Source organism: Scyliorhinus torazame, chromosome 9 (genome assembly GCF_047496885.1).
Source record: "Scyliorhinus torazame isolate Kashiwa2021f chromosome 9, sScyTor2.1, whole genome shotgun sequence".
Lineage (NCBI taxonomy): Eukaryota > Metazoa > Chordata > Chondrichthyes > Carcharhiniformes > Scyliorhinidae > Scyliorhinus > Scyliorhinus torazame.
The window spans coordinates 213255847-213392151 of record NC_092715.1 but is presented as its reverse complement, the minus strand read 5'-3'; the positions used below and the strand labels follow the sequence as shown (position 1 = coordinate 213392151).

General features: G+C 48.9%; 3 protein-coding genes across 3 annotated transcripts in view; 1 reads left to right on the top strand and 2 right to left on the bottom strand.

The window, feature by feature from the left end:
- Nucleotides 1-23098: 23098 nt before the first annotated feature.
- Nucleotides 23099-34469, bottom strand: LOC140429723 (bone morphogenetic protein 2). Its single transcript, XM_072517055.1, has 4 exons — nucleotides 34124-34469; nucleotides 25771-26359; nucleotides 23598-23693; nucleotides 23099-23508 (listed from the first exon to the last, which is right to left on the bottom strand). The coding sequence occupies exons 1-4, from the start codon at nucleotides 34413-34415 to the stop codon at nucleotides 23391-23393; spliced, it is 1095 nt and encodes a 364-aa protein (XP_072373156.1). The 5' UTR covers nucleotides 34416-34469; the 3' UTR covers nucleotides 23099-23390.
- Nucleotides 34470-55003: 20534 nt separating this feature from the next.
- Nucleotides 55004-91517, bottom strand: mboat4 (membrane bound O-acyltransferase domain containing 4). Its single transcript, XM_072517609.1, has 4 exons — nucleotides 91388-91517; nucleotides 82894-83118; nucleotides 55709-55981; nucleotides 55004-55637 (listed from the first exon to the last, which is right to left on the bottom strand). The coding sequence occupies exons 1-4, from the start codon at nucleotides 91513-91515 to the stop codon at nucleotides 55004-55006; spliced, it is 1260 nt and encodes a 419-aa protein (XP_072373710.1). The 5' UTR covers nucleotides 91516-91517.
- Nucleotides 91518-134624: 43107 nt separating this feature from the next.
- The window catches only part of LOC140429722 (claudin-23-like), a 4219-nt gene continuing 2538 nt past the window's right edge, over nucleotides 134625-136305 (top strand). Inside the window, exon 1 of the mRNA XM_072517054.1 lies at nucleotides 134625-136305. This exon is cut by the window's right edge and continues 2538 nt beyond it. Within this exon, the coding sequence (XP_072373155.1) occupies nucleotides 135117-135815 (699 nt within the window). The 5' untranslated portion in view covers nucleotides 134625-135116 and the 3' untranslated portion in view covers nucleotides 135816-136305.

Genomic DNA, 136305 nt, shown 5'->3' with positions numbered 1-136305 from the left:
TTCTCCGCTTTACCGTTGGATTGGGGGTACAGGGGACTGGATGTCACATGGGCAAAATTGTACAGCCTGGCAAAGTTGGACCATTCTTGGCTGGCGAAGCAGGGGCCATTGTCCGACATAACCGTCAGCGGGATGCCGTGTCGAGCAAAGGTTTCTTTACATGCACGAATGACTGCAGACGAGGTGAGGTCGTGCAACCATATCACCTCTGGGTAATTTGAAAAGTAGCCCACGATCAGGACATAGTCTCTACCCAGCACGTGGAACAGGTCGATGCCCTCCTTGGTCCATGGTGACGTGACCAACTCATGGGGCTGCAGGGTCTCACGTGGTTGGGCCGGCTGGAAGCGCTGACAAGTGGGGCAGTTGAGCACTGTGTTGGCTATGTCCTCATTAAGGCCGGGCCAGTACACTGCCTCTCAGGCCCGTCGACGGCACTTTTCCATGCCAAGGTGGCCCTCGTGCAGTTGTTCCAGGACAAGCTGGCGCATGCTATGCAGGATGACAATGCGGTCCAGTTTTAGAAGAACCCCGTCTACTACCGCCAGATCATCTGACATTATAGAACTGAGGGCATTGGCCCTTGAGCCACCCGTCCGTTAGGTGGCGCATGACACGCTGTAGCAAGGGGTCAGCCGCCGTTTCGCGGCGAATTTGGACGAGGCTCATCCGAGGCAGGTAGATTGGAGGCTGCGAATGCCACATGGGCGTCAACCTGGCAGACAAATCCCGCTGGCTCACATGGTGTGTTGACTCCCCTGGAGAGAGCACCGGCAATGATGAGGTCTTTGCCTGGGGTGTATACCAGGTGGAAGTCGTATTGCCGGAGCTTGGGAAGAATACGCTGGAGGCGAAGCGTCATGTCGTTCAAGTCTTTCTGTATATATTGACCAGGGGGCAATGGTCGGTCTCGACGGTGAATTGAGGAAGTACGTAGACATAATCGTGAAACTTAACCACACCGGTCAGAAGGCCCAGCACTCCTTTTCTATCTGCGCGTAGCGCTGCTCCGTGGGAGTCATCGCATGTGACGCATATGCAACGGGGGCCCATGATGAGGCCTCATCACGTTGAAGGAGCACTGCCCCAATGCCGGATTGACTGGCATCGGTTGAAATTTTGGTCTCCTTTGCTGGACCAAAGAAAGCTAAGACCGGGGCCGTGGTCAGTTTTGTTTTGAGTTCTCTCCATTCGCGCTCATGGGCAGGGAGCCATTGGAAGTCTGTCGTCTTCCTGACCAGGTTCCTGAGAGCCGTGGTATGAGAGGCGAGGTTAGGGATGAATTTCCCTAAAAAATTGACCATGCCCAGAAATCGGAGGGCATTCTTGTCCTCTGGTGTTTCCATCGCTGTGATGGCAGCGACCTTGTCCGCATCCGGCTGTACACCCAATTGGAAGATGTGGTCCCGGAGGAACTTGAGTTCTGTCTGGCCAAAAGAGCATTTGGCCCTGTTTGAGGCGGAGGCCATGCTCATGTATACGTCTGAATACGCACTGGAGGTGACTAACATGCTCCTGCGGGGTGGTGGACCAAATGATTATGTAGTCGACATAGACGCAAACACCCTCAATGCCTTCCATCATTTGTTCCAAAATCCTATGGAACATCTCTGATGCAGATATGATCCCAAACGGCATCCTGTTGTAACAATATCTGCCAAAGGGGGTGTTAAAGGTACACAGTTTCCTGCTGGATTTATCGAGCTGGATTTGCCAGAATCCTTTTGAGGCGTCGAGTTTGGTGAAGAGCTTGGCGCGAGCCATCTCACATGTGAGCTCTTCGTGCTTTGGAATCGGATAGTGTTCCCTCATGATATTGCGATTTAGATCCTTGGGATCAATGCAAATTCTCAATTCGCCGGAAGGCTTTTTTACACATACCATGGAACTGACCCAGTCGGTTGGTTCCGTGACTCTGGAAATCACTCCTTGGTTCTGGAGGTCCTGCAGCTGCTGCTTGAGGCGGTCCTTAAGGGATGCTGGGACCCTGCGAGGTGCGTGCACCACAGGCATGGCATTAGGTTTTAATAAAATCTTGTAGGTGTACGGGAGCGTGCCCATGCCTTCAAACACGTTGTGGTACTGGTTGATAATGGCGTCGAGCTGCGCCCTGAAGTCGGTGTCCTGAAAGGCAGACGCGTCAGCAGGAGAGAGAGAGAGAGTGAACTCTCTGAACTAGGTTCAACAGTTTGCATGCTGCGCGCCAAGCAGCGAGGCTTTCGAGGAGCCCACAATTTCAAAGGGAAGGATGGCTTTGCGTGACCTGTGCGTCACTTCAAGTTGGCATGAGCCGCTGGCCGCAATGGCATTGCCATTATAATCTAATAGCTGGCAGGCTGATGGCAGGGTAGCTGGTTTGACATGAAGGCTTTGGGATTGGCGGAGGCACCAGTGTCCAGGCGGAATCGTATTTGGGACCGGTTGACCGTAAGGGTGGCACACCACTCATCATCTAGATCGATGCTGTATACTGATAGAGGCTGGATTCTTTGCTTCGGGGACACCCTGTTTTTGGTGCCGATACCGACTCGAAAAGGTGCCTTTGGATCCTCGGTGTCAATATCGGGTAGCGGGTCTGAATAGGACTCAGTGACCGTGGGTTGAATGGCCCGGACATTCCTGCGAGGCTGGCTGGAGCGAGAAGAGTTGGCAGGCTGAGCTGCTCTGCATAAAGCAGCATAGTGGCCAAGTTTGCCACATCTCAGGTTTCGTCAGGATTTGGCAGGGCATTGACGCTTTAAGTGGGCGGAGCCACAGTTGGCACACGTTGTAGCGTCAGTACGTTCGCTGTGCCACCGCGCATGCACGGTGCGGTCGTACGTTCGTCGACGTCGCTGTCCCCTCTTTCGGTGCGCACAAGCGCAGGAGTCCGTGAAAAGTGCGCAAAATGGCCGCCCTCATCCAGGCTGAAGCCCTGGAGTTGCTCGATTGCTTGGACCCGTTCTGCCTCGTGGGGACCTTGCCACGCTGTTTCAGCCGCTTTGATGTGGGAATACCGACTAGTGGCATGTTCGTGTAGCACGCAGGTCTCGATGGCAATCGCTAGGGTGAACTGTTTTACCTTGAGGAGCTCCTGGCGTAGGGGCTCCGACTGAACACCGAAAACGATCTGGTCGCATATCATGGAGTTGGAGGTGGGACCGTAATTACAGGACTGCGCAAGGATGCGGAGGTGGGTGAGAAAGGACTGGAAAGATTCATCCTTGCCCTGCAAACGCTGTTGGAAAACATAGCGCTCAAAACTTTCATTCACCTCGATGTTGCAGTGACTGTCAAACTTGAGGAGGACCATCTTGAATTTTGATTTATCTTCACCATCAGCAAAGGTGAGAGAATTGAAAATGTGGACGGCATGTTCCCCGGTCGTGGATAGGAAGAGAGGGATCTTCCTGGTGTCTGAGGCAGCTTCCCGGTCTGTGGCTTCAAGGTAGAGCTGGAAGCGTTGTTTGAATATCTTCCAGTTGGCCCCTAGGTTACCGGTGATGCGGAGCGGTGGCGGCGGGCGGACGCTGTCCATTTTGCAGGATGGCTGTCTGCTGGTGGAAGACAGATCATTTGCAGGTAGGTCTAAGAAGTTCTAATATCCCTCAACTCCTGGTATCATGTGTTGGGTGCTCTGGATCCGTGGAACACATACAGGCCACCAACACTTAAAATAGTGCAACACTATTTTATTAAGTTAGAAACTGTTGAACATACTTTCACTGTGGGTTAACACGATGTTAGATTAAACTAAAGACCTATGCCTGTCCTAACCAGTCTATGCACTCAGCATATGGTGAAGATCTGTGCTGTAAGCTGTAAACTCTGTCCTTCTAAGAGGCTGCATCCCGAATGAGCGGGAACTCTGATGCCCCCTGTCTTTATAGTGATTGGCTATTGGTGATTGGCTGCGGTGTTGTGTGTGTTGATTGTCTTGCTGTGTGTCCATCAGTGTGTGTGTATCTGCACCATGATATACTGGTGTACATTATGGCATTGGTGACTTCATTTAATCAAAGTTGTTTTTGCATCCAATTTAGGTTCAGCACAATTAAACACTAAGCAGAGCTCTGAGTAAACTATACTTTAATCCCATGCCTGAAGATTCTCCTCAACTGCATCCTTTCCCAACAGCCATTCTTATTTATTTTTTTAAATTTCCAATTAAAGGGCCATTTAGCGTGGTCAATACACCTACCCTGCACATCTTTGGGTTGTGGGGGTGAGACCCACGCAGACACTTGGAGAATGTGCAAACTCCACAAGGACAGTGACCTGGGGCCGGGATTTACACTGCGCAACTGTGCCGTTCTAACAGCTATCCTTATGGCCTAAGTGAGATCTTGGGGTCTGTGCCAAATTTTCTGCTGTGTGTTCGCATCCAATCGTCCAAGAATATTTCATGTTGGATTCCCAGCTGACCTAAAAAAAATCAGTTCAAATTGCACGGAAGCCTCAATCTCATTAATCTCATTGTTGCTAAGTGGGCTTCACCGCACAGCCCCCCTGGTCATATCACCTACTTGACCAGTTAAAACAGAGATTTGTTTCAACATAGGCTAGTGAAAGAGCTATAGGGAAATCTGACGACTGGAAACCTTTTGCCACAGAGCAAAAAACATTTGAAGTACCCCTTGTCTAGTGCATTTTCAGAGTGACTCAGAAGAATTCAATTATGGAAACCTGTTATAATGTTTTTTAAAGAAGGGTCTTGTTACTATTTTGAAATAAAATGATCTTTAGGAGAAGGGTACAAACAGCATAACATTTTCACGTGAATTGTGTTGATTTCTACACAAGAAACATGGAGGATAAATATGAAGAGCACCACAGGGATGCCTTTTTAAAAAAAACAAACATTTTATTAAGGTACTTATGGTTTTATAACAAAAAAGATACAAATACAAATGTAAACCTAATTCAGTGCCAACACCCCCCCCCCCCCCAACCAAAAGCCCTACCCCAACATAGCTTGTACACACAATCTCCAAGACCCTCCCTCTTTCACTACTGATCCCACCAAAATTGAACTAAACTAAACTAACTCCCTGCCCCCCCCTTATTCCCTAACCCACCCCCCCCCCTTATTGAATCTGCTGACAGTTTATTTTTCCCGAAGAAGACGATAAACGGCTGCCACCTCCGGACGAACCCTAACACTGATCCTCTCGGGGCAAACTTAATTTTCTCAAACCCGACCAGGTCGCTAACCCATACCCCCGATTTCGGCGGCTCTGAATCTCTCCACGCTAATCAGATCCGTCTCCGGCCTACCAAGGAGGCAAAGGCCAAAACGTCAGCCTCTCTTGCGCCCTGGATCCCCGGGTCTTCCGACACTCCAAAGATCGCCACCTCTGGACTCAGCGCCACCCTCGTTTTTAGCCTGTTCAACTACCTTGAATTGTATCAGTTGAACCTGGCACATGGTGAGGACTTGCTGACTCTACTCAGAGTATCCTCCCACAGACCTGCCTCTAGCTCCTTACCTAACTCATCTTCCCACTTACACTTTACCTCCCCTATCTGGGTTCCCTCTCACTCCATGAGCTCTTTATAAATTTTCGAGACCTTCCCTTCTCCACTCCCGTTTTTGAAACTACCTTGTCCTGTATCCCCTGAGGCGGTGGAAGTGGAAAGGTGGAAACCTGCCTTCGCACAAAGTCACCTGCAGATAGCGAAACCCATTCCCACCTGGCAATTCAAACTCCTCCTCCAGATCCACCAAACAAGGAAAGCTCCCATCAATAAAGAGATCTCCCAGTCTCTCAATACCTGCTCTCTGCCATCTCCAAAACCCCCCATCCAACCTCACCGGGAGAAACCGGTGGTTGCCACAAATTGGAGCCCCGAACGCCGCTCCCTCCCATCCCATATGCTTCCGCCACTGTCCCCAAACTCTCAGAACCGCCATCACCACCGGGCTTGTGGGGTACCGGGCCGCGAGAACGGTACCAGTGCTCCTAAACTTGTACCCCTACACGATGCTGTCTCTACCCCCACTACCCACCAGCTGATCATAGCTTTATTTGCCGCCCAATAATTATTCCTAAAGTTTGGCAGGGCCAACCACCACCCTCCACTCCAAGAGCACCTTTCTTACTCGCGGGGTTTTATCCACTCATACAAACCCAGAGATCACCGCATTAACCCGCTTAAAAAAGGCCTTTGGTATAAAAATAGGGAGACACTGGAAAACAAACAAAAATCTCGGGAGAACCGTCATCTTTACGGTCTACCCTCCCCACCAGTGTCAATGGGAACATGTCCCACTTTCGAAAGTCCTCCTTCATTTGCTCAACTAACCGGGCCAGATTTAATTTATGTAACTGCTCCCATCCCCGTGCCACCTGGATTCGCAAGTGTCGAAAACTCCCTCCAACCATGTTGAATGGCAACTCCCCCAGCCTCCTCTCCTGCCCCTCACCTGGATCACAAAAACCTCATTTTTCCCCGTTTTCAATTTATACCCGAGAACAGGCCAAATTCTTCTAAGATCCGCATAATCTCTCCCATCCCCCCTAACGGGTCAGAAATATACAGGAGTAGATCGTCTGCATTCAACGAGACCCTGTGCTCCCCTCCCCCCTCCCCTGAACTAACCCCTTGCAGTCCTTTGACCCTCTCGCCAATCGCCAATGGCTCTATAGCCAAGGCAAACAACAGTGGGGAGGGTGGAATCCCTGTCTTGTCCCCCGGTGTAGTCTAAAGTAGTCCGAACTCACCTGGTTCGTCTGCACACTCGCCACCGGCACCTGGTACAGCAACCGGACCCAGTCTACAAAGCCTTGTCCAAACCCAAACCATCCCAGGACCTCCCACAAATACTCCCACTCTACCCGGTCGAAGGTCTTCTCCGCGTCCATAGCGACCACCACCTCCACCTCCCTCCCCTCAGAGGGCATCATGATGATATTCAAGAGCCTCCTGACGTTGGCCGTTAACTGCCTGCCTTTGACAAATCCCGTCTGGTCCTCCCCTATCACCCCCGGTACACAATCCTCTGTTCTCGAGACCAAAATCTTGCCCAGAAATTTGGCATCAACATTTAGTAGGGATATTGGTCTGTATGACCCACATTGTTCTGGGTCTTTCTCCCGCTTCAGAATCAATGAGATCGAACAGGGATGTCTTTTAACAAGAGTGGCTATATTGAGTGCTATAATCAGATAATAGAATGAAATCATTGGGATACCCTTGTCATGTTTTGTCCTGTTGTTGACTGACTGATAAAGATCGATTGCTATGATTGATCAACTCAATTATTGTTGCATTGTGAGACTAGCAGGGTGGTGGAATGTGAACAAAATGGCTCTTGGTCTTTTTCATTGTGGCAACATTTGCGTTCCTAATTAATGGGATTGCTGCACGAACATCAACCTTTCCAACCATTTCAGAGACTATTGCATTTCTCAAGTTTTATATAGATCAACAATTTTGCCCAAACTGTTGTATTCATACCCAAGTCACTGTTCATACTTATAGTTTGTTAAATCAATAAATAGTATGTGAAAAATATGTTTTACGCATTGCATATACTGGAGTCAAAAATACCTGTGGAACAAGCTGATTTGAAGTTCAGTTGGACTGAGGATATGGGTACAACTAGAAATATATGGGTGGAATTCTCCCATTTTGAGACTGTATGGTGCTGGGTGGTGCACATCCTGCCGCCCACAATGGTGGAATCTCATGCCAGATTCTGTGCTTGGGACCTCATTAATTATACACGAGCGGGTTCCCCTCCGACTCTCTTGGGCCAGCTGCTGATTCATCTGCCTGCTGTCAGCTGATGTGTTCAAAGGTCCTGGTGCCATATTTAAATAAAGTCTAGCACACTCTTTCCAGTCCACCTGTCTTCACATGACCGTGCAGGATGTCAGGAATCCAGAGGGAAAAGAAGGAGTCTGTTCCTTGATTCGATCATCCTTCCTTCAAGCCCAACGCCTGCAAGGTGCCCATGCTCTGCTTGGACAGCTACCTGAGATTCCCTTGGATTTGTGATACCCCACCCTCTCCTTGTAGTTATATGGTTGCTCTCTCCTGGGCCTGGAAGGGAGTTGGATTTCATTGTGGGTATCAGCGTAATTCCCCATTAGCTCTGGAGTGCTTCGGTTTTTTATTCCCTTTTCTTTGCAGCTGTGGGCATGATGTAATTCTGGTCTGTTGACTATCCTGCTTTGGTGCAGATGGATCTTGTATCCATGAAGGGAACATGTTGGGATATTGTCCTCAACTCATCTTATTTGTTCCTACGTTAGCAATGACTTCTGTTGCTTGGTGTGCCTGTTTTGCATTGATACCTTTGTCTTTTTTCTCTTTTTCTTTTGTTTTCATGCGATAATTGCAAAACCTTGAAAACTTCAAGAAAAATACATTTTTTTAAAAACTTATTAATCGTGATTATTAAATTTCCAATAGCCTGAACCAGGGAGAGATGGAGAGAGATTTACAGATTTCTACTACTATACTACTTTATTTCATGACTTCCCTTGTTCTGGACTGGCCGACCAAAGGAAATAGGTTTTATCTACCCTATCAAATCTTTTAATCATCTTAAACACCTCAATCAGTACATTCCTTTAGTCTTCAATAATTAAGGGAATACAAACTAAGGCCTGGATTGGCGGCAAAATGGAAAGGTTCTCTGCCGTGACAAAAATCCTAGAAACGTATGAACATTTAAGACCTGCCCTCAAACTCAGCATTTAATTGAGGAATACAAGATGATCAGAGGATTGGATAGGGTGGACAGTGAGAGCCTTTTTCCTCGGATGGTGATGTCTAGCACGAGGGGACATAGCTTTAAATTGAGGGGAGATAGATATAGGACAGATGTCAGAGGTAGGTTCTTTGCTCAGAGAGTAGTAAGGGCGTGGAATGCCCTGCCTGCAACAGTAGTGGACTCACCAACACTAAGGGCATTCAAATGGTCATTGGATAGACATATGGACGATAAGGGAATAGTGTAGATGGGCTTTAGAGTGGTTTCACAGGTCGGCGCAACATCGAGGGCCGAAGGGCCTGTACTGCGCTGTAATGTTCTATGTTCTATTTCCCATCTTCATGGGGACATGCCTGCATTTGGGCAGGGTTCTGCACATGCGCGATTTGCGGAGGCAGCTGGCCATTTAAATGACCAGCAGCCTTCACTAAGTGGGACTTTGGAGGAACAGCAATGTGGAATCTGGAATGTGCAGATTAAAACAGGTAAGAGAAGGTCTTAACTTGATGGATTCCTTTGGATAGGCAGGGTAACCCTTTACAGATGTATGGTATCCTTTTGGACAGGGATCCAGGCCACCTTTGGGAGAGGTCTGGCACCCTTTAGGATTGTTAAATGTGAACATGATTATGCACTTTTATGTACAAACTGATTGTAACTGTCAAGCTGTTAAAGAGCTGTCCAGCTGTCAAGGAACTGAAAAAGCTATCCAGCTGTCAAAGCTTTCAAGGAAGTGCCAAGGCACTTGGTGAGTTGGCATGGAGGGGGTAAAGGAAAAGATGGGTTGGTACAGCTATGCGGTGGGTAGAGGGGCCATGGGGCTGTGCACAGATGGGGCATAGGAATTGTGAGGTTTGAGAGCTGGGTAGAATGTCTTTTTATTATTTTTTATTTAGCACACAGGCAGGCCTTGCACGAAGCCTGCCTCTTCCTGGATATCAGGTTCCCAGATTCAGACTTGGTTTTCAATACCACTCGAACAACCACCTACCCTCTAAAAGTCTGACCTACGGGTGGACATTGTTAAAGGTCGGGCTTGGCAAGCTGGGAAATAATCTGACCTGGGTAAGACAATTTAGGTGTAAGTCAATGCAACCTGTTCTCCTAATAAATAAATTAGCCTCCATATCAGTCTAGTGAATCTGTTCTGCAACCAAGGCCAAATTATCCCATGTGAGGTGCAGTTTAAGTGCATTTTAAAGAACTGAGCATACTACTCTGCGTTATATAACTAACAGGACTGCTGCCCCTTCCAAAGTAGTCATATTGGACTTGGAACATACATTCTGTTTCTCTCTCCACAGATGCTGCCAGTTGTGCTGAGTTTTTCCAGGAATTTCTGTTCTTTGTACTGATTTGAGTCCCACTGAATCAACTTGAGCGTGTAATCGAGGCTGACATTCCAGTGACAGCACAGAGAGGGAGTGCTGGACTCTTAGAGGTGGCATCTATTGTATATCTATCATCTCAGGCGAATGTTAAAGATTCCATGGCAGCATTTTGAAGAACAACAGGGAACTCTTGCTCGGCAGTAATTCCTCAACGAAATCCCAAAAGAATCACTTCAGTATCTATTTGCTGTTTATGGGGCCTTGCAACGTGCAGATTGACTGCAGTATTTTCTACAACAGTGATTGCATTTCAAATGTAATTTTGGCTGTAGACCTTAATGGGAAGCCCTGAAGTTGTGAAAAGATGCTCTAGAAATGCAACGCTTGTTGGGAGTATGGTTCCATGTTCCTTAATAATTAATTTGTAAATGTAAGAGTTTTTGGCATGCTCTTCAACTGTGAAAAGTATTACAGGTGGACTTCCGGTTGCGGCGATGCGGAGAGAATTGAGGTCCTGGAGAACAGGTCGAGAAGGAACAACCTCCGGATTCTGGGTCTTCCCGAAGGAGTGGAGGGATCTGATGCCGGCGCGTATGTGAGTACGATGCTCCATTCGCTGATGGGTGCGGAGGCCTCTCCGACCCCGCTGGAGCTGGAAGGAGCTCATCGGGGCCTGGTGAGGAGACCCAAGGCAGATGAGCCGCCAAGGGCGATAGTGGCAAGGTTCCACCGCTTCGCGGACAAAGAAAGTGTGCTGAGATGGGCCAACAAGGTGCGGAGCAGTAGATGGGAGAACGCGGTGATCCGAGTTTACCAGGATTGGAGCGCGGAGGTGGCAAGGAGGAGAGCTGGCTTCAACCGGGCCAAGACGGTGCTGCATAAAAAAAGAGTCGGGTTCGGCATGCTGCAGCCTGCGCGACTGTGGGTTACTTATCAGGACCGACACCATTATTTTGAAACGCCAGAAGAGGCTTGGACCTCCGATGGAAAAACTGGACTCGAACTGAGGAGATGTGGTTGTACAGGGGGTTGTAAATATGGGAAAAGATTGCATGGGTGGGATGATGGATGGGGATGTGGGTAGAGTCCTGGTTAAAATTCCTAAAATTTCCTTTTTTCTTTTCTGTAGACGAGATGATGATGGTGGGGAATGTGGGCATCGGTGCTGGAGGGAGGAGAGACTCGGGGATGAGGGAACTGGGATAATGGCCGCAATAGGAGCTGCGCCATAGGGGGCGGAGCTGGCTCAGGAAAGCGCAGGCTTTTTCCCGCGCCAAAAAGGGGGGGGGGGGGGATGGAGGAAGGTAAGGAGGAGGAGAGACTCCCACACTGGGGAGATCAACGGGAAGGCGGGGGAAGCCGGGGTCAGCAGAAGTCAGCTGACTCACGGAAGTAATACGGGGGGAGCAAAAGAGCTAGATGTGGATCGAGCGGGGAGGGGGGAGTTTAGGGTTGCTGCTGCACTGTCCGAGGGGGAACTAAAAATGGAAGAGGTGGTCGGGGCGGGGTCCCCCGCCTGGGGGACTGGAGGGTGCGGGAGGCGCGAGCACGGGACTGGCCTAAGATAGGAGATGGCTAGTCGGCCGGGGGGGGTGACCCCCCCCCCCCCCAATCCGGCTGATCACGTGGAATGTGAGAGGCCTAAATGGGCCAGTTAAGAGGGCCCGAGTGTTCGTGCACCTAAAGGTACTGAAGGCAGACATGGTCATGCTTCAGGAGACACATTTGAAGGTGGCAGATCAGGTCAGGTTAAGGAAGGGATGGGTGGGACAGGTGTTCCATTCGGGGCTGGATGCGAAGAATAGAGGGGTGGCAATACTGGTGGGAAAGGGAGTGTCATTTGTGGCCAAGAAAATAGTAGCGGACAAGGAAGGTCGATACGTGATGGTGAGTGGTAGGTTGCAGGGGACGGAGGTGGTACTGGTGAATGTACATGCCCCAAACTGGGACGATGCTGGATTCATGAAACGGATGTTGGGGCGTTTTCCGGACCTGGAGGTAGGGAGTTTGATAATGGGTGGGGATTTTAACATGGTGCTGGACCCAGCATTAGATCGTTCCAGATCTAGGACGGGGTGACAAATCAAATTTCTTTACCCGTCAGTCTGGCCTCAATAAAAGTCGAGATGGATTTGCAGGTACAGCATTAGTTGTTTTATTTGACTTACAAGCCTGATTCATTTCATAGAGGCACAGGACACAGGACTAGTCTCCTACACCCCGGGAAAGCGAATGAACAAGGAGACAAAGGGATTTCTGCAAATACATTCAAATGGTATCAAGTTTCACATACACGATTCCCATAGGTCATCCTATACCCCTCCTGACCTGGCCATGCATCCTGATTGACTCACTTCTCATCCCTTCCTCTGGCCCCCTTATTACCCAGCATCCTTTTCTCCTCCTTGCTGGACACACCTCCTCCTTGCTTTGCCATGCGGTCTGAAATCCTTTGTCTGTGAACTCACCAGAATGAGACTGGCCTATCTCTACATTACAGGAACTAATATCTCTATAAAGTAACTATTTTATATCACATTCGTCATTCCCTCCTTTTATCATTCCATGATAACTGAACTATCCAATCCATAGCTACGGTCCCTCATCTAAAAAGATCCGTCACTGCATTTCCAATTCCTGTAGTAGCCCCCCTTCATCCGCTGCACCCTCATGGATTTTGACAGCCAAGATTTTAGGGGCGTTGATCTGTTCCAGTGCACCCCGCATTCTACCCATCACACATTTAAGGATGGCTGGGCCCACAAAGATGCAGCCAATAGCCACTGCTAAATACATGGCCATATTTATCAAGCAGTCCTTCCAACCTCCAAATCCCCAGTTACCCCAAGAGCCAAGATCCTGCATTCCGTCCAGGTGATCCCGTATACGATCCATAAATTTAGTGATGTTAGCGGTTAAGTCTTGAACTCTCATGATACACTTGCCCTGTACTATGGCGCATGCCCCACCCTCACGGGCCAGAAGATAGTCAAGAGCATACCGGTTCTGCATTGCAAACAACCGCAGCTGAGACAATTCCTTGGTTATTGCCCCGAGGGCTCCCAAGGTTTCATTTCCCAAGATGGTAAGGCCACAAATAAAATAATTCCTATCGCTGACAGCCAAGGAACCCCCCACACCTCCCAGTGTCAAGACGCTCCGAATTCCCCACCCGGTTGGGTGCGAGAACCTGAGGTTTTTTCCAGTTCTCGCAGAATTCAGCTGAGACTGCCCGGCGTGCTAACTGATTATGCAGCATCCACGCCGAGGGGCAGGGGACTGTGGTAGGGACTAGAGTCCCAATAGCAATTTGGCGGGGAAATGGGGGTGACAAAACATTAGTTGCTGTACCAATTTTTAAAAAAGTAGTATCCTTGTTCCGTGTACAGGTGAGCATCACAAACAGTATATCGGTTGCGTAAGGATCCCCCAGTAGCCCAGTTTATCCAGCTTTGGAACTCCCATTCGGGCCGCCTAGCAATGCGGAAAGCCCTACTCCCAACAGTGATATGAGAGACATTCGCCCAGCCACAAAGGAGCTGGAGGCCGGCGTTCAATGGAACGCAGGTGGTGTTATAACAAACGCATTGGCCAGGCCTGGGTGATATGACACCTCCTGTCCGTACAGGTGGGGACAGACATGTTATATTCGTTTCTACCTCTACCAGCAAACAGCCGTATCCTTCACTTCTGAAACAATTCTCGTACGACCGGGAATCCCTATTGGGAGTGAAGTGGCTAGGTATGTACGCCCTCCACCGTTGCAGCCTATCATATTGTGAGTGGGGATTATCCCGAGGAAGGGGAAGGCAAATAGCCGGTGGTGCTGAACCCGGATCGTAAGGAAGAGTGACTTGCTCGGGCGGTGGCTCGGAACGCTGACAATGAACCACCATTTGGGGAGTACCCCAAAGCGGTGAAACAGAAAATAACCTAGATACCGCTGCGGGGTTCGGGTAGCAGACAACCCGTCCCTGGCCATACAAGCGGTGGTAAATCTGGTAGAAGAGATTCGTACTACCCGGGTTTTCCTCAGTTTGGCCTTTAACTAAATTAAGTGTATCTCCTGATAACCTACGTTCTAGTTGTACTTCCCTTCTCACACGCCCTGTCCTCTCTCTAGTCCCCGTCTCTCTCTCACAGCCTCTTCCTACGCTCTCCTGACGGTCTGATGTTACCTTTATCGCACCAATCTTAACACATCCGAAATCAAATTTACATGTACTCCAAAAACAAGGCAATGTCCATATAATGTTCCCTTCCCATCGCCGGGACCGGTGCAATTACTTCATGACTCCTGCATTTTCCGTTATCCTGATGACCTTCCATGAGTCGATACCATGTCCTCGTATATGGGGGCAGCGAAGAACATCACCTCTGCATAAACAAAATGTCCTTGTAGTTTGGTTGGGGTTACAAATGTAGATAATATGTCCCTTTTCCATGTCCGTCCCCGATGTCACTCCAAGTGAGGTGAGGCCGCAGATCACACAGGCGGTGCGTAGCCACCCCATCATATTCCACACCTGTAAAATAGCACTGGGGAAGGGAGGCAGGTTAATCTGTCCAAGAAAGTGAGGCCCGTTATCAGAACTGAACTGAGCTGGTAGACTGTACACGGGAATGATTTCCCGCATCAGAACTTTAACCACAGTAGCAGCTTTATTATCGATAGTCGGATATGCCTCAACCCATAGCTGAACACATCCACAATGACCAAAACATATTTATAACATTGACACCTTTCCAACTCAATGTAATCCATTTGTAGCATCTCAAAGGGACCACTGGGCAACGGGGTTTGCCCCATCCCACAAGGGATACCTTTGCCGGTGTTATATTACTGACAAATCAAACACCGATTACTGATACTCTGGGCCAACCCTTACATTTTACGGTGCCACCAAGTGTCCAGCAACAAATCACTAGTCCCCCGAGCACCACAATGAGTTGCAAAGTGTACACATTCAGTGACCCATAAAGCTAGTACATCAGACATACAAGTCTGATGTGCTGGCGTGGTCCATAAAGAGGAAACAGATTCATATGTACAACCTAACCGTTTCCACATTTGTTTATCACTCTCAGGAGCGTCCTCCTGTAACCTTATGACGTCTTGGATGGTTGGCATTGGCTTGTCAGAGGCAGACCTATTTATTGCAGAACGTTTAGTCTGACTTAACATTTTAGGCACCATCACTTGCTGAATTTGCGCGGCTGTCCACGCTGCACAATCTGCTTGTTCATTACCAACGTCAACTGGGGTCTTACTATTTGTGTGGGCAGCGCATTTAATGATGGAAATCTGCGCGGGCATAAGGAGGGCCTGCAGTAAGTCATTAACTAAACCCCGGTGGGATATTTGACCACACATAATCATGTCAGGTTGTTCCGACGAAATATCACTCAAATCGTCCCTTATTGTGGTAGTTTCCTGAATCAAGGCTAAACAGTCGTGGCCAGGTGCGTCTTCATGGACAGGGGGACCACTAAGAAAACAGGCTGGATTGATAGTGGTACAGTGTTTAAATGTCAGATGTGGACTGTTCAAAAGGTATATCTCATACCTATTCTAAAGCCCCGGTGGCGAGTGTGGTCACGAACCGGCGGAGGTCGGAGAATTTCCGGCTGTATCGAGGGACGAGGCAGGGGTGCCCCCTGTCCCCTCTGCTGTTCGCATTAGCGATTGAACCTTTGGCCATGGCGTTAAGGGAGTCGGGAAATGGAAGGGGGTGGTTCGAGGGGAGAGGAACATAGAGTGTCGTTGTACGCAGACGATCTGTTTCTGTATGTGACGGATCCAGTGCAGGGGATGGTTGAGGTTATGCAGATCCTACGGGAGTTTGGAGATTTTTCGGGCTATAAGCTCAATGTGGGAAAGAGTGAGCTCTTTGTGATCCATCTGGGGGACCAGGGAAGAGGGATAGACGACCTACCGTTGAGGAGAGCGGAAAGGAGCTTTCGATACTTGGGGATTCAGGAAGCTAGGAGCTGGGGGGTACTGCACAAACTTAATTTGTCGCGGTTAGTGGAACAAATGGAGGAGGATTTAAAAAGGTGGGACATGTTGCCACTCTCACTGGCGGGTAGGGCACAGTCGGTTAAAATGGTGGTCCTCCCGAGATTTCTTTTTGTATTCCAATGCCTCCCAATTGTGATCACTAAGGCCTTTTTTAAGAGGGTAAGCAGGAGCATTACGGGATTTGTGAGGGCAAGCAAGATCCCGAGGATAAAGAGGGGGTTCTTGGAGCGTAGCAGAGACAGAGGAGGGTTGGCGTTGCCGAATTTGGAGGGTTACTATTGGGCAGCCAACGTGGCAATGATCCGTAAGTGGGTGATGGAGAGAAGGGGGCGGCGTGGAAGAGGTTGGAGATGGCGTCCTGCAAAGGAACAAGCCTGGGGGCGCTGGTGAGGGCACCGCTGCCGCTCTCGCCGACAAGGTATGTCACGAGCCCGGTGGTGGCGGCAACGCTAAGGATCTGGGGGCAGTGGAGACGGCATAGGGGTGCGACGGGAGCCTTGGTGTGGTCCCCAATTAGAGACTACCATCGGTTTGTCCCAGGAAGGATGGACGGGGGATTTCAGAGCTGGCATCGGGTAGGGATTAGACGAATGGGGGACCTGTTCATTGACGGGACGTTTGTGAGCATAGGGGCGCTGGAGGAGACGTTTGGGATACCCCCGGGAAACGCCTTCAGGTACATGCAAGTGAGGGCGTTTGTGAGACGGCAGGTGAGGGACTCTCCGCTACTCCCGGCACAGGGGATTCAAGATAGGGTGATTTTGGGCGTATGGGTTGGGGAGGACAAGGTGCCGGCGATATACCAGGAGATGAAAGAAGAGGGGGAGGCTTTGGTAGAGGAGCTGAAGGGTAATTGGGAGGAGGAGTTGGGGGAGGAGATTGAGGAGGGGCTATGGGCTGATGCTCTAAGTAGGGTTAATTCCTCTTCCTCGTGTGCCAGGCTTAGCCTGATACAATTTAAGGTGGTTCATAGAGCGCATATGACGGGGGCGAGGCTGAGCAGGTTCTTTGGGGTGGAGGACAGATGTGGGAGGTGCTCAGGAAGTCCGGCGAACCATGTCCATATGTTTTGGTCATGTCCGGCACTGGAGGGGAGTGGCGGGAACAGTATCTAAGGTGGTGAAAGCCCGGGTCAAGCCAAGCTGGGGGCTAGCACTATTTGGAGTAGTGGACGAGCCGTGAGTGCAGGAAACGAAAGAGGCCGGTATTCTGGCCTTTGCGTCCCTAGTAGCCCGGCGAAGGATCTTGCTAATGTGGAAGGAGGCGAAGCCCCCCGGCGTGGAGGCCTGGATAAATGATATGGCTGGGTTTATCAAGTTGGAAAGGATAAAGTTTGCCTTGAGAGGGTCTGCGCAGGGGTTCTACAGGCGGTGGCAACCGTTCCGAGACCATCTCGCGGAGCGTTAGAGGAAGGTCGGACAGCAGCAACAGCAACCCAGGGGGGGAGAGGGGGTGGGGGGGGCAGCGGTTGAGGGGGGGAAGGGGAAGGTTTTTTTTTCTGGGGGGCAGTTGAACAAGAAAACACATGGTAGGATCCGGAAACTGACATGTACGGGAAGAATCCACTGTACAAAGTTATGTATCTTATTGACTTGTCATGTTCATGTCTTGCCACGCGAGTTCTTTTTTCTTTTTTTGTTACGGGGGGGGGGGGGGGGGGGGGGGGGGTTTGTTTGTAAGGTAGAAAATATTGTTATTGAAAAATTCTTAATAAAAACATATTTTTTTAAAAAAAAAAAGTATTACAGGTGAACATTGTCCTCTCTTCCAACCCGCAATATTTATACACGCCTATTTGCAGCAGGGATTTGTGGGTAGCAAGTACAAATTGGGACCCAGGCTGATTTTTCCTCCCTCATCTTGCAGCATCTCATACCCATGCCCAATAGGTTTAAGCATGAAATAAATCCAGGCCTGTCTTTATCTATATGGTTTTGCTACTTCAACTTCAACTGGTGGATTCATTTGTGCCATAATCTTTTCAGAGTTGAATTAAAAAAACACCAGGCGCTGTAACTCCAGCATAAGCTATCCACAGTTCTAGCATGACCACATTTACTGCTGTTCCTATTTTTCCTGAGAGAGTTAACCTAATCGACAGACTAGGAATTAAAGATTTTACAGCAAGTTGTCACACTTAGGAATTCAAATTTGCCACGGTACTATTCAATCCTGTAAATCCTGAGCTGTTACTTTAGTCATGGAAGGTTAGTTTTTTCATTCACAGGATATTGGGAATCAGTTATGGTAATGCTGTTGAATGTCAAGTGAAGAATATTTAGACTTCCTCTTGTTGGAAATGGTCATTGCCTGGCACTTGTGTGACATGAATGTTATTTGACATTTATGTTGTCCAGTTCTTGGTGTATGCGGACACAGACTATCCCATTAGCGTGAGGAGTTGCGAATGGAACTGAACACTATGTAACCATCAGTGAATACCCCCATTTCTAACCTAATGATAAGAGAGAAAGTCATTGAAGCAGCTAAAGATAGTTGGGCTCTGGACTCTTGCAGCTCAGCCTTGGGGCTGAGATGATTGGGGCAGTTCTGCTCAGAAGGGTGCATGATATCATCTGATATTTCCACATTCTATCAAGTTTCTGAAACTTCTGGGTGAAGCAGCTCATGCTTTATGACCTTAGCAGGAACCTCCAGTAATATGCAGGACATTGTTTGATATTGTCTAATAAATTCAACATGAAGTTGGATAACATTGACACCTAGTGGTACATTTTAATTGTTCTTCCCAGGAGAAACTGACTGTATTGCTGATATGCATGCACTAGCAGCAGTACTTCCCTGTGAGTCAGAAGATTGCAGATTCAAGGCTCACTTCAGGAATTGAGTTGGGGCCGGCACTACAATGTAGTACCGTAGAGCTGCTTTGGATTTCTGTCTAAAAGTGCCCTTGGCACCGTTTATCTTTTAAGCACCACTACCATAAAACAGTTTTGTGAGAGACTTGCTTTACAGAAATTGGCTGCTGCTTTTGTCGACAGTGACTGCACTTCAAAAACTAATTCAAAGTTGTGCATTGCTTTGGGCTGCCTTGGACACATGACAGCTTCTAGATAAAGTTATTTCTGTCATGATATGCAGACTCACACATAATGATATACAGACAAGTAGCTAATGGACACAGAGAACAGGACATGACCAATAAGCAGGCAGGACACTCAGGGGTGGGATCTGACTATAAAAGACACGAGGCACTCACACTCCGCCTCTTTCCACTGATGAACATCTAGAGAGTCAGTCAAGGGTGTTGTTACAATCTCACACCTCCACCACGTGGCTAAGAGTTAGTCTGGTTCAGTCAGACAGAGTAACCACACTTAAGTTAGCAGAGAGTCGAACTCACAGAGAACTGTGCTAACTGTGTGATTAGTTCAACAAATCTGATTGAACTAACTTCAAAGTCTGGAGTATCTTTTTGATCAATGCTGCATCTAGTGAAATGAAAATGAAAATCGCTTATTGTCATGAGTAGACTTCAATGAAGTTACTGTGAAAAGCCCCTAGTCGCCACATTCTGGCACCTGTTCAGGGAGGCTGGTACCAGAGTTGCAGCCAGTGTTATACCAGTGTACCTAACACGCCACTTTCTTTATAGAGAAATATTTAGATGTCGCCAAGTGGATGATGCGGCAAGTTGGATCCAAAATTGACACAATGGAAGAAAGCAAAGGCTAATGGTCGACTTCTGTTTCTTGTGACTGGAAAGCTGTCTCATAGACTCAGTTCCCTTGCTTTTCGTGGTATATCTCAACTTCGATTTAATTGTAGGGGACTTGCTTAAGAAGTTTGCTGATGATATAAAAATTGATTGTGCGATTGAGAGTGAGAAAGAAAGCGGGGATGGGGGGGGGGGAGGGAACTAGGGGAAGACAGAATGGACTGGTCAAAAGAAAAGTAGTACATTTAATTAAATCCAGAGAAGTGTGAGGGAATGCGTTTAGAAGGACAAACAAGGCAGGGGAAATAACAATAAACAGTGGGACACTGTGAAGTGCATAGAAACAGGTGACATTAAAGTTCATGCCCTGACGGTAGATGGACAAGTAAATAAGATGTTGAGAAGGCACGCAGAATACTTTCAGAGCCAAGGCACAGAACAGAAGACCAAGGAGGTTATTCGAGAACTGTATAAAACACTACTTAGGCCAACGCTAGAATACTTCATGCAGTTCTGGTCATTGCATTACAGGAAGCATGCGATTGAACCAGAGAGATGCAGATAAGATTTACAAGGATGTTGGGCAGAAATTAGGATTTTTGGCATTGAGGAGAGATTGGATAGGCCAGGATTATTTTCTTTGGAACAGTGGAGCCTGAGGGTGCCCCCGCCGGCAGCGGGATTCTCCATTATCCCAGCCAGTCAATGGGGTTTCCCATTGTGGCCACCCCACGCCGTTGAGAAACCCACGGGTGTGGGTGCGCTGCCAGTGAAGCGGAGGATCCCGCCGACTGAGAATCCTGCAGAAGATCCAGAAGAATCGTAAAGCCTCCAGACGATCTGAATTTGTAAAATCAGAGACTTGAGGGGAGGATAAGGGAAGCCTTCTGGGAGCTATAGTATAAGGGTGTTCGGCAGAACAAGGGTTGAAGTGGGACTGGGGAAATTGTACTGCCCACATGGTGAAGTAAGAGGAAACATGTTGGTAGACTGAGTACAGTAAGAGTCCAGCAGAAGCCAGTGTGAAATCAGCACCTATACAGGGCTATACCATAGAGATGTATGTAGTTATGCGTTGTTAATGAACACTTAATGCTCAACCATACTAGGCTCCAAACCTCTAGGTGAGAAACCAAACAACCTGAACAACAAAGTCTACGGACGAAGAGCTGAAAATTGGGATGAGGATGGATAACTCTTTCAACCAGGTGCAGAAACAATGGGCTGAATTGCCCTTTACTGTGCTGTACGTTTTGTATGTTCCTATTTCTCTTCAGTCCAACTGTAAGATAATGGGGCAAATTCTCTGCCTCCCAGCCACTTGTTCCTCGGCGACATGCCGACGCTGGCAGCGGGATTCTCCGTTCCTGCCTCCGGCCAATGGGCATTCCCATTGCCGTCACCCCACTCTGCTGGGAAACCCACGGGCGGAGTTTCGATGCCGGCAGAACGCAGAATCCCGCTGGCCGAGAATTCACCCCAATATTTTTTTCCCATTTGTGAATAGATTTTTTGTATAATCCATGCATCTTTTAAGCTTATGACAAATTACAGGTTACATGGTGTTAGTGCCATGCAGTGACGTCCAGTACATTTCTTTGCCATGAAATTTTAAAGTATATCTTTTTGTTGCTGGAAATGGATTTGAGACGACAAGCTTGGTATGAAGCTCATTAAAATTTCAAGATCTAAGACAAGTTCTGTCCATTTATGTGGAATGGGGCTGCTGACTGAGGTACACTTAAAAAATACATGAATGGTATTGTATAATGTTTTGGTGTCCGATTTAGGGAAGAATATACAGGCCATAGAGGAAGTGTAACAGAGGTTCACCAGATCAATCCCAGGGATAGCGAGATTGTTTTGGACTGAAAGATTGAGGAAACCAAGCCTGTATTTGCTAGAGTTTCGAAGAATGAGTGATGATCTCAGTGAAATTTACAAAATACTTCCAGGGTGTGTCAGGGTAGATGTGGATAGGATGGTTCCCCGATTGGTGAGTCTTGAACCAGGGAACTCAGTCTCAGAATAAGGGTTGAGACTGAGATGAGGAGGAATTTCTTTACTCACCGGATGGGTGAACCTTTGGAATTGTGTACCCCAGACGACCGTGGAAACTCAATCATTGAGCATGTTCAAGACAGAAATCGATAAGATTTCTGGACACTAATGGCATCAAGTGATATGGATATAGTGGCGATAAATGGAGCAGAGGTTGATCTATCAAGATTTGTTTGCATGGTGGAGCAGGCTCACTGGACCCAAAGGCCTACTCCTGCTCCTATGTTCCTGTTGAATACAATGTAGTTTCTCTACATGCGTTGTAGAACTCGAGCAGACTGTGAGTGCTTGGCTGTACAATCTATCTAATATTCTTTGGGAAGCCAAAGTAGATGGAATCAGGACGAATATATTCTAACTATGATTGTTAACTAATAACTTTGTTTAGTGAGAGATCTAGGCGACGGGTTAAGACATACAGTGCTGAGCACCATGTTTTAAATTAATTTAAGAGAAAATTAGTTTAATCAAGAATTAGAGGTCTATAGATTGTAGGAGGGAGGAAAGACAGGCCAAAGTAGTAGTTCCGCAGCTTTGAGGTACCTAGAGTCACATCACCTGGAGGGAATAAATCAAATTACACGGGGCATCGTGGTGGCGCAGTGGTTAGCATTGCTGCCTCACAGCGCCAAAGTCCCAGGTTTGATCCCGGCTCTGGGTCACTGTCCGTGTGGTGTTTGCATATTCTCCCTGTGTTTGCGTGGGTTTCGCTCCCACAACCCAAAGATTGCAGTGTAGGTGGATTGGCCACGCTAAATTGCCCCTTAATTGGAAAAAAATGAACTGGGTACTCTAAATTTATTTTTAAAATGTTTTAAAATTGCACTTTGAAACATAGAGGTGGCCACTACTGAGACTACAGGCAGTCCCCAATTCTAAGGAATCCAGGTAAATCCAGGGTCTTGGTGAGGTGCGTGGGTGGCTGGGTTCAAGAGACCAGGGAGAGGGGGTAAAGATGGGGTTATCTCCGAAGAGGACCGAAAGCCCCCAAAGGAGGCATTCCCCAACTAACCCCCACCGTTGCTCGCAACCAACCAGCACAGCTAAAGTTGCTAGGCTTACCACATGGCATAGGCCTCCAAATGCTGCGGTTAAAGTAAGTCAGGTGCTTTGCTTTCACACCCCCCCCATCTAAACTTTGGGGTGGGCAGTTGGATGACGAGAAGGCCAGCCATTGGATTTTATGTGCTACCTCTACCCCCCACCCCTAACCTTAAAACCTGCCAACAGTGGAGTATAAAAAGCAGCCCAAAATAGAACCTTCAAAACAGTAAATTTATGGAATTATCACCATTCAAACATTTTGTTTTCAGTTTCATTGAAGTGGTACAGGACCAATTTATTCAGTTGATTCTCATTAGGATGGTTAATTACTCAATTAATAAAGGTGAAATATAAATAGTGTGAGTATTATGCTAAACACTTACTAAAACATTAAGAATGGAGGCAACGAGCCTGGCAAAGAACATTATCTGTTATATAAGGGAATCCAGTAGTTTCTCTTGTGCTATAATTCTTGTCTGGAATACACAAATATACAGTTTGAGTAATGTAGGGAAAATTAGGCAATCACTGTTTCATTCTGAGAAAAATTTAAATGCATCCACAACTCTCAACACACATGTCTTTCAAACTCTCAATAAAAATATCTCCAAACTCTGTTGCGTGCATGACACTGACTGAAGAATATTCCTGTGGAATACAGTACCACCTATGTGAAAAGAAATGGGACAAATTAATGGCCTGCGAATTTTTAAAAATTGAAAACGGAGCAAGACAAAATTTGAGCAGTTTCCTTACCTTTGAGATGCGGTTACGTTTTGCTTCACTGCTCCCTGTGCTGGATTTCTTGTCACCGTTTTATCCTCGTCAGAGATTGAACTGAAACAATGACCTCTGGGGGAGAAATACCAAATGTCGATTCATTTACAAATCAAATCATTCTGCCATATATGTCAGGGTCATTAAAGTAGATCGTCTTTGAAGATGTACACCGATTATGCAGATTTCCTTAACTCAAGCTGCACTAAAGTTGGATTTTGATGTGTGTCCTGTGTTTTTCAGTGTTGGCTGTGCCTCAGTCATAGCAATCTCGTCTCCAAGTCAGAAGGTTCTGGGGCCAAACCTCACCTCAGAGACTTAAGCACAACATTGAGGCTATGCGGTGCAGGACTGCGGGAGTGCTGCATTGTCAGAATGGTGTGGTTTTGGATGGCACATCGAACCATGGCCACAACTAACCTCAGATGGATGGAAAAGATTCCATCTTACAATTTCAAAGGACATTTATTTCTGAGTGTTCATCACTAAAACAGATCATCTGGGTTTTTTTTAATTTAAAAAAAAAAATTATTTCTTGAGATGTGGGCATCGCTGGCTAGACCAGCTTTTATATTGCCCATCACTCATTGCCCTTGAGAAGGTATTGAACCACCTATTGAACCGCTGCAGTCCATGTTTATAGGACCTTGCTGTTTGTAGGACCTATTATTCCTGTTGGGAGTGCTTTTATTCCTTACATTAGCATAGTGACCGCTCTACAAGGGCTGAATTTTCAACGATCCACTGGTTCGGGGCCCAGTGCAAGCAGGAATTCAAATTCACAGTTGCAGAAATCACGTTGGCATCTGAATGCCTCCTTGAAAGTTTTGGTTTTTCAAAGGGACTATGCGATGGAGGGAATGGGAAACATAATGGCTGCCCTTAAATGCCCCCTTTGACTCATTAAAACGCTCATTAAGGGACCATGGACAATTTTCAATTTTGTTTGGTGCAAGCTGAAACCGTCTTGTGCACAGCTGTTCATGCAGACCCAAGTACGTTTCGTTGTAGTTTGCATTTATTGAAATGTATGAGATCAACTAGTGCCGGCAAAAGCCATTTTCCACACTGCATTCGATCTCTTGGCCATCTGCTCTAGTTGGCACAGCAATGGCAACCCCCAACATGTCTGTTGCTTGCTTTTACCACTGGTACCATGCAAGCAGCTCTCGTCTTCTGGAGGCACTGACAACCACTGAACTCACCCCAGGTCAATCAGGCAATTTATGTTCAAAAATAGCATTGTGACAGCTCGGGCACAGGTTCAGGGCCTGGGCAATGGGTTCCCGACCCCAATTTGAAAATCCAACCCCAAACGTCCTTCAATAATTATAAAGTGTGTGGGGATGTCCTGAGGCTGTCAAGATGCTTTTGAAATGCAAGTTATTACTTTTCTTCCTTGAGTTGGTGTATGATTGGTCTTCTGCCAAGGTTTTATTTTGACCATTACTGCACCTGCTCGATTGTTGCAAAACTAAAACCCAGAAGTAGTCTATCCGAAGAGTATGACAACGTTTTCCTTGTCCTCACTGAGCCTGAGTTTTGGCTACTGCATCCATACATAACAAATGGTAAATGATGGCCTGTGAATGAATGGGAGTCTCATGCAGGGGTCACACATCCCTCACTGATCATTTGGTGGTGGCCAGCAGTAAAGATCACCTCAAGGAGAGGCACTTCATGGGAGACTGGTGAAAGGCTCCATCATTGAAGTTCAGTATTAAGCAGGGAAGCCAGAAAGGGCGTTTTGGAGGCTTACTACCTAATGTTTTTGAAGTTTTCTTCTAAGTTTCTGTAAATTTCAAAAGGGAACTTGGTAAATACTTGAAAAGGAATTTGAAAAGATAAAATACAGAGCGGTGGTGAAAGAACAGGGGAGCAAGTTAAGCCTGAAAGCCCTTTCAAGAAGGCCGACACATGAACACTGGGTGGTATTCATTCTGTGCTTTATGATGCAGAGTGTGAGGAGTGCCTCACGCCATGATATTTTGTATTTTCCAAAGTGATGGATGATGAACGGGAATGGAGGTTGGAAAGCGGGAAGGTTTGTAAAGAAAAATTTAAAATACGAAACAGCAAAGAATTGGTCCGTTTCCCTCCACAAAAGAGTCAACTTGGATCATACTGGAGTCAGTACTGGTTTAGGACTTACCTGCAGACGTTAGCGTAGAAACCCTGTGGTTCCAAGATCCAGTCACTTAACTTCAAAGACTGTAAGTTCAAGTACTGTGGGTGCAAGCTACACTCTTCGGAAATATCCCTGCTGGGTGAAGGATTCCACCTCTGTTCCCTGGAGCTCCTCCGGCTGTTCCTGCTGCTGCGTGGATTTTCCACGGACAGTGTCAAGCGATGGGCCACAAGCAGTGGTTCATCCTGGGAGTTGGTGTCGAGGCAGTAGAGGCTCTGAGTCAGAGCGTCGTGCAATACCAGACTCCCACTGTCGTCGGTAAATTGGAACTGAAATCCTATTGCATCCACTGACCACTGCCTCAGGATAGTGGAAACGTTAAACGTGTCATAGCCAGAGGATGGCAACTCACTCAGATTCAAAACCTTCTTGTCCAGTGGATCGCTAATGCTGAGGTTGTTCCCTTCCAAACCAATATTATGTATTGTCACGTTGACCGTCAGCGACTTTGGGTGGAGAGTTCTCCGCAGTAGCACCAGTTCTGCTGCCAACATGGAGGGCTTGAGCTTGGATATATTAAACCATATCCATCCTGGATTGTCGTATTCGGGAACTAAAGTAAATGTGAACGAAAACAATTGAAATTTATCAGCATGAGGTGTATTTGATTCCTTTGTGAAAACATTACTTTTCCTGCATTTCCATATCCATGCTGTTCGAATGTTTCAATGCATTACAGTTGCTGTCATCGTGTTAACAGCAGAATGTTTGTAGTTGAATTAACTGGCAGAAATTTCAGGTAAATCAAGAGATTATTGTGAAAAGGTGAAACAAAGTCAAATATGGATTAAATTAACAAGATTGAAGTATCCTTGTATCTTGATCAAATATTTCATTCTCTTCAGTACTACTTTACCCGAATTTGGATTGCTTTATTAGATTACTATTTATTCTCATTTCCATTGTAACCTCTTCAGCTATAGAATAATAGAACATTACAGTGCAGTACAGGCACTTCGGCCCTCGATGTTGCGCCGACCTGTGAAACCAATCTAAAGCCTATCTACACTATTCCATTATCATCCATATGTTTATCCAATGACCATTTAAATGCCCTTAATGTGTGGTATTATCAGGTATTGCAGTACCCGAGAGGCTGAAGACCATTGGTTAAACCTAGGAGTTTACCATTGGCTGTTGTAGCTCCGCCCTGACAGGCAGGGTATAAGAACCGGTGCCATCCCAGCAGCCCTCATTCTGTACCGAAGCTGCTGGGGAACAGTTATAGTCTATTAAAGCCTTCAGTTATGTTACTACCTCGTTTTAATAGTAATTGATCGTGCATCAATTTAATAGACTACTACTTAAGCTGAAAGGATGGATCTCCGAATCAAGCCGGAGTGTCTGCAACTCAGCCCCCATGCGGAGAACTCGGCGGCGATCTTCAAGCACTGGCTGGCGTGCTTTAAAGGCTACCTCGAGATGGTCGGAGGCACACCCTCAGGGGAGCAGAAACTGGATCTCCTGCACTCAAGGGTAAGCCCTGGGATCTACACCCTCATCGAGGAGGCGGAGGACTTCGATGCAGCGATCGAACTGTTAAAAGGACATTATATCCGCCCTGTAAATCAGGTCTACGCACGTCACCTGCTTACAACAAGACGGCAAAGCCTCGGGGAATCGTTGGAGGAGTTCTACCCCGCGCTACTGGTGCTGGGAAGAAACTGTGGCTGCCCGTAAGTTTCGGGGGACAAGCACATGGAACTCCTAATCCGGGATGCCTTCGTAGCAGGAATGAGCTCCTCAGAGATCCGCCAGCGGCTCTTAGAAAAAGACACCCTGGGACTTAGAGAGGCATGGGCCCTGGCAGGGTCCATGGACGTTGCCTCCAGAAACGCGCAATCCTACGTGCCCGATCGCGCGGCGGCCCCCTGGGCAGCCTGGCATCCCGCAGCGGCGGCCCCACAGACTTTCCCCGTGTCCCCGCAGGCCTGCGCTGTAAGATGGCCCGCTATCTCCGTCGGGCCTTGCTGTTTCTTCTGCGGGCAGGCGAAGCACCCCCGCCAGCGCTGCCGGGCCCGCACCTCCACCTGCAAAGGGTGCGGCAAGAAGGACCATTTTGTGGGGGTCTGCCAGGCACGAGCGGTGGCCGCATCTCCAGCGGTGTCTCTGGACCGCCGCAGCAATCTTCTCTTCGGGCCCCAGGCAGCCAGCACTCACCGCCACCCCCCTATCCTAGGGCCAAGGGCGACCCACGGACGTGGCCATCTTGTTCCTCAGACACCACGCTGGACGGATGGGCGCCGCCATTTTGTCCATCCCCGACCACCATGTGTGACCCATGGGAGACGCCATCTTGGATGGGGCCCCAGGACCCCAGCATGGGCGACTACACGCTGCCCTATCAAAACCCACAACTACTTCATCTGGCCTCGGTGACTCTGGACCAAAATCGACCTTGGATACTCTCAACAGCAACGACGACGGTCTTCATCAACGGCCAGGAGACGTCCTGCCTGATCGACTCTGGGAGCACGGAAAGCTTTATACACCCCAACACGGTAAGGCGCTGTTCACTTGTTACCCACCCTGTTAACCAAAGAATCTCCCTGGCCTCCGGTTCACACTCGATGGAGATAAAGGGGTTCTGCCTAGCAAACCTCGCGGTCCAAGGCAGGAAATTCAACAATTTCCGCCTCTATGTCCTGCCGCACCTCTGCGCAGCTACACTCCTGGGGTTGGATTTCCAATGTAATTTGCAAAGCCTGACTTTCAAATTCGGCGGCCCTATACCCCTCCTTACTGTCTGCGGCCTTGCGGCCCTTAAGGTCGACCCGCCTTCCCTGTTTGCGAACCTCACCCCGGATTGCAAACCCGTCGTCACCAGGAGCAGATGGTACAGTGCCCAGGACCGGACCTTCATCAGGTCAGAGGTCCAAAGGCTACTGAGGGAAGGGGTCATTGAAGCTAGCAACAGTCCCTGGAGAGCTCAAGTAGTGGTGGTAAAGACCGGGGAGAAACATAGGATGGTCATTGACTACAGTCAGACCATCAACAGGTTTACGCAGCTGGATGCGTACCCTCTCCCCCGCATATCCGACCTGGTAAACAGGATTGCGCAATATAAGGTCTTCTCCACGGTGGATCTCAAGTCCGCCTACCTACAACTACCCCTCCGTACTAGTGACCGCAAACACACTCCCTTCAAAGCAGATGGGCGGCTCTATCATTTTTTAAGTGTTCCCTTTGGTGTCACTAACGGGGTTTCGGTCTTCCAACGTGAGATGGACCGAATGGTTGACCGGTACGGCTTGCGCGCGGCGTTTCCGTATCTCGATAATGTCACCATCTGCGGCCATGACCAGCAGGACCACGACACTAACCTCCGAAAATTTCTCCAGACCGCTAAAATCCTTAACTTAACGTATAATAAGGATAAATGCGTATTTAGCACTGACCGTCTAGCCATTCTCGGCTACGTAGTGCGAAATGGAGTTATAGACCCCAACCCTGAACGCATGCGCCCCCTCATGGAGTTCCCCCTCCCCCACTGCCCCAAGGCCCTGAAGCGCTGCCTCGGGTTTTTCAGTTATTACGCCCAGTGGGTCCCTAACTACGCAGACAAAGCCCGTCCACTAATCCAGTCCACAACCTTCCCCCTGTTGATGGAGGTCCCCAGTCCTTCAGCCGCATCAAAGCAGACATTGCAAAGGCCATGATGCGCGCCATCGATGAGTCCCTCCCCTTCCAGGTCGAGAGCGACGCGTCTGATGTAGCTCTGGCCTCCACCCTCAACCAAGCGGGCAGACCCGTGGCCTTCTTCTCCCGTACCCTTCATGCTTCCGAAATTCGCCATTCCTCGGTCGAAAAAGAGGCACAAGCCATAGGAGAAGCTGTGCGACATTGGAGGCATTACCTGGCCGGCAGGAGATTCACTCTCCTCACTGACCTTTGGTCGGTGGCGTTCATGTTTGATAATGCACAGCGAGGCAAGATAACAAAACGACAAGATCTTGCGGTGGAGGATCGGACTCTCCACCTACAATTACGAGATCTTGTATCGTCCCAGGAAGCTAAACAAGCCTCCTGGTGCCCTGCCCCGCGGCACATGTGCCACCGCACAAGTGGACCGCCTCCGAGCCCTCCACGAGGACCTCTGCCACCCGGGGGTCACTCGCTTTTTTCACTTTATTAAGACCCGCAACCTGCCCTACTCCATCGAGGAGGTCAGGACAGCCACCAGGGACTGCCAAATCTGCTCGGAGTGCAAATCGCACTTCTACCGGCCAGAGAGGGCGCATCTGATAAAGGCTTCCCGTCCCTTTGAACGCCTCAGCATGGACTTCAAAGGCCCCCTCCCCTCCACCGACCGCAACACGTACTTCCTGAACGTGATTGACGAGTACTCCCGGTTCCCATTCGCCATCCCCTGCCCATACATGACCGCAACCACCATCATCAAGGCCCTCCAGAGTATCTTTACACTGTTCGGTTTCCCCGCGTACATACACAGTGATAGGGGGTCCTCCTTTATGAGTGACGAACTGCGTCAATTCCTGCTCAACAAGGGCATTGCCTCAAGCAGGACGACCAGTTACAACACCCAGGGAAATGGGCAGGTAGAGAGGGAGAATGGAACGGTCTGGAAGACCGTCCTACTGGCCCTATGGTCCAGGACACTCCCCGTCTCCCACTGGCAAGAAGTCCTCCCGGAGGCCCTCCACGCCATTCGGTCGCTGCTCTGTACAACTACCAACCAGACACCTCATGAACGTCTCCTTGTTTTCCCCAGGAAGTCCTCCTCCGGGACCTCGCTCCCGACTTGGCTAGCAACACCCGGACCCATCCTGCTCCGAAAACACGTGCGGGCGCACAAGTCGGACCCGTTGGTCGAGAGGGTCCACCTGCTGCATGCTAACCCCCAGTACGCCTACGTGGCGTTCCCTGAAGGCCGGCAAGATACAGTCTCCCTACGGGACCTGGCGCCCGACGGAATCCCACGCGCACCCGAACCACCACCCCCAACCCCCCCTCCGCAGCACCTCACAGGAGGGTCAGTCCTCCCGCCGCCCCTGCCTAGGCCCTCCCACCCACCGATGCCCGCTACAGGCGCCCCTCTGTCTTGTCAACCGTTTGCCCCACCAGCGCCGTCTAGGGGTGACGAAGCTGCCATGGAGGCCGAAGCCACGCTCCTGGAGTCGCAGACGCCCGGACCCCCACCGGAATCACCACCGGGGCTCAGACGATCCAGGAGGACGACCAGGCCACCCGACCGACTGATTGCTTCAGTATAACCGATCTGTAACTGTAAATAAACACTGAATGTATATATCTTCCACCATTGTAAATATTCTCTACAATCCTGTAAGGAGGTATCACGGTACCTCCATATCTGATCATACCATGTGAAATGCAATTGTAACCACTGGCCACCATCCCCGCCGGACTCTTTTCTAACAGGGGGTGAATGTGGTATTATCAGGTATTGCAGTACCCAAGAGGCTGAAGACCATTGGTTAAACCTAGGAGTTTACCATTGGCTGTTTTGTATGTAGCTCCGCCCTAACAGGCGGGGTATAAGAACCGGTGCCGTCCCAGCAGCCCACATTCTGTACCAAAGCTGCTGGGGAACAGTTCTAGTCTATTAAAGCCTTCAGTTATGTTACTACCTCGTTTTAATAGTAATTGATCGTGCATCAATGTTGGCGAGTCCACTACTGTTGCAGCCAGGGCATTCCACGCCCTTACTACTCTCTGAGTGAAGAACCTACCTCTGACATCTGTCCTATATCTATCCCCCCTCAATTTAAAGCTATGGCCCCTCGTGCTAGCCATCACCATGCAAGGAAAAAGGCTCTCACTGTCCACCCTATCTAATCCTCTGATAATCTTCTATGCCTCTATTAACTCACCTCTTAATCTTCTTCTCTCTGACGAAAACAGCATCAAGTCCCTCAGCCTTTCCTCATAAGATCTTCCCTCCATACTAGGCAACATCCTGGTAAATCTCCTCTGCACCCTTTCCAATGCTTCCACATCCTTCCTATAATGCAGCGACCAGAACTGCATGCAAAACTCCAAATGTAGCTGCACCAGAGTTTTGTACAGCTGCAACATGACCTCATGGCTCCGAAACTCAATCCCCCTACCAATAAAAGCTAACACACCTTACACCTTCTTAACAACCCTATCAACCTGGGTGGCAACTTTCAGGGATCTATGTACATGGACACCGAGATCTCTCTGCTTATCCACACTACCAAGAATCTTACCATTAGCCCAGTACTCTGTATTCCTGTTACTCCTTCCAAAATGAATCACCTCACACTTTTCTGCATTAAACTCCATTTGCCACTTCTCAGCCCAGCTCTGCAGCTTATCTATGTCCCTCTGTAACCTGCAACATCCTTCCGCACTGTCTCAACTCCACCGACTTTAGTGTCATCCGCAAATTTACTAACCCATCCTTCTACGCCCTCCTCTTGGTCATTTATGAAAATAACAAACAGCAGTGGCCCCAAAACAGATCCTTGTGGTACACCACTAGTAACTGAACTCCAGGCTGAACACTTCCCATCAACCACCACCCTCTGTCTTCTTACAGCTAGCCAATACTTCTCCACTTCACAGAATCATAGAATCATTACAATGCTGAAGGAGGCCATTCAGCCCATTGAGTCTGCATCGACCCTCTGCAAGAGCACGTTCCCTAGGCCCATTGCCTCGCCCTATCATGTAACCCCCAGTAACCTTTGGACACACGAAGGGGCAATTTAGCATGGCTAATCCACCTAACCTGCACAGCTTTGGACGGAAGGAGGAAACTGGGGGACCCGGAGGAAACCCATGCAGACACGGGGAGAACGTGCAAACTCCACGCAGTCACCTGTGGTTGCAAATTAACCTGGGTCACTGGTGCTGTGAAGCAGCAGTGCTAACCACTGTTCCACTGTGCCTCCCCGGTATCTCGCTATGCCATTAAGATCCATGGACAGGGCCATCGCATTGGGAAAATGTCCCCCTGATATGTTTGTTTTTCATGTTTCAAGTTACTCAGTTGTAGCACTCTCACCTCAGAGTCACAAGGTCATGGGTATCTAGAGGCTTTAGGAAGGGGAGATGGTGGGGTAATGGTAATGTCACTGGGATAGTAATGTAGGGCCTAGGCTAATGCTCTGGGGACAGCAGTTCAAATCCCACCAAGGCAGCTGATGGAATTTAAATCTGGAATATAAAACTAGTTGTAGTGACCATGGCAACTATCATTGATTTCAACACAAAAACACAGGAAAAGTTGCTCAACTGTGGCTCACATGAGTTAAATATTAGATTAAAGGAAGAGGCTTATAATATTGAAGATTGGGAAGATTTTATAATTCAGCAAAGGAGAACCTACGAATATTCGGTCTCTAGCCTGCTCTGCCATTTAATACGACAATGACAACTATCATTGATTGTTGTAAAAACCCACCCGGTTCACTAATGTCCTTTAGGAAAGGAAATCTGTTGTCTTGTGCAGGCTAAGTGGATTGGCTATGCCAGATTGCCCCTTAGTGTCCAATGGTTGGGTGGGGTTACAGAGATAGGGTGGGGGATTGGACCTAGGTAGGGTGCTCTTTCGAAGGGTCAGTGCAGACTCGATCGGCCAAATGACCTCCTTCTGCACTGTAGGGATTCTATGATTTACCTAGTCTGGCCTACATGTAACTTCCTACCCACAGCAATATGGGTGACTCTTATATGTCCTCTGAAATGGCCGAGCAAGCCACGCAGTTCAAGGGCAATTAGAGATGGGCCACACATGCTGGCTTTGCCAGTGATACTCAAATCCCATGAACGAATTTTTTAAAATCACAGATTCAATGCTGTTTGGTGCAGTGGGGAGGGAATGTTACACTGTTGGAGGTGACACCGTTTGGATGTGACATCAAACTGAATCCCTAAGTAGTATATGTCAGGTTTATCAGAACCTTTTGAGTCTTCAAGTCAGTGTTCAGTAGTAGACAATGTTGGGATTGGTAATGAACTATTTTGTCTGTTGTGCAACATAAACGAGACCCCTTTGCCATTTTCAAGAAAGGTTTCAATGTTCCACTTAGTGTGGATGCCATCGGATGTTTTTAATATATTGTGCTCCTGATCATTCAGTCATTGTTTTATGCTTTAAAAAAAAATCCAGTAATTCAAAATAAACAACTTCATAATCTCCAACTTTTCCTTCCTTCCCTCCGTGTGTGGATGTAACTGGACCCGTGCTCGATCGTTCGCAGTATAACAAGGCAAAGTGAGAATTTAATGCTGTAAGTAAGTTTGACTAAAGTAGTTTTGAATTGAGACGTGCAAGCTGTCTACAGAATTAATTCATAATACATTGTACCTTTGATACTCCGGAAGCTTTGGACCAGAGTTCCCTCAGTGGCAGCTGAATCCTTGGTCTCCGAGGAGCTAAGTTGCTGATAGATCAGTCTCATGTAAGGGTGAAGCTTTGTACGCCGTGGAAACGTAAGTGTGTTTATATGTAACATCTCCAAAATGGCCTTGCTGAACGGTTGCTGTATCTGATTACTGACTGCGTTGCCATTCATCCCTGATGCCAAGAAACAGACGAGCAACAAAGATCTAGAAAAAAAGCTGAACGGTCCCATCCCCAGTTTGTTTCTTAAACTCATTTTTCCCCGGCGCACCCTTGGCTGATTGCTGTGTGTGCCCTGAGTATGAGCCTGCAGGAATGGGGATGGGGTGGGAGTGGTGGGGGAGAAGTAACAACAACTCCAGCCAGGAAACTGGTGTAATTAATTGCAAATTCTTGAAACAGTTGGCAGGTTTTTAAACTCATTAGTAGCATTAAGAAACTACAGGAAATCTGCAGTGAACCCTCTGGGGACAGAGACATATGTGTTTGGAGTGCAGTTAAACATAGAAATAGAAATGGACACTTTAAAGGTTTACTGGTGGGTGACCAATTAGCACTCCAAAACCTTTCCAGTTCAATTCCTGCTTTGTTTCTTTTTCAATATTATTTTTCTTTGTTGAATATTCTGGTTGAATACAGTTAGGTGAGTCGGTTCGAGATGTCTGTCAAAGGCGGCCAATCTGGGGTGACTTCCAGGGTTATGTGGAAAGAACGGGGGAGTAGGAAAAATTGGCGAACTCTTCCAAAGAGCCGGCACAGGCCTGATGGACTGAATGGTGTAAGATTCTTGGCGGAATTCAATCAAGAAATTTCTCAAGTGTCCTTTTGGGCGTGTTTGGCGGGGTATTTCCTGCTGGCTTTTTGGGCGAAATCCAGACCAATAATCACCCAAGCGTGCGATTTAATGGAAATGAAAGAGTCCTGTTTTGGGAGCATTTAGATGGGTGTACCCTGTTCCTGCTTCCGCTATTAAATGGGACTCTGCTTCATTTTTGGGCCTCGGTGAGGAATGCCCCACCGAGGCCGCTCTTACGCTCATTTTCTGCACTAACGAGTTCAGCTCGTGGGTGCAGTAAGAGATCGGCGCACCATTTTTAAATGGTGCCTGGATCTCTGGACCACCCCCCCAACACAGCCTGGCACCTTGGCACTGCCAGGGTGACACTGTCTGACTAGCAGGGGCACTGTCAGGATGCCAGGCTGTCGCTGCCAGGGTGCCAGATTGCCTGTGTCGGGTTTTGCCATTATGAGGTCGAATGAGGGGGGGGCTTGAGGACCCTCTAATTTGTAAGTTGGGGCATTGGGAGGGAGGGGGCGGGGGGAGGGGGGACAAGAGGGGGCGGTACTTAAAAATGGAGCTCAGCTCATCAGTGCAGGAAGTGAGGTAAGTGCGGCCTTGGCTGGACATTCCCTGTCAAGGCCCTCCACAGGGCAGCGACATTCTGTAAGATCAGAGGGGATGGAGGCTAGGGCAGTTGCATGCTCCTCCTGTAGGATGTGGGTGGTGAGAGATACCACCGGTGTCCCGCTGACGACATCTGCGGGAAGTGCATCCAACTCCAGCTCCTCAGAGACCGCGTTAGGGAATTGGAGCTGGATGGACTTCGGGTCATCCGGGAGGCAGAGGGGGTGATAGAGAAGAGTTGCAGCGAGGTAACCACACCCAAGGTACAGGACAAGAGTAGCTGGGTTACAGTCAGGGGAAGGAAAATGAATGGGCAGACAGTGCAGGGATCCCTCGTGGCCGTTCCCCTTCAAAACAAGTATACCATTTCGGATGCTGTTGGGGGGAGGATAACCTACCGGGGGAAGGCCCTAGCGGCCAGGTCTCTGGCACTGAGTCTGGTTCTGTGGCTCAGAAGGGAAGGGGGGAGAATAGAAAAGCAATAGTGATAGGAGACTCAATGGTTAGGGGAATGGATTGAAGATTCTGTGGTCGCGAGCCGGATGGTATGTTGCCTCCCGGGTGCCAGGGTCAGGGATGTCTCCGATCGAGTCTACAGGATTCCTAAGGGGGAGGGGGAGCAACCAGAAGTCTGGTGCACATAGGCACCAATAACATAGCTAAGAAAAGGGATGAGGATGGAAAATGTGATTTTAGGGAGTTAGAATTTACATAGAATTTACAGTGCAGAAGGAGGCCATTCGGCCCATCGATTCTGCACCGGCTCTTGGAAAGAGCACCCTACCCAAGGTCCACACCACCCATAACCCAGTAACCCCACCCAGCACGAAGGGCAATTTTGGACACTATGGGCAATTTATCATGGCCAATCCACCTAACCTGCACATCTTTGGACTGTGGGAAGAAACCGGAACACACGGAGGAAACCCACGCACACACGGGGAGGGTGTGCAGACTCCGCACAGACAGTGACCGAAGCCGGAATCGAACCTGGGACCTTGGAGCTGTGAAGCAATTGTGCTATCCACAATGCTACCGTGCTGCCCGGTCAGGTTAGGTAGGAAGCTAAAGAGCAGGACAAGCAGAGTAGTGATCCCAGGATTGCAACCGGTGCCATGTGCAAGAGAGGCAACAGAGAGCGAGTGCAGCTAAACACGTGGCTACAGGGCTGGTGCAGGAGGCAAGGCTTCAGATGTGTGGATCATTGGGATATCTTCTGGGGAAGGTGGGACCTGTATATGAAGGACAGATTGCACCTAAACTGGAGGGGCACCAATATCCTGCGTGGGAAGTTTGCTAGAGCTCTTCGGGAGGGTTCAAACTAGTTTGGCAGTGGGATGGGATCCAGAGCTATGGATCAGAGGATAGGGTAGCTGTTGAACAAGCAGAAATAGTATGCAGCAAGTCTGTGAGGAAGGATAGACAGTTCATAGGGCAAAGTTGCACTCAATGGAATGGGTTAAAGTGTGTCTGTTTCAATGCAAGGAGTGTCAGGAATAAGGGAGATGAACTTAGAGCATGGACCAGTACTTGGAACTACTATGTTGTGGCCATTACGGAGACATGGATTTCACAGGGGCAGGAATGGTTGTTAGATGTTCCGGGGTTTAGATGTTTTCAGAAAAATAGGGAGGGAGGTAAAAGAGGAGTGGGAGTGGCAGTGTCAATTAGGGAGTGCACCACAGCTGCAGAAAAGGAGGTAGTTGAGGAGGGTTTGTCTACTGAGTCAGTATGGGTGGAAGTCCGAAACAAGAAAGGAGCAGTCACTTTATTCAGAGTTTTCTATAGACCCACCAATAGCAGCAGAGAGATAGAGGAACAGATTGGGCGGCAGATCTTGGAAAAGTGCAGAAGTAACAGAGTTGTTGCCATGGGTGACTTCAACTTCCCTCATATTGACTGGAACCTCATTAGTGCAAATGGTTTGGATGGAGCAGATTTTGTCAGGTGTGTACAGGAAGGATTCCTGACTCAATAGGCAGATAGGCCGACTAGGGGGGAGGCCATATTGGACTTGGTGCTCGGCAACGAACCAGGCCAGGTGTCAGATGTCTCGGTGGGAGAACATTTCGGTGACAGTGACCACAACTCCTTGACCTTTACCATAGTCATGGAAAGGGATAGGAACACACAGTATGGGAAAGTATTTATTTGGGGGAGGGGAAATTATACTGCTATTAGACAGGAGCTGAGGAGCATAAAGTGGGAACAATTGTTCTTGGGGAAATGCACAACAGTATTGTGGGGATTGTTTAAGGAGCACTTGCTGCGAGTGCTAAATAGTTTTGTCCCACTGAGACAAGGAAGGAATGGTAAGGTGAAGGAGCCTTGGATGACAAGAGAAGTGGAGCTTCTAGTCAAGAGGAAGAAGGAAGCTTACGTAATCAACGATCTGACTCGGCTCTAGAGGGTTACAAGGTAGCCAGGAAGGAACTCAAAAATGGACTGAGGAGAGCTAGAAGGGGGCATGAAAAAGCCCTGGCAGGAAGGATTAGGGAAAACCCCAAGGCATACTACACTTATGTGAGAAATAAGAGAATGATCAGAGTGAGAGTAGGGCCGATCAGGGATAGGGGAGGGAACTTGTGCCTAGAGTCTGAGGAGATGGGGGAGGCCCCAAATGAATACTTTGCTTCAGTATTCACGAGAGAGAGGGACCTTGTTGCCCATGAGAACATGTGAACCAGGTTAATAGACTCGAACAGGTTGATATTAAGAAGGAGGATGTGCTGGAAATTTTGAAAAGCATCAGGATAGTTAAGTCCCCTGGGCCTGGCAGGATATTCCCAAGGTTACTACGGGAAGCGAGGGAGGAGATTGCTGCACCGTTGGTGATGATCTTTGCGTTCTCACTCTCCACTGGAGTAGTACCAGATGATTGGAGGGAGGCGAATGTTGTTGCCCTGTTCAAGAAAGGGAATAGGGAAATCCCTGGGAATTACAGACCCATCAGTCTTCCATCTGTGGTGAGCAAAATATTGGAAAGGATTCTGAGAGATAGTATTTATGATTATTTAGAAAAACATAGTTTGATTAAAGATAGTCAGCCTGGCTTTGTGAGGGGCAGGTCATGCCTCACAAGCCTCATTGAATCCTTTGAGGATGTGACGAGACACATTGATGGAGGTAGGGCAGTGGATGTGGTGTATATGGATTTCAGTAAGGCATTTGATAAGGTTCGCCATGGTAGGCTCATTCAGAAAGTTAGGGGCATGGGATACAGGGAAATTTGTCTGTCTGGATACAGAATTGGCTGGCCGAAAGAAGACAGCGAGTGGCAGTGGACAGAAGGTATTCTGCCTGGAGGTCGGTGACCAGTGGTGTCCCGCAAGGATCTGTTCTGGGACCTCTGCTCTTTGTGGTTTTTATAAATGACTTGGATGAGGAAGTTGAAGGGTGGGTTAGTAAGTTTGCCGATGACACGGAGGTTGGGGGAGTTGTAGATAGTGTTGAGAGTTTTCATAGTTTCATAGAATTTACAGTGCAGAAGTAGGCCATTCGGCCCATCGAGTCTGCACCGGCTCTTGGAAAGAGCACCCCACCCAAGGTCGACACCTCCACCCTATCCCCATAACCCAGTAACCCCACCCAACACTAAGGGCAATTTTGGACACTAAGGGCAATTTATCATGCCCAATCCACCTAACCTGCACATCTTTGGACTGTGGGAGGAAACCGGAGCACCCGGAGGAAACCCACGCACACACGGGGAGGATGTGCAGACTCCGCAACAGACAGTGACCCAAACCGGAATCGAACCTGGGACCCTGGAGCTGTGAAGCAATTGTGCTATCCACAATGCTACCGTGCTGCCGTTGTTGCAGGTTACAACAGAACATTGACAGGATGCAGAGCTGGGCTGAGAAGTGGTAGATGGAGTTCAACCTTGATAAATGTGAAGTAATTCATTTTGGAAGGTCGAATTTGAATGCTGAATACAGGGTTAAGGCAGGATTCTTAGAAGTGTGGAGGATCAGAGGGATCTTGGGGTCCACATACATAGATCCCTCAAAGTTGCCACCCAGGTTGACAGGGTTGTTAAGAAGGTGTATGGTGTGTTGGCTTTCATTAACAGGGGGATTGAGTTTAAGAGCCGCGAGGTTTTGCTGCAGCTTTATAAAACTCTAGTTAGACCACACTTGGCATATTGTGACCAGTTCTGGTCGCCTCATTATAGGAAGGATGTGAATGCCTTGGAGAGGGTACAGAGGAGATTTACCAGGATGCTGCCTGGACTGGGGGGCATGTCTTATGAAGAAAGGTTGAGGGAGCTAGGGCTTTTCTCACTGGAGCGAAGAAGGCAGAGAGGTGGCTTGATAGAGCTGTACAAGGTGATGAGAAGCATGGTAGAGTGGATAGCCAGAGACTTTTCCCCAGGGTGGAAATGGCTGTCACAAGGGGACATAATTTTAAGGTGATTGGAGGAGGTTTAGGGGAGATGTCAGAGGTAGGTTCTTTACACAGAGAGTGGTGGGTGTGGCGAATGCACTACCAGCAGAGGTGGTGGAGGCAGAGTCATTAGGGATATTTAAGCGACTCTTGGACAGGTGCATGGACAGCAGTAAATTGAAGGGGTGTAGGTTAGGTTGATCTTAGATTAGGATAAATGGTCAGCACAACATCGTGGGCTGAAGGGCCTGTACTGTGCTGTACTGTTCTATGTTCAATCTGGACCCAGGGTGCGATGACATGTCAGGGCTGAAATAAAATTACAGAATGTGTCTAGGGACTGAGGTTTGTGTTTGTGTATCCTGCCTAGATACAGTTCAGAGTTTTTCCATCGGAATTTATGTTTATAGGTCTGCAGCTCGCCCAGCCAGCTCTGCAGTGCCTGTCCCATTGAGAGAGCCCATTAGAAGTGCTAGCCTGCACCCGCCCTTCCCTTGGTACCCACCCTCCCATGGCAGCACCCTGCCTTACCCAGCGTGCGTTGCATGGCGGATGCCTGTTAATTGACCAGCGAGTGTGAAACTGCGTTCTGGGGCTGGTCATCGCCGGAAGTGTGTTGTGCGTCTGCTTCTGGGTCCGCCATGTGAGCTCGGCTGTCAGGCAAAAAACTCAGGCCTATGATTCTGTGTCAGTGCTTGACAGGTGGTTGCCAATTTCTCGGATGTGACTTCATCTGTCTTGCACTTCACGCACGTTCAGCTGCACTTCCTGCTGGCACTCGTCAACATTGCATGGGAGTCATTCAATCTTGTACTTCTGCAGCAAGAGCAACAAAGTCAATACCACCTTCACCACCAGCAGAAGAAACACCTACGCCATTGTTGTGTTATGCTTTTTCATGTAGCATAAGCTGCTTCCTTGATATCTGCTCTGACAAAGGAAGGTTCAGACTTGGAGATAGATTGAACACATTTATTGAACAGTTAACAATTCTCCTACTTGAGTCCGACTCTCCTGCTAATCTTGCTATAGTAACTCAATCTAATTAACCAGTTTGCTCTATTCCATGCAGTGGGTGTGATGTTTCCGTGATCTGCCCCTGTGTCTCTGAGTGTCGCCTGTGGAAAGAAGAAGAGCTTGTGTGCCCTGTCCTTTTATATGGGTAGCCCCCTTGTGGTAGTGTCACCTCTGTGTGTCTTGACTGCCCATTGGTTGTGTCCTATGTTACTGACCTATTGGTTCAATGTCTGTGTGTCATGATGTCTCTGGTGCTCCCTTTAGCGTTTATTTAGTCGTAGTGTATCTACATTAACCCCTTGTGTATTTACAGTGATGCATATCACCACATTCCCCCTTTTTTCATGTTACATATTTTCTGTAGTGTTGAAGAAGATTGAACAAAATAGGTAGATAAGTGATGACATGTACAAGTCATGATGACAGTGATGATGACACAATACCAAATAATATGTATGAGTCCAAAGTTCATGAATTAATATGGTCGAGTGGCTTTCTTGTTTTGTTGGTGAAGTGGTGAGGTTGATGGTGGCATGTCCCTGTGAACGCCGTCAGTGTCCCTGTGCTTAAGGAACCAAGAAGTGGTCAAATCACTTTGTTGTCTGATTTGGACTCTTTTTTTTTCTATGCTTGTGGTAGCGATGCAGTATGTCATCTGCCTTGAAAGCTGGTTTGCTTGTTTGTAGTGGAGCAAACTTGAATCGGTGAGATTTGCTGTCATGCCATGGTATGCCTGTATCTTGCTAGTGTTAGGAGCTGTGCTGTTACATTGTCCTGCATTTGCAGAGTTGTACCATGTCGTATCAGTCGTTGTTCCCGTGTTGTTGTTTTTGTCATGCTTGTTATTGATGTTGGTGCCTTTGGTACCCTTCTTATTGTTGTCGTTTTTGTAGGTTTTGTTGTTGTGTTTTTTGCGCCCAATGACCACGCCGAGTGGAAAAGTCGAGTCCTTCACAAAGTTACTTGTGTCAGTGTCCTTTGTGGCATCTGCTGTTTCATTGAGCGAGCCGTCTTGATTCCTCGGTGCTCCCCGTCTGGAGTCATATCCGGTTCACTTGAATCATCATTGGCTTGTCGATGCTCCCCGTCTGGATTCTTTTCTGGCTCACCTGAATCAGCTTTGGTTTCTTGACACTCCCCGTCCGAGTCATTTCAGGTTCACTTGAATCATCTGAGGTGTCTTGATGCTCCCCGTCCGGAGTCAAAACGTTCAGGAATGCTTTTTCTTGTGGAGAGGCTCGAGTGGATGAGGTTTGAATTAACGTGGTGTCACTGGAGTCACTAGTAACCTCACTTTGATCGTCGAGTGCCTCTGTGCATACTAGCGGAGAACTGTCAGTCTCGCTGTCATGTTGCACATCTTGTATGGGAATTGTGAAGCCTTTGTCACTTGTCGCACATACAGTGGGTAGACATTCAGTGTCTTCTTGTTGGTTAGTTGAGCTGGGTAGACTGTCAGAGTCTTCTCCTGGTGGCTCAAATAATCTGGGTCGACTGTCATAGTCTTTTTGTTGTTCACGGGAGCGTGGCACTGAGATTGCCGTGGCACCTGAGCCACTGAGGAACCGGAATCTCGAACATCTTGCCTGGGTAGTTGCTGGTAGTCATGCTGTTGTTGAGTTGAACTATATAGATTCAACAGGGCACTCCTGGAACCATGTTGTGTTATGCTTCTTCATGTAGCATAAGCTGCTTCCTTGATGTATGCTCTGACAAATGAAGGTTCAGACTTGGAGACAGGTTTAACACATTTATTGAACAGTTAACAATTCTCCTCCTTCAGTTTGACTCTACTAATCTTGCTATAGTAACTCAGTCTAACTAACCAGTCTGCTCTGATCCATGCGGTGGGTGTGATGTTTCCGATCTGCCCCTGTGTCCCCGAGTGTCGCCTGTGGAAAGAGGAAGAGCATGTTTGCCCTGTCCTTTTATATGGGTAGCCCCCTTGTGGTAGTGTTACCTCTGGGTGTCTTGACTGCCCATTGGTCGTGTCCTATCTTACTGACCTATTGGTTGAATGTCTGTGTGTCATGATGTCTCTGGTGCTCCCTCTAGTGTTTATTTAGTCCTTGTGTATCTACATTAACCCCTTGTGTATTTACAGTGATGCATATCACCACAGCCATCTGCCTTTTCCTCAGCCACTTCATAGGACAGAGGGGATGGTCATTGATCTCCAAGGAGACAAACTTCCAACACAGGGTCTACAGCTAGAGGATCAGTTCTCTTCACATGTCTGAGCACCACTGGTATCAGGAGGCTCATGTCTTCATCTGCAGCCACCTGGACCAAGATTTCCATCCTCGTGGACCAAGGGGGCAGTCAGTGCCAGTGGCCAACTAGGTGCCTGTCACTGGAGGGTCATCTCCCAAATCTTTGTCTCTCCCTGAAATTGAACGCTCTCTTTTCCAAGGAGGGAACGTAGAGAGTCAGGAGCGTTTGCAGTGGCTTGTGCGGGTAGCAGGGAAGAACAACAATTCTGGAGGGTGACCATGAGGCATGGATACCTGTGGACAATGGGATGTCTGAATGTATATATTGACAGCTCAGATGGGGATGTGAGGAGGTGCCTGGAGAGACAGGACCAAGTGGAGGTACAAGGTGAGTTGGTCTGAGAGCGTTGTGCAGGGGAATGCTGGGACACTCAGAGTCTGCACCTTGGCACTGGAAAGTATTATGCCGCTTACGTTTCTGCTCTCCTGAGGTCCTGGATCTTCTGAGGTGCACTGTCCCCAGGTTGACGGGAGAACACTCCTGCCACTGACTTCCTTGTCACCTCAGTTCATGATCAATGACAAAACTCACTGGAGAGTTCAGCAATTCCCACTGTTTCGGCAGGGACTAAGTTGAAGAAATTCTACCCATTAATTCTTTCTCTTTCTCCATAGATACTGCCTGACCTGCTGAGTTTCTCGAGCATTTTCAGTTTTTCAAGTACCTGGAGTTTGAACACATGCCCTTCTGACTCTGGGGGAAAAAATGCTCCCACTGAGCCACAGAATGGGTGGCTAATCTGATGAACCTATTTTACAGTATCAGCACAAGAAAGAAATACCCCCCAACAATGTGTTTAGGTATGATATTCGTATGGTTAGCCTTGGTGAATATTTATTTATTTTTATCCAACTCCTTGTGTTCATTTTTATGACTAAAATAATGTGCAATATATTTTGGACTGGATTTTCCTCCATAATATCAGTAGTAAAGGGGTGGAAATTGAGCAGCTACGACCATACCAACTTCAGTTTTCCTCCCACCATTTTGGCTGGGATAACTCTGGCTCCTTCTTTCTGCTAAAACCAGCGGGGGCCATGGACGGTCTGGGCACATTTGGTTCCTGACTTCATAGCTCCTACCCCTTGATATTTCCCTTGAGGCCACTAATGAACTCCTTGTTTGGAAATAAGGAGGGGGCTCATCATCTATAATATTAATACCCAATTTTTATGTATTTGGATCTGGACTGTTCTGTTTTTTTTTCTTCTTTATTCATAGATAGATTTCATAGATTTTACAGTGCAGAAGGAGGCCATTCGGCCCATTTAGTCTGCACCATCCCTTGGAAAGAGCACCCTACTCAAACCCACACAGACACGGTAGAATGTGCAGACTCCGCACAGACAGTGACCCAAGCCGGGAATCGAACCTGGGACCCTGGAGCTGTGAAACAATTGTGCTAACCACTGTGCTACCGTGCTGCCCATAAGATGTGGGCTACAAAGGCGAGGTCAGCATTCATTGCCCATCCCTAATTATCTTTGAAAGCGGCATGTTTGGGAATTGCAGTGAGCAGTTGATGTATGATCAATGACCACTAAAGCGAGGTTGTAGTCCAACTGAAGGCTTTAATCAGCTAGATGTTTCCCCCAGCAGCTCAGGTACAGAATGAAATGAAATGAAAATCGCTTATTGTCACAAGTAGGCTTCAAATGAAGTTACTGTGAACAGCCCCTAGTCGCCACATTCCGGCGCCTGTTCGGGGAGGCTGTTACGGGAATCGAACTGTGCTGCTGACCTGCCTTGGTCTGCTTTAAAAGCCAGCGACGGGCTCTTATACCCCGCCTTGCAGGGCGGAGCTACCATACAGTTTGACCAATAGGAAACATACAATATCTACCAATGGTGTTCCAGCATTACCAGGTACCGTAATACCTCTACACAGACTACCACATTCACCCCCTGTTAAAAAAGAGTCCGGCGGGGGTGGTGGCCTGATATTACAACATGGTAATGTGGTAGAAATTATAGTTATGGAGGTACCGTAATACCTCCGTATAGCGTTTTGTAACTATTTACAATTCTATTTACTATTTACAATTTATGATTCATAATTAACTGTACACTTGAGGCAATCAGTCGATCGGGGGCCCTGGTCATCCTCTGTAATCGTCAAAGCTTCGGTGGTGACTTTGGTGGAGGCTCGGGCGTCTGTAACTCCGGGGGCGTGGCCTCGATCTCTGTGGCAGCTTCGACACCCCTAGACGGTGCTGGTGGGAAAAACGGCTGACTTGGGGAGGGAGCATCTGCGGGGTGCGTCGGTGGGTGGGGGTGCCTCGACGGGGCCGGCAAAAGGACCAATCCTCCTGTAAGGTGCACTGGTGGGAGGGAGGGTGGGACTGGTGGCTGGGGTGTGTGTGGGGCTCCGGCGGGCGCCAGGTCTCGTAGGGAGACCGTATCTTGTTGGCCGTCGGGGTATGCCACGTAGGTGTACTGGGGTTAGCATGGAGAAGATGGACCCTCTCGACCAACGGGTCCGACTTGTGCGCCCGCATGTGTTTTCGGGATTGTAACTGGTCGTCCTGCTCGAGGCAATGCCCTTGCTGAGCAGGAATTGATGCAGTTCGTCGCTCATAAAGGAGGACCCCCTATCACAATGTATGTAAGCGAGGAACCCGAACAGTGCAAAGATGCTACGGAGGGCCTTGATGACGGTGGTTACGGTCATGTCAGGGCAGGGGATGGTGAATGGGAACCAGGAGTACTCGTTAATCATGTTCAGTAAGTACGTGCTGCGGTCGGTGGAGGGGAGGGGGCCTTTGAAGTCCATGCTGAGGCGTTCAAAAGGACGGGTAGCCTTTATCAGGTGCGTTTTCTCTGGCCGGTAGAAGTGCGGTTTGCACTCCGTGCAGATTTGGCAGTCCCTGGTGGCTGTCCTGACCTCCTCGATGGAGTAGGGCAGGTTGCGGGTCTTGATAAAGTGGAATAAGCGAGTGACCCTCCGGGTGGCAGAGGTCCTCGTAGAGGGCTCAGAGGCGGTCCACTTGTACGTTGGCACATGTGCTGAGGGACAGGGCATCAGAAGGCTCGTTTAGCTTCCCGGGACAATACAAGATCTCGTAGTTGTAGGTGGAGAGTTCGATCCCCCACCACAAGATCTTATCGTTTTTTATCTTGCCCCGCTGTGCATTATAGAACATGAAAGCAACCGACCGTTGGTCAGTGAGGAGAGTGAATCTCCTGCTGGCCAGGTAATGCCTCCAATGTGGCACAGCTTCTACTATGGCCTGGGCCTCCTTTTCGACTGAGGCGTGGCGGATTTCGGGAACATGGAGGGTACGTGAGAAGAAGGCCACGGGACTGCTCGCTTGGTTGAGGGTGGCCGCCAGAACTACGTCAGACGCGTCGCTCTCGAACTGGAAGGGGAGGGACTCGTCGATGGCGTGCATCGTGGCCTTTGCAATGTCTGCTTTGATGCGGCTGAAGGCCTGGCAGGCCTCTATCGACAGGGGAAAAGCTGTGGATTGGATCAGTGGATGGGCCTTGTCCGCATAGTTGGGGACCCACTGGGCATAGTAAGAGAAAAACCCTAGGGAGCGCTTCAGGGCCTTGAAGCAGTGAGGGAGGGGGAACTCCGTAAGGGGGCGCATGCGTTCAGCGTCGAGGCCTATTACTCCATTTCGCACTACGTAGCCGAGGATGGCTAGGCGGTCGGTGCTAAACACGCATTTATCCTTGTTGTATGTAAGGTTAAGGATCTTTGCGGTCTGGAGGAATGTTCGGAGGTTGGTGTCGTGGTCCTGCTGGTCGTTGCCGCAGATGGTGACATTATCGAGATACGGGAATGTTGCCCGTAGACCGTACCGGTCAACCATTCGGCCCATCTCGCGCTGGTTGCGCATTGGTGACACCGAAGGGAACAGCTTCTACTATGGCCTGGGCCTCCTTTTCGACTGAGGAGTGGCGGATTTCGGAAACATGGAGGGTACGTGAGAAGAAGGCCACGGGACTGCCCGCTTGGTTGAGGGTGCCTCGAAGGCAGTGCATTTGCGGTCACTAGTGCGGATGGGGAGCTGGTGGTAGGCGGACTTAAGATCCATTGTGGAGAAGACCTTGTAATGCGCCATCCTGTTTACCAGGTCGGATATGCGGGGGAGAGGGTACGCGTCCAGCTGCGTAAACCTGTTGATGGTCTGACTGTAGTCGATGACCATCCTATGCTTCTCCCCAGTCTTTACCACCACTACTTGAGCTCTCCAGGGACTGTTGCTAGCTTCAATGACTCCTTCCTCAGTAGCCTTTGGACCTCTGACCTAATAAAGATCCGATCCTGGGCACTGTACCATCTGCTCCTGGTGGCGATGGGTTTGCAATCCGAGGTGAGGTTCGCAAACAGGGAAGGCGGATCGACCTTGAGGGTCGCGAGGCCGCCGACAGTGAAGGGGGGTATAGGGCCGCCAAATTTGAAAGTTAGACTTTGGAGGTTACACTGCAAGTCTAAACCTAGGAGTGTGGCCGTGCAGAGGTGGGGAAGGACGTAGAGCCGGTAATTTTTAAACTCCCTTCCCTGGACTGTGAGGTTTGCTACACAAAAGCCCTTTATCTCTACTGAGTGGGAACCGGAGGCCAAGGAGATTTTTTGAGTAACGGGGTGGACAAGGAGAGAACAACAGACAGAGCTTGCACCTGCTTGTTTCTTAGCATTGTCCAATTTTCCCTGCAGCCTTTGCAAGCGTCCATTTTGTAATCGGGACGTGGCCATCCCAGATGGCTACAAGTCCAACTGAAGGCTTTAATAAGCTAGATGTTCCCCCAGCAGCTCAGGTACAGAATGAAGGCTGCTGGGGCAGCATGGGCTCTTATACCCCACCTTGCAGGGCGGAGCTACCATACAGCTTGTCCAGTAGGATACATACAATATCTACCAATGGTGTTCCAGCATTACCAGGTACCGTAATACCTCTACACAGACTACCACAGCAGTTAGACCACATTGCTGTGGGTCTGGAGTTAGACTGGGTAAGGATGAGAAATTCTTTCCCTAAAGGACATGAGTGAACCAGATGTGACCTTACGATGATGGTTTCAAGGTCATTTAGCTTTCAACTCCAGGTTTTATTAATTGAATTTAAATTCTACCAGCTGATGTGATGGGATGTTTGCCCCTGTTTCCAGAGCAGTAATCATGGAGTTCAATGACATTACGTAACCATCGGTTCAAGGGAGTGTGTCTGTGGGTGGGTTTATTTGGTGGGTTGCGCCCTGCACACAGCAGCAAGCTAAGGCGCATGGTGAACTGAAGCATATATGCAGCTGCCAATACTGGTGACAGCAGTCATGCTGGGGTTGAGGGGGAGTGGTGTTGGTGGAGAACACAATTAATGGAATGCGTGCTCATGACAAAGTTACCCTGGCTGCAGGGATGGTTTCTGTGAGGAATGGGGATGGCAAGAGAACGATGTCATGGGAGGGGAGGACGAGATGATGGCATTAGATAAGTGTGGCAAAATGGTAGGGATAGTTTATTCAAATTATTAAAAGGCTGTTCCTTGTGCTAAAAACGTAGATTGCTAAAGTTAAAAGGTTTCAGAAAAGCTGCTAGGTGAATTAAAAGAATACACCAATATTGATTCTGTAGATGGAGAGAATTGTAACAGTTCATACCCTCCAGATTTTCTACACAATTTAACTCAAATGGCGATGCCACTGCAACAATTAGACATACAAAGGAGCAATTGTACTGTTGGTTCAAAATTTGAACTTTAAATAAGGATTTAGTTAAAGAACAAGATTGATAGTTAGGAAGCTACTTTATTCAATGATAGATGCTGAAATTATCACAGAGAGATTTCAAGGAAATAAGTGTTTATTCTTAAAATAATCCATCAGATATACACCTGCCTTTTCAACTCAGCAGAAAACAGTTCCTCATTAGACTCGAATATTATAAGACAATAAGCAAGTCACAAGGCCAAACTCTTGACCAAGTTTATATTCATTTTCCTCGGTCTGTTTTTACACATGGACAACTTTGTGTAGCTTTTGATTTTGTTAAGTCTTTGATGAAAAAGTGACTAAAATGATGGTAAAAGAAGTAAGATGATCTCTATTAGTGTCACAAGTAGGCTTACATTAACACTGCAATTAAGTTACTGTGGAAAGCCCCTAGTCGCCACACTCCGGCACCTGGTCGGGTACACGGAGGGAGAATTCAGAATGTCCAATTCATCTAACAGCACGTCTTTCGGGACTTGTGGTTGGAAACCGGAGCACCCGGAGGAAACTCACGCAGACATGGGGAGAACATGCAGACTCCGCACAGACAGTGACCCAAGCCGGGAATTGAACCCGGGTCCCTGGCACTTTGAAGCAACAGTGCTACCCACTGCGCTACCATGCCGCCCAGGATCCCAGGTTCGATTCCCAGCTTGGGTCGCTGTCTGTGCGGAGTCTGCATGTTCTCCCCGTGTTTGCATGGGTTTCCTCCGGCTGCTCCAGTTTCCTCCCACAAGTCCCGAAAGACGTGCTGTTAGATGAATTGGACGTTCTGAATTCTCCCTCAGTATACCCGAACAGGCTGGCGGAGGGGATTTTCACAGTAACTTCATTGTAGTATTAATGCAAGCCTACTTGTGACAATAAAGAATGTTATTATTATATATTCTTTGGCTGCAAATGTTTTGAGAGTTAATCTTAGTGTGTTTTTCAGTCTGAATTTCCTGATTGCTTTGTGGCTTCTAATTATGTCCGTGAGTTGTTTAATCACTGGTTCATCAATCACGGAAACAGGAAATTCAATAATAAATAAACATGATAAAGCATTTGCTGGTTTGTGAGCTGACTGAAATCTGGAATTCAGCTGTGATGGTTGACGATCAAAATAATGCTACTGAACAATCTGTCAAGAGTATTTTGCATGTGCAACAAAATTTTGATACCTAAGAAGAAAGACTTCTTACATATGTTAGCAGGTTCAATGCAGCACACACTTTTGATAAGGTTTCTGCAGTAATCTGTCCTGTGCCTCCAGGGTAAATTCAGGTAATTGCACCAATTTCTAAACTGCTGAGGTTCATCAAAGAGCTCGCTAATTTCAGACCCCAGGTCAATGATTTATTTTACTTTGTGGTTGTTTTGCATCTGTAACAAATTGCAACTTCCGATCTGTGATTCTAAAATGTTATCTGGGGCTGGTTTAGCACAGTGGGCTAAAGAGCTGGCTTGTAATGCAGAACAATGCCAGCAGCGCCGGTTCACTTCCCGTACCAGCCTCCCCGAACAGGCGCCGGAATGTGGCGACTAGGGGCTTTTCACAGTAACTTCATTGAAGCCTACTTGTGACAATAAGCAATTATTATTATTATTACTCAATGTGTTCTGGACACAAGGGCCCTGATATGTACTGGATGGTTTTCCAAGTACTGAGGAGGCATTCTGGTCAGTATTCCCAAAAGCTTCACAGTGCGTATGTTTAATTTTAAAGAGGTGATGTGAGAGTGACTGCCCTTGATATCAATGTAGTGTAATTGTTTAATAAAATATTTATGCGGGCAGCATGGTGACGCAGTGGTTAGCACTGCTGCCTCATGGCACCAAGGACCAGGGTTCGATCCCGGCTACGGGTCACTGTCTGTGTGGAGTTTGCACTTTCTTTCCGTGTCTGCGTGAGTCTCACCCCCCCCATAACCCAAAGATGTGCAGGGTAGGTGGATTGGCCACACTAAATTGCCCCTTAATTGGAAAAAAATAATTGGGTACTCTAAATTTAAAAAAAGAATAGTTATGGTAATGAATGATGTAGACTATTAACAGTGACATCAGCAGTCATATTCCAGAAATCCTGCACAGCAGATCGAGCAACCAGCACTCAGCAGAGATGTGCCTACTTGGCAACTCATCATGTATATAGAGTACATAGTGTAAATAAGTCAATTTGAAGTGACTATGAAAGCAATAATCTCAGGATTACTTCCAGTCCCACGTGCACGTGAGCATAGAAATTGGAGAATCGAGCAATTGAACAAGTGGCTGGAGAGCTTGTGTAGGAGGGAGAACATCAAAGGCTGGATTCTCCGCTGTCGGGATTCTCTGTTGAGCTTGAGCAGGCAGCGCACCGACGCCCGGGGATTTCCCGACAACGTGGGGCTGCCGCTCAATGGGGAACCTCCTTGGCCGGCTGGCGGGATGGAGAATCCAGCCCCAGATTTTTGAGGCTCTGGGGCAGGTGGGATCGGTACAAAATAAACAGGCTGCACTTTAGCCGGGCGAGAACTGACATCCTGGCAAGGAGATGTGCTAGTGCTCTTGGGAAGGGTATAAACTAGATGGGCAGGGTGATGGGACCCTGAGAGGGAGCTCAGTTTCGAGGGAAGCAAAACTGGCAAAGGGAAGTAGAAAGCAGACGACCGTAGGCAAGCATCAAAATAGAGAATGATGTTAAAAATGCAGACATAAAGGCACTCTATCTGAATGCACATAGCATTCGCAAAAAGGTTGATGATTTGAAGGCACAAACTGAGGTTAAGAAAGGGAAAGAGGTGCAGCACGTAGTGTAGCAATTAGCACTGGGACTACGGCACTGAGGACCAGGGTTCGAATCCCGGCCCTGGGTCACTGTCCGTGTGGAGTTTGCACATTCTCCCCGTGTCTGCGTGGGTTTCACCCCCACAACCCAAAAATGTGCTGGTTAGGTGGATTGGCCACGCTAAAATTGCCCCTTAATTGGAAAAAAAATAATCGGGTACTCTAAATTTATAATTAAAAAAAGAAAGGGAAAGAGAATATGAATGCAAACTAGCGAGGACGAAAAGGGACTGAAAAAGCTTCCTTTGGTAACTGAAAAGGGAAAAATATCTAAGACAAAATGTGGTCCCTTTACAGGTGGGGACTGGAGAGTTTATAATGGGGAACAGGGAAATGGCAAAGAAACTAAACAGTTGCTTTGTGTCTGTCTTCATGGAAGAAAGTACAGAAAATCTCTCAGAATTACTAGGTGACCAATGGACTTGTGAAACTGAGGGACTAAAAGAAATTAGTATTAGTAAAGAGGTAGTACTTGAAAAGTTAACTGGATTGAAGGTTGATAAATCCCCTGGACCAAGTAAGCTTCATCCCAGAATGTTGAAGAAGGTGGCTAGAGAGAGACATTGGATGGTTTGGTGGTTATCCACGTGTCTGACTGGGTTTCCTCCGGGTGCTCCGGTTCCTCCCACAGTCCAAAGGTGTGCAGGTTAGGTGGATTGAACATGCAAAATTGCCCTTAGTGTCCAAGAGGGTTAGGTGGGATTACTGGGTTACGGGTATGGGGCGGAGGTGTGGGGCTTAAGTGGGGTGTTCTTCCAAGGACCTGTGCAGACTCGATGGGCTGAATGGCCTCCTTCTGCACTGTAAATTCTGTGATCTATGAACTAATTCTATGAGGGATGATCTCATGAAACGTGCTAAATTGGCGCAGGGCATGACAGGTTGGATGTAGATAAGGTATTTCCTCTCCTGGTGAGTCTAGAACAGGGGACATAATATCAGGATAAGGGGTAGGCCATTTAAGACTGAGATGGGGAGTAATTTCTTCACTCAGAGGGTGGTGAATCTTTGGAATTCTCAAAATTCTCAAATACATCACAAAGCACTTTACAGACAGTGAAATATTTCTTGAAGTTAGTCACTTATGAGATGTAGGAAACACTAATACCAACGTACATGCTAACATATGAACTAGGAGCAGGAGTAGGCCATTCGGCCCCTCGGGCCTGCTCCGCCATTCAATAAGATCATAGCTGATCTGATTGTAACCTCAACCCCACATCCCTGCCTACCTCTGATAATCTTTCACCCCTTGCTAATCAACAATCTTAATACCTTTAAAAATATTCAAAGTTTCTGCCTCCACTGCTTTTTCAGGAAGAGAGTCCCAAAGACTCTGCCCTCGGAGAGAACATTTATTTCCACATCTTTGTCTTAAATGGACGACTCCTTTTTTTTAAAGAAGTGACCCCAAGTTCCAGATTCTCCCACAAGATGTAACATTCTTTCCACATCCACCTTGTCAATACCCCTCAGCATCTTATATGGGGCGGCATGGTGGCACAGTGGTTATCATTGCTGCCTTACAATGCCAGGGACTGGGTCAATTCTGGCCTTGGGTTACTGTCTGTTTCCTCCTGGTGCTCCGGTTTCCTCCCACAGTCCAAAAGTACGCAGGTTAGGTAGATTGGCCACGCTAAATTGCCCTTTCGTGTCCAGGGATGTTTGACTTAGGTCGGGTTATGGGGGAATGGGCCAAGGTCAGCTGCTTTTTCAGAGGGTCGGTGCAGACACAATGGGCTGAATGGTCCCTTGCGCTGTAAGGATTCTATAATTCTACCCCAGATGGCTGTGGAAGCTCAGTCATTGAGCATGTTCAAGACAGAAATCGATAGATTTCTGGATACTAATGACATCAAAGAATATGGAGAAACATGGGAAAGTGATCTTGGTGTAGATGATCAGCCATGATCTAATTGAATGGTGGAGCAGGGTTGACAGGCTCCTGTTCCTGTGTACCCGAGTCAGGCAACAATCTCTCCAGATAGAACTGGCCATGCCACCAGTATATGCAACATAGCATTTGACTGAGTGTGCCATCAAAAAGAGCTAGTAAAATTGAAATGAATGGGAATCAGGGGGAAAATTCTCCACTGGTTGAAGTCCGATCTAACACAACGTAAGTTGGCTGTGATTAGTGGAGGCTAGTCATCTCAGTCCAAGGACATTGCTACAGGAGCAATAATCAGGGTATATAGCCTTTGCTGTATGCAGTGAACACCGACATTTGTTGATATCAGCTGGAACTGATCGAATTGGCTGAAGACAGGCATTAGTGGGGACCTCAAGAAGTTGTCAAGATGAATGGTCTACTTGATGTTTCCAGCTGAAGATCACTGCATATGCAAGCCTTTTCATTTGTATTTTGCAGTTTTTCATTGGAAATGTATGTAACCTTTCTGTCCAGACCCAAATGGTACATTCCCTATTTGTTCTAATCTGTCCATATTTTGTGAATATGACATTTTAGCCTGAATTGTGATTGGACAAAATGTGTGTGACCACAGGTTGTTTTTACAGGTGAATAGATAAATATGATAGTCAGGATATGAGGTTCTAAAACTATAATTACTCAGGGAGAGCAATCTACAATTAAAGGACCATAGCCTATTCGCTGTAATTATTCTGGCATCATCCGAATGCTCTTTCATTTTATATTGATAGTAATTTAAAAAAAATAAATACAGCAATCTCGATTCCAACTGGTGGATAAGATTCATAAGCGAGGCAGTTGCCACAATGTTTTCAAAGAATACTGCATTGTTGTCTGTTTTAAAATGTTTAATGGAAGAGCCAAGTACTGTTGAATGTGAACATAGAGTTCCTAAAGCACGTGTCAAAAGATATAGTTTGGAGGTTAGGGCTGATTAACAATGGCCAGTTGAATGAATTGATATCCCAAGCAGGGGTTATGATGGTTTGGACAGTCAAAATTTGTGGGAAGAAAGCATCCAAGCATGAATGTGAATGTACACGAGCCCAAGCTCACCCGCATTATTCCTGACAACGGTGCACCCCCCCCCGCCCCCCCCCCCCCGACATTAGGGGTACACCTAGGATGCCCATTTGCCGAGAGACCTACTATTTGTGGCAAATTAGTGTCTCCAATCCACAGAAGCTGCTTGGTGCCATCTACAGATAGGATGACAAAGTGCAGATGACTTGAAAACCGGAAGTGATGCTGCCTTGTTTAGATGAGGAAGACAGAGTACACGGTAAAATAAAAATGCTCTTTAATTTTTGTTCGGTTTGTTTGACATACCGATTAGCACCAGTACATACAGTAATGGGCAGACGGAGCTAACAGACTTGCACAGCACCAGCACGCCAGAAGGACTCCGCAGTTCCACAGCTACTAGAATGTACGCAGTTACCAGTTGAGTTTGCATCCATGTCAGGACTTTATAGAACATTCTCAGGACCCTCGATCCCGCAGTCAGTGAGCCCACATATCGGTGAACATGATGGTCGGCTTTTACAGTAACAGCCCACAAGATGAATCCAAAGATCTGACCAGGGTGAAGGCCGTGCCACCAAGCTGAAAAGGCAAATGTTGACATCAGAGGCTGAACTTTGCTGCGCTGAAACACCATCCGCCGGAGCCAACCGGCTGTGGTCCTATTCCATGTTCGAGCAAACTCGGATAGCTTATTGGTTGTTTCAAGTGTCCAGATATCAGCATCGGAGAAAGTGGCTTTTCCGGTCCTGTCGGTGTCTAATCCCAGGCCAACCAAATTGTTAAGAGATTCACTAAGAAGCCATTGAGAGTAATATGCTAATCGGAACATCAAAGCTGTAATCCAAATCAGTAAAATGTCCTTCGAAGCATCCCACTGAAGGGGCCCTTGGTTACTTTGCGCCGTAACACTGATACAATTCCTGACAGCCATTCTCAGCATGTTCAACAAAAAAAATAAGCCGCACTTTTTAAAAATGACCACAAGGGTTTGGCAATGCATTTCTTGCCAGACCTATTAAGGTTTTCCACGTGAATCCGGAACATTTGAAAAGGACACAGAGGTCCACCAAGTAGTGCAGGGAAATATAGCATGTAGCTGAAGTGTGGTAATAAACAATAGAGCATGTTCCAGCCAACGCCATCTTTCTGCATAATTCGAGCTGGAATCCTGCTTTCACCTTCATGAACGTCCAATGCCAGTGATGTTACTCTTTGTGTTAACAACATCAGAGAGGACAGCGCTATTATGAACCTGAATGTGAAACCAAGCATAGATCTCAATTAATTTATTTTTGTACAATAAATTAAACTGTTGCTGGAATAATACTTGTCAAAAAGAATTCCAAAGACTGGAAAGGAGCAGAAGATAGAATGTGTAGCAAGGGGAGCTCCCTCCCGGCCCTCGCCACGGCGGCACTCCCATTCCCACCCAAAAACACTCCAGCAGCCCGGTGGTGATAGCCACCCTCCAGTTCTGGAACCAACTACGGCAGCAATTTGGCCTGACCAAACGTCGGACAAAGCTCCCATCTGCAACAACCATAGGTTCACACCAGCGCTGACTGAAGCCACCGTTAAAACGTGGGGACAGGACAGAGGGACACTGACAGTCACGGACCTATACACGGACGGCAGGATCGCAACACTGGGCGAACTGACAGAGAAATTCCAGATAGCCAGGGGGAACGAGCTAAGGTACCTGCAACTCAAAAACTTCCTATGAAAGGAGACAAGGACGTACCCACAACCGACATTACTGGAAGAGTTACTGGACGCAAGCATCCTAGATAAAGGGAACTGTAGCGACATGTATGACCGACCGTAGAAAGGGCCGACACCATACTGGACGCAACAAGAAAGAATTGGGAGGAAGACCTGGGGATTGAAATAGGGTGGGGACTCTGGAGCACTGCATAGAGTCAACTCCACCTCCACGTGCGCAAGGCTCAGCCTGACGCAACTAAAAGTGGTATATAGAGCCCACTTAACAAGAACCCGTATGAGTAGGTTCTTCCCGGAGGTGGAGGGATTGATGTCAACGGCGCCAAGGGGGCCCTGCCAACCACGCCCACATGTTCTGGTCTTGCCCCAGACTTGCGGGGTACTGGACAGCCTTCTTCGAGGCAATGTCCAAAGTGGTGAGGGTGAGGGTGGAGCCATGCCCGAAAGTGGCAGTCTTCGGGGTATCAGGCCAGCCAGACCTATTCCTGGGGGAGGAGGGCGGAATCCCTTGCCTTTGCCTCCTTGGTCGCCCGCTGAAGAATCCTGTTCGGCTGGTGGTCAGCAGCACACCCAAAGCTGCAGATTGGCTGTCCGACCTCTCAGTATCTCTCCAAATGGAGAAAATCAAATTTGCCATCCGAGTCAGAATGATAGCCGGAAGGAGGGCATGGGAAACGATAACAAACGTGGCATCTACAGGAACAGAGAGCAAGGAAAATCCGGGCAAAAGACGGGACGCCCCCCCCCCCCCCCCCCCCCCCCCCCCCCCCCCCCACAAACAGGAGCGGCCGGACCAGGCATGCCTTTGAAGAAAGTGCAATATATCTGCTAGATGGCACTCCTGGCGCCATGAGGGAATGGGGGAGGACACCCGGTGGCCGTCAAGGTGACGGTGGCCCTGACTTCTATGCCACATGTCCTTCCAGGCGCCGAATGGGGACCTGTCCGGAATCTCACAGAGCTCGGTGCAAAAGAGCATCCGTGGCATCACGGAAGCCCTATATGCCCAGTCGGCCCACTACATCAAATTCAAAGGGGGTGTGGGTGGAGAGGGAGAGTGGTTATGGTGGAGAGGGGGTGTGGGGGTGGTGGTGGTGGAGAGGGGGTGTGGCCACCAGGATGCCCGGGCAGTGGGGTTCGCTGCCATCACCGAGATGCCCCGGGGCCAGGGGATGATCAAGAGGATGCATGACCCCCTACGAGCATCTACAGATGACAGGCCGATCTTCACAAACCGAAAGGGGTTTCACTCGATGAACGTGTAGCTGGTCTGTGATCATGAGATGCACATCAAACACGCTAATGCCCGATACCTGGGCAGTGTGGCCTGCTGCATCCTCCACAACATCACGCAGTGGAGGGGTGATGTGCTGGAGGAGGAGGATGAACGCCAGGCCTCGTCCGACGGGGAGGATGAGGGGGCGGGCAAGACCTGGGGCGCAGGCAGGCATGGGAAGCCGTACAATGTGCGCGCCAGGGCCAACATGCACAGGATGCTCTGATTGCCTCCAGATTCATCGACTTGGGGGCACGGGACTGGCCAGGGGTACGGACACCTCACCCCCGTCCCCACCCCCCACTGGCCACCTCCCTGGTTGCAACCCCCTCCGTGATAGCTACCTGCCGCACAAGGGGTGGGAGCTTGGCAGTAACAGTGGGTCTGGTGCATGGCTGGAGGATGATGACAGTACTTTGTGATGAGCTCTCGTACTCTGCAGCATTTGACAACGTCTGACTCCTGCCCACAGTAGCGCTTTCCACCATCCATCTGGGTGATCCCTGCATCCGTGCTGGCCATTCCATCACATGGAGAGGGGGGGGGGGGTGAGGGGGTGGTGGTGGTGGAGAGGGAGGTGAGGGGATGGAGAGGGAGGTGAAGGGGTGTGGGGTGGAGGGGGGGGGTTGTGGTGGTGGATAGGGGGGGGTGTGGTGGTGGTGGAGAGGGGGTGCGGGGTGGGAGTGGTGGAGAGGAGGTGTGGGGTGGGAGTGGTGGAGAGGGGGTGTGGAGTGGGAGTGGTGGAGAGGAGGTGTGGGGTGGGAGTGGTGGAGGGGTGTGTGGAGTGGGAGTGATGGAGAGGGGGTGTGGAGTGAGAGTGGTGGAGGGGGGTGTGGAGTGGGAGTGGTGGAGAGGGGGTGTGGGGGTGGGAGTGGTGGAGAGGAGGTGTGGGGTGGGAATGGGAGTGGGGGAGGGGGTGGGAGTGGGGAGAAGGAGTGGGGGTGGGAGTGGTGGAGAAGGGGTGTGGGGTTGTGTGGTGGAGAGGGGGGTGAGGGTGGGTGTGGGATTGTGTGGTGGAGAGGGGGGTGAGGGTGGGAGTGGGGTTGTGTGGTAGAGAGGGGGGTGAGGGTGGGAGTGGTGGAGAGGTGGGTGGGGTGGGGTTGTGTGGTGGAGAGGGGGGTGAGGGTGGGTGTGGGGTTGTGTGGTGGAGAGGGGGGTGAGGATGGGAGTGGTGGAGAGGGGGGTGGGGGTGGGGTTGTGTGGTGGAGAGGGGGGTGAGGGTGGGTGTGGGGTTGTGTGGTGGAGAGGGGGTGGGGTGGGAGTGGTGGAGAGGTGGTGTGGGGTGGGAATGGGAGTGGGGGGGGTGGGAGTGGTGGAGAGGGGGTGTGGGGCGGGAGTGGTGGAGGGGGGTGTAGGGTGGGAGTGGTGGAGAGGGGGTGTGGGGTGGGAATGGGAGTGGGGGAGGTGGTTGGGAGTGGGGGAGAGGGTGGGTGGGAGTGGTGGAGAAGGGGTGGGGGTGGGAGTGGTGGAGGTGGGAGTGGTGGAGAAGGGGTGTGGGGTTGTGTGGTGGAGAGGGGGGTGAGGGTGGGTGTGGGGTTGTGTGGTGGAGAGGGGGGTGAGGGTGGGAGTGGGGTTGTGTGGTGGAGAGGGGGGTGAGGGTGGGTGTGGGGTTGTGTGGTGGAGAGGGGGGGTGAGGGTGGGAGTGGTGGAGAGGGGGTGGGGGTGGGGTTGTGTGGTGGAGAGGGGGGTGAGGGTGGGTGTGGGGTTGTGTGGTGGAGAGGGGGGTGAGGGTGGGTGTGGGGTTGTATGGTGGAGAGGGGGGTGGGGGTGGGAGTGGTGGAGAGGAGGTGTGGGGTGGGAATGGGAGTGGGGGAGGTGGGTGGGAGTGGGGGAGAGGGTGGGTGGAGTGGTGAGAAGGGGTGGGGGTGGGAGTGGTGGAGAAGGCGGTGGAGGTGGGAGTGGGGAGAGGGGTGGGGTGGTGGTGGAGTGGGGTGGGGGGTGGGAGTGGTGGAGTGGTGGGGGTGGGGTGGAGTGGTGGGAGGGGGGTGGTGGGGTGGGAGTGGTGGTGGGGTGTGGGGTGGGGGGGTGGGGGTGGGAGTGGGGTGGGGTGGTGGGATGGGTGTGGTGGGTGTGGGGTGGGTGTGGGGGGTGAGGGGGGTAGGGGGTGTGGGGTTGTGTGGTGGAGAGGGGGGTAAGCGTGGGTGTGGGGTTGTGTGGTGGAGAGGGGGGTGAGGGGTGGGTGTGGGGTGGTGTGGGGGAGAGGGGGGTGGGGGTGGAGTGGGGAGAGGGGGGTGGGGTGGTGGGTGGAGAGGGGGGTGTGGGTGGGTGTGGGGTTGTGTGGTGGAGAGGGGGTGGGGGTGGGATGGCGGAGAGCGCGACGGGGCTGTTGATCTCGGGAGAGGCCAAAATTAAGAACCGTGCCGAGCGATGATCTGTTTGTGATTTAATCGGCCTGCCCCTGTCGGCATAATCAGCATCCCGCCGTGTGGCGAGAACCAATAATCAACACTAAACGCCGATCTCCATGCAATTAACAGGAGTGACTCCGTATCTAACGGCCTCCTGTGGTCTAACCATCTCCCCAGCAAGTTGCCACTCGGGCTCCTTTTTAAAAACGTGAAGCTGGTGGAAGGGAGTAGCCGTCTTCGCTGACAGGCCCTGAGCCCGGGACCACTGGATTGCTGCCCTGGTTCTTGGAGAGGGGTGGGAAGCAGGGGAGGATGGCCGCTCAAAGCCTCGACTGAGGTGGGGAGGGGAGTTGGGTGTCTCAGCGTCCGCGGGTCCGCCATACTACTCCCTGGTTCGTGTGTTCCCGTTCCTGGGGCAACCCCAGCCCGCCAGCCCCACCGACCATCCATAAAACCCTGCTGACTGCGGAGATCTCTGGCCACGCAGCTGAAGGCTATCGCTAATTGGGAATTAGCAATCGTAGTTAAGTGAGCACTTCACACCTCCAAGTGGATCCACGTGGGTGGGCGGCCCATGTAGCATGTGGGAGTCATTGCCTAGCATTCCAATCGGACTGAGATACCTGGAACACTGCATGGATGCAGCGGCCAACATCTGAGCACCCAGGGGCTGGGCCCCAGCACCGGGGACATTACTGAGGCCGGAGGGTGGGTGGGTGCACCGAGGGAGGGACCTGCGTCTGATCCAGGCAATGTCACATGCGGATGTCTGGGGTACACAGTGTGGGGTTCGGTGAGCAAGGGTCCCCGCTGCAGCCAGGAGTGCGTGCGCAGGGCGTGCCAGATGGCAGGGGATGTGGGCGGGGGAGGGGGGTGGACGGGAGAGCAATGGGGGAATAGGGAGCAATGGGGGGAGGACGGAGAAATGGGGGAATAGTGGGGAGGGGGATGCAATGGGGCAATTGGCCGCTGATTGTCCATCTCTCACCCTCTCCCGATTCCTTACAGATTTACACGCAATGGATGATATTTTGTCCAGCGGAAACTGCCCTCGTGCTGCTACTGGCAGGCCAGGCGGCCAGACACTGGAGGAGACAACGGCATCAGCGTCGACAGAGACTCGAGCCGGTGGCCCATGCACAGGGCCCCGCCCCACACGCTGAGGACCCAGAGGGGGAAGCTCCAGGTGTACAGGTATCGCTAGTCGTTCGAACAGATGACATGCACGTGTGCTGCACGAGGCTCCGCCTCAGCAAGGGGATGGTGCGGCACCTGTGCCATGTCCTGGTGGACTTAGCACCATGTGGAGGAGGAGGATAACCACTCCCGGTGACCGTCAGCCTTGAATGTCTACTCCTCAGGATCATTTCAGGGCTCGAGTGGGGACTTGTGTGGCATCTCACAGACTACAGCCCGCAAGTGCATCCGTGAAAGCCTCATTCGTGCCTTTGTTAGATCTTGATTTGACGATTCCCATGCTCCCAGCCAGCCTGCAACATTCTATTATCCATAACCTTGAGGCCATCAGAACTACTGCCCATGTCCTAACTTGCACCAAATTCTGTTCACCAATCACCCTTTGCTTGCTGACCTACATTGATTACTAGTTAAGAAATACTTTGATTGTAAAATTCTGATCCTTGTTTTCAAATTGCTCTGTGACCGATCCTTTCCCTACCTCTGTGATGTCCTCTAGCTCCACCACCCTCTTAGGATACCTACCGTATCCTAATTCTGGCATTTTGAGCTTGAGCATCCCCTACCCCTCCACTATTGGTGGCCATGACTGCAGTTGGCTTAAACTCCCTCACTAAACTTCTCCACCTCTCGACTTAATCTTCCTCCCTTAAGACATTCCTTAACGTTCCTCTTTGACTAAGCTTTTGGCCGCGAGTCTCCAGCCGTGTTGTGCTCTTCCTTGAGCGCAACGCGGCCGGAGAATACCGGGAAAAGCCTCCAGCGAGCCTGACAGCCTTTGCGCCTCCCGGGATTCTCCAAAGTCCTGCAAGATATTGGAGTGTTAAAAAAAAAATGGCCTAAACCGGTGAGAAACTCCCCAGGACCCAAAAAAGTGACTAAATATCATTGAGTAGCGGTGGGGAACTCACCGGTAGAGCCAGCGGGAAACTCCCTGAAAAAACCGCCACAAATTAACTTAGAATTGTTTTGGAAGAATCGCACCTGTCATGATACGCAAACATGCAACCAATGAACACTCAGAATAGGACACAACCAATGGGCAGTCAGGACACTCAGAGGTGGCATCACCACAAGGGGGCATGGCATAAACACTATAAAAGGGATGAGGCACTCACACCCTGCCTCTTTCCACAGACAGACATCTAGAGAGTTAGGCAGGGTTGATCAGCAGCATCACACCCCAGCACATGACTTAGAGCAAGCTGATACAGTTAGACTGAGTTACCACAGTTAGATTAGCAGAGAGTCAAACTCAATTTGAGAACTGTGTTAATAGTTCAATAAACACGTTGAACTCATTTCAGAGTCTGGAGCATCCTTTAGTTAAGACTGCATCAAGTAGCATCCTGTGTTATCCGAAGTAGCATAACACAACATGATACCAGGAGTGACTGTTCAATCTATTTAGTTCAACTCAGCAAGATCCGTGACAACCAGCTACTGAATATAGGCACAATGGACAAGATACAGGCTCCTCATCAGCTCAGGACCACCGGCAATCTTAGTGTCAACTGGCGATCATGCAAGCAGAAATTTCAACGATACGTGGAAGCATCCGACCTCAATGGCGCAACCGATGCTCGGAAGATAGCTCTTCTACTCACCACTGCGGGTGACCATGTGATAGAGATCTTCAACTCCTTTCACTTTTCCGAAGGGCAGGACAAAAGGAAGTACCAAACCATCCTGGACAAATTCGACAGCCACTGCGAGGTGGACACCAACAAAATCTTCGAGCACTACATCTTCAAGCAGAGGATGCAAGGTAAAGACGAATCCTTCAATTCCTATCTAACTAACCTTAGACTGCTAGCGCAATTCTGCAACTTCGGTGATATCACTGACTCCATGATCAGAGACCTAATCATTTTTGGAGTCCACGCTGATCCTCTGCGAGAGCAATTGTTGAAAATCAAGCACATGACCCTGCCAGTCGCGATTGAAACGTGTACTTTGCATGAGCAAGCTAAAAATCGCTATTCACAGTACAAAACGGGAGAAAGTGAAAAACAAGCCTCCCACGAGGTGGAGAGTGTTTGGGCCATCTCCCGGACGCAGCGCCTCCACATTGACGATAGCGGCCATTTCGCACGCTCTTCCCGGGGCCCGACGCATGCGCAAATCGATCGGGAACACGAAGTGGCCGAAAACCGCAATGCGCAGGTGCAGACGTCTGAGAACCACACCACGCATGCGCAACGACGCACTGAGCATCATGACGCCGAAGTCATGACGTGTGCGAACTGCGGCACCGCCCGTTTTTATAAAACTGCCCTGCAAGAGGCAAACGCTGTTTAAACTGTGGGAAACCAAACCGCTATGCAGCCATGTGCAGATCTGCACCATCAGTCAGGAGTCAGGGCTCCCAATTCCGACAGCGGCGCATCAGAAGTGTGCAACACTAAATGCATGACTCTGATCCAGGCAGTGCGATGGATCCAGATGATGAATACCTGGACAACACTTACCGAGTGGGCATTATTACGAAGTGCGAATACGCCACACCGGACACATCGTGAGTCCAATCAATCCTGGCCGTGGATTCCGAGGACGAATGGCATGCAATGATGAAGGTCAACCACTGCCCCATCCAGTTCAAACTGGACACAGGTGCCTCAGCTAACCTGATTTCGCAGGTGGACTTCAGGAGAATCAAGAAGCCCCCCACAATCCTTCCAACTGTCTGCAAACTCCTGGACTACAATGGAAACGCAATCAAGGCACTGTGGTCCTGCCATCTGCAGGTGTCCAGCCGACACACACAAGCAAGCTTACGCTTCGAGATTGTTAAACCAGACAGGGCGTCCCTGCTAGGTGCGCACGCCTGCAAGCAACTGAACCTCATTCAAAGGGTCTACACCACGATGCCGACCAATTCGGATCTTCAGGCCAGCATCGACGACATCCTGACCCAGTACCCAGATGTATTTAGCGGGATGGGCACGCTGCCGTACGAGTACAAGATTCTACTGCGGCCTGATGGCAAGCCAGTGGTCCACGCACCACGGCGTGTCCCTACTCCACTGAGAGAGCGCCTGAAGGCAGAGCTCACGAGTCTACAACAAAAAGGCATCATCTCCAAGGTCACTGACCAACCGACTGGGTTAGCTCGATGATGCGCGTAAAGAAGCTTTCGGGTGACCTGCGCATCTGCATTGACCCCAAGGATCTAAACAATAACATTATGCGGGAACATTACCCCATCCCGAAGAGGGAAGAAATCACGAGTGAGATGGCACACGCACGCGTCTTCACAAAATTGGACGCATCGCGAGGATTTGGGCAAATCCAACTTGAATAATCCAGCAGAAGGGTCTGCACATTCAACACTCCTTTTGGCAGGTTCTGCTACAATCGAATGCCATTTGGCATTATCTCGGCATCAGTGATTTTCCATCGCATCATGGAACAGATGATGGAGGGAATAGAAGGGGTTTGTGTCTACGTTGACGATATCATAATCTGATCCACAACCCCAGAGGAACATGTGTCGCGACTCAAGAAAGTATTCCGATGCATACATGAACATGGCCTCAAGCTAAACAGGTCCAAGTGCTGTTTTGGGATATCCACGCTGAAGTTCCTGGGCGATCAGATTTTGCAACACGGTGTGTGCCCGGACACAGACAAAATTAAAGCCATCGAGGCAATGAAAGTCCCCGAGGACAAGAAGGCAGTACTGTGCTTCCTGGGAATGGACAATTTCCTTGGCAAGTTCATCCCGAATTTGGCCACACACACCACGGCCCTACACAACCTGATGAAAAAATCAACCGCCTTTGAGTGGAAGGCGGAGCACCGAACAGAGTGGCTGGAGCTGAAAGCCAAGCTCACCACTGCACCCGCCCTTGCATTCTTTGACCCAGACCGAGAGACCAAGAGATCCACAGATGTGAGTCAGGATGGCATTGGGGTGGTGTTGCTTCAAAGTGACGACACGTCATCCTGGGTATCAGTAGCATACGTGTCACGGCAATGACACCTATTGAGACCTGGGGCGAGATTCTCCGACACCCCGCAAGGTCGGAGAATCGCCGGGGGCTGGCGTGAATCCCGCCCCCGCCGGTTGCCGAATTCTCCGGCACCGGATATTTGGCGGGGGCGGGAATCGTGCCGCACCGGTTGGCGGGCCACCCCCCGCGATTCTCCGGCCCGGATGGGCCGAAGTCCCGCTGCTAAAATGCCTGTCCCGCCGGCGTAGATTAAACCACCTACCTTACCGGCGGGACAAGGCGGTGCGGGCGGGCTCCGGGGTCCTGGGGGGGTGCGTGGGGCGATCTGGCCCCGGGGGGTGCCCCCACGGTGGCCTGGCCCGCGATCGGGGCCCACCGATCCACGGGCGGGCCTGTGCCGTGGGGCACTCTTTCCCTTCCGCCTTCGCCACGGTCTCCACCATGGCGGAGGCGGAAGAGACTTCCTCCACTGCGCATGCGCGGGAATGCCATCAGCGGCCGCTGACGCTCCCGCGCATGCGCCGCCCGGAGATGTCATTTCCGCGCCAGCTGGGGGGCACCAAAGGCCTTTTCTGCCAGCTGGCGGGGCGGAAATTTGTCCGGCGCGGGCCTAGCCCCTTAAGGTTGGGGCTCGGCCCCCCCAAGATGCGGAGCATTCCGCACCTTTGGGGCGGCGCAATGCCCAACTGATTTGCGCCGTTTTGGGCGCCAGTCGGCGGACATCGCGCCGATACCGGAGAATTTCGCCCCAGATATGTGCAGATTGAGAAGGAGTGCTTGGGTCTTCTCACCAGCATCCTCAAATATCATGATTATTGATGTGTTGGGTGTTCTGGATCCGTGGAACACATACAGGCCACCAACACTTAAAATAGTGCAACACTATTTTATTAAGTTAGAAACCGTTGAACATACTTTCACTGTGGGTTAACACGATGTTAGATTGAACTAAAGACCTATGCCTGTCCGAACCAGTCTATGCACTCAGCACATGGTGAGGACCTGTGGTGTAAGCTGTAAGCTCTGTCCTTGTAGGAGGCTGCATCCCGAATGAACGGGAACTCTGATGCCCCCTGTCTTTATAGTGCGTGTGCTCTAACTGGTGATTGGCTGCGGTGTTGTGTGTGTTGATTGGTCTTGCTGTGTGTCCATCAGTGTGTGTGTATCTGCACCATGGTATACTGGTGTATATCATGACAATTAAGTCTACAGCTTGCCAACATTTACCGTTCAGACGGATTATAGGCCTCTGGTCCACCTCATTCAAAAGGACCTGAACGACATGACGCCTCACTTGCAGAGAATTCTGCTCAAACTCTGGAGGTATGATTTCAATTTGGTGTACACACCTGGCAAGAGCTCATCATCGCCGATGCATTGTCCCGCTCCGTCAACTGACCCAGTGAACCACTGGAGATCATCCAGCACATTGAATTGCAGGTACAACTGTGTGCAAGCACTCTCCCGGCAACAGATGAGAAGATCGTTCTCATCTGAGAAGAGAAGGCCAAAGACCCCGTGTTGCAGCGAGTCATCCACAACCTCAGCAATGGCTGGCAGAAAGGGCAATGGCTGGCAGAAAGGGCAATGGCTGGCAGAAAGGGCAATGCCCTCAATTCCACTACGTCAAGGACGACCTGACGCTGATCGACGGCATCCTGCTCAAGCTGGACAGGATAGTCATCCCGCTATGTCTCCAGAGACTGGTGCTGCGGCAGATTCATGAGGGACACCTGGGCGCAGAAAAGTGCAGACGCAGGGCCCGGCAAGCTGTCTACTGGCCCGGCATCAACCAGGACATCACGGACATGGTCCTGAACTGCGAAACCTGTCAGAGGTTCCAACCAGCACAGAGCAAGGAAACGCTCCAACCACATGACCTAGAGACCTCTCCGTGGTCCAAGGTTGGCATTGATCTATTCCACGTGAATGGTCGCAACTATATCTTAATCATCGATTACTTTTCGAACTATCCTGAGGTGCTGAAGCTGCCAGAACTCACCTTACGGACCGTCATCAAAGCGTGTAAAGAGATATTCTCACAGTTTGGCATCCCGAACACTGTCATGAGCGACAATGGCCCGTGCTTCCACAGTCGAGAATGGTCCATGTTTGCCAAGAGCTACAATTTCAGGCCTGTCACCTCCAGTCCGCACTGTCCGCAGTCCAATGGCAAAGTCGAAAAAGGGGTGCACATCGTTAAGCAGCTCATCCGCAAGGCCTCGGACTCCGCTTCCAACATACACCTTGCTCTACTTGCGTACCGGGCGACTCCCTTGTCCACTGGCATGTTGCCAGCTCAACTGCTGATGAACAGGGACCTGCGGACGACGCTTCCAGCCAGACACCTGCCCAACCTTGATTACCTCCTGGTGCTGCAGAAGATGCAGCAGCTTCGCGACAGCCAGAAGCAGGGCTATGACGCACATGCCACCGATCGGGATGTGCTATCCCCGGCAGACACGGTCAGGATCAAGATACCGGATGGTTGGTGGCCTGCTCTGGCTGTCGTTGTTCGACAGGCCGCGCCCAGATCCTGTGTCATACGTATGGCTGATGGCTCCATTGTGCGAAGCAATCGAAGGGCACTGCGAAAAGTTGCTTGCCTACAACCACTTTCCCCCCATTTCCACATGTTGAATTGCCACCTCCAGACACCTCGAACCACGAGGCCACCAGTCATGCCTCCCACTCGCCTGTCAAGACATTGTCATCCCCTCCACCACCTCTCCGGCGGTCGACGAGGATCAGACGCAAGCCTCAGAGACTGGACTTATGAGCATTTGTTTTGTTTGTTCTGTATTCCTCAGTCAGTCACATCAGACAGACACATTCACATGTATATACATGTAAAAAAAAAAGAAGAAAGAAAATGGGGGGGATGTCATGATCAGCAAACATGCAACTAATGAACACTCAGAATGGGCAGTCAGGACACTCAGAGGTGGCATCACCACGAGGGGGCATGACATAAACACTATAAAAGGGATGAGGCACTTACACCCTGTCTCTTTCCACAGACAGACATCTAGAGAGTTAGACAGGGTTGATCAGCAGCATCACACCCCAGCATGTGGCTTAGAGCAAGCTGGTACAGTTAGACTGAGTTACTACAGTTAGATTAGCAGAGAGTCGCACTCATTTGAGAACGGTGTTAATAGTTCAATAAACACGTTGAACTCATTTCAGAGTCTGGAGCATCCTGTTGTTAAGACTGCATCAAGTAGCAGCCTGTGTTATCCGAAGCAGCATAACACAACAGCACCCATTATGTCGTAATGTATCTTGGTGTCATAGTTTCATAATGTCTCTGTGAAGTACCTTGGGTCATTTTATCACACTGGAAGCACTTTATTAATACAAGTTCTTGTAGTTGAGAGCGAAGTCGCGTTATTCACTGATGATTACACAATGCTCATTTCAATTCTGAATTCATCAGAGAATAAAGCAGCCTGCACCCACATGGAGCAAGGCCTGGGCAAAATCCAGGTTTCAGCTAATAAGTGGCAAGTAATGCTCACATAGACCATCTCCACCCAGAAAACATCTAACCACTTCCCCTTGGCATTGCCATTATCGATACCCCCATCATCAACATCCTCGCAGGAATGGATTGACTAGATTTCTCTCTGGAGAGCTGGCAATTACTTGATGGGTCGATTGGCCTCCTACTGTACTGCAAATGATCTATCACTCTATGAATCATCATTGACCAGGAACTCACCGAGCCACACATACCTGCGGTGGCCACTAGCACAGTGTGGAGGGTGTATGTTCTGCGGAGACTGACTTCTCTGAATCTTCTGAATTCCCAAAGCCTCTCCATAACTATAAGACACAAGTCAGAAGTGTGTTGGAATACTCTCAGCTTGCCTGGATTGGTGCAACTACAGCAGTATTCAAGATGCGCAACAATATCCAAGGTATGGTAAGCCTAACATACGATGAACGTCTGAGGATCCTGGGATTATATTCATTGGAGTTTAGGAGGTTGAGGGGAGATCTAATAGAAACTTACAAGATAATGAATGGCTTAGATAGGGTGGATGTAGGGAAGTTGTTTCCATTAGCAGGGGAGACTAGGACCCGGGGGCACAGCCTTAGAATAAAAGGGAGTCACTTTAGAACAGAGATGAGGAGAAATTTCTTCAGCCAGAGAGTGGTGGGTCTGTGGAATTCATTGCCACAGAGGGCGGTGGAGGCCGGGACGTTGAGTGTCTTTAAGACAGAAGTTGATAAATTCTTGATTTCTCGAGGAATTAAGGGCTATGGAGAGAGAGCGGGTAAATGGAGTTGAAATCAGCCATGATTGAATGGTGGAGTGGACTCGATGGGCCGAATGGCCTTACTTCCGCTCCTATGTCTTATGGTCTTATGGTATAGCAGTCTGCTCCCAACCCACTATCTCAAACTCCTCCCCCACTAGTGTACTATGGCAGCTGTGTTGACTATCCTCAGGATGCATTGCAGTAACTCACCAAGACTTAGCACTTCCCAACTCATGTACTCCACCACCGAGAAAGACAAGGGCAGCACATGCATGGTAATATTCCAAGTTCCCCTTTGAGCCATGCACCATCCTGACTTGGAAATATATCCTGGTTCCTTCTTCGTCACAAGGTCAAAATCTTAGAACTGTATATAACTGCACCGTGGAAGTAACTTCACCACATTGACTTTCTCAATGACAATCAGGGCTGTTAGTGATATTCACAAACTTTGAATCAGCATAAACAAAGTATGGAAAATGAGTTCAAACTAGAGTTTCAGCTTAAAGGTTATACAGCATAGATTTAGTTTGTAAACTAAATGCTGGGAAATAGAAGATAATTGAAATGAAGAAGGTTTACTTAAATACAACATTCCTTACCAGTGATAAATAGACCAGCTCCATACTATGCCCAGGAACAGCTCATTAGTGGGATATAAAAACTCATGCCTCATCTTGTGCAAGATATTTTGTTAAACAAAAAGACAGATGTCAAGGGAACAAAAGTGTCGTTTGGCATGCCTATGCATTTATGCCTCACTAGCTTGAGATCTTCCTGGACTCTTAAACCACTGTTAGAAATGATTACCACCTCCTGATGCATGCCTTATCCAGATTGGTCAATTTTCTTTAAATTGGTCAGATTGGTCAATTTAAATGAGACAAGAGTATAAGAGTTTGGAACAACTCCTGGCAGATGCTATCAGATTCTGTCTTCCTTTTCTCATAATCTTTACTTAGCAGAAGTAGAGTGGCACCTTTTACAAACACAGTATTGAAGACAGGGGTGACATGGAGATGCCGGTGTTGGACTGGGGTGAGCACAGTAAGGAGTCTTACAACACCAGGTTAACCTACCTCTTCATTCACCTGAGGAAGGAGCAGTGCTCCATAAGTTAGTGATTCGAAACAAACCTGTTGGACTTTAACCTGGTGTTGTAAGACTTCTTCTTGAAGACCGGGATTGGGAGGTAGTTACAGATTGTATGACAAGATCAGTCAATTGCAGGCAGAGATAGGTGTGCCAATTTCTCTGAGGCGTAGGAAGATGAAATTTAAGTCAGCGAGCTCTGAGAAAGACCCATGGGGGTAAGGTGTGTTCAGCCAAAGCACGTGAAGGACAAGAAATACTTACTGCAACTGTCCAACAGATATATGACGCTAAATTCTCCTTCCATTGGCTGGTTTGTGGCAGAGCAGGAATACCTACCTCCAATTGAAGCCTCTAACTTGCAGCAATTTTATCCCAAGCCCTTATTAATTTGCCCTAAGGAGTGAATCTCATAATTTATTCTGATATAAACATTAATACAGGACTTCCTCACTCAGCAGTTGTGCGGTTTTTAAAAAATTGTCATATTCTTCGATTGTGTTGATTTTGGAGCATCACTTATATTTGTTTTATACTTTCATTGATGGTGTTATTTTCTTTCTTTTCCAGTGGTTCTGAAATATATTTCCAGTGTCTCTGCATCTGCAGATCCTTTTATTTTCCTGTTGTTACTGGGCCACACGCTGTGCTTACTGTGATGATATACAGAAGCAATAATGTGTATACAGTGATAGATAAGACCTCCAACCAGCAGGTGGCAGTAGAGAATAACCACGTGACACTGTAACCACGAGGAGTCTGGGGATAGTCTTCATAGTGAATAATCACAATTTGTAGTAGCTCTTAGTTAATTTATAATAGTGTTTTTTTTATAATGTTCTTATGGTTATCTAACCCACACTATTGTTGAACAATAAAACTTTAACTAGTTCTTTGAGGAAGTGACAAAGTTAATTGATGAGGGAAGGGCTGTAGATGTCATATACATGGACTTCAGTAATGCATTTGATAAAGTTTCCCATGGCAGGTTGATGGAAAAAATGAAGTTGTATGGGGTTCAGGTTGTACTAGCTAGATGGATAAAGAACTGGCTGGGCAACAGGAGATGGAGAGTAGTTGTGGAAGGGAGTGTCTCAAAATGCAGAAAGGTGACTAGTGGTGCTCCACAGGGATCCGTCCTCGGATCACTGTTGTTTGTGATATACATAAATGATCTGGACGAAGGTATATGTGGTCTGATTAGCAAGTTTGCAGATGATACTAAGATTGGTGGAGTTGCAGATAGCGAGGAGGGCAGTCAGAGAATAGAGCAAAATATAGATAGATTGGAGAGTTGGGCAGAGAAATGGGAGATGGAGTTCAATCCAGGCAAATGCGAGGTGATGCATTTTGGAAGATCTAATTCAAGAGCGGACTATACGGTCAATGGAAGAGTCCTGGGGAAAATTGATGTACAGAGAGATCTGAGAGTTCAGGTCCATTGTACCCTGAAGGTGGCAACGTAGGTCGATAGAGTGGTCAAGAAGGCATACAGCATGCTTGCCTTCATCGGACGGGGTATTGAGTACAAGAGTCGGCAGGTCATGTTACAGTTGTATAGGACTTTGGTTAGGCCACATTTGGAATACTGCGTGCAGTTCTGGTCGCCACATTACCAGAAGGATGTGGAGGCTTTAGAGAGGGTGCAGAGGAGGTTCATCAGGATGTTGCCTGGTATGGAGGGTGCTAGCTATGAAGAAAAGTTGAGTAAATTAGGATTGTTTTCGTTGGAAAGACGGAGGTTGAGGAGGGACCTGATTGAGGTCTACAAAATTATGAGAGGTATGGACAGGGTGGATAGCAACAAGCTTTTTCCAAAAGTAGGGGTGTCAATTACAAGGGGTCACGATTTCAAGGTGAGAGGTGGAAAGGTTAAGGGAGATGTGCGTGGACAGTTTTTTACGCAGAGGGTGGTGGGTGCCTGGAATGCTTTGCCAGCAGAGGTGGTAAAGGCGGGCACGATAGCATCATTTAAGATATATCTAGACAGATATATAAACGGTGGGGAACAGAGGGAAGTAGATCCTTGGAAAATAGAAGACAGGTTTAGATAAATGATCTGGATCGGCGCAGGGAGGGCCGAAGGGCCTGTTCCTGTGCTGTCATTTTCTTTGTTCTTTGTTCTTTGTTAGTCAAGAACTAGATGTTCTTTCGTGCATTTATTCCAATCGGCCAAGCACCAGAACGCAACATAGTACCAGAAGTAACTCTTCAGATCTGAGAAGACCAAAAACAAGGTAAACAGAGAAGAAAACAGAAAAAGAATTTCTACTAACCACGTAGAGTACTGACGAATATCACTCAACGCAGTGCAAGACATCGAAGTCTGAGATGGAAGGTCTGAAGACACCACACCAGCTTCGAGTCACTGATAATGTAGATGCGAATTGGCGCACTTTTAAACAGCAATTCACACTCTAGCAGCTCTAGGTCTGCATGCTCAGCCTGATTAGCGGAGAATAGCATTGCTGCTCACTGTAGCAGGTCCACAGGTGATAGAAATCTTTAACACCTTTGCGTTCGATAACAAAGCGGATAAAAATAACTTTGATGATGTCATGAAAAAATTTGTTCAGCACTGTACACCAAAGAAAAATGAGAAGTTTGAGCGCTATGTTTTTCGCATGCGTACACAGCAGGCAGGTGATTTGTTTGATAGATTTTTAATGGACTTGAGGTTAAAGGCGCGGACCTGTAATTTTGAAACCCTGCAAGCGTCGATGATCCGCGAGCAAATCATGTTCGGGATTAGCAATTACAAGGTTCCAGAGAGAGATTGTTGAGGGAGAATGAACTCCAGTTCAACTATGCCATTAAGATTTGTCATGCCAGCGAGCTGGCTGTGCAGCAGATTAGCACTCGAAACCCGAAGGAATTTGGCATGTAGCTTGGAGATGCAGCCGACAACATTAGCACTGTGACGCACTCTAAGGCAAAACATGGTCCCAGAAGGGGTGGTCAATTTAAGCGAGTAATCAAAACCACCATATTATGCAAGCGATTCGGCAACAAGCATTGAGAATCTGGATGGATCCCAAGGATCTCAATTTAAACAGAAGGAGAAAGCACTATCCTATGCCGACGAGAGAAGAAATCACATGTGAGATGTCAGGAGTGACATGCTTTAGCAAACTAGATGCACTGCAGGGTTTTTTGGTAACTTGCGTTAGATGAGGAGAGTACAAAACTGTGCACTTTCAACACTCCATTCGGGTGATACTGTTTTCTCAGAACGCCATTTGGTATTTTTTGTGAGGGCCACGAAGAAGCCAGCACGAGTTTTAAGGATACAAAGTAATAACATTTATTTACAATAACATATATATATATAACAGCAGCAGCAACTTCCCTTGCTGCACACTCCTTCCTGCTGTTTCCAAACTGGGGCTGCTTTATTTATACTTGGCGTTTACTAATGGTTTCTCCGCCCCCCTCATTGGGGAAGCTCATACTCCCACAGGATTGTGGGATTGTCATTAGTCCCCAGCCAATGGTAAGTAGGCAGGTTATAACATCCCTCCCCCCCAAAGTCCAAGGAATCCACCGAAGACCCTGGCGAAGGAGGGCGTCGGACTCGTTTTGCCGCAGGCCGGACACCATTTGCACGCGGCGCCGGATCAGGCGGCGTGTAACGAGACGGAGACCGGCGCTTCCGTGATGAACGGCGCAACGGTTGTACATCCACGGCCCGTGGACCCGAGGGTTCCCCCTCTGATGCATCCTGTGTCTCCATCTCGGAGTCAGAGTCTGCTGCCTCCGTCATGCCAGCGTCTCTATCTCCATTCAGTTCTGTAACGACCTGCACAGGCTTCGAGTGAGGCACTAGTGGAAGATTGTGAGGACTACCTTCCCTTGTCTCTGGTCTCTGCGGCTGTAGAAATGAGCTCCGAGGCCGGGGAATCTTTTGAGGGGATAGTCTTCTGGACCGAACGTGGTCTACATGTTTGCGCTGGAGACGACCCTGGGCTTGCACCTGGTAAGATATAGGGCCCGTTTGGCGAAAGATTACACCAGGAACCCACTGGGCACCACCAGCAAAATTCCGAACAAACACTGGGTCACCGGGCGCAAACTGCCGAATCGGCCGATGCCGAGAAAATCCGTGTCCCTGCCGTTCTTGTGTGCGGCATACTTTTGCGCCAATGTCCGGGAAAACCATACTAAGGCGGGTGCGAAGTGTCCGGCCCATTAGGAGTTCTGCGGGAGGTACCCCAGTCACCGCATGGGGGGTGGTCCTATACGTAAACAAAGCGAGCCAGTCTCGTGTCCATTGATCCGGAAGACTGCTTCTTTAGGCCTCTTTTGAATGTCTGCACTGCGCGCTCTGCCAACCCATTTGAAACCGGGTGGTAAGGGGCAGTGCGGATATGGCGTATGCCGTTCATCTTTGTGAACCTCGCAAACTCCTCACTCGTGAATGGAGTGCCGTTATCCGTGACCAGCACCTCGGGGAGGCCATGCGTACTAAACGATAAACGCATCTTTTCAATTGTTGCGCAGGACGTTGTCCCCTGCATCTTATGCACCTCTAGCCATTTAGACTGGGCGTCAATTAATAGAAGGAACATGGATCCTTGAAAAGGGCCTGCGAAATCTGCATGCAAGCGTGCCCAAGGCCGCCCTGGCCATTCCCAGTGATGTAGGGACGCGGCCGGCAGAAGCTTCTGATGCTCCTGGCAAATGGAGCAGTTTTGGGCCACCTTCTCAATGTCGGTGTCGAGGCCTGGCCACCAGACATAACTCCGGGCCAACATTTTCATTTTGGTCACACCTGGATGCCCATTGTGCAAGTCTGTTAGTATCAGCTCCTGGCCTTTTTCCGGGACAATCACACGCGTCCCCCACAAGAGGATGCCGTCTTCCACGCTGAATTCTGACAGCTTGGAGGAAAATGCCCGCAACTCGCTTGGGAGCTGTCTATGCTGCCCACCACACAGGACTATGTGCCGAACCTTTGACAGGACTGGCTCCGTCTGGGTCCACTCACGGATCTGTGATGCCGTGACAGGCAAGGTGTCCATAAAATTTAGGGTTGCAACCACCTCACCGGTCGTGGGGGTCGACATGGGGCCGGTCGATAAAGGCAATCGGCTCAGTGCGTCGGCATTCGCTATCTGCGTACCTGGTTTGTGCTCCAGAGAATACTCGTATGCAGCAAGCAACAAAGCCCAGCATGGATCCGTGCGGAAGCAATGGGCAGTATTGGCTTATCCTCTCTGAAAAGTCCCAGCAGAGGCTTATGATCAGTCACGATAGTGAAATGGCGGCCATACACGTACTGGTGGAAGTGTTTCACCGCAAAAACCACTGCCAGGCCCTCCTTCTCGATCTGCGCGTACTTTTTCTCCGCTGCAGTCAATGTGCGGGAGGTGAAAGCTATCGGTCGCTCGGCCCCGTTCTCCATCTTGTGGGACGGGACGGCCCCAATACCATACGGGGATGCATCACATGTGACGAGCAAAGGCTTTCCAGGATCATAGTGGGTTAGTAACCCAGATGACGACTATTGTTGCTTTACCCACCGGAAAGCGGTTTCTTGTGGCTGACCCCAAAACCAGGTGTGATTTTTCTTTAGCAGAAGGTGCAAAGGGGCCAGCGTAGTTGCCAGATTGGGGAGGAACTTCCCGCAATAGTTTACGAGACCGAGAAAAGAACGAAGATGCGAAGTGTCAGTCAGGGCGGGGGCGTGTTGAATTGCACGCACCTTCTCTGCGACGGGGTGCAAACCTTCGCGGTCCACCCGATAACCTAGGTAGACTACTTCCTTTGCCTGAAATACGCACTTTGTGCGACGTAAACGGACTCCAGCCTCCAAAAAGCGTCTAAGGACAGCCTCCAGATTTTCCAAATGTTCCTGCTCCGACGTCCCTGTAATCAAAACGTCATCTAAGTAGACAGCAACACTTGGTAAACCTCTCAAAATGCCCTCCATAACACGTTGAAAAATTGCGCAGGCAGAGGATACTCCAAAGGGCAACCGTGTATATTCATACAGGCCCCGGTGTGTATTAATCGTTACATATGGTCGGGAGGCAGGGTCCAGCTCCAACTGCAGGTAGGCGTGACTCATATCTAATTTTGTGAACGAGAGTCCACCTGCAAGCTTCACGTAGAGATCCGCTATGCAAGGCATTGGATATCGGTCGAGTCGGGAAGCCATATTCACTGTAAGTTTATAGTCGCCACACAAGCGAACTGTGGCATCTGGCTTCATTACAGGTACAATTGGTGTTGCCCAGTTAGCAAAACGGACGGGCCTGATAATACCCAAACTCTCCAAACGAGTGAGCTCCCCTTCTACCTTCTCGAGCAAGGCGTAAGGCACCGGGCGCGCCCGGAAATAGAGCGGCGTGGCTCCTGGTTCGACTTGGATACGGGCTACGGCCCCTTCTATTTTCCCCAAACCAGGCTGGAATACATCTGGGTATCGTCCTAGCACCTCAGTCAACCCTTCAGAAACTGTTTGGAGGATGTGCTGCCATTGCAACTGCAAATGGCGCAACCAGTCCCGACCCAACAGGCTGGGCCCATGGCCGCGCACCACGATAAGTGGGAAACGCCCCTCCTGGCGTCCATAAACAACAGGGGTCATTGTAGTTCCTGCAATGTCCAGTGGTTCCCCCGTGTAGGTGGCCAACCTGGCCTGTGAGTCGGTTAATGTAAGGGTCTGTATACCCTGCTTGATGCGGTCAAATGTCCTCTGGGCGATCACGGAGACCGCTGTGCCAGTGTTCAACTCCATCTCAAGCGGGTGGCCATTGACCCGTACTGTCACCTTAATGGGGGCCACACGGGGAGCTGCCACACAATGCAGCTGCAGGCAGTCGTCCTCCGTCTCCACGTCCTCAGGAGTAGTCGCCGCAGGTTCATCCACATGGAAGGTACGGCCCCCTGGGCTGGTCCCAGTAACGGCCCCTGGGCTGGTCCCAGTTCCGGTTGGAACGACGGCGCCTCTGGCGCCCCCAGAACCGCCGTCCGCGACGGGGTCGGCACCTACAAGTCTGACACGGACATAGCTCCTCATCCATTGGTTCTGGAGAAGGCTCCCTTCGGGGAGGAATGTCCGACGGCCACTGGCGTCGGTCCGGACGTTGCCTCGCCCAAGGTACCGCAAGAGTGCGGGGGGACGTTTTCGGACGGAAGGGGTTGCGCCCCAAGGCATGCACTTCCATTCCCTGTAGCTCCTGCACTCCTCATTCTGGGCTCTCTCGGGACAATACTATTTGAATGGCCTGTTGAAAAGTCAATGTTGGCTCAGCTAACAACTTTCTCTGGGTGGCCGCATTGTTAATACCGCAAACCAAACGGTTGAGTAAGATTTCTGACAAGGTCTCACCATAGTCACAGTACTCCGCAATCCTGCGTAGCCTGGATAGAAAATCAGCAAGGGATTCTCCAGGGGTCCTCTCAGCGGTATTAAACCGGTAACGCTGGACTATCGTGGACGGGGTTGGGTTAAAATGTTGCCCCACTATATTCACAAGTTCATCAAACGTTTTGGTGTCCGGCGCAGCTGGGTACGTAATGTACCCCAAATGTATGCGGGCCGCAGGCGGTGAGCAATATGACCACCTGCCGCTCGTTTTCGGTGATATTGTTTGCCCGGAAATAGTAATGCATCCGTTGTGTGTACTGGTTCCAGCTTTCCAGCGCAGCATCAAAAACATCCAAACGTCCGTACAGAGGCATGGTATAATAGAAAACAACTTCCAACCTGTATCCAACAAAAATCCAGGGAGGTGGCTTCAGCAGTGTAGACAGCTATTCACTTTAACCCTCGTCGCCAGTTTTGTGAGGGCCACAAAGGATCCAGCATGAGTTTTAAGGATACAAAGTAATAACATTTATTTACAATAACATATATATATAACAGCAGCAGCAACTTCCCTTGCTGCTCACTCCTTCCTGCTGGTTCCAAACTGGGGCTGCTTTATTTATACTTGGAGTTTACTAATGGTTTCTCCGCCCCCCTCATTGGGGAAGCTCATACTCCCACAGAATTGTGGGATTGTCATTAGTCCCCAGCCAATGGTAAGTAGGCAGGTTATAACAGTATTATTTCAGCATCTGAAATTTTCCATCGGGAAATGGAACACGTCGTAGAAAGCATTCCAGCCGTCAGAGTGCACATAGACGACATTATCGTTTGGGGATCAAAAAGAGAAGAGCACAACAAAAGGCTTATCAAAGGGCCGAGAAGCATCAAAAAGCATGGTCTGAAATTGAAAACAAATCACATTCTTAAGAGACAAACTTTCTGCTAGAGGTATACAACCTGACCATGAGAAGATAAAGGCGATTTTAAACATGCCACGTCCAACAACAAAAAAGGAGTCCTCAGGATGATAAATTTTGTGGGAAAATGTATTCTTAATCTTTCAGCAAAACAACGTGCTTGAAGGAAACAATCAAGAAGGATACTGTTTTCCAATGATCTGACAGACATGAACATGAGTGGCGAGTGTTACAGGAAGCATTGACTATAGCATCAGTGCTGACATTTTTTGACTCTACGAAGGGGACAAAGATATCGATAGACACGACGAAGGATGGGTTGGGATCGGTAATATTACAACAAGACAATGACGAGAATTGGCTTCCAATTGCCTATGCTTCAAGGTCATTGACTAATACAGAGCGGAGATATGCTCAAATAGAAAAAGAATACTGGGGCTTGATAAATGGATTAAACAAATTCTATGATTACGTATATCGCCTACTGACATTCTTAGTTGAAACTGACCATATAGACCACTTGATGTGATAGTAAAGAAAAATCTAAATGAGATGTCATCCAGGATACAACGTATGATGATGAAGTTGCAAAGATACGATTTTGATCTCACCTACACGCCAGGTAAACATCTCATCATAGCAGATGCACTATCTCGTGCTACAGACAGGAAAGAAGTACAAGCACACGTGAATCTTGTGACGGAATCCCTTCCAGTCTCAGGTGAGAAGTAAAAACTCATCAGAGACGAAACCAGTAAAGATGAAATCTTACAGAAAGTAATAAAATATCTCACAGAGGGAATGGCCGAAAGGATCCTGCTCCAATTATTATAACATCAGAGCAGAGATAAGTGCAGCCAATGGGTTTTTGCCATGACAAAATAGAATAATAATCCCAAAATCGTTCCGATCAATGATTCTGAAAAAAATTAATGAGGGGCACTTAGGCATAGAAAAATGCAAATGACAAGCCAGAGAGACAGTATACTGGCCAGGCATCAATCAAGACATGCAAATCATGATAGAAAACTGTGCACCTTGTCAGAAATGTCAGTACAAACAACAAAAAGAACCATTGCAAATAGGTGAAATAATTACGAGTCCATGGCGGAAAGTAGGAATGGATGTATTTTATCCAGCAGGAAAAGAATACATGTTGGTAATTGACTACTTCTCTAACTTTCCAGAAGTCGTACAACTAGAAAACTCATCAGCTAGGTGTGCCATCAAACATACCAAAGACATTTTTGCTCACCATGGAATACCTCAAATTGTCATGAGCGACAATGGACAGAGTTCACAGAGATATGATTTTCAGAGTATCATTTCTAGTCCTCTGTATCCATAATCCAACGGGAAGGCTGAAAAAGGTGTACACATTGTGAAGCAGCTACTCAAAAAAGCTACGGACAGCCGGGAAGATCCATACCTTGCTCTACTTAGCTATACAGCAGCACCATTGATAAATGGATTATCTCCTTTGCAGTTGTTGATGAATAGACAGCCCAGAACAACCTTACCTTACATTCCACTGAAACAAACAAATCGAAAACTTGTGAGGAAGCTCACATTTCAAAAAAGGAGGCAGAAGAGGTATTATGACAAAAGGAGAAGAATGCTACAGCAATTAGAAAAAGATGACACAGTCAGGGTGGAAGATCCTGATGTAAACAGATAGAATTTTCATAGAATAGAATTTACAGTGCAGAAGGAGGCCATTCGGCCCATTGAGTCTGCACCGGCTCTTGGAAAGGTCAACACCGCCACCCTATCCCCATAACCCAGTAACCCCACCCAACACTAAGGGCAATTTTGGAGACTAAGGGCAATTTATCATGGCCAATCCACCTAACCTGCACATCTTTGGACTGTGGGAGGAAAGCGGAGCACCCGGAGGAAACCCACGCACACACGGGGAGGATGTGCAGACTCCGCACAGACAGTGACCCAAGCCGGAATCGAACCTGGGACCCTGGAGCTGTGAAGCAATTGTGCTATCCACAATGCTACCGTGCTGCCCAAAGATGGTTGAAGTGTGCTAAGATATTACAATCATCAGGTCCTCAATCATATATCATCATTACTGATGACAGGCAAGTTCTAAGACGAAACAGGAGAGCCTTGCTGAAGGTTCAGCACCCCTTTGTTATGGAACCACAAGATGATGTTCTAAACAACCCAAGGACAACTGAACAAACGCTACCTCAGCATACAGAAACAGAACAAGGTGGAAATGTACAAAACCAAGAAAAACTGCAAGAATCATCTTTAACAACAAATGAACATCAAGCAAACTCACAGGTTCAAACAATGCTTAGAAGGTTGACACGACACAGATGAAAACCAGACAAATTGAACTTGTGATGAACTGTAAACATGTAAATAATGAACACATTATGCATTTCATATATATTGTATAGTATATTGAAATAATGTATGTAAAAACTATACATTGCCAAAGGAAAGGGGATGTGATGATATGTATAAACAATCATGTATATATTGATAGACAAGACCTTCAACCAGCAGGTGACAGTAGAGAACAGCCACATGACACTGTTACCTCAGGGAGTCTGGGGATCGTCTTCGTGGTGGATAGTCACAATTTGTAGTAGCTCTTAGTTAATTTATAATAGTTAGTAGTTTTTTATAAGATTTTTATGGTTATCTAACCCAATAAATTGTTGAACAATAAAACTTTAACTAGTCAAGAACTAGATGTCCTTTAGTGCATTTATTCCAAACGGCCAGCACCAGAACATAACATTTATATCCTCCATAAATTACTTGAAATGAGTGGCAGAGGAAGCCTCATCTTAATTTCAAATGAAGATTTAATGCACGCACACACATGTGCACACACCCACATACACACACACACACGTGAACAGTTCTAGCTAACTGAGTAACACCTCAGTTATTGGCACTTGTTGAGTGAAACTGAATTAACAATGAGCTTAACTGAAGCAATCACATCAGCATGTTTACCTTTTGAATTCTTGATTCCTCCTTCATTAACTTTCCTTCACAGGTACCTGATTTAAGCTTTTGCAAAATATTGATATTGAGTAAGGCTGGGAACATGGCCAACTCGGCCTACTGCGGGCGTTTACCCTCGTAATCTTGCTTTCAGCTTTAACTCTGCTGCCAGCTAATTGGAGATGGAAAAAGTGGCTACAGAGTTGATCTGTTTGTTTAGAACACTACTTGTGGAACAGGAGTTGCAGGAGTACTTACATCAGTAGCCTCTCCCCCCCCCCCCCCCCCCCCCCCAAGCAGACATTCTGCCTGCGTGCCAACCTCCTGTGTAACCTCCAGTCTCTCATGATTGCCAGAGACTGCCACCAACACTCTGGCCTCCTCGTGCTGGCTTTCCTGTGTGGGGACCTGCTAATCTGGCCAGCTGCTGTAGAATGAGAAAATGATAATAAGGACTTGCCATTCAGATCCTCTATCAGGCTGTAATTTATGGGAACCATCCCCACCCACTGCTATTGTGAGCCTTACTTTCTATGTGGCTTGACACGTGGGCAGGCACATGCAAATGAGGGATACATTGCCTCTATTTGAACATAGAATATATCAGTTAACTGATAGGTCACACCGTCAAACTTTCAAAGGTCGATGCAGTATTAGCCGTCATCAAAGTCTGCTGGGCATCACCACATTTATCCCCAGGGTCGACAGATGACTGCTGAAGAATTTGCCGATCTTCTGTTGATCATTCTGTAATGAAATAGATCTCCATTTGGACGCAGGATCTGTGAAATCTGTGTCTGCAGTCTCCTTGCAGTCCTGATAGCCATGCTGGACTCCATTGAGCGAATGCCTGGATATTAGTGTTGGTTAGCTCTTCCAATACTTATGTGTATAAAGAAGATCATGCATTAGTTTGAAGGCAAAATAGTAAAATATAGAGGCTAGAAAAACCAGCAGAACAGCCACAAGAGAAGACTAATAAGATCAGGCAAGGTAGAACTAGTTATAACACCAGATGAGAGCAATATTAGACTGGAGAATAAACCAATTAATCATCAAGTGGTACTTATAATAAATGCTTACATACTTACTTAATGTCTGTTGCTTCTTGTAAATAATAGTCTTTGTAGTGTAGCCAGAGATGGCACAGCGTCTGCCATCCCATCTGAGTGAGGAAGGTAAACTTGTGAACAATTCTGGGCTCCAGCGAGTGAATGAATATCACTGAGAAAATAGAAGGTATGAGCACCAGAACTGCATAAGGCCCCATGGAAACAATCGCCATAAGGATCCCTCCGATCATAAGGAATATATATCTGGGGAAATATGACAAATTCTGTTCTTTAAGTTAGACCCATATGAATTGCTACTTAATTGTGCACATTGGCACCTTGTTATCAATCGACCTTTCTAAAAGGGATACAGACACAAGCACCCACATGTAGGACAACACATACAGCACACATACCCACGCTGATGTATCAAACCATACACTCAAACATGCAGAAACGCAAATACACCAACATACACACATACACTTTATACAGTCACACACATATATAGACACATTTACAAGTTCTCATTTATATATATATATATATATTGACATACATTTAAAAAAAAAATTTATTAAAGGTTTTCATAAAATATCAATAACAAAATGAGAAAGAAAAAATAACCCAACAGGGTTAAGTACAAAACACAATCTAAAAAAGCAACCCCCCAAATCCCTCCCCCCCGTACCTAAATAATAAATTAACATTAACACCCCGACTTAAGACAACAGGTGTATACACCCCCTCAGACCCTTCCAGTGTAAATAACATAAACAAAAATAAAGTAAGCCCCCCCCCCCCACCCCCCGAGCTGCTGCTGCCATTGACCAATGTCCAGCGTTCTGCCAGAAAGTCTAAGAGCGGTTGCCACCGCCTAAAGAACCCTTGTACCGACCCTCTCAAGGCGAATTTCACCCTCTCCAATTTAATGAACCCTGCCATATCGCTGATCCAGGATTCCACGCTTGGGGGCCTCGTATCTTTCCACTGAAAGAGAATCCTTCGCCGGGCTACCAGGGACGCAAAGGCCAGAATTCCGGCCTCTTTCGCCTCCTGCACTCCCGGCTCCTCTGCCACCCCAAATATTGCGAGCCCCCAGCCCGGTTTGACCCTGGATCCTACCACCCTCGACACCGTCCTCGCTACGCCCTTCCAAAATTCCTCCAGCGCTGGGCATGCCCAGAACATATGGGTGTGATTTGCTGGGCTCCCTGAGCACCTAACACACCTGTCCTCACCCACTTGCTCATCCTTGTCCCGGTCATGTGTGCCCTGTGCAGCACCTTAAACTGTATGAGGCTGAGCCTCGCGCATGAAGAGGAAGAGTTCACCCTCCCTAGGGCATCTGCCCACGTCCCCTCTTCGATCTCCTCTCCCAACTCCTCCTCCCACTTACCTTTCAACTCCACCACCGAGGCCTCCTCCTCCTCCTGCATCACCTGGTAAGTTTCCGAGATCTTCCCCACCCCCACCCACGCCCCCGAGAGCACCCTGTCCAGTACTGTGTGTGGCAGTAGCCATGGGAATTCCACCACCTGCAGTCTGGCAAACGGCCTTACCTGTAAGTACCTGAAGGTGTTCCCCAGGGGGAGCCCGTACTTCTCCTCCAGCTCACCCAAGCTCGCGAACTTCCCGTCCACAAACAGGTCCCCCAACTTTCGTATGACTGCCCTGTGCCACCCCGAAAACCCTCCACCTGTTCTTCCTGGGGCGAACCGGTGGTTCCCCCGTAATGGGGTCCACGCCGAGGCCCTAACTTCCCCCCTATGCCGCCTCCACTGCCCCCAGATTTTGAGGGCCGCCACCCCCACCGGGCTCGTGGTATACCTCCTTGGAGGGAGCGGCAGCGGTGCCGTTGCCAGCGCCCCCAGACTCGTACCCACACAGGATGCCGTCTCCAGCCTCTTCCATGCAGCCCCCTCCCCTTCCATCACCCACTTGCGCACCATTGTCGCATTGGCGGCCCAGTAGTACCCACAGAGGTTGGGCAGCGCCAGCCCCCCCTATCTCTACTCCGCTCCAGGAACACCCTTCTCACCCTCGGAGTCCCTCGCGCCCACACAAACCCCATTATACTCCTGTTAACCCGCCTGAAAAAAGCCTTTGGGATAAACACGGGGAGGCACTGGAACAGGAACAAAAACCTTGGGAGCACCGTCATTTTGATTGACTGCACCCTACCCGCCAGGGACAGCGGCAACGCGTCCCACCTCTTGAACTCCTCCTCCATTTGCTCCACCAGCCTTGTAAAGTTAAGCCTATGCAGGGCCCCCCAGCTCCTGGCCACCTGGACCCCCAAATATCTGAAACTCCTCTCCGCCCTTTTTAGTGGGAGCTCGCCAATCCCCCTCTCCTGGTCCCCTAGCTGAACTACGAACAGCTCGCTCTTCCCCATATTGAGCTTGTACCCCGAAAAGTCCCCGAATTCCCTAAGCATCCTCATTACCTCTGGCATTCCTCCCACCGGGTCCGCCACATACAGCAGCAGGTCGTCCGCATAAAGCGACACCCTATGCTCCTCCCCACCCCGCACCAACCCCCTCCAGTTCCTCAACTCTCTCAGTGCCATAGCCAGGGGTTCAATCGCCAGTGCGAAGAGCAGGGGGGACAGGGGACACCCCTGTCTCGTCCCTCGGTGCAACCGAAAGTACTCGGACCTCCTCCTATTTGTGGCCACACTCGCCATCGGGACCTCGTACAACAGCCTAACCCACCTGACAAACCCCTCCCCAAACCCGAACCTCTTCAGCACCTCCCACAGGTACCCCCACTCTACCCTATCGAAGGCTTTCTCAGCGTCCATCACCACCACTATCTCCGCCTCCCCCTCCCTCGCTGGCATCATGATAACGTTCAAAAGCCTCCGCACATTCGCGTTCAACTGTCTCCCCTTCACAAACCCCGTCTGGTCTTCATGGATGATCTGCGGCACACAATCCTCAATCCTCGTGGCTAAGACCTTCGCCAGCACCTTGGCATCTACATTTAGCAAGGAAATTGGTCTGTAAGACCCACATTGCAGAGGATCCTTGTCCCGCTTCAGGATCAAGGAGATCAGTGCCCGGGACATCGTCGGGGGTAAAGCCCCCCCCTCCCTTGCCTCATTAAAGGTCCTAACTAACAGCGGGCCCAACAGGTCCATATATATTTTATAGAACTCGACCGGGAAACCGTCTGGCCCCGGTGCATTCCCCGCCTGCATGCTTCCTATCCCTTTGATCAGCTCCTCCAGCCCAATCGGGGCCCCCAGTCCCGCCACCAGTCCCTCTTCCACCTTTGGAAACCTCAATTGGTCCAGGAAACGGCCCATCCCTCCCTCCTCCCGTGGGGGCTCGGATCGGTACAATTCCTCGTAGAAGTCCCTGAAGACCCCATTGATGCCAACCCCACTCCGCACCACGCTCCCTCCCCTGTCCTTAACTCCCCCGATCTCCCTAGCTGCGTCCCGCTTCCGAAGCTGATGCGCCAGCATCCGGCTTGCCTTTTCCCCATACTCGTAGACCGCCCCCTGGGCCTTCCTCCACTGCACCTCTGCCTTCCTGGTGGTCACCAGGTCGAATTCGGCCTGGAGGCTGCGCCTCTTCCTCAACAATCCTTCCTCAGGCACCACCGCATACCTCCTGTCTACCCTCACCATCTCCCCCACCAGCCTCTCCCTCTCCCCGCGCTCCCTCCGCTCCTTGTGGGCCCTGATGGAGATCAGCTCTCCCCTCACCACCGCCTTCAGTGCCTCCCATACCATCCCCACTCGGACCTCCCCGTTGTCGTTGGTCTCCAAGTACCTCTCTATACTTCCTCGGACCCGCTCGCTCACCTCCTCGTCCGCCAACAGCCCCACCTCCAAGCGCCACAGCGGGCGCTGGTCCCTCTCCTCCCCCATCTCCAAGTCCACCCAATGCGGGGCGTGGTCCGAAATGGCTATTGCCGAATACTCGGTATCCTCTACTCTCGCTATCAGTGCCCTACTCAAAATGAAAAAGTCGATTCGAGAATAAGCCTTATGGACATGTGAGAAGAATGAAAATTCCCTAGCCCCAGGCCTTGCAAATCTCCAAGGGTCCACCCCTCCCATTTGGTCCATAAATCCCCTCAACACTCTAGCCGCCGCCGGCTTACTACCCGCCCTAGACCTGGAGCGATCCAGTGCCGGATCCAACACTGTGTTAAAGTCTCCCCCCATTATCAGGCCCCCCACTTCCAAGTCTGGGATCTGACCCAACATACGCCGCATAAAGCCCGCATCATCCCAGTTCGGAGCATACACATTGACTAGTACCACCCTCTCTCCCTGCAACTTACCTCTTACCATTATGTACCTACCGCCATTATCTGCCACAATGCTCGACACCTCGAATAACACCTTCTTTCCCACCAAGATCGCCACCCCTCGATTTTTGGCATCTAGCCCCGAGTGAAACACCTGACCTACCCACTCTTTCCTCGGTCTTACCTGGTCTGCCACCTTCAGGTGTGTCTTCTGGAGCATAACCACATCCGCCTTGAGCCCCTTCAGGTGCACGAACACGTGGGCCCGCTTAACCGGCCTGTTCAGTCCCCTTACATTCCAGGTTATCAGCCGGATTAGGGGGCTACCCGCCCCCCTCCCCCGCCGACTAGCCATGACCCCTCCTCGGCCAGCCACGCGCCCGCATCCCACACCCGGCCCGTTCCCCACAGCGGCATTCCCCCGTCTTGACCCACCCCACTCGCTCCAGCTCCTCCTTGATCTTAGCAGCAGCAACTCGATCCCCCCCCCCCCCCCCCCCACGGCTAGGACCCATCCTAGCTGGTTTACTCCCCCCATTGCACTTCCGCAAGTCAGCTGACTCTGCTGACCCCGTCCACTCCCGCCTCCCCTTCGACTCCTCCCATTGTGTGGCACACCCTCCTCTCCCGCTCCCCATTCACAGGCTCTCCCCCTCCGTTCTAAGCGTGGGAAACAATCCTCGCTTTTCCGCCCCGGTCCCGCCCCCCAAAGTCTTCGGCGCGGGAAAAAAAATCCCGCGCTCTCCACCTACCAGGCCCCGCTACCAACCAAAACAGTGCCCAACCCGCCCCATCCACCCTCCCCAACCCGAAAGAGAAAAACACAGAGAAAAAGAAACCCAAAACAATGCAAAGGCCCCTCCCCCCCGAACCAAAAATAGGCGTAACATATCCACCGCAGTCCCCAATCGCCCATCCCGACCCTCAGTCTGTGTCCAGCTTCTCGGCCTGAACAAAGGCCCACGCCTCCTCTGGAGACTCAAAATAATGGTGCCAGTCCTTGTAGGTAACCCACAGTCGCGCTGGCTGCAACATGCCAAACTTCACCCCCTTCCTGTGCAGCACCGCCTTCGCTCGATTGTACCCGGCCCTCCTCTTCGCCACCTCCGCACTCCAGTCCTGATATATCCGAACCTCCGCATTCTCCCACCTGCTGCTCCTCTCCTTCTTGGCCCACCTGAGCACACACTCCCGATCGACGAACCGATGGAACCACACCAGTACCGCCCGCAGAGGCTCGTTAGCCTTGGGCCTCCTCGCCAACACTCTATGGGCCCCTTCCAGCTCCAGGGGCCCCTGGAAGGACCCCGCTCCCATCAGTGAGTTTAACATGGTGACCACATAGGCCCCCACGTCCGGCCCCTCCAGCCCCTCCGGGAGGCCCAGAATCCTCAGATTCTTCCGCCTCGACTGATTCTCCATCTCATCGAACCGCTCCTGCCATTTCTTGTGGAGCGCCTCGTGAGATTCCACCTTTACCGCCAGGGCTAAGATCTCGTCCTCATTGTCAGAGATATTTTGTTGAGCCTCTCGGATCGCCACCCCCTGGGCCGTCTGTGTCTCCAGCAGCTTATCAATAGAAACCTTCATCGGCTCTTGCAGGTCCTTTTTAATCTCTCTGAGGCAGCACTGGATACCCTACTGTTGCTCCTCCGCCCACTGCCTCCACGCTGCCTGGTCTCCGCCTGCTGCCATTTTGTCCTTCTTCCCTCCCTTCTTCTGGTCCACCACCACCTTTTTTGTCACCCCGCTCCTAGTTAAAGCCATATACTGACGGGGAACTATTATTAACTCCTTCCCACTTGGGGGCCCTGAAAAGAGTCCAAAAGTCTCGAGAGGGAATCCTCTTGGCAGTGTTCGCTTCACCAATCTGCCCCAAAATGTCCGTGGAAACTCCTGAAAAAGGTCTAAGTGTCCGTTCCAGACGGGAGCTGCCGAATGCGTGACCTACTCCTCCATGGCCGCCACCGGGAGCCTCGTCCCCGCTTCTTCAGTGGCCCTGGTGAGATCTTTTCACAGTTGTTCCCTCTGCTGTTAGAATTCACTTTTGATAAAGGTCCTCAGGTCAGTTTGCAGCTTTAAGCTTGCCCTTCCCCCGCTTGCATGCTGGAAGGGGCCCTGTTTATCCTGTTGCAGCCAAATCTTCCACTGCTTCTGCCGGGCCTGGCAACCAAAAGACACAACACTCCTGGGGGACACGGTCAGGGGAGCGTTGCAGTCCTCTTGCCACACCGGGAAATGTCAAACAAATGCCGTGGGGGCCCTGCAAAAGAGCCCAAAAGTCCGTTCCAAGCGGGAGCTACCGAATATGCGACCTAGCTCTGCATAGCCGCACCCGGAAGTCCCATATTGACAGACATGAACTGACACAGTACTCAGCAGTATCAACTCTTACATCTGATTCAAGGGTTTGTGGGTTCAATTCTACTCCAAAGAATTAAATACATTGTACCAGATAACGTATCAATGAGTACCGAGAAAGGGTTAAACTGAGGTTGCATCTGCCCTCACAGATGGAGAGGGATCCTAACCAGTATCACTAGAACTGGATTATCTGATCCTTTATCTCATTGTTGTGTGTGGGATCTTGCTGTGCACTGATTGGCTGCCCATCACAGTGACTACAAGCGGGGCTGGATTAGCTCAGTAGGCTAGACAGCTGGTTTGTGATGTAGAACAAGGCCAGCAACGCGGGTTCAATTCCCATACCAGCTGAGAATTCTGAATTCTCCTTCCGTGTACCCGAACAGGCGCCAGAATGTGGCGACTAGGGGATTTTCACAATAACTTCATTGCAGTGTTAATGTAAGTCTACTTGTGACAATAAAGATTATTTATTTTACAATTCAAGAAGCACTTCAGAATACCCCGTAATTGTAAACAGTGCTTTATAACTGCAATTTGTCTATTGTAGATCCTGCGCAATTAAAATAGCTATCTGTTCGATCTCACACAGAAAATCTCTATTTTTAAAAAAAATATATAGCCATTACTGGAATATAGCTCATGGACATTTAACCTTTGGTTAATTAAGTTTGAAAAATCACCAGAATGTTATTGTATCAAAAGGGCTGCTTAAATGCCAAATTGAGTCTGTAACCTTGACTCTCCATACTTAATAGCAGAGGAGAAATCCTTGTACTTTATATATAATTAAAGCACTTTGAACAGTTGGACAATTTCACAATGTCACAAAACAGTTGACTAAACTGCTACTTTTTTTGTATTTTCTTAATATTAAATGAAGCAGCTGCTTGCAAAAGAGTGAATTCCACTTCAGGAAAGCCCCAGTTTTCGTTTTGGTCAACACAAAAAGGATAACAATGAATAATAAGATAATAATCTTTATTATTGTCACAAGTAGTCTTCCATTAACACTGCAATGAAGTTACTGTGAAAATCCCCTAGTCGCCACACTCCGGTGCCTGTTCGAGTACACTGAGGGAGAATTCAGAATGTCCAATTCACCTAACAAGCACGTCTTTCAGGACCTATGGGGAGGAAACTGGAGCACCCGGAGGAAACCCACGCAGACACGGGGAGAATGTGCAGACACCGCACAGACAGTGACTCAAGCCAAGAATCGAACCTGGGTTCCTGCCCTGTGAAGCAACAGTGCTAACCACTGTGCTACCATGCCACCTGATGTACTTTACACTCAAGTTAAAATTATTATTGTTTGTTCCTTAAATTCCTGGTCTATCATACATAATAATAAAAATAAAAGAAACAATGTACCATGCTGCATTCCACCCCCCCCGCAACTCCATTTTTGTACAAAAGAAAAATATTACAAATGCTAGAAATAAAAAGACAGTAAATGCTGGCAATACTCAGCAGATCTGGCAGCATCAGATTGATAACCTCTCTCAGGGTTCAGATGAAAGGTCATCAAACTAGAACTTTAACTCAATTTTTGAGATTTGCTTTTGCATCTATAAACACTCAAGCTGTAGATTTACCCATGTAACAGTCTGTCTGCAGACAGAACACTCCGAGTTCCTTTTCTTCCATTCCAAGGTATTTAAGTTCAATTTGCCAACCAGACATTTTATCCAGGCACGCATATCAGAGGCTTCTGCTGCTTTATTTTAACCTACCAAAGGAATTTCACCCGCCCTGTTACCCAACAGTTAACTGAAAATGTACATGTTCACAACATCCCAGGTTGCAGAGCGTTCAGGATGGAATTAAGAACTTTTAGTGATTAAAAGAGTTAGGGGCTTGTTATTATTCATTACTGACAAACTTTAGGCATTCTTACCTTGCAGCCAAAGGAAGGTGTCCTGTGATGGATAGATGGTAGAACATAAGTGCAAGTGGGACATTCATAAACTGGTAGATGGTGACCGGGTAATAGTCTAACTCAAATTGTAAAAACCCTAAATCCATCCTGGGATACGGTGTAAACACAGGTTACACAACCAATTGAAGGAACTGATTCCTACCACTGACAAAATACTAAGGCACAAGTGGCAATATTTAAACAGGACCCCAATTTGTACCACACAGCGGCACCAAACTAATGTGTCACAAGCTTGTTCATATTTGAACTGAACCTGAGAAAATATACAACAGGAGACAATGTTAATTGATAAAGAAGGAGAAATGACTGATTGCTGCTCCCGTTACCTAGTATCTGAGCAGCTCCAGACAGGAATTCAATCCCGGTGCCAGATAAGAAGTTTGTATTATCTGACACTTTAGCATTCCATCTGCGAACATTCATTATTTTTGGCACGCTAATTGGCTTTTAACAATCATAGTATTTGCCTGAAGCTTACATTAAAAGCTAAATATTTTCGTTTGGAGCAAGCCTGTGTGTATCCAGGGAACATGGGTCCATGTACTATTGGTCTTTCACTTAGAATTGCATTCCCCACATTGCATCACCATGGATAAAAGATAAATATAAATTCAAATTGAAATAATTCAATGTCCTCCCTTAGAAGACTATAATTTACCTGTGGCTCACTGTTTAACTGATGGAACGTTCACTCTCCCAATAGACCCCAGGTGAGAAATTCACTTGTTGAGCATCACTAGCAGCAGTGCTACATAGGTCACATTAACTTTCCTTGGGGAATAGGCAGCGACGCAGGTCACTATTGGCGTGGTCCACGCAGCATCCTTCATTGGATCTGGCTGCACACAGCTGTGTCCTGTGTGCACCCAAACTGTTGAATTGATTCTACCCTGATGTAACACCGTCCAACCGGCTGATACGATTTGAGGAAACCAAACTTGGACAATGGCGAACTTGGCAATACCTTTGTTATCCACTCCTGGAAAACGAGGCAGGAAGCAGCAAAGTGGGCCCGGCAGAAGCTCTATTTAAAGATCAAGCACCCTCGTTGCAGGTAAATGAAATCTTCGGAACTGTTTTCCCTTCAAAATATCTGAAAATACTCTGGCAGGTTTTTGGAGGTGCTTGGATCTGTTTGCCAAAGTGCTGCTGCGCCCTCACAGGGACAGCAGACGAGTCAGTGACCTGTCCACACAAAGGCTGCAACAGGTATGGGGGCAGCAGTGACAGTGCCCTCGGGGGCTGCAGAGAGGGCAAGCTCCCTGTCATCTCTGCTAAGTTGGTGCCAGCCTCCCTCATGCTCCTTGGCAGTGTCAGGAGGCTGACAGGCAGGCCAGCTATTTTGTGTCCATATCTCCCTTCAACATTCTCCTTTCTGTCACTCCATTCAGGTCCTCATGCAAGTCCTGTGAAGCAGTGTTTGTCTGCCACCTCACTCTCCAGTGAGCAGGTAAATGAATTATTATTTATCCCTGGCCTGCTTACAGACCACTCGTGTCCATTGACTTATTGTGTGCTGATCCTAACTCTATACTAACCTTATAGGCTAAGTGCAGTCCTGGTACCTGCGTTTCTGTGAGGGTCAGGTCCTGATGGGGCTGTTCCATCCATACGGTCCTGTCGCTCTCTTTCTCGCTTTTCCTCTTTGCGCTGCTATGGCAGTGCAGTGGAATATTGTGGGTTTTTGAAAACAGGAGTATAGAAGGGGAAGGTGGTGTGTAGGAACTGGGGGTGCGGTAGGAAACAAGAGGTCGATCTGCAGCTTGCTCATCATGCCAAATAACAGGTGTGCTGGGGTTGAAATGGGGCAAAAGGCAGGAAGATGCCATCATCCTCAATGTTCTCAGCAACATCAGATGCCACCCAGTGAACGACTTCCGGTGACGGCGGGCGGCCGCACAATGGAGGGCTCCCGTTCGGGAACGGCATTTTCGGGGCTTTATTGAGTTGGGAGGCGGCAAAAGCAGGAAGAAACAGTGAAGGCACAGTGAAGAAAATTGTCGAGGGTAAGCATAAAATCGTCCGTAAAGAAAACAGCTGAAGGTCCGTCGGGGAGTGGAAAGGTCACCGCGGGGTTACCAAGGAAAATGGAGGCTGGAGCACCAGGGAAGGCCGCATTGCTTACAGCTGAAGAAATAACTAAGGTGATGGCTGCGGAATTCGAAAGGCAGTTTACAAGATACATGGAGACAATGAGGAAGGAGATGAGAGAGGTTTAGAGTGCGCTGGTGGAGGAGACGATTTCCCCGGTGATGACGGCAGTGGCGAGCGCAGTGATGGAGGTGCGAGAGCAAGGGGAGGCGCTGAAGGAAGTGGAGGAGATGTTATTGCAGCACGGTGATCAACTTGCCTCGATGGGGAAGGAGATGCGGAAGGTGATGGACATTAACAAGGATCTGCGAGGAAAAATGGAAGACCTGGAAAACAGATCCAGGCGACAGAATTTGAGGATTGTGGGGCTACCCGAAGGAGTTGGAGGACCGAGGCTGATCGAGTATTTTGCCGCGATGCTGGCAAAACTATTAGGGGAGGGGGAGGATCCATCCCGATATGAGCTGGATCGGGCTCATCGGTCGTGGAGTCCTATACCAAAGGCGAGTGAGCCGCCAAGGGCAGTGACTCTGTGCTTCCGTAGGTACAGTGTGAAGGAGAAGGTCCTGAGCTGGGCCCAGCAGAAACGGGTGGTGCAGTGGGCTGGAGCTGGTATACATGAATACCAGGACTTTACAGTGGAGCTGGCGAGGAAGCGGGCTGCCTTCAACCGGGTGAAGAGGGCACTGTACATTAGCAAGGTGCAGTGCGGCATTGTATATCCAGCGAAGCTGAGGGTGACTTACAAGCTCAGGGACTTTTATTTTGGAACGGCGGAAGCAGCGGAGGAATTTGCGAAGGCAGAAAGACTGTGGCAGAACTGAGAAATTGAGAAAGGGCCATGTGCCGATGTGACCTCATGACTGACTGTATTTTCTTCTTTTTTTGTTTCACTGCGTGCGGGTGTATGGGCTAAAGGAGCCAATGTTGGATATATTTGGACAAGGGAAGTGATGGGACTTTCACTCGAAATGAGGGCTCTTTGGGATGTAGGTGGATATGCGGGGTTTGTGTGCTAAAAGGGGATTTCTGGGCTTTCCTAGGTTCGGGCAAGGGGGAAAGGGACCCGGGCAGGGGCCTCCACGCTGGCCGGTTTAAGCCGGCCAGTGAACGGGAGTGAGGTGGGGGGGAGGGGCTGCGGCCATCGGAGCCTGGCAGAACAGGGTCCGAGTGGTCTAGCCGGGGTGGAAAGTTGGGGGGAAGGAACCGAGGTTGGGGAGAGGAGTTTTACAAGAGGCAGTGGACGGGAGGAGTTGGAGACTGGCGGCGGGGGGGGGGAGGTACAACTCTTGGGTATCATGTACGGTACTCTTTCAGAGGTTGGATGGCGTTGAGTGTAGTGGGAGGAGGGGGAGTGGACTCTATAGGTCAATGGTGACCATGGGCGGTCCCGGACTCCTTTTTCTTTTTCTCTTTTGTTTTTTGTTTCCACCGTGGGAGGGTTTGTTTTATTGGATGCATATATTGACAGGTGGGCCGTTGTTTGGAGTGGTGGGAGGATGGTATTGTTGGTATTGTTAAGGGGATTGATTTTGTATTTGTTACCGTTTATTGCTTGTGGGTGGGTGTAAATTGTGAAGGAAAATGTGAAAATGGAGAATAAAAACATTTTAAAAAGAAAAAAAAACATCAGATGCCACCCATTGCAGCCTGTTCTATGATGGAGTGAATCATCTCCTCTGTAGGACTCAGGAGAAAAAGGCTTTCGTGTCCCTTAAAATTCTGCTCTGATCCCTTCTAGCATGTGTCACTTTGTCCTGAATGTCAGTGATTATTTAGCATTATGTTTGGTGATGTTCCCACCACCGCTGAATAGTTGGAGGAACGCGGAGGCAGTGTGAAGTGGTTGTAAGGTTGCCAGTTTTGGTAGGTATCTGCGGATGAACTGGAATATCTGGATGTTAGGTGTCAGTCCTGACTGACCGGGATTGCTGCTGGGTGAGAGGTAAGGATGTGGTCCATTGAACAGTGTGAGAGATTGGTTTCTGGTGGTTAGGAGACGTCGTGTGAAGGTGCATTTGCTGACGCTAACCACCTATGTGAGGTCATTTGATCTCTTTCAAAACTGCTGCTAGGTCCTTGTGCCAAGATGTGGAGATGCCGGCGTTGGACTGGGGTGGGCACAGTAAGAAGTCTTACAACACCAGGTTGATAGGGTTGTGAAGAAGGCCTATGGAGTGTTGGCCTTTATTGGTAGAGGGATTGAGTTCCGGAGTCAGGAGGTCATGTTGCAGCTGTACAGAACTCTGGTACGGCCGCATTTGGAGTATTGCGTACAGTTCTGGTCACCGCATTATAGGAAGGACGTGAAGGCTTTGGAGCGGGTGCAGAGGAGATTTACCAGGATGTTGCCTGGTATGGAGGGAAAAGCTTATGAGGAAAGGCTGATGGACTTGAGGTTGTTTTCGTTGGAGAGGAGAAGGTTAAGAGGAGACTTAATAGAGGCATACAAAATGATCAGGGGGTTGGATAGGGTGGACAGTGAGAGCCTTCTCCCGCGGATGGAAATGGCTGGCACGAGGGGACATAGCTTTAAACTGAGGGGTAATAGATATAGGACAGAGGTCAGAGGTAGGTTCTTTACGCAAAGAGTAGTGAGGCCATGGAATGCCCTACCCGCTACAGTAGTGAACTGGCCAACATTGAGGGCATTTAAAAGTTTATTGGATAAACATATGGATGATAATGGCATAGTGTAGGTTAGATGGCTTTTGTTTCGGTGCAACACCGTGGGCCGAAGGGCCTGTACTGCGCTGTATTGTTCTATGTTCTATGATCTTCTGGCCCTCTCTGGAACAATGTCACCTCTCGTGCTGCCCATCTGAACCATTAAATACATCCAGCACTGCGTCAGTCAGCCTTAGATGCTGCTTTTTATGATCTATAACAATGACCTACACTTGGATGTACATGGTGCAATTTAAAAATTTGCTGATGATACAGAACTTTGAAGTATTGTGAACTGTGAGGATGATAGTGAAAGACTTCAAGAGCTGGTGGAATGGGCAGACATGTGGCAGATGAAAATTACTGCAGAGAAGTGTGAAGTGATATATTTTGTTCGGGAAACAAGGAAAAGCATAAAAAATATATATAATTCTGAAAGGGGGTTGGCGCCAAAGGACTTGTGCACAAATCCTTGAAGTGGTAGGGCAGGTTGAGAAAACAATAAATACACTTTACAGATTTCTGGGCATTATGAATAGAGGCATAAAATACAAAAGCTAGGGAGTAATGAAAGTATTTTATACTTTATAGAATGGTTTGGCCTTAACTGGAGTATTGTGTCCAATTGTTGGCAGCAGATTTTAGGAAGGGTGCAAAGGCATTGGGATGATGCAGAAAAGATTGCAAGAATTCCAGAGTTTAAGGAATTCAGTTACGAGGATTGATGGAGAAGTTGGACTTGTTCTCCATACAGAAGGTTGAGAGGAGGTTTGATAGAAACGGAAAAACATGAGGGGTCTAGACAGAGTAGATGGGGAGAAAAAGTTCCAGTTGATGGAAGGGTTGAGAACCAGAGGACACCAATTTAAATTTATTGACAAGAGAGTCAGAGGCAACATGGGCAAAATTATTCTTAAGCAGTGAGTGAATCTGGAATGCACTGCCTGAGAGTGTGGTGGAGGCAGATTCAATTGTGGCTTTCAAAAGGGAATTGGATAATGATCTGAAAACATTTCCAGGTCTTTGAGAAAGACAAGTGAGAGGGACTGGCTGAGCTGCTCTTGTAGAGAGCTGGCACAGACACGGTGGGTCGAATGGTCTTTTGTGTTGTAATTATTCTATTATTCTAGATTATCTGCATGTAGGAGTCATAAGACCATAAGACGTAGGTGCAGAAGTGGGTCATTTGCCCCATTGAGTCTGCTCCACCATTCAATGAGGTCATAACTGACCTGATATTGTCCTCAACTCCTCTTTCCCACCTTATCCTCATAACCATTGATTCCCTTACTAATTAAAAATATGTTTATCTCAGCCTTGAACATTTAACGACCCAGCCTCTGCAGATCTGTGGGAAGAAATTCCACATATTAGCGAATGAGAGACAAAATTCTTCCTCATCTCTGTCTTAAATGGGAGATCTCTTGCTCTGAGATTATGCCCTCTGGTCCGATACCCGCCCACAAGAGGAACCTGAAATATGTGGGTTATCATAGTTGTGTGCAATGTGACTTTAAGATCTGAGTCACGTGACATACATGACATCATCAACTATTTTGCAGGCTTTTAGAGTGTCTAATGCCAAACCTTATACAGTGAAGGCCTATTCAATAAACCGCTTGTCAATCTTGCATCAAATCCACATGCTTCTGAAATTCTATTTATTTTGTACTGTTAGTTTAAAGATACAACAACAGAAACATCCTTTCAACATTTACCCTGTCAAGCCCCCTGAGAATCCTATATGTCTCAATAAGGTCGCCTCTCATTCTTCTAAACTCCAATTAGTACAGACCTAACCTACTCAATATCTCCTCATAAGAATATTCCTCCATACCCGGAACCAACCTTCTCTGGGCTTCCTCCAATGCCAGTATATCTTTCCTTTGATATGGGGACAAAAACTGTTCACAGTATTCTAGGTGTGGTCTAACTAGTGCCTTGTATAGTTTTAGCAAGACTTCCCTATTTTTATATTCTATTCCCTTTGAAATAAAGGCCAACATTCCATTTACCTTCCCGATTACCTGCTGAACTTGCATGCCAGCTTTTTGTGATTTATGTATGAGGACCCCCAATCCCTCTGTGCTGCGGCTATCTGCAGTCTTTCTGCATTTAAATAAAATTCTGCTCCTTTATTCTTCCAGCCAAAGTGCGTAACTTCACATTTTCCTACATTATATTCCATCTGCTAAGGTTTTGTCCAGTCACCTAACGTGCCTATCCCCTTCTGTAGACTCTTTGTGTCATCCTCACCACATCATGGGTGCAAACTTCCCAAAAGGGAACAAAGTCCCCGAGCGAGTGCGTTTAGCCGTGTGTTTCCCGGCACTCGCAGTGTCGAGAAACACGTGGCTAATCAACGCGGCTCGCTTTGAATAGGGGACTTAAACAGGGAATGCGTGGTCGAGACCCCATATAACCCCGTTTTTAACAACGGGGCACTCCACTTGCCGTAAGCCCCTGTTAAAGCGAGAGACCAGGACGCCATTTTTAAACGGCTTCCTGATGACCGAGGCCCACAAAAAAATCTCCGAACTCCCTCCAGCCCAAACAAAGCAAAGGAGGGTCTCCCCCGCCCCCCGCACACCACAGCACCCACGGTGAGCAACCCCGGCCCAATTGTGCATGCGTACAAAATGCCAGCTTGGCATCTTGGCAATGCCTACCTGGCACCATGGCAGTGCCCCTGTCAGTACCACCTGGGCACCAGCTGAGCCAGGGCACCATCCATGCAGATCCCCGTGAATGCCCTCAAAAGTGCTGCTCCGTCTGAATCCCATTTGTGGGGGATCCCAAAGCCTCAGGTGCCTTTGGAATCTGCACATTAGAATAAGGCTTACTGCCTCGCTCTAATATACAGATTTGCCAAAAACTAATCGCGCCCATTGAATGTTGCAAGGCATTGCGAGCTGGGTAAATCCCGGGAGCGGGGTCTCCTGGCTTTCACCAGCCACGTCTTTCCAGGGCAGTGTGGCCAGAAGATCGAGCCCTATATGTTTTTTGTTTCAGTTGAATACTACCCTTAACTTCCTTTGTTAACTGTGATGATATGCATAAAGCAGTTATGTACATAATGTTATGCACAACCTCTGACCACTAGGTGACAGTGTTTACCCAAAACATGACCCTGAGTCTGGGTGGGGGGTGTTAATGAGTAGATCGTGCTAGGAAACAGACGTATTTTGCAGTAGTCTACAATAGTTAATCACTGTTAGTAGTTTATTATTTTATTTATCTTAGTTATCTTAATCATGCAGTTGTTTAATAATAAATTATTTGCACTAGGTGTTCTGTAGTTTATCTTCAGCCAGTCTACAGAACATGACATTAACCATGGTTGATTAACCCCTTTCCTAGAATCCTTCTTCCTCATTGGGATATGTTATGGAGTCATGAACTATTTCCAGAAATATCTGCCATTGCTGATCAGCCATCTTTCCTGCCAAACACATTTCCCAGTCCACTCCAACCATCTCTGCATTCATTTCTTTATTTCCTTATTTAAGTGTGGCAAAGTTGTTTCTGACCCAAGTTTCTCGCTCTCAAATTGAAGGCTAAATTCTACCATGCAGATGTGGACTATGTTACTATTCCTTCACTTTCATCGGGTGAAAATGCTGGAACTCTCCTCTTAACAGCACTGTTGGAGTGCCTATGGAACATGAACTGCAACACCTTCTCAAGGGCAAATTAGGATGGGCAATAAATGTCTCCAGCAAGGCCAGTGACAGACTAACGTACGATTGGGAATTATGTCACAAACCCTCAAGAACTTGAATTATTTGGAATTTACGCAAAGCTGTTATTGACAGCCCATCCCTTTGTTGCACTATCAATTACCACAAAGACAAGAGTAGTGGAATAATCGAGGCTTTATTGAGCAAAGGTGTTGTGCCTCCTGTAGCTGGAACCAGAATGGCTGCAGCACCGGCGAGCACACACATTTATACGCCGCCTACTGGGCGGAGCCAGCAGGCAGGGATTTACCCATGTACCTCTAGTATACCTGTCTTACCGTAATACATATAATACTGCTGGTGGTGACTATCACATTCACCCCCTGTTAAAAAAAAGAGTCCGGTGGGGGTGGTGGAAAAAATGTACAAGTTCAGTCTGTCGGGGGCCTTGACCCTCCTCTGCGATCGCCTCGGTCCTGGTGGTGATGTGGGCACCGACTTGGTCACCTGTGACTCCGGGAGCGTGTTGTCCTCGTCTTCATCACCCCTGAGTGGAACCAGTGGGAGGACGGATCCTCCTGGGGCGGGGGCTGCGGTGAGGTTCGCTGGGGGGAGGGGGAGTGGCGCTGGGGTGAATGAGGCAACCAGAGGGCGGGGGGGGTCGGGTTGGGTCGGGGGCCGTGGGTGGGGATCCAGCGGGTGTCAGGTCCCAGAGAGAGACTGTCCTGGCACCCGTCGGGGCGCGCCACGTAGGCGTACTGCGGGTTTGCGTGTATGAGGTGGACCCTTTCGACCAAAGGGTCCGACTTATGGGTCCGCACATGTTTGCGAAGGAGGACGGGTCCAGGAACTGTCAGCCATGTTGGGAGCAGCACCCCGGAGGTGGAGCTCCTGGGGAAGGCAAAGAGACGTTCATGAGGGGTCTCGTTAGTCGCGGTGCAGAGGAGCGATCGGATGGAGTGGAGTGCGTCGGGGAGCACCTCCCTCCAGCGGGAGACCGGGAGATTTTTAGACCGCAAGGCCAGCAGGACAGCCTTTCAGACCGTCCTGTTATCCCTCTCCACCTGCCCGTTTCCCCGGTGGTAGTAGCTGGTCATCCTGCTCGAGGCGATGCCCTTGCTGAGCAGGAACTGACGCAGCTCATCACTCATAGGAGGATCCCCGATCGCTGTGGACGTAGGTGGGGCAACCGAACAGGGTGAAGATACTGTGGAGGGCTTTAATGACCGTGGCAGAAGTCATATCGGGGCATGGGATGGCGAAGGGGAACCGGGAGTGCTCAGCGACCACGTTCAGAAAGTACGTGTTGCGGTCGGTGGAGGGGAGGGGCCCCTTGAAGTCAATGCTGAGGCGTTCAAAGGGGCGGGAGGCCTTCACCAGATGCGCTCGATCTGGCCGGTAGAAGTGCGGCTTGCATTCCGCCCAGACCTGGCAGTCTCTGGTGACAGTCCTGACCTCCTCAATGGAGTAGGGCAGGTTGCGGGCCTTGATGAAATGAAAGAACCGGGTGACTCCCGGGTAGAAGAGGCCATCTTGGAGAGCCCGGAGTCAGTCCACTTGTGCGCTGGCACATGTACCGCGGGATAGGGTGTCAGGGGGCTCATTGAGCTTCCTGGGGCGATACAAAATCTCATAATTATAGGTGGAGAGCTCGATCCTCCACCTCAAGATCTTATCGTTTTTGCTCTTGCCCCGCTGTGTATTATTGAACATGAAGGCAACCGACCGTTGGTCAGTGAGGAGAGTGAACCTCCTGCCGGCCAGGTAATGCCTCCAATGCCGCACAGCTTCTACAATGGCTTGGGCCTCCTTTTTGACAAAGGAGTGCCGAATTTCGGAGGCATGGAGAGTGCGGGAAAAGAAGGCCATGGGCCTGCCTGCCTGGTTGAGGGTGGTGGCCAGAGCTACGTCCGATGCATCGCTCTCGACCTGAAAGGGGAGGGACTTATCGACCCCGTGCATCGTGGCCTTGGCGATGTCTGCCTTGATGCGGTTGAAGGCCTGGCGGGCCTCAGCCCTCAGGGGAAAAACTGTGGACTGAATGAGTGGGCAGGCCTTGTCTGCATAGTTAGGGACCCACTGGGCATAGTAGGAGAAAAACCCCAGGCATCGTTTCAGGACCTTGGGGCAGTGGGGGAGGGGGAGTTCCATGAGGGGGCGTATGCGGTCGGGATCGGGCCCTAGAACTTCATTTTCCACTACATAGCCAAGGATGGCCAGGCGGTTGATGCGGAACACGCATTTCTCCTTATTGTACGTGAGATTAAAGAGTTTGGCGGTCTGAAGAAATTTTCGGAGGTTAGCATCTTGGTCCTGCTGATTGTGGCTGCAGATGGTGATGTTATCTAGGTACGGGAAGGTGGCCCGCAGTCCGTACCGGTCAACCATCTCTCGCTGGAAGACCGAGACCCCCATTAGTGACGCCGAATGGAACCCTAAGGAAGTGATAGAGGCGGCCATCTGCTTCGAACGCAGTGTATTGGCGATCCTCCGGGCGGACTTCAGGTCCACTGTGGAAAAGACCCGATACTGTGCAACCTGATTGACCATGTCAGATATGCGTGTGAGGTGTACGCGTCGAGCTGCGTGTACCGATTAATGGTCTTACCGTAGTCAATGACCATCGTGTGTTTCTCCCCGGTCTTTACTACTCCCACTTGAGCGCTCCAGGGGCTGTTGCTGGCCTCAATGATGCCTTCCCGCAGCAGCCGCTGGACCTCCGACCTGATGAAGATCCTGTCCTGGGCACTGTCCGTCTGCTCCTGGTGGCGACGGGTTTGCAATCTGTGGTGAGGTTCGCAAACAAGGAAGGTGGATCGACCTTAAGGGTCGTGAGGCCGCATATGGTGAGGGGGGGTGAATTTTAAGGTTTAGCTTTGGAGGTGGCACTGGAAGTCCAGGCCAAGTAACAGGGCAGCGCAGAGGTGGGGGAGGACGTAGAGCCGGAAGTTGCGAAACTCTACGCCTTGGACGGTGAGGGTTGCGATACAGTACCCCTGGATTTCCACGGAATGGGATCTGGAGGCCAGGGAGATTTTCTGTGTAACGGGGTGTACCGCGAGGGAGCAGAGCCTTACCGTCGTGGGGTGGATGAAGCTCTTTGTGCTCCCGGAGTCAAAAAGGCAGGACGTCTTGCGCCCATCGATTTTCACCGTTGTCGTTGCGGTCGCGAGGTTGTGAGTCCGGTACTGGTTGAGGGTAATCGAGGCGAGCTGCGGCTGATGCTGGGAGGCCCCGGGCTGGTCAGCGGTGGTGGCAGGCGATGAACGGCCAGACGAACCTCCCAACAAGCAGGGGTCCTGAGGCGCCTCCAAAATGGCGCCGAAGATGGCGGCGCCCACGGGACGCACATGGCGGGCGGCATTAAAGATGGCCGCTGCGGAGAAGAAGATAGCAGCGCCCACGGGCCGCACGTGGCTTGTGAGGAGGAAAACGGTGGCGACCCTGGGTCGCACGTGGGGGATGTAGGAACGCTGGGCCTAGAAACAGCGGCAACCGACCGGGTCTGGTACACAGAAACAAAGTGTCCCTTCTTTCCGCATCCATTGCAGGTTGCGCTCCGCGCCGGGCAGCACTGCCGGGGGTGTTTGTTTTGCCCGCAGAAATAGCATTTGGGCCCCCCGGGGTTGGCTGGCTGCCGCGCGGCGCAGGCTTGCGGTGAGCTGGAGTCGGTAGCTGGTGGGGCCCATGATGCCCATGAGGGTGCTGTGCGGTCGGGGGCGTACGACTGGACGTTACGGGAGGCCACTGTTTTTAAAAAGTATATATATTTATTAAAGTTTTTTAACAAAACAATTTTTTTCCCCTTACAAACAATAAACCACCCCCCCCCGAAACAAAATAACACAAAATCGCCCTGAGCAAGATATATACATGGTAAGATGATATACTTACATAGCTTTATACACTGGCTCTCGCCCATTCGTGCCAGTTTCCCCCACCCTCCATGTTATCCCCCGCTCATCCGTCCCCTCAAACAATCCCTCGTTTCCCCCCCCCCCCTGCCCCCCCTCCCTAGGGTTGCTGCTGCTGCTGACCGACCTTCCTCTAACGCTCCGCGACGTAGTCTAGGAACGTTTGCCACCGCCTGTAGAACCCCTGCGCAGACCCCCTTAAGGCAAACTTAATCCTCTCCAACTTTATGAACCCAGCCATGTCGTTTGTCCAGGCCTCCACGCTAGGGGGCTTCGCCTCCTTCCACATTAGCAAGATCCTTCGCCGGGCTACCAGGGACGCAATGGCCAGAATGCCGGCCTCTTTCGCCTCCTGCACTCCCGGTTCGTCCACTACTCCAAATATTGCTAGCCCCCAGCTTGGCTTGACCCCGACTTTCACCACCTGAGATATTGCTCCCGCCACTCCTCTCCAGAACCCCTCCAGTGCTGGACATGTCCAGAACATGTGGACATGGTTCGCCGGGCTCCCTGAACATCTTCCGCATCTGTCCTCTACCCCAAAGAACCTACTCAACCTCGCCCCCGTCAGGTGCGCTCTGTGAACCACCTTAAATTGTATCAGGCTGAGCCTGGCACACGAGGAGGAGGAATTAACCCTACCCAGGGTGTCAGCCCACAAACCTTCCTCGATCTCCTCCCCAGCTCCTCCTCCCATTTACCCTTCAACTCTTCTGCTAGCGCTTCCCCCTCTTCTTTCATCTCTTGGTGTATTGCCGAAACCTTGCCCTCCCCGACCCATACACCCGAGATCACCCTGTCTTGAATTTCTTGTGTCGGGAGCAGCGGGAATTCCCTGACCTGTCGCCTCACAAAAGCCCTCACCTGCATATATCTGAATGCATTTCCCGGGGGTAGCTCAAACTTCTCCTCCAGTGCCCCTAGGCTCGCAAATGTCCCATCGATGGACAGGTCCCCCATTCTTCTAATCCCCGCCCGATGCCAGCCCTGGAACCCCCCGTCCATCTTCCCCGGGACAAACCGGTGGTTACCCCTGATCGGGGACCACACCGAGGCTCCCACTGCACCCCTGTGCCGTCTCCACTGGCCCCAGATCCTTAACGTTGCCGCCACCACCGGGCTCGTGGTGTACTTTGATGGCGAGAGCGGCAGCGGTGCCGTCACCAGCGCCCCCAAGCTCGTTCCTTTGCAGGACGCCATCTCCATCCTCTTCCATGCCGCCCCCTCTTCCTCCATAACCCACTTACGGATCATCGCCACGTTTGCTGCCCAGTAGTAGCTCCCTAGGTTTGGCAGCGCCAGCCCTCCTTGGTCCCTACTGCGTTCCAGGAACCCTCTCCTTACCCTCAGTGTCTTGTTCGCCCACACAAACTCCATAATACTCCTACCTACTCTCTTGAAAAAGCCCTTGGTAATCACGATGGGGAGGCACTGGAACACAAACAAAAACCTCGGAAGGACCACCATTTTGACCGACTGCACTCTACCCGCCAACGAGAGTGGCAACATGTCCCATCTTTTGAAGTCCACCTCCATTTGGTCCACCAACCTCGTCAGATTCAATTTGTGTAGGGCCCCCCAGCTCCTGGCTATCTGGATCCCTAGATACCAAAAACTCCCCTCCGCCCTCCTCCGCGGTAGGTCCCCTATCCCTCTTTCTTCGTCCCCTTCCTGTAGTACAAAACGCTCGCTCTTCCCTACCTTGAGCTTATAGCCCGAGAACTCCCCAAACTCCCTCAAAGTCTGCATGACCTCCACCATCCCCTCCATTGGGTCCGCCACGTACAGCAGCAGGTCATCCGCGTACAGTGACACCCGATGCTCTTCTCCCCCGCGGACCACCCCCCTCCATTTATTAGACTCCCTCAGTGATATGGCCAAGGGTTCGATTGCCAATGCAAACAACAGGGGGGACAGAGGGCACCCCTGCCTCGTTCCTCGGTACAGCCGAAAGTACTCCGACCTCCGCCGGTTCGTCACCACACTTGCCACCGGGGCGCTGTAAAGGAGCTTAACCCAGCTAATAAACCCTCCCCCGAACCCAAATCTACGCAACACCTCCCAGAGGTACTCCCACTCTACTCGGTCAAAGGCCTTTTCCGCGTCCACGGCTGCCACTGTCTCTGCCTCTCCCTCCTTCGATGGCATCATTATCACGTTTAAGAGCCGCCGCACATTCGTATTTAATTGCCTGCCCTTTACAAATCCCGTCTGGTCCTCATGTATCACCCCCGGGACACAGTCCTCAATCCTCGTGGCCAGCACTTTTGCCAATAGCTTAGCGTCCACATTAAGAAGCGAAATCGGCCTGTATGATCCACATTGCAGTGAGTCCTTGTCTCGCTTCAGAATCAAGGAAATTGTCGCCTCCGACATTGTCGGGGGCAGGGTCCCCTCCTCTCTTGCCTCGTTAAAAGTCCTCACTAGTAGCGGGGCCAACAGGTCCACATACTTTCTATAGAACTCCACCAGGAATCCGTCCGGTCCCGGGGCCTTCCCCGCCTACATACTCCCCAACCCTTGCTCAGCTCCTCCAACCCAATTGGTGCCCCCAAACCAGCCACCTCTTGCTCCTCCACCCTCAGGAACCAAAGTTGGTCCAGGAATCTTCTCATCCCCTCTTCCCCCCCTGGGGGCTGGGATCTGTACAGCTCTTCATAGAAGGCTTTGAATACCTTGTTGATTTCCGTTGCACTCTGGGCCATGGTTCCCCCACCATCTTTGACTCCCCCTATTTCCCTTGCCGCCACCCTCTTACGGAGCTGGTGTGCCAGCATCCGACTGGCCTTTTCCCCATACTCGTAGGTCGCCCCCTGCGCCTTCCTCCACTGTGCCTCCGCCTTCCCCGTGGTCAACAGGTCAAACTCCGTCTGGAGCCGTCGCCTTTCCCTAAGTAATCTTTCCTCCGGGGCCTCTGCGTATCTCCTGTCCACTCGCAAAATCTCCCCCACTAACCTCTCCCTTTCCCTGCCCTCTGTCTTCTCCCTATGAGCCCTGATGGAGATTAGCTCTCCCCTGATCACCGCCTTCAATGCCTCCTATACCACCCCCACTCGCACCTCCCCGTTGTCGTTGGCCTCCAGGTACCTTTCAATACAGCCCCTTACCTTCCCACACACCACCTCATCTGCCAGCAGTCCCACATCCAACCGCCACAGCGGCCGTTGGTCCCTCTCCTCTCCCAGCCCCACTTCCACCCAGTGTGTGGCATGGTCTGAAACGGCTATGGCCGAATACTCCGTCCCCTCCACCCTCGGGATGAGCGCCCTGCCCAGCACAAAGAAGTCTATCCGGGAGTATGCCTTGTGCACGTGGGAGAAGAAAGAAAATTCCCTGGCCTGCGGTATTGAAAACCTCCATGGGTCCACTCCCCCCATCTGGTCCATAAACCCTCTGAGCACCCTGGCCGCCGCCGGCCTCTTTCCCGTCCTTGATCTGGAGCGGTCTAGTGCTGGATCCAGCACTGTATTAAAGTCCCCTCCCATTATCAGTCCTCCTAACTCCAGGTCCGGGATGCGCCCCAACATGCGCTTCATGAATCCAGCATCATCCCAGTTCGGGGCGTATACATTTACCAACACCACCCACGTCCCTTGCAACCTACCACTCACCATCACGTTATCTCCCTCCATTGTCCGCTACGATAGTCTTGGCCTCAAATGACACATGTTTTCCCACCTGAATTGCCACCCCTCTATTTTTCGCGTCCAGTCCCGAGTGAAATACCTGTCCTACTCATCTCCTTCTTAACCTGACCTCGTCCGCCACCTTCAGATGTGTCTCTTGGAGCATAGCCACGTCTGCCTTCAGTCCCTTCAAGTGCGCGAACACTCGAGCCCTCTTCACCGTCCATTCAGGCCCCTCACGTTCCACGTTATCAGCCGGATTGGAGGGGCTCTCACCCCCCCCCCCCGGCCGACTAGCCATCTCCTTTTCTGGGCCAGTCCCGTGTCCGCGTCTCCCTCACCCTCCAGGCCCCCAACCGTGGGACCTCCATCCCAGCCACCTCTTCTGTGTCCCATTCCCTTTCGGCCAGTACAGCAGTAACCCTGTTTCCCCCCCTCCCCCTCCCCCTCCCCCCCCTTCCCTTCCCTCCCGCTAGATCCCTGTCGAGCTTTTTTGCTCCCCCCATATCACTCCCGCAAGTCAGCTGACGCCTGCTGACCCCGGCTTCCCCCGCCATCCCTTTGACCCCCCCCCGTGTGGGTATCTCCCCATCAGTAGACGTTCCTACGTTCCCCCTCCCACCTTTCTTCCCGCGCGTGGGAGAAAAACCCCGCGCTTTCCAGAAGCTGCCCCGCCCCCCCCGACGCAGCTTCTGTTGCGGCCTTGTCTCTCATCCCCAGCCCATATAATATTCCCTGCGCGTGCTTGCCTCCCTATACACAACCGCCATCATACTTCAACCCCCAAATGCCCCCCACCCTCACAAACCCTCAATTAGAGTCCAACTTTTCAGTTAGTATAAAGGTCCACGCCTCTTTGGGCGTTTCGAAGTAGTGGTGTTGGCCGTTATATGTGACCCACAGTCGCGCTGGCTGCAACATTCCAAATTTCACTCCTTTCCGATGCAGCACCGCTTTGGCACGGTTGAAACCCGCTCTCCGCTTAGCGACTTCCGTGCTCCACTCCGGGTATATTCTGATCTCAGCATTGTCCCACTTGCTGCTCCGCTCCTTCTTGGCCCATTTCAGGACCCTCTCTCTGTCTGTGAACCGGTGAAATCTCACCACCATCGCCCTTGGCGGCTCGTTTGCCTTGGGCTTCCTCGCCAGCACCCGGTGCGCCCCTTCCAGCTCCAGCAACCCCGGGGGGGCCTCCGCGCCCATCAGCGCCCCGATCATTGTGCCCGCATATGCTACGGCGTCGGCCCCCTCCACTCCTTCTGGGAGACCCAGGATCCTCAAATTGTTTCTCCTCGACCTGTTCTCCAGGTCTTCGAGTCTTCTCGCCCATGTCTTGTGTAGCGCCTCGTGTCGCTCCACTTTCACCGCCAGGCCCAAGAGCTCATCCTCATCCTCACTTACTTTTTCCTGGATCTCCTGGATTTTCACCTCGTGGGCTTTCTGGGTTGCCCCAAGTCCTTCAATTATTGCCAGCATAGGCGCCACCATCTCCTTGCGCAGCTCCTCGAAGCAGCGCTTGATGAATTCTTGCATCTCCTCTTTGTCCCCGGCCGCCGCCATTTTGTTTGTTTTCCCCCTCTTCTCCCACTGCTCCAGTGCCGTTTTTTTGGCCGTTTCGCTGCGGGTCCGGTCCATTCAGGTTAGTGGGGGACCTCTCTCCTCTCTTCCCATGGGTTGGCTACGTAAAAAGTTCCGTTGGGGCTCTTCTATCGAGCCCGAAAATCCGTCTTCGCGGGAGCTGCCGAATCGTGCGGTTTAGCTCCGCATAGCCGCAACGGGTTGTCCGGGGAGGCCACTGTTAACGAGTTCAGGAGCTGCCTGGTTCCCACAAGATCAAGCATACCCCCTTCCAATAGGCGCTGGCGGACGTACGCAGACCTCATGCCCGTAACGAAGGCATCTTGGATTAAAAGTTCTGTGTGCTGGACTGCCGAAACTGCCTGGTAGTCACAGTTCCTCCCCAGGATGTGCAGGGCATGCCAGAAATCATCTAGGGACTCACCGGGGAGTTGCTGTCTCGTGGACAGGAGGTGCCTGGCATATAGTAGGTTGACTGGCTGAACGCAATGTCCCTTCAGGAGCTCCATTGCTTCGGAGTAAGTGGGCGCAACCCGGATGAGAGGAAAAATGTCAGGGCTCACCCGTGAATAAAGGACCTGGAGCTTCTGTGTGTCCGAGGGTTCCGCAGCGGATGTTCGGAGGTAGCTTTCGAAGCAGGCTAGCCAGTGGTCAAAAGCGGACATCGCGTTGGCTGCTTGAGGGCTCAGCTGCAGGTGATCAGGCTTGATGCGAAGTTCCATCGTTTAAAAAATCTTGCTCAATAAATTGATGCACTATCAATTACTACAAAGACGAGAGTAGAGGAATAATCGAGGCTTTATTTAGCAAAGATGTTGTGCATCCTGTAGGGCTGCAGCACCGGCGAGCACACACATTTATACGCCACCTACTGGGCGGAGCCAGCAGGCAGGGATTTACCCATGTACCTCTATTATATGAGTCTTACCGCACTACATATAATACAGCTAGTGGTGACTACCACACCCTTGTTGCCTTGTGAGCTGGCAGACTTGCTGAGCCACTTCACAGAACAATTAAGCGTCATCCACATTAATGTGAAACTGGAGGCCAACCCCAGTAAAAATAAGTTTCATTCCCTCAAGGGGATTAGTGATTGAGTTGAGTTTTCTCAATTGTCCAGCTACTTTACAAAGAACAAAGAACAATACAGCACAGGAACAGGCCTATTGGCCCTCCAAGCCTGCGCCGATCACGTGTCCTATCTAGACCAACTGCCTGTACTCTTCTATACCCCGTCTGCTCATGTGGCTATCCAGGTATGTCTTAAAGGTTGCTGACGTATCTGCCTCAACCACCTCACTTGGCATTGCATCCCAGGCCACCACCACCCTCTATGTAAAAAACATTCCCCGCACATCTCCACTGAACCTTTCCTCCCTCACCTTGAACTTGTGCCCTTTTGTAATTGTCATTTCCGCCCTGGGGAAAAGCCTTCAACCCTTCACTCTATTTATCTATCTATCTTAAGAGTCACTTTTACTAATAATAACTTTTTATTTCCAATTTTTTTTTACCTGAATTCAAAATTTCAACTTGCCATATAGTAAGATTTGAGTTCAAATTGTCTATATTATTAGTCCAGTAACATAATCATGATATGCTTATACCCTGATCTGTGGTCTCCTGGAATTGAGGATTAACCTGCTGCAAGAAAAGATTTAGGGCATTAAAAATACATTTTTTTTCTTTGACATGTTTATTCGTTCTACAAAATATTGGAGGTAGAATAAAAAAACGTTTGAGTAATGATCAAAACTCAGTTGATGAAGAAACAGTTTGCTTTCCACTCAACACCAAGAGGATGGAGGTATTAGACCACCGCCAATGCTGAGAGCGGAAATGGAGCATGGGGGTGGGCAGGAAATGCCAGGAAACATGGAATGAAGCATCATGGAATGAATCAGTGTTGGCAATCTTGGGGATTTATTTGAATTCAGCAAGGAAAAGATTGAGGGTGAGATTTTCAAATCCCACCAAAATTACTACCCAAAGTCAATGGACATTTAGAGGCCTCTCCAAATTTGTCTGCGATGGGTCCCACCAGAAGCAGAATTGTAAATTCCTGGCTTGAGAAACTGCTATTCATGAGACAGTGAATTCCAACAAAAGCCATAAATTCCATGGCACGCTAGTTCTCAATATTGTCTCATGGTTTCCAATTTAAATTTTGTTGATTAACCTTTCTTACGTTTATTCCTTTTTATGAGTCCAGGGAGAGAAGATTGGAAGAAGGCAATAGTTGGAATTTTCTCCCCCCTGGCGCGGTGTGTTTTCCCATGGCGGAAGAAGCTTGCAATTTTTATTGGCTGGAGGCGGGATTCTTCAGTTGTGCTGAAGTCTATGGCATTTTGCATGGCTCACCCGCTCCGCCGCCAGGGAACTCACCATCGGGGAGGGGGTCACCTTCAACAGGACCGGAACATCCTGTCAGCACGGAGGGCTGGAAAATCCCGCACAATATATTTTAGATTTACTTTTGCCGTGTGTGCCGTTACGGACAGGAGTAAACAGTTCAAACAGGAGCTGCTTTCCTCTTATCACTTGTTTGGAAACAGAAGGTGTTTTGAATTAGTTTGTTTTAAAGAATGAGCGGTGGTGTTTTTTTTCCAACCCTTCAATATCTGCATGATCCAATTTTATTCCCGCAGCAAACTCAAGTTAGGATTAACTCAGAAGGTTAGTTTATTCACACATTCAGAGTCCATGAAAGGAGTGCCCGCAACATCCCACTCCGCATTCACACAGTAAAGGGAGGGCTAGAGAGAAGGAGGTTTACAGCACAAAGGCCACAGAAAAACTGAAAAATGGTTCACGTGAGTTCCAGAATCCCAAATCCAATGAAGAATCCTTTTGCGTAGGCATTTTGAGTTTGGTTGGCTGGAGACCGGTATTGTAAGGTTTGTTTTCAGGTGGTGTTGATGTTGCAAGGTGAAGTAGGCATGCAGAGACTGAGGTGAATCCCACGCAGACCTGAGGAAGGAGCTGTGCTCCGAAAGCTAGTGATTCGAAACCAACCTGTTGGACTTTAACCTGGTGTTGTAAGCATCCAATGATGTGCAGGTTAAGTGGATTGGCCATGATAAATTGGCATTCGTGTCCAAAAGGGCTAGGTGGGGCTACTGGTTTAGGGTTACTGGGCTTAAGTAGGGTGCAGGTGCACCAAAGGCTGGGCCGGTACAGACTCGATGGACCAAATGGCCTCCTTCTGCACTGTAAATTCGAAAAAAAAAAGCCAAAGGGATAATGGGGACCACTTGATGATTGCCCTACCTTTGCCGCATGACTGATGGCTGTGTCTTGAGCTACATCAATCCATTATTCTTGAATTACCCCCCCAATTCCTTTTCTTTTGACCAAATTTGTGTCACACCACCTAATATTTTCTTCTTTGGCTTGGTATTGATTTTTTTATTGCACATCTGCAGTACTTTCAATTCTATTTAAACATTTGTTCATGAGATGTAAGCATCACTAGCGAGACCAGTGTTTATTGCCCATCCTTGATCTTTGAGAAGATGGTTGAAGAGGCATCTTCTGAAACCGCTACTGTCTGTGCGGTGAATGTTCTCCCACAGTACTGTGAGGGAGTTTCAGGCTTTTATGCCAGTGATGATAAAGAAAGAGGGGTGGAACGGTGGCAGAGTGGTTAGCACTAATGCCTCACAGCTCCAGGGACCTGGGTTCATTCCAGCCTCGGGTGACCATCTGTGTGGTGTTTGCACTTTCTCCCCAAGTCTGCTCCACTTTCCTGCCACAGTCCAAATATTGGGTGGCACGGTAGCACAATGGTTCGCACTGCTGCTTCACAGCTCCAAGGACCAAGGTTTGATTCCCGGCTTGGGTCACTGTCTGTGTGGAGTATGCACATTCTCCCCGTGTCTGCGTGGGTTTCTTCCGGGTGCTCCGACTTCCTCCCACAAGCCCCAAAAGATGTGCTTGTTAGGTAATTTAGACATTCTGAATTCTCCCTCAGTGTATCTGAACAGGTGCTGGAGTGTGGCGACTAGGGGATTTTCACAGTAACTTCATTGCAGTCTAATGTAAGCCTAGTGGTGACACTAATAAAGATTATTATTATTGTGTGTAGGTTAGGTGACGTCACAGGGATGGGGCGGGGGAGTGAGCCTAGATAGGGTGCTCTTTCAGAGGATCAGCGCAGACTTGTTGGGTCGAATGGCCTCCTTCAAGGATTCTATGGTTCTATATATTTCCAAATCAGGATGGTGTGTGACTTGGAGGGGTATATGCAGGTGGTGGTGCCTGTTGTTCTTGTTCTTCTTGGTAATCGCTTGTCTCACTTAGTCCTCACTCGCCAGAGATGGCCATTGCCTGGCACTTGTGTATGACAAATGTCAGTTATCACTTATTAGCCCAAGCCTCAATGTTGTCCAGGTCTTGCTGTATGCTGTCACAGTGTCTGAAGAGTTGCGAGTGGTATTAAACATCATGCAATCATGAACATACGTCCCCATTTCTTACTTTGCGTTAAAGGGAAGCAGCTGATGTTGATTTGCTGTAGGGAACTGCCCTGAGGAATTCCTACAAGTTATGCTTTGGGCTGAAGATTATTGGCCTCTGATAACTCCAACCATCTTCCTTTCTGCCAGTAAGCGGCGAGTTTTCCCCTTGATTCACATTGACCTTCAATTTTGCCAGTGCACTCGGTCAAATGCTGCGTGGATCTGTGTGGTCAGGGCAGAGCCCAAATTGACCATCTGTGGGCAAGTTATTTCTGAGTAAGCGCCACTTGATAGTAATGTCAGTGACAGCTTTCGTCATTTTTCTGATGATTGAGAGTAAACTGATAGGGCAACAATTGATCAACTTGGATTTATTCTGCTTTTTGTGGACTGGATATACCTGGGCATTCTTTCACATTGCCAGGTAGTTTAAAAATATATATTTTTATACAAGGCATTTTCACTTTCTATACAAAGCATACCATACAATACAGCTATCTTTATACCTTTGCCTTAAAACAACCCCCCTCCCATCCACATTAAACCCCACTTGCCCTGTTTTATGGCTAAAATACAATAAAACAAAAAGCAAAAATTGAATACAAGCCCCCCTGCCCCACAACACCCCCTCCTCCCCCCACCCGCTGACGTTTAGCAGTCCTTAAAGAAGGAGATCAACAACTTCCCCCTCGAGTGGAACCCCTCCTCTGAGCCCCGAATGGCAAACTTTATTTTCTCCAAATGCAGGAATTCTGTCAGGGCGCTCACCCAACCCACTGCCTTAGGTGGCCCTGGACCTCACCACCCTAACAAGACCCTCCTCAGAGAGGCAAAGGCCAAGACTTCAGCCTCCCTCCCCATCTGCACTCCGGGATACTCCGAAACCCCAAATATCGCCACCCACGGGCCCGGAGCCACCTTTACCCCTAAAATCTCTGACATAGCCCCCGCAAACTCCCAAACTTCACCAATTTCAGGCAAGACCAAAACATGTGAGTGTGATTTGCCAGCTCCCTTGAATATCGCTCACATCTATCCTCCACCTCCGGGAAAAACTGACTCATACGCGACTTTGTCATGTGCACTCTCTGCACCACCTTCAATTGAATTAAACTCAATCTCACACACGGGGTGGTTGAATTTATCCTCCGCAGGGCCTCATTCTAACCCCTCCCTTCAAATCTACCACCCAGCTCTACTTCCCAAATCTGCTTTATCTCCTCAATGAGGCCCTCGCTGTTTCCATTAACTGGCCATAAATATCGGAGACAATGGCTATCTCGTCCTCGGACACAATTGTTTCGAGTATCGAAGGGGGCAGCAACCATGGAAACGTAATCAGCTCCTTCCTCACAAAATCCCTGATCCGCAAGTAATTGAAACTTCTCCAACAGCTCTTCCAACTCTGCAAACCCGTCGTCCACGAAACCGCCTCCATCTGCCCCTCACACCGACCCTTCCTTCACGACCCATTTCTGAACCTTCTTCACATTTGCCGCCCAGCAATAATTCAGCAAATTCGGCAATGCCAAGCCACCTGTCCCTCTCCAGAATACCCTCCTAATCTAAGGTACCTTACCCACAATAGAAAATCAAAAATCATCCTGTTTACCCTCCCAAAAAATGATTTGGGCAGGAAAATCGGGAGATCCTGGAAGATCAACAAAAATTTGGGGAGAACCATCATTTTCATAGTCTTGACCTGCCCCACCAGTGATAGGGGCAGAACATGCAACCTCTGAAATCCTCCTTCACCCCATCCAGCAAATTAGCCAAATTCAATTTATGCAACTGAGCCCAACTATGCGCCACCCATATCCCCAGATACCAAAATCTTGACTTAACGAACCAAAATGGCAACTTCTCCAATCCCCTCCCTTGTATTTGGGCATTGACCAGGAACAGCTCGCTCTTTGCCATATTGGGTTTATACCCCGAAAACAAACCAAATTTCATAAGTATTCCCATAATCCTATCTATACTAGAAAGTGGGTCTGCTATATGTAGCAACAGATCAGCTGCATACAGGAACAATCAATGCTCCAGCCGCCCCCTCTCTATTCTTCTCCACTCTTGAAGCATGTAGGCGGCACGGTAGCACAGGTTGCTGGCACGGTAGCACAGTGGTTAGCACTGTTGCTTCACAGCACCAGGGACCTGGGTTCAATTACCGGCTTGGGCCACTGTCAGTGCGGAGTCTGCACATTCTTCCCATGTCTGCGTGGGTTTCTTCTGGCTGCTCCGGTTTGCTCCCACAGGTCCTGAAAGACGTGTTTGTTGGGCGGATTGGACATTCTGAATTCTCCCTCAGTGTACCCGAACAGGTGCCATAGTATGGCGACTAGGGGCTTTTCACAGTAACTTAATTGCAGTGTTAATGTAAGCCTACTTGTGGCAATAAAGATTATTATTAAGCCCTAAGCACCATCACCAATGGCTCAATCGCCAATGCAAAAAGCAATGGGACAGTGGACATCCCTGCATCGTTCCCCACTGCAAGCATAAATACTCTGAACTCGCAGTGTTCATGTGCGCACCTGCCCTGGGAGCCCTGTACAACATTCTATTTTTAAAAAATATATATATTTTATTGAAAATTTTTGGCCAACCATCACAGTACATTGTGTATCCTTTACACAGTAATATAACAGTATAAATAACAATGGCCTGTTTTATAAACAAAAAATAAATAATATATAACAAAAAACGAAAACTAACTCTAAATGGCAACTGCCTTGTCTCAGATAAACACTCTCCAAAAATATGATTTAACAGTCCAATATACAATTATCTATAGCAACAACCTGTACATATTATACATATATATTAACAACCCTGAGAGCCCTTCTGGTTCCTCTCCCCCCTCCCCCCGCCCCCCCCGGGCTGCTGCTGCTGCCTTCTTATTTTCCATTCCCTCTATCTTTCTGTGAGGTATTCGACGAACTGTTGCCACCGCCTGGTGAACCCTTGAGCCGATCCCCTTAGGACGAACTTAATCCGTTCCAGCTTTATAAACCCTGCCATGTCATTTATCCAGGTCTCCACCCCCGGGGGCTTGGCTTCCTTCCACATCAACAGTATCCTGCGCCGGGCTACTAGGGACGCAAAGGCCAAAACATCAGCCTCTCTCGCCTCCTGCACTCCCGGCTCTTCTGCAACCCCAAATATAGCCAACCCCCAGCTTGGTTCAACCTGGACCCCCACTACCTTCGAATGCACCTTTGTCATCCCCACCCAAAACCCCTGTAGTGCCGGACATGACCAGAACATGTGGGTGTGATTCGCTGGGCTTCTCGAGCATCTCGCACACCTATCCTCTACCCCAAAAAATTTACTGAGCCGTGCTCCAGTCATATGCGCCCTGTGTAACACCTTAAATTGTATCAGGCTTAGCCTGGCACACGAGGACGATGAGTTTACCCTACTTAGGGCATCCGCCCACAGCCCCTCCTCAATCTCCTCCCCAAGCTCTTCTTCCCATTTCCCTTTCAGCTCATCTACCATAATCTCCCCCTCGTCCCTCATTTCCCTATATATATCTGACACCTTACCGTCCCCCACCCATGTCTTTGAAATCACTCTGTCCTGCACCTCCTGCATCGGGAGCTGCGGGAATTCCCTCACCTGTTGCCTCGCAAAAGCCCTCAGTTGCATATACCGGAATGCATTCCCTTGGGGCAACCCATATTTCTCGGTCAGCGCTCCCAGACTTGCAAACTTCCCATCTACAAACAGATCTTTCAATTGTGTTACTCCTGCTCTTTGCCATATTCCAAATTCCCCATCCATTCTCCCCGGGGCAAACCTATGATTATTTCTTATCGGGGACCCCACCAAGGCTCCCATCTTTCCCCTATGCCGTCTCCACTGTCCCCAAATTTTCAAAGTAGCCACCACCACCGGGCTTGTGGTGTATTTCTTCAGTGAGAACGGCAATGGGGCCGTCACCATAGCTTGTAGGCTAGTCCCCCTACAGGACGCCCTCTCCAATCTCTTCCACGCCGCTCCCTCCTCTTCTCCCATCCACTTACTCACCATTGAGATATTGGCGGCCCAGTAGTACTCACTTCGGCTCGGTAGTGCCAGCCCCCCCCTATCCCTACTACGCTGTAAAAATCCCTTCCTCACTCTCGGGGTCTTCCCGGCCCACACAAAACTCATGATACTCTTTTCAATCCTTTTGAAAAAAGCCTTCGTGATCACCACCGGGAGACACTGAAACACAAAGAGGAATCTCGGGAGGACTACCATTTTAACCGCCTGCACCCTCCCTGCCAATGACAGGGATACCATGTCCCATCTCTTGAAGTCCTCCTCCATTTGTTCCACCAACCGCGTTAGATTTAACCTATGCAATGTACCCCAATTCTTGGCTATCTGGATCCCCAAGTAGCGAAAGTCCCTTGTTACCTTCCTCAGCGGTAAGTCCTCTATTTCTCTGCTCTGCTCCCCTGGATGCACCACAAACAACTCACTTTTCTCCATGTTCAGTTTGTATCCTGAGAATTCTCCAAACTCCCGAAGTGTCCGCATTATCTCTGGCATCCCCTCCGCCGGGTCCGCTACATATAACAACAAATCATCCGCATACAGAGATACCCAGTGTTCTTCTCCTCCTCTGAGTACTCCCCTCCACTTCCTGGAACCCCCCAATGCTATTGCCAGGGGCTCAATCGCCAGTGCAAACAATAATGGGGACAGAGGGCATCCCTGCCTTGTCCCTCTATGGAGCCGAAAGTATGCAGATCCCCGTCCATTCGTGACCACACTCGCCATCGGGGCCCTATACAACAGCTGTACCTATCTAACATACTCATCTCCAAAACCAAATCTCCTCAGCACCTCCCACAAATAATCCCACTCCACTCTATCAAATGCTTTCTCGGCATCCATCGCCACCACTATCTCCGCTTCCCCCTCTGGTGGGGGCATCTTCATTACCCCTAGCAGCCTCCGTATATTCGTATTCAGCTGTCTCCCCTTCACAAACCCAGTTTGGTCCTCGTGGGCCACCTCCGGGACACAATCCTCTATCCTCATTGCCATTACCTTGGCCAGAATCTTAGCGTCTACATTTAGGAGGGAAATAGGTCTATAGGACCCGCATTGCAGCGGGTCCTTTTCCTTCTTTAGAAGCGATATCGTTGCCTCAGACATAGTCGGGGGCAGCTGTCCCCTTTCCTTTGCCATTAAAGGTCCTCATCCGTAGCGGGGCGAGCAAGTCCACATACTTCCTATAAAATTCAACTGGAAATCCATCCGGTCCCAGAGCCTTCCCCGCCTGCATGCTCCTAATTCCTTTCACTACTTCCTCTATTTCAATCTGTGCTCCCAGTCCCACCCTCTCCTGCTCCTCCACCTTAGGAAATTCCAGCCGGTCCAGAAAGCCCATCATTCTCTCCCTCCCATCCGGGGGTTGAGCTTCATATAGTCTTTTGTAAAATGCCTTGAACACTCCATTCACTCTCTCCGCTCCCCGCTCCATCTCTCCTTCCTCATCCCTCACTCCCCCTATTTCCCTCGCTGCTCCCCTTTTCCTCAATTGGTGGGCCAGCAACCTGCTCGCCTTCTCCCCATATTCGTACTGTACACCCTGTGCCTTCCTCCACTGTGCCTCTGCAGTACCCGTTGTCATCAAGTCAAATTCTACGTGTAGCCTTTGCCTATCCCTGTACAGTCCCTCCTCCGGTGCCTCCGCATATTGCCTGTCCACCCTCAGAAGTTCTTGCAGCAACCGCTCCCGTTCCCTACTCTCCTGCTTTCCTTTATGTGCCCTTATTGATATCAGCTCCCCTCTAACCACTGCCTTCAGCGCCTCCCAGACCACTCCCACCTGGACCTCCCCATTATCATTGAGTTCCAAGTACTTTTCAATGCACCCCCTCACCCTTAGACACACCCCCTCATCTGCCATTAGTCCCATGTCCATTCTCCAGGGTGGGCACCCTTCTGTTTCCTCCCTTATCTCCAAGTCCACCCAATGTGGAGCGTGATCCGAAATGGCTATAGCCGTATACTCCGTTCCCCTCACCTTCGGGATCAACGCCCTTCCCAAAACGAAAAAGTCTATTCGCGAATAGACTTTGTGGATATAGGAGAAAAACGAAAACTCCTTACTCCTAGGTCTGCTAAATCTCCACGGGTCTACTCCTCCCATCTGCTCCATAAAATCTTTAAGCACCTTGGCTGCTGCCGGCCTCCTTCCAGTCCTGGACCTCGACCTGTCCAGCCCTGGTTCCAACACCGTATTGAAATCTCCCCCCATTACCAACTTTCCCACCTCTAGGTCCGGGATGCGTCCTAGCATACGCCTCATAAAATTGGCATCATCCCAGTTCGGGGCATATACGTTTACCAAAACCACCGTCTCCCCCTGTAATTTGCCACTCACCATCACGTATCTGCCCCCGCTATCCGCCACTATAGTCTTTGCCTCAAACATTACCCGCTTCCCCACTAATATAGACACCCCCCCTGTTTTTCGCATCTAGCCCCGAATGAAACACCTGCCCCACCCATCCTTTGCGTAGTCTAACCTGGTCTATCAGTTTCAAATGCGTCTCCTGTAACATAACCACGTCTGCCTTAAGTTTCTTAAGGTGTGCGAGTACCCATGCCCTCTTTATCGGCCCGTTCAGCCCTCTCACATTCCACGTGATCAGCCGGGTTGGGGGGCTTTTTACCCCCCCCTTGCCGATTAGCCATCCCCTTTTTCCAGCTCCTCACCCGGTTCCCACGCAGCTGTGTCCCCCCCAGGCGGCTGTACAACATTCTAGACCAGCCAACAAACCCCAGACCTAAACCAAACCGCTTCAGTACTTCAAAAAGATACTCCCACTCCACACGATCAAACGCCTTCTCTGCGTCCATAGATATCATCACCTCCATTTCCTGACCCATAGGGGGCATCATCACCACATTCAACAACCTCCTAATATTTGCCGATAACTGTCGCCCCTTCCAAACCCTGCCTGGTCCTCTGCTTTCACCCACACAATCCTCCTGGCGGGTTGCTAACACCTTGGCCAGAGTTTCTCATCCACATTCAAAAGTGACATTAGTCGATAAGATACACTCATAATGTCATGTGAGTGTCCCTTGAAGAAAGGTTTGGTGTTACCACATGACTTGTAGCACGGCTTCAGTGATGTAATTTGTGGGTGGAGCTGGGCTGTGGCTGTCAGGTGAGAGGGGTTTTTAGTGTTTGGGTTTCAGTTTTGGTCTGTTGCTTTGGACTGCGGAAGAGAAGCAGTGTTTCCCTGTTTTCATTTTAAAGCTGTTTCAGTGAACTGAGAGCACACTGGGTGTGGCAAACTGCCTCGGTAACCTTAAACAGAGAGTTGCTTTCCAGAAGGAGTTTTGAATCTGCTGGTTGGACCATAATCTCAGGGAAAGGTCCAGTCTCATTCAAGTGAGATTACAGTGTGCTGGGCCACACTCTTCAAAGGGAGTTTGGTTTATTGGATTTTGTATTGAATTGGAACAGCTACTAAGGGGGATTCATTAAGAGTTATATACATAGATTATTGTAGCTGTTGGGTTTTCTTTAAGTTTGTAATTAATAACAAATTCTTGCGGTGTTTTATATATGTTAGCTACATTCTTATAATAAATTTTGTTTTGATAAAAGCGCTTAGGAAGTCTGATGAATCACACCTCAAGTGAAGGCTCTTGTGCTCATCCTAGCCAAATTCAACATAAACCTTATAGGTCAGGTGAATCTCATAATACACTTTGGAGTTCCTGAGCCCTGGCCCATAACAAATTGGGGGCACGTCGGATAAACGTCTATATTTCGTGATTGGGTTGGCTTAGTGAACTCATAGAGAGTGAAGGATGAGCATATTTTTGTTCGCTTTTTAGGTGTTGTATTCAAGTTTAAATAGGGAGTGTGTTGTGAAAAATGGCTCTTTCAGAGGCTCAGAATTTTTTTTGGGGGGGAAACGGTCACGTGCAGTACCTTACAAATGGTGACTAAAACAAGGGTTTTAGAATTGGCATAATTATTACAGTTAACATTGCCTTACAAAGTACAGAAAGGGGAAGGGGAAAGGAGAGGGTGTCAGCTGAGCATTTAAAATTGCCTGAGACACAGTCAGAATCATTGGAAATGGCAAGAATTCAATTACGGATGAAACAGCTTGAACATGAAAAAGGATTAAAGCAGTTTGAACGTGAAAAAGAATTAAAGCAGCTTGAACTTAAAATGAGGGAAAAAGAAAGAATAGCCCCAGCAGAACGAAAAGTGAGAGAAAGGCATGTACAGATCAGGGAAAAAGAAAAGGAGAGAGAGGAAAAGAAAAAGAGCGAGACTCTGAACTTCAGAAACTTGCCATGAAAAGTAAACGTCAGTTAAAATTGGCGGAGGTAAAGAGAAGAGTACAGTCGAAGGATAGTGATGAGTATAGTGAGAAAGAGAAAGAGCTTCATAGTCGAAGGTTTGGTGGAGATCTATTTAAATATGTCCAAGCATTGCCAAGGTTTCATGAGAAGGATGGAGAAGCCTTTTTCAATTCATTTGAGATGGTGGCTAAACAAATGAAATGGCCACAGGGCATGTAGGTATTACTGATCCAAACAAAGTTGGTAGGTAGAGCTAGTGAAGTGTTTGCATCAGTATCAGAGGAGGTAGCTGGGACATATGAGAAGGTGAAAAAATCCATCTTAGGTGCATATGAACTAGTGCCTGAAGCCTACAGACAAAGGTTTAGAAATTTAAGGAAAGAACCTGGTCAAACATACATAGAGTTTGAAGGGATCAGAGTAATTTTGATAGGTGAATAAGGGCTTTGAAAATAGACCAAGCGTATGAAGCTCTTAGAGAAATGATAATTTTGGAGGAGTTTAAAAATTCAATTCTTGATGCAGTGAGAACTCATGTGGAAGAGCAGAGGATTAAAACTGTGATTAGCAGCAGAAATGGCAGATGATGATGAATTAGTTCATAAATCAAAGTTTGGTTACCGACATCAGTTTCAGCCTGTGAGGGATAGAAGCCGGGGAAAAGAGAAATACTCAGGTGGTAAAGGTAGAGGAGATCTAATGGGAGATAATAAGGATAGTGTACCTCAGATTAAAAAAGAAATCCAGGAGGGTGGAAGAGAAATGAAAAGTTTCAGAGGTTTTTACTGTAATAAACTAGGTCATGTAAAGTCACAATGTTGGGGGTTTAAGAAAAGCACTCGGAAGGCTGATGTGGTAAAACAGGATAAGCCAGTGGGGTTTGTTAAAGTGGTAAAGGAAAGCCGAATTGAAGTGAAGGAGGTGCAAACGAACGTACAGCCTGATCAAGAGGTGAATGTTAAGAAGATGCAGATCTCCTTAAAGAATTTACTTGTGTAGGTAAAGTTTATTCATGTGTACCTGGAGGAGTAGGTAAAGAAGTCAAAATTCTAAGAGATAGGGGAGCAAGTCAATCTTTGATGATAAGAGATGAGGATTAATGTAGTTTGGGAGGAATATTGCCAGAAAAAGTGGTAATATGTGGAATTAAGGGTGAGAAGAGTAGTGTTCCATTATATAAGGTGAGGTTGGAGAGTCCAGTGAAGAGTGGTGAAGTGGTAGTTGGAGTAATAGACAAAGTATCTTGTCCAGATATACAGTTTATCTTGGGTAATGATATAGCTGGATCGCAGGTGGGAGTGATGCCTACTGTGGTTGATAAGCCAGTGGAAAATCAAACAACTGAAATGTTGAAGGACAAATATCCTGGGATTTTTCCTGATTGTGTAGTAATAAGGTCACAAAGTCACAGATTAAGACAGGAGGAGAAATCAAAGAGGGAAGATAAAGTTGAAGTTCAATTATCAGAAATGATTTTTGATCAGATGGTTGGAAAAGAACAAGAACAGGTGGAGGATGAGGTGGATATTTTTAGTTCTGGAAAGTTGGTGGAGTTACAACAGAAAGATATAGAAATAAAATGGAATGTATCAGAAAGCATACACGGAAGAGAAATCTGAGTGTATACTAGAATGTTATTACCGTAAAAGTGATGTCTTCATGAGAAAATGGAAACCTTTACATATGCAGGCAGATGAAAAGTGGGCAGAAGTTAATCAAGTGGTATTGCAGGTAGGGAATAGAAAGGAGGTGTTACGAGTAGCACATGAGGTACGAGTAGGTCATTTGGCACTCAAGCTAAAATGCAAAACAATTTTTATTGGCCTGAACTCGATTACAGATGTAGTTAAATTTTGTCGCTTATGTCACACATGTCAAGAGATAGGAAAACCTCAAGGGGTGATAAAACCAGCATCCTTAATACCCATTCCAGCATTTGAGGAACCTTTTGCAAGGGTCTTAATTGATTGCATTGGACTGCTTCTTAAAACAAAATGTGGGAATCAATATCTTTTGACTATAATGGATGTAACTACTAGGTTTCCAGAGACCATTCCAGTTCGCAGCATTACAGCTAAAAAGATTGTGGAGGAGTTACTTAAATTTTTTACGAGATATGGACTCTCCACAGAAATACAATTGGATCAAGGATCAAATTTTTCCTCGAGGTTATTCAAGGTTACGGTTAGCTTAGGAGTAAAACAATTTAAATCATCTGCATACCATCCAGAATTGCAGGGAGCATTAGAACGGTGACATCAGACGTTAAAGTCAATGTTGAGGGCTTATTGTCAAGATTATCCAGAGGATTGGGATAAAAGAATTCCATTCATCCTGTTTGCAATTAGGGATGCACCTAATGAGTCAACCAAATTCAGTCCTTTTGAACTAATTTTTGGTCATGAGGTAAGAGGACCACTTAAATTGATTAAGGAGAAATTGGTGAGTGAGCAGTCTGAAATTATATTACTGGATTACGTGTCAAATTTTAGGGAATGATTAAATGGAGCAAGTGAAATGGCTCGACAACATTTAAAAGTTGCACATCATGAGATTAAACAAGTAGCGGGCAAGAAAGCAAATGTTCTTAGTTTTACCAGTGGAGATAAAGTTTTAGTATTGTTACCAGTGGTAGGTGAACCTTTAAAAGCGAGGTTTTGTGGACCTTATCAGATTGAAAGGAAATTAAGCGAGATGTATTATTTGGGAAGAATGCCAGATAGAAGGAAAATTCATCGAGTGTGTCATGTGGATATGCTTAAAAGGTATTTTGAAAATGAAGGAGAGCATATTATACAACATCCATATAGATTTAATCCTCTAAAATTGGCACAGGTTCAAAAAGAAATTGAAAGTATGCTTAAAAATGGCATAATTGAAGTGGGTTGCAGCCAATGGAGCTCACGCATAGTGATGGCACAGAAACCGGGCAGTACCCAACGATGGTGTGGACGATAGAAAGGTAATGCAGTTACAAGAACAGATTCTTATCCTATCCTACGGTTGGAGGACTGCATTGAGATGGTGGGACAATCAGCTTTTACCTCCAAACTGGATTTACTTAAAGGTTACTGGCAGGTACCATTATCTGAAAGGGCGAAGGAGATTTCAGCTTTTGTGACTGCAAATTGTATATACTTCAAAGTTATGGCATTTGGCATGAAAAACGCCCCAGCCACATTTCAACAGTTAACTAACAAAGTCATTTCAGGATTACCCAATTGTGCGGTATACATAGACGATCTGGTGATTTTTAGACAGACATGGAAAGAACATTTGAAGCATCTGATGGAGTTATTCGATCAACTTCAGGAGGGTTTGGTGGTAAACCTAGCCAAAAGTGAGCTTGGAAAAGCCCAAGTCACGTTCCTTGGCCATACAATTGGATCCCATGGGATGTGAAAACAAAAGTTATTGGGGCGTTTCCAATACCCTCAACACAAAGGGAAATAATGAGATTTCTTGACATGAGTGGTTTTTCCCGTAAATTTGTGCCATATTTTGGCAACGTGGTTGCTCCACTGACGCACTTGCTGAAGAAGCGTAGCAAATGTCAGTGGACGGTGGAGTGTCAACAGGCATTTGACGGCCTGAAGGCTGTGTTAATCACTGCACCTGTGTTGGCCATCCCAAATTACACAAAACTATTCAAGGTGGCTGTCGATGCGAGCGATGTTGCCATATGTGCCATCCTCTTGCAAGACGACGAAGGAATTGAGCAGCTTATTGGATATTTTCCCAAGAAATTAAATGATCACCAGAGGAAGTATTCAACAATTGAAAAGGAGACTTTGAGCTTGGTGCTGGCTTTGCAACATTTTAACATTTATGTTACCAGCAATTCATCTGAAACAATTATATATACTGATCATAATCCATTGACGTTTTTGTAGCGATTCAGGAATAAAGATCCAACAGGTTTGTTTCAAATTATTAGCTTTCGGAGCACCACTCCTTCCTCAGGTGAAAGCTAGTGATTTGAAACAAATCTGTTGGACTTTAACCTGGTGTTGTAAGACTTATTACTGTGCTCACCTCAGTCCAATGCCGGCATCTCCACATCAGGAATAAAAATGACAGTCTTTTTCAATGGAGTTTATTATTACAGCAATTTAATTTTAAAATTATACGTGTGACAAGACGAGAAAATGCGATAGCCGATACTTTGTCACAAATGTGAAGAGAAGCAGGTTCGATGGTGGAAGAAGAACTAAAATGGACTATTATTATCAATGTTTGCATGTTTTTTTTTGTTTAAAAATGTTTTTAATGGCCATTAATAATTGTTATTAATGGCCAAGGGAAATGTGAAAAATGAAACCATCTTTGAAGTTGATGGTTTATTTTTTTTCTTGGGGGGAGATTTCATGGGAGTGCCCCTTTAAGAAATGTTTTTGTCTTATCACATGGCTTCAGTGATGTCATTGTGTGGGTGGAGCTGGACTGTGGCTCTGTGCGTTTTACTTTCGCTTTGAGTTTTGGACTGGTTTGAACTGCACATGTTGAAAGAAGTGTCCCTATCTTCATTTTAAAAGCTGTTTCCAGACTGCTTGGTAATTTAAAAGAGATAATTGCTTTCTGGAAAGAATTCAAACCTGCTGTTTGTAAAGGGGAACAGAGTATCAATAACAAGTCTTATACTAGTAAGAATGCCGTATGTGGGCCAAGCCTTTGAAAAGGGGTTTCTGGTTTTACTTGGATTTTGTTATTTAATTGGAACAGTTAAGGGGGAATTCATTAAGGGTTATACATAATTACTGTAGCTGTGTAGGGTCTTTATGTTTGTAGTTGATAAAAATTCTTACTGTATGTGTTTATACAAATGTTAACTAAATTCGTAAATTAAGGTTGTTTTTTGATTAAAAGCGCCTAAGAACTCTAATAATACCTGAAAGGCAGGCCCTTGTGCTCATCGTAATGAAGAAACAATAAACAGTTATAGGTCAGGTGAACTCCATAATATACTTTGGAGTTTTCTAAACCCTGGCCCGTAACACAAGCAAAATGATCTACTTAGGCTATCGGGTGGGCAAAAAGGGGTTACACCCTGTCCAAAGATGTGCAGGTTAGGTGGATTGGCCATGCTAAACTGCCCTTTATTGTCCAAAGATGTGCAGGTAGGTGGTGTTATGGGTATAGGGTGAGGAGTGAACCAAGGTAGGGTGCTCTTTTAGAGGGTTGGTGCAGACACAATGGGCCGAATGGCCTCCTTCTGCACTGTAAGGATTCTGTGGTGGACATGGTGAGGGTCATCAGTGAAGCACCGGCTCCAAGAAATATCCCGGAATTGAAATCCGTCCTGGGATTAGTCAATTATCACGGGAAGTTTATCTCAAATTTGACTTCCTTGCTGCCTCCACTACTCATACTACTACAAATATACCAGAAATGTTCTTGGGAGGCACCGCAGGTAGAGGCCTTCAAGAAAGTAAAACAGCAGCTGCTGCTGTCCAATTTATTTGCTATTTTGACCCTGAAAAGGAACTCATCCTGACATGTGATGCTTCCACTCCTGGGATCGGAATGGTACTTTCACATCGCTGAAAAGACGGGACAGAAAAACCTATCGCCTACACATCCAAGACTCTTTTGGATGCTGAGCGGAGGTATTATCAAATTGAGAAGGAGGGCTTGGCCATCGTGTTGGTGTGAAAGAATTTCACCAGTACGTCTATGGTAGGTGTTTTATAAAGTGACCGACCAAAAGCCCTTATTGGGACATTTTAAGGAGGACAAGGCAAGCCCCCGTATTGCCTCAGCCGGATGCAGCCTTGGGCCCTGTTACTTGCAGCTAATGAAGATTTAGAGCACCATCCTGGAATGAGAATAGCTAACACTAATGACTTCAGTCACCTCCTGCTGCCTACATGCCAGGCTACCTTGCCACCACCAAGAAAGAACAGCGCCTATACTTCCTCAGGAAACTAAGGAAATTAGGCATGTCCACATTAACCCTCACTAACTTTTACAGATGCACCATAGAAAGCATCCTATCGGGCTGCATCACAGCCTGGTATGGCAACTGCTCAGCCCAGGACCGCAAGAAACTTCAGTCGTGAACACCGCCCAGTCCATCACACGAACCTGCCTCCTATCCATTGACTCCATCTACACCTCCCGCTGCTTGGGGAAAGCGGGCAGAATAATCAAAGATCCCTCCCACCCGGCTTACTCACTCTTCCAACTTCTTCCATCGGGCAGGAGACACAGAAGTCTGAGAACACGCACGAACAGACTCAAAAACAGCTTCTTCCCCACTATCACCAGACTTCAAAATGACCCTCTTATGGACTGGCCTCATTAACACTACACCCTGTATGCTTCATCCGATGCCAGTGCTTATGTGGTTACATTGTATATGTTGTGTTGCCCTATTATGTATTTTCTTTTATTCCCTTTTCTTCCCATGTACTTAATGATCTGTTGAGCTGCTCGCAGAAAAATACTTTTCACTGTACCTCGGTACACGTGACAATAAACAAAATCCAATCCAATCCAATGCAAAAGGTCACAATGACCCTAAATTGTTTAGAGACATATCCAGTGCCTGCAAAGCAAATCAAGACCTGCATGCAAAAGGGTCTAAAGCTGTCAAAACTGGACCATATGATCCTGAATGACAGAGTCCGGGGACAATGCTCAGACGACATGAAACCATATCTGACCAAGAAAGATGAACTGTTGGGGATGGTATCATCTTTGGGGGTCCCGGGTAGTTGACCCCGCCCAGGCCGGCACCCGATTTCACTGGAACTACACAATGACCACCCTGGGGTCTCTAAAATTAAAATGCTCAGGAGAACCTACAGCTGTTGGCCGGGTTTCGACTCCGACATCATGGACTTGGTGAAGCAGTGCGATTCATTCTAGGAGAGTCAAAATGTTGGGAAGTATGAGGTTGTCCACTTTGGAGTTAATAAAGATATGTCAGAGTATTTTCCAAATGGCGGGAAGATAGGAATCGTGCAGGAATAGAGAGAGATACTGATCCATGTGCAGAAATCAGTGAAACTTAGTGGGAAAGTATACAAAGATAATTTGAAAGGCTCATGCAATGTTGGTGCTTATCTCAAGGAGCTGGAACAGAAAAGTTGGAAGTTTTGCAGCTAAATAAAACTCAAATTAGAGTCCATTTGAATGATGTGTTCAGGTCTGGGCTCTGAACTTCATGAATCCATAGAACACTCCAGTACAGAAGGAGGCCATTCAGCCAATCGAGTTTGCACTGACCCTCCAAAAAAGTACCCTATCTAGGCCCACTCCCCCACCCTATCCCCATAATCCCAACTAGCCTGCACATCTTTGGCTACTGTGGCGCAATTTAGCATGGGAATCCACCTAACCTACACATCTTTGAATTGTGGGAGGAAATCCACAGACATGGGCGAATGTTCAAACTCCACACAATCACCCAAGGCCGGAATCGAACTCAAGTCCCTGGCACTGGGAGGCAGCAGTGCTAACCAATGTGCCAGCATTGGAAGGAGTGAGATTCACCAGAATTATGTCAGGGCCAAACACATGCAACTATGAGCAGAGGTTGCACAGGCTGGAATTATATTTCGTTGAATATATTTCCTCAAATACAGAAGATTAAGAATTTAGTTATAAATAGAAGTTACAGAGAAACTTTTTTGTCTGGCGAGGGAGTCCAGAACAAGTACCTTAAAATTAAGGACATTCAATTTAGGAGCAGGGGTAAGCCACTCACCCCTCGAGTCTGCTCCATTATTCAATAAAATCGTAGTTGATCTGATTTCAACCTCAACTTCACATTCCTGCCTACCCTCCGATAACCTTTCACCATCTTATTTGTCAAGAATTGATCTGCCTCTGCCTTAAAGATGTTCAGGACTCTGTCTCAGCCACCTTTTGCGGAAGAGAATTCCAAAGCCTCACAACCATCTGAGAGAAAAAGCTTTTCTTCATTTCTGCGCTAAATGGATGACAGCTTATTTTGAGACAGTGACCCCAGTTCTAGATTCTGTCATTTTAGTCCATTCGCGGGAAGCACTTCCTTGTACAAACAACAAAGAAAAGTACAGCACAGGAACAGGCCCTTCGGTCCTCCAAAGCTGCGTCGACCATGCTGCCCGTCTAACCTAAAACCTTCTACACTCCCGGGATCCGTATCCCTTTATTTCCATCCTATTGATGTGTTGATTTTGATTTGATTTATTGTCACATGTACCGAAGTACAGTGAAAACTATTTTTCTGTGGTCGAGGGAACGTACACAGACCTACAAAGTAGACAAAAAGAATAATCAACAGAGAACATTGACAAATGGTACATCGACAAACAGTGATTGGTTACAGTGCGGAACAAGGGGCCAAACAAAGCAAATACATGAGCAAGAGCAGCATAGGGCGACGTGAATAGTGTTCCTACAGGGAACAAATCAGTCCAATGGGGAATCGTTGAGGAGTCTTGTAGCTGTGGGGAAGAAGCTGTTCCTGTATCTGGATGTGCGGGTCTTCAGACTTCTGTACCTTCTGCCTGATGGAAGGGTCTGGAAGAAGGCAATGCCTGGGTGGGAGGGGTCTCTGATAATGCTGTCTGCCTTCCTGAGGCAGCGAGAGGTTTGTACAGAATCAATGTGAGGTTGGCAAGCTTGTGTGATGCGTTGGGCTGAGTTCACCACACTCTGCAGTTTCTTGCGATCTTGGACTGAGCAGTTGCCATACCAAGCTGTGATGCAGCCGGATAGGATGCTCTCTATCGCATATCTGTAGAAGTTGGTGAGAGTTGATGCAGCCATGCTAAATTTCTTTAGCTTCCGTAGGAAGTAGAGACGTTGTTGGGCTTTCTTGACGGTTGCATCAGTGTGAGTGGACCAGGACAGATTGTCGGTGACGGTGACTCCCCAGGAATCAAAGCTATCGACCATCTCCACTTCGGAGCCATTGATGCAGATGGGAGTATGTGTCGTGCTACGCTGCCTGAAGTTGATGATCAGTTCCTTGGTCTTCCGACATTTCGAGAGGGGTTGTTTTCGGTACACCATATATTTATCGCCCTCCTGTAGTCTGATTCATCTGTTGTTTGAGATACGGTCCACCACATTTGTATCATCCACAAACTTATAGATTGAGTTGGAGTTCAATCTTGCCACACAATCTTGTGTATAGGGAGTAGAGGACTGAGCACACATCCTTGCGGGGCCCTGGTGTTTAGGACTATTGTGGAGGAGGTGCTGTTGCTTATCCTGACAGATTGCGGTCTGTTGGTGAGGAAGTCAAGGATCCAGCTGCACAGGGAGGGGTCAAGTCCAAAATTGCAGAGTTTGGTTATTAGTCTTGTCGAGATAATGGTGTTGAAGGCGGAGCTGTAGTCAATGACATAGGTGTCCTTGTTGTTGAGGTGTTCGAGTGTTGATTGTAGAGCAGGGAGATAGTATCTGCTGTGGACCGGTTGCGGTGATAGGCAAACTGCAGTGGATCAAGACCATCTGGGAGGCTGGCAGTGATCCATCTCATGACTAGCCGCTTGAAGCATTTCATGATAACAGACGTCAGGTAGTTGTTGAGGCAGGTTACCTTGTTCTTCTTTGGTACTGGTATTATGGTGGTCTTCTTGAAGCAGGTGCGGACCTCAGAGAGGAGTGAGGTGTTGAAGATATCTGCGAATACACTTGCAAACTGGTCTGTGCAGGCTCTGAGTGCTCGCCCAGGGACTCCGTCGGGGCCCGTCGTTTTCCGCGGATACACTGTCAAGAAGGCAGCTCTTACCTCTGAGGCTGTAATAGTGGGTATGGGTGTGTCCAGGGCTGTATTTGTCAAGATGCCCCTTAAACGTCACTATCGTACCTGCTTCCATCACCTCCCCTGACAACAAGTTCCAGGCACCCACCACCCTCTGTGTAAAAAGCTTATCTTGCACATCGCCTCTAAACTTTGCCCCTCGCACCTCAAACCTATGTCCCCTAGTTATTGACTCTTCCACCCCGAGAAAAAGCTTCCGACTATCCACTCTGTACATGCCTCATAATTTTGTAGATTTCTATCAGGTCGCCCTCAACCTCCATCATTCCAGTGCGAATAAACCGAGTTTATCCAACCTCTCCTCATAGCTAATGCCCTCCATAACAGACAACATCCTGGTGGACATCTTCTGTACCCTCTCCAAAGCCTCCACATTCTTCTGGTAGTGCGGTGACCAGAATTGAACACTATACTCCAAGTGTGGCCTAACTAAGGTTCTATACAGCTGCAGTATGACTTGCCAATTCTTATACTCAATGCCCTGGCCGATGAAGGCAAATATGCTATATGCCTTCTTGACTACATTCTCCAGCTGCATAGCCACTTTCAGTGACCTGTGGACCTGTACACCCAGATCCCTCTGCCTGTCAATACTCTTAAGGGTTATGTCATTTACTGTATATTTCCCACATGTATTAGCCCTTCTAAAATGCATTACCTAACATTTGGCCGGATTAAACTCCATCTGCCATCTCTCCACCCAAGTCTCCAACCGATCTTTATCCTGACAGTCCTCATCATTATCCGCAATTGACCAACCTTTGTGTCGTCCGCACACTTACTAATCAGACCAGTTATATTTTCCTCCAAAACATTTATATCTACTACAAACAGCAAAGGTCCCAGCACTGATCCCTGTGGAACATCACTAGTCACAACACTTCATTCATAAAAGCACCTTCCACTGCTCCACTGTCTTCTATGGCCAAGCCAGTTCTGTATCCCTCTTGCCAATTCACCTCTGATCACGTGTAACTTCACCTTCTGTACTAGTCTGCCATGAGGGACCTTGTCAAAGGCCTCACTGAAGACCATGTAGACAACATCCATTGCCCGACCTTCATTAATCATCTTTGTCACTTCCTCGAAAAACTCAATCACGTTAGTGAGGCACGACCTCCCCTTCACAAAACCATGCTGCCTCTCGCGAATACATCCATTTGCTTTCAAATAGGAGTAAATCCTGTCTCGAAGATAATTTCCCTACCACTGACATAAGGCTCACTGGCCTGTAATTTCCTGGATTATCCTTGTGACCCTGTTTAAACAAAGAAACAACATTAGCTATTCTCCAGTCCTCAGGGACCTCACCTGTAGTCAGTGAGGATACTAAGATTTCTCTCAAGGCCCCAGCAATTTCCTCCCATGCCTCCCTCAGTATTCTGGGTAGATCCCATCAAGCCCTGGGGATTTATCTACCTTAATGTTTTTCAAGATGCCCAACACCTCCTCCTTTTTGACCTCAATGTGACTCAGACGATCTACACACCCTTCCCCACACTCAGCATCCACCAAGTCCTTCTCTTTAGTGAACATTGATGCAAAGTACTCATTCAGTACCTCGCCCATTTCCTGTGGTTCCACGCATATATTCCCTCCCGTCCTTGAGCGGGCCAACCCTTTCCCTGGCTACCTTCTTGTTCTTTAAGTATATGTAAAAAGCCTTGGGATATTCTTTAATCCTATTTGCCAATGACTTTTCGTGAGCCCTTTTAGCCCTCCTGACTCCTTGCTTAAGTTCCTTCCTACTTTCCTTATATTCCTCATGGGCTTCGTCTGTTCCTAGCCTTCTAGCCCTTACAAGGATAGTGAAAATATTGAACTTCAAAAAGACGTTGAAGCGAAGCCATTTGAAAATCTCAAAACTGAAATTGTTAGATTTGTACAATGTAAGGTGTGACGATGTACTCCCGGAGACTTCCTAAGTGAACAAATGAAATTTATTTACAAGCTTGCTTCATTAGCTGTATGTTTCCAGCTAGTCCATAGTACATTCTAACACCCACCCTTGCTAGATGTTGATTGTTTGTTCAGACCACATGACCCTTAAGGTTGGTCTTAAAGTGACAATCACATAGGGAACCAAGTGGACTTGAGACACAGATCAACTATGATCCAATGGAACGAATGAACAGGCTCATGAGGTTCAATAGCCTGCACTGTTCTGAAGTCACTTGCCCCCCATTCCCCTCCCCACCCCCCCCCCCCCCCCCCCCATACACCACATCTTTTGACTTGTGCAACTCTTTAGCCATTTAGCTCATATTGCGCATTTCAGATTGCAGATGAACCATGCTTGTGTAAAAACAGGAGCAATTTAGGATTAAAACTAGAAAACGTTGGGAATACTCAGCAGGTCAGGAAAGTAACTTTTCAGATGAATTACCTTTTCTCAGAACTGGAATGAGTTAGAGGTGTAAAGTTTGGAGCAATAACAGAAGCAGAGACATTCCAGCTCATTACAACCTTTCCTTTGTCTCCTTCCCTGCTCCTATTAAAAATGGTTACATCTCTAACTACTTCCAGTTCTGACAAAGATATTCAACCGGAAAGGTTAATCCTGTTCCTCTCTCACTTACTCAGCAGGTGCTTCCTGATCTGCTGAGTATTTCCAGCATTTTCTGTTTTCAAATCCGAAATGACTGATTTGTTTTTAAGTTTACAGAGGCAAGGTTATTGTGGGTTCTGAACTGTTCACTGTGAAATATCTGGTAAACCGGTTGATGCATTTCTCATTCCCCTGCGCATACCAGCGCAATATGAAATGTGTGGTGGAATGCAAGCCAGTATCTATTGAAACCCAAACAGAAACTTCTCTTGTGGGGAAGCTGAGGTGTATGTACATTCCTCTATAATGGCTGCACACTTTGATTAGGTCTTCCCCCCATCCCTCCCCCAACAATAAACATGGCATTTGCCACCAAATAAGTTTGCCTTAAATTACTTCCACTTTTTCACAAAACCCATTTTTAAAATTTGAATTGAGACGGTGCCATTGCAATCCACCTGAGTGTTGGGGCTGAATCTCAGCGTGGGGGCGGCACGGTGGCCAGTGGTTTGCGCTGCTGCCTCACAGCGCGAGGGTCCTGGGATCAATTCTGGCTTTGTGTTTGTGTGGGCGGAGTCTGCACGTTCTCCCCGTGTCTGCGTGGGTTTCCTCTGGGTGCTCCAGTTTCCTCCCACAGTCCAAAGATGTGCAGGTGAGGTGAACTGATCATGTGTGAGTTGCCCTTAGTGTCCAAAGATGTGCAGGTTAGGTGGGGTTACAGGGATAAGGACAAGGGGAGTGGGCCTAGGTAATGTGCTCTTTCAGAGGGTCAGGGCAGACTCGATGGGCTGAATGTCCTCCTTCTGCATTCTTTGGATTGATTGTAAAGGGCAGACTCAGTTCACCATTGTGTTCGAGTGTGTTCAACCTGTTTTTCTGGTTTTTGCGTAATCTGAGGAGTTGGGCTCGCCCTGCTTTACTATTTGGGAATTTTGCACTGTTTAATCTCCATCCTGGCCGGCGGACTGAAGCACTCGGTTGTCTTCGGTTGTTGGGGAGAGGACAGCTGTCAGCATGCGGACCCCGGTGGTGATGATCCTGGGGCTGGTCTTGGCGCCCTCGGGCTACGTGCTGATCCTCACCTGCATCGTGGCTCCTGCCTGGAGAGACGTGGCCGGCATTCCCACCGCGGCCGTGGATGAGATCCACCACCAGGGCCTGTGGGAGATCTGCAAGGACGAGCAGTCGGTGCGGGAGCTGAGCTGCAACCTGAACGACGACGCCTACTTCAATTACCGAGTGATTGCCATCGCCCGCGGCCTGATGATCGCCTCCATGGTGGTGTCGGCGGCCGGCATCCTGGTCACCACGGTGGGCGTCCGCTGCTGGACGGACGAGCCCAGCTACCCGCTCTCGGGGGTGGGAGGGGTCATTCTGGTGGCCGGCGGAGCCCTCACCCTGATCGCCGTCTCCTGGTACACCGACCGCCTCCAGCAGATCCCCAACAGTGCGGCCGGCACCCGCCTCACCGTGGGCTACGCCGCCGTCCTCGGCTTCGTGGGCGGCTGCCTGATCGTCATCGCCGGCATCCACCTGCTGTTCAGCTTCGGCAAGTCGTGTGAGAGCAAGACTCCAGCCGAAAAGAAATATTACCCGAAAAGCTCCGCCTATCCCGCCGGCAGATATCCCGCTGGGCTTTCCAACCCAGTCGCAGTTATAGACTTGCCGCAGCGCAGCCCCCCAACCCCAACCCCCTGGGACGCTGACTTGTAGACAGATTTGATGGTTGGCGATGGTTATCGGTGTGGATTTAACAATTTATCAAGGTGTACAACACAGGAACTCTCGACGGGCCGAATGGCACCCTTCCGCACCGTCGAGACTATGGATTACATTCGAAACAAACAGGCATTTCGGACCAACGGTGGCACAGTGGTTAGCACTGCTGCCTCACAGCGCCAAGGACCCGAGTTCGATTGCAGCCTTGGGTGATTGTGGTCTTTGCACGTTCTCCCCGTGTCTGCGTGGGTTTCCTCCTGGTGCTCCGGTTTCCTCCCACAGTCCAAAGATGTAAAGGTTAGGTGGATTGGCCATGATAAATTGCCCCTTAGTGTCCACAGGTTACATGGGGTTACAGGGATAGGGCGGAAGAGTGGGCCTAGGTAGGGTACTCTTTCAGAGGGTCGGTGTATACTCAATGGGCCGAATGTTCTTCTGCACTGTAGGGATTCTATGATGACTGGTCCACCCTCCAGAGAAGAAC

What these genes read in the sequence shown, in the direction of transcription:
- LOC140429723 (XM_072517055.1), bottom strand. Translation starts at nt 34,415, where the DNA reads ATGAGTTTAAGAAACAAACTGGGGATGGGACCGTTCAGCTTTTTTTCT. An exon ending in AAGCTTCCGGAGTATCAAAG is followed by an intron (nt 26,360 to 34,123) that starts GTACAATGTATT and finishes CATTTACTTTAG; the next exon opens with TTCCCGAATACGACAATCCA. An exon ending in TTCTACGCTAACGTCTGCAG is followed by an intron (nt 23,694 to 25,770) that starts GTAAGTCCTAAA and finishes TTTCTCCCCCAG; the next exon opens with AGGTCATTGTTTCAGTTCAA.
- mboat4 (XM_072517609.1), bottom strand. Translation starts at nt 91,515, where the DNA reads ATGGATTTAGGGTTTTTACAATTTGAGTTAGACTATTACCCGGTCACC. An exon ending in CACCTTCCTTTGGCTGCAAG is followed by an intron (nt 83,119 to 91,387) that starts GTAAGAATGCCT and finishes ATATTTCCCCAG; the next exon opens with ATATATATTCCTTATGATCG. An exon ending in CAAGAAGCAACAGACATTAA is followed by an intron (nt 55,982 to 82,893) that starts GTAAGTATGTAA and finishes TTTCACATTCAG; the next exon opens with GTTCATAATAGCGCTGTCCT.